Source organism: Myotis myotis, unplaced genomic scaffold, assembly GCF_014108235.1.
Source record: "Myotis myotis isolate mMyoMyo1 unplaced genomic scaffold, mMyoMyo1.p scaffold_m19_p_18, whole genome shotgun sequence".
Classification (NCBI taxonomy): domain Eukaryota; kingdom Metazoa; phylum Chordata; class Mammalia; order Chiroptera; family Vespertilionidae; genus Myotis; species Myotis myotis.
This window is the reverse complement of record NW_023416322.1, coordinates 160,878-280,528: the sequence shown is the minus strand read 5'-3', so window position 1 is coordinate 280,528 and position 119,651 is coordinate 160,878. Positions and strand designations below refer to the sequence as shown.

General features: G+C 56.0%; 11 protein-coding genes across 52 annotated transcripts; 6 read left to right on the top strand and 5 right to left on the bottom strand.

Moving 5' to 3' along the window:
- Positions 1–270: 270 nt before the first annotated feature.
- B4GALT3 (beta-1,4-galactosyltransferase 3) lies at positions 271–5,808 on the top strand. 6 transcript variants are annotated; one of them, XM_036344008.1, is made up of 8 exons: positions 271–382; positions 1,110–1,228; positions 1,544–1,821; positions 2,317–2,552; positions 3,342–3,532; positions 3,637–3,759; positions 4,826–4,930; positions 5,054–5,808. In XM_036344008.1, the coding sequence occupies exons 3-8, from the start codon at positions 1,557–1,559 to the stop codon at positions 5,325–5,327; spliced, it is 1,194 nt and encodes a 397-aa protein (XP_036199901.1). In that variant the 5' UTR covers positions 271–382; positions 1,110–1,228; positions 1,544–1,556; the 3' UTR covers positions 5,328–5,808. The 6 variants fall into 6 exon arrangements, with proteins under 6 accessions (XP_036199901.1, XP_036199902.1, XP_036199898.1 ...); XM_036344009.1 differs by having other exon boundaries at positions 1,523–1,821; XM_036344010.1 differs by lacking the exon at positions 271–382 and adding an exon at positions 389–531.
- A 92-nt stretch (positions 5,809–5,900) lies between these two features.
- PPOX (protoporphyrinogen oxidase) lies at positions 5,901–9,493 on the bottom strand. 2 transcript variants are annotated; one of them, XM_036344003.1, is made up of 13 exons: positions 9,287–9,423; positions 9,036–9,129; positions 8,771–8,905; positions 8,547–8,662; positions 8,334–8,466; positions 7,960–8,104; positions 7,679–7,866; positions 7,051–7,111; positions 6,763–6,881; positions 6,586–6,696; positions 6,353–6,502; positions 6,186–6,228; positions 5,901–6,114 (listed from the first exon to the last, which is right to left on the bottom strand). In XM_036344003.1, exons 2-13 carry the CDS (start codon positions 9,120–9,122, stop codon positions 5,972–5,974), a joined length of 1,431 nt encoding a protein of 476 aa, XP_036199896.1. In that variant the 5' UTR covers positions 9,123–9,129; positions 9,287–9,423; the 3' UTR covers positions 5,901–5,971. The 2 variants fall into 2 exon arrangements, with proteins under 2 accessions (XP_036199896.1, XP_036199897.1); XM_036344004.1 differs by lacking the exons at positions 7,960–8,104; positions 8,334–8,466; positions 8,547–8,662 and having other exon boundaries at positions 9,287–9,493.
- Positions 9,494–9,819: 326 nt separating this feature from the next.
- On the bottom strand, positions 9,820–16,666 carry USP21 (ubiquitin specific peptidase 21). 5 transcript variants are annotated; one of them, XM_036343988.1, is made up of 13 exons: positions 16,460–16,666; positions 14,530–15,150; positions 13,474–13,533; positions 13,199–13,319; positions 12,873–12,984; positions 12,537–12,692; positions 11,830–11,897; positions 11,459–11,562; positions 11,180–11,284; positions 10,852–10,930; positions 10,518–10,625; positions 10,311–10,425; positions 9,820–10,146 (listed from the first exon to the last, which is right to left on the bottom strand). In XM_036343988.1, exons 2-13 carry the CDS (start codon positions 15,127–15,129, stop codon positions 10,056–10,058), a joined length of 1,719 nt encoding a protein of 572 aa, XP_036199881.1. In that variant the 5' UTR covers positions 15,130–15,150; positions 16,460–16,666; the 3' UTR covers positions 9,820–10,055. The 5 variants fall into 5 exon arrangements, with proteins under 5 accessions (XP_036199881.1, XP_036199883.1, XP_036199884.1 ...); XM_036343990.1 differs by having other exon boundaries at positions 11,830–11,894; positions 16,460–16,664; XM_036343991.1 differs by having other exon boundaries at positions 11,198–11,284; positions 16,460–16,663.
- Positions 16,667–16,995: 329 nt separating this feature from the next.
- On the bottom strand, positions 16,996–44,123 carry UFC1 (ubiquitin-fold modifier conjugating enzyme 1). The gene is made up of 7 exons (XM_036344036.1): positions 44,040–44,123; positions 20,773–21,042; positions 18,845–18,912; positions 18,307–18,370; positions 17,967–18,043; positions 17,629–17,719; positions 16,996–17,423 (listed from the first exon to the last, which is right to left on the bottom strand). The coding sequence occupies exons 2-7, from the start codon at positions 20,893–20,895 to the stop codon at positions 17,331–17,333; spliced, it is 516 nt and encodes a 171-aa protein (XP_036199929.1). The 5' UTR covers positions 20,896–21,042; positions 44,040–44,123; the 3' UTR covers positions 16,996–17,330.
- Positions 44,124–44,152: 29 nt separating this feature from the next.
- On the top strand, positions 44,153–58,722 carry DEDD (death effector domain containing). Of its 2 annotated transcripts, none has more exons than XM_036344034.1 (5): positions 44,153–44,288; positions 56,069–56,457; positions 56,619–56,726; positions 57,224–57,370; positions 57,844–58,722. In XM_036344034.1, exons 2-5 carry the CDS (start codon positions 56,133–56,135, stop codon positions 58,218–58,220), a joined length of 957 nt encoding a protein of 318 aa, XP_036199927.1. In that variant the 5' UTR covers positions 44,153–44,288; positions 56,069–56,132; the 3' UTR covers positions 58,221–58,722. The 2 variants fall into 2 exon arrangements, with proteins under 2 accessions (XP_036199927.1, XP_036199928.1); XM_036344035.1 differs by having other exon boundaries at positions 44,154–44,288; positions 56,074–56,457.
- Positions 58,723–59,262: 540 nt separating this feature from the next.
- Positions 59,263–61,891, bottom strand: NIT1 (nitrilase 1). Of its 5 annotated transcripts, none has more exons than XM_036344028.1 (7): positions 61,772–61,891; positions 61,252–61,344; positions 60,794–61,048; positions 60,571–60,674; positions 60,277–60,410; positions 60,013–60,138; positions 59,263–59,783 (listed from the first exon to the last, which is right to left on the bottom strand). In XM_036344028.1, coding segments are annotated over exons 1-7 (981 nt in total). In that variant the 5' UTR covers positions 61,774–61,891; the 3' UTR covers positions 59,263–59,516. The 5 variants fall into 5 exon arrangements, with proteins under 5 accessions (XP_036199921.1, XP_036199922.1, XP_036199923.1 ...); XM_036344029.1 differs by having other exon boundaries at positions 61,741–61,851; XM_036344030.1 differs by having other exon boundaries at positions 61,693–61,818.
- On the top strand, positions 61,856–67,635 carry PFDN2 (prefoldin subunit 2). Its single transcript, XM_036344037.1, has 4 exons — positions 61,856–61,990; positions 66,294–66,382; positions 66,477–66,600; positions 67,347–67,635. The coding sequence occupies exons 1-4, from the start codon at positions 61,916–61,918 to the stop codon at positions 67,518–67,520; spliced, it is 462 nt and encodes a 153-aa protein (XP_036199930.1). The 5' UTR covers positions 61,856–61,915; the 3' UTR covers positions 67,521–67,635.
- A 437-nt stretch (positions 67,636–68,072) lies between these two features.
- KLHDC9 (kelch domain containing 9) lies at positions 68,073–70,063 on the bottom strand. 4 transcript variants are annotated; one of them, XM_036344011.1, is made up of 4 exons: positions 69,294–70,061; positions 68,883–69,141; positions 68,595–68,793; positions 68,073–68,353 (listed from the first exon to the last, which is right to left on the bottom strand). In XM_036344011.1, the coding sequence occupies exons 1-4, from the start codon at positions 69,815–69,817 to the stop codon at positions 68,187–68,189; spliced, it is 1,149 nt and encodes a 382-aa protein (XP_036199904.1). In that variant the 5' UTR covers positions 69,818–70,061; the 3' UTR covers positions 68,073–68,186. The 4 variants fall into 4 exon arrangements, with proteins under 4 accessions (XP_036199904.1, XP_036199906.1, XP_036199907.1 ...); XM_036344013.1 differs by having other exon boundaries at positions 68,595–68,790; XM_036344014.1 differs by having other exon boundaries at positions 68,883–69,042; positions 69,294–70,060.
- A 4,510-nt stretch (positions 70,064–74,573) lies between these two features.
- NECTIN4 (nectin cell adhesion molecule 4) lies at positions 74,574–91,101 on the top strand. 9 transcript variants are annotated; one of them, XM_036343993.1, is made up of 10 exons: positions 77,420–77,814; positions 83,164–83,307; positions 84,643–84,999; positions 86,041–86,331; positions 87,187–87,307; positions 88,159–88,307; positions 88,420–88,579; positions 88,897–88,972; positions 89,217–89,291; positions 89,640–91,101. In XM_036343993.1, the coding sequence occupies exons 1-10, from the start codon at positions 77,736–77,738 to the stop codon at positions 89,868–89,870; spliced, it is 1,683 nt and encodes a 560-aa protein (XP_036199886.1). In that variant the 5' UTR covers positions 77,420–77,735; the 3' UTR covers positions 89,871–91,101. The 9 variants fall into 9 exon arrangements, with proteins under 9 accessions (XP_036199893.1, XP_036199889.1, XP_036199886.1 ...); XM_036343994.1 differs by having other exon boundaries at positions 77,426–77,814; positions 88,423–88,579; XM_036343995.1 differs by lacking the exon at positions 77,420–77,814 and adding an exon at positions 81,878–81,899.
- On the top strand, positions 89,885–105,544 carry ARHGAP30 (Rho GTPase activating protein 30). 6 transcript variants are annotated; one of them, XM_036343983.1, is made up of 12 exons: positions 89,885–90,024; positions 95,852–95,954; positions 98,745–98,885; positions 99,349–99,431; positions 99,576–99,683; positions 100,196–100,323; positions 100,757–100,928; positions 101,001–101,104; positions 101,181–101,258; positions 101,696–102,085; positions 102,948–103,228; positions 103,314–105,544. In XM_036343983.1, the coding sequence occupies exons 5-12, from the start codon at positions 99,592–99,594 to the stop codon at positions 104,904–104,906; spliced, it is 2,838 nt and encodes a 945-aa protein (XP_036199876.1). In that variant the 5' UTR covers positions 89,885–90,024; positions 95,852–95,954; positions 98,745–98,885; positions 99,349–99,431; positions 99,576–99,591; the 3' UTR covers positions 104,907–105,544. The 6 variants fall into 6 exon arrangements, with proteins under 6 accessions (XP_036199876.1, XP_036199875.1, XP_036199878.1 ...); XM_036343981.1 differs by lacking the exon at positions 89,885–90,024 and adding an exon at positions 91,266–91,996 and having other exon boundaries at positions 98,741–98,885; XM_036343984.1 differs by lacking the exon at positions 89,885–90,024 and adding an exon at positions 91,980–91,996.
- Positions 105,545–105,720: 176 nt separating this feature from the next.
- On the top strand, positions 105,721–111,773 carry USF1 (upstream transcription factor 1). Of its 11 annotated transcripts, XM_036344025.1 has the most exons (10): positions 107,463–108,239; positions 108,592–108,641; positions 108,793–108,908; positions 109,229–109,330; positions 109,540–109,735; positions 110,240–110,327; positions 110,447–110,505; positions 110,644–110,738; positions 110,903–111,031; positions 111,200–111,438. In XM_036344025.1, the coding sequence occupies exons 1-10, from the start codon at positions 108,232–108,234 to the stop codon at positions 111,287–111,289; spliced, it is 933 nt and encodes a 310-aa protein (XP_036199918.1). In that variant the 5' UTR covers positions 107,463–108,231; the 3' UTR covers positions 111,290–111,438. The 11 variants fall into 11 exon arrangements, with proteins under 11 accessions (XP_036199913.1, XP_036199914.1, XP_036199915.1 ...); XM_036344020.1 differs by lacking the exons at positions 110,447–110,505; positions 110,644–110,738 and adding an exon at positions 105,721–106,429 and having other exon boundaries at positions 108,147–108,239; positions 111,200–111,773; XM_036344021.1 differs by lacking the exons at positions 110,447–110,505; positions 110,644–110,738 and adding an exon at positions 105,721–106,433 and having other exon boundaries at positions 108,147–108,239; positions 111,200–111,773.
- Positions 111,774–119,651: the final 7,878 nt, after the last annotated feature.

The window sequence follows — 119,651 nt, the reverse complement described above, 5'->3', positions numbered from 1 at the left end:
CCCCTGAGCGCCGCCCAGCCTCCTGAGCACCGCCCCCACCCCGAGCACCGCCCCGCCCCCTGAGCGCCGCCCAGCCTCCTGAGCGCCGCCCCACCCCGAGCACCGCCCAGCCTCCTGAGCGCCGCCCAGCCTCCGAGCACCGCCCCGCCCCCTGAGCACCGCCCAGCCTCCTGAGCACCGCCCCGCCCCCAGAGCGCCGCCCAGCCTCCTGAGCGCCGCCCCGCCTCCTGAGCGCCGCCCCGCCCCTGAGCGCCGCCCCGCCCCCTGAGCGCCGCCCAGCCTCCTGAGCGCCGCGCCGCCCCGCCCGCCAGCATCCAAGATGGCGGCAGAGGCGCCTGCCCGGCTGTCAGGCCGGCGGTGACCACGGGAAGCCGCAGAGCAGGTACGGGCCCCGGATGGAGGGATGAGAGGCCCGCACAAACGTGAGGGCGATCGGGAGGATGAGAAGTTTGGAGCAAAGGCTGCAGACAAACTCGAGTGGAGCGGGTCCCGGGCGGAGTGTGGACCGGGCCGGGTGGGCGCCCCAGGAAGGTAGGGCGCCTGCAGGAGTTCGGGGTGGGAGGGTGCCCCAAAGGCGCTGGGCTGTAACGCGCTGGAAAGCACAGGCGGCAACCACCCCCTCCAGGGAAGCCAGTCCCAGTGCCCCCGGCGCTGCCCTGCGCTTCCCCTCCCGCCCGCCCGCCGGAGCCGGAGCCGGAGCCGGGAAAGGCGACAGGGACGCCTCTCCCCTCTCCCCGCGCCTGGGGCGTGTGCTTGCCGCTCCCAGGTGGTCACGCTCCCTGCACCTGCGGACCTAGTTCCCAGGCCCGTGAAGAGTGGAAAGTAGCCCATTTTCTGCTCCGCCCTGTTCTCCTGAGACCACTGCACAGTCCAGTCCTGTCCTGGCTGCTTCACCCCCTGGGGACACAGTCTCCAGTAGCGGCCCTGTCCCCACTCCCCGAACAGGTTGGTCCTGTTGGGGTGGGGATGGGCGAGGATGGAGTTGACACTCCGGGGTCGCCAGTGGGAGAAGCCAGCATCTTCCCTCACTTCCCCTGCTGGAAGCCCGCTTCCGGCCCTTGCGCGCCTCTCCGTGGGCGATCGGCTCACCCTTGCCCACTGTGTTCCAGCTGGTCCCAGGAGCTCCGTTGGCCTGCTGTCCTCGGCGACATTTCCAGTTTTAGATAATGCATCACATCTCTGCGCCCCCGGGGCCCCCATGATCTGGAAGCAGACAGCTTGAACCTAGGTGAGTCTCTTCCTCTAAACTGGAAGGGAGTTCTCCAGGGACTCCTCTGAAATGGACCTGAGGGTGAGGACTGAGAGGACGTGCAGGAGTGGGTTGGGGAGGGTGGAGGAGAGCGCCACCCGGGCTGGGAAAGGTGGTGGGGCTGCTGGTGGCCACAGCCTGTCTCTTCCCCTCGATGACTGCACACCTGTGTGTTCCCTTCGGTGACCGGCTCCTCTGCCTGTTTCTCCTCTTCACCCCACCGCCATCCCTACCCCATGCTCTCTGCTGGCTGTGCTCCCCCTGCCTGCCCAGAGCTCTCCTCTCTCCTCCCAGACCTCAGCCCAGGATGTTGCGGCGGCTGCTGGAGCGGCCCTGCACGCTGGCCCTGCTCGTGGGCTCCCAGCTGGCCGTCATGATGTACCTGTCACTGGGGGGCTTCCGGAGCCTCAGCGCCCTATTTGGCCGAGAGCAGGGGCCCACATTTGACTATGCTCATCCCCACGATGTCTACAGTAACCTCAGCCACCTGTCAGGGGCCCCTGCTGTTGCCCCGGGCGGCCCTCTGGCTCCTCAAGGTCTGCCGTACTGTCCAGAACGGTCTCCTTTCTTAGGTGAGTGCAGAAGGAAGGGGAAGGGGAAGGAAGGGAAGGGAAGGGGGGTCAGAGTGGGACTTAGAATAGGAGGCTGATGTAATTGGAAAGTGTGCTGAGGTTGAGATGGAGTGGACTTGAATTTGGAGTTTGGATTGGGCCCTGGGGTTGAGTCAAAGCTTTCTATTGCCTGCCCGTTCACAGGCTTCTTCCTGCCTCAGGTTAAATTGCTTCCTTTGTGGATGAGTCCTGATTTAGGTCATGAGTTGGAAGTCCATCTGTTCCCTCCATCCCCTAACTGTAGCTTCCAACCCTATCAAGGAGTTATGAAACCTACAATAAGGTAGGCTAGGGAAGGAGCCTGCCCCTTCCAGTCTTTGCGAAGCTGTCCCAGTGATGGGAGCTCAAGGCTGGTGAGATTTGTGAGTGAGTCCTTGGGGGTTGCTGAGCCACAGACCAGGAGGGCCAGGGTCAGAGGTGCTCCTCTGACCCGTGACTTGTCATTTCCTCCAACAGTGGGTCCTGTGTCCGTGTCCTTTAGCCCAGTGCCATCGCTGGCAGAGATTGTGGAGAGGAACCCCCGGGTGGAAGCGGGGGGCCGGTACCGTCCTGCAGGGTGTGAGCCCCGCTCCCGGACAGCTGTCATCGTGCCACACCGGGGCCGGGAGCACCACCTGCGCCTGCTGCTCTACCACCTGCACCCCTTCCTGCAGCGCCAGCAGCTTGCTTACGGCATCTACGTCATCCACCAGGTACACTCCCACTCAGACCTTTCTGTAGGAAGCCTCACGCCAGTGCCACTCCACTCTCCTGTGTGGTCCCTGGAATAACCAAGAGGGTTTGGCTGCTGAAGGTGGGGAAATCCTGGCTCTGCTGTGCCTGTGGTCAGTCCCATACTTCTTGTTCGATGCAGGGTATTCCTGGTCCTACACATTTCCAGGACTTTTCCTTTGTTCAATTTGGAATTGTGCCCATTTGGAATTGGACAACTTTGGGCTAAAATTGTAGTTGTGCCATCTGTTCCATATGTGACCGTAAGCAAGTACTTAATCTCCTACAATGAGGCAACGAGGGGTGACTGATAGACACCTATTCACATGGTTGCTAGTTGTCAGGATTTAATGCTAAACAGCAGCATGTAAGTATCAGGCACACACTGTTGCTCAAAATATTTTTTGAGTGAAACTTTTAGATCGTCTCTCTCTTCATTCTCTTTGCCCCCATCCCACTTTGATTTCCCTCTTTTTACTTTTTTTAAAAAGTATATTTTTATTGATTTCAGAGAGGAAGGGAGAGGGAAAGAGAAACATCAGTGATGAGAGAGAATCATGGATCAGCTGCCTCCTGCACACCCCCCTACTGGGGATTGAGCCCACAACCCAGGCATGTGCCCTTGACTGGAATAAAACCTGGGACCCTTCAGTCTGCAGGCTGACGCTCTATCCACTGAGCCAAACCAGCCAGGGCCCTCTTTTTACTTTTATGTTTCAGCCCCTCTCTCCATGCCACCAATAGTCTGGGCTTCCTCCACTCTCTTTCAGGCTGGAAATGGAACTTTTAACAGAGCAAAGCTGCTGAATGTGGGGGTCCGGGAGGCCCTGCGTGATGAAGAGTGGGACTGCCTGTTCTTGCACGACGTGGACCTCCTGCCAGAGAATGACCACAACCTGTATGTGTGCGACCCCCGGGGGCCCCGGCATGTGGCTGTCGCCATGAACAAGTTTGGATACAGGTAGAAGGCATTAGAAGATGCTGGGAAGCAGGCGAGCTGAGGGGATTGTGGGTAGGGATGCATACCATAAGACTTGTGGAACCCAAGGATCTTTCTCTCTCCAGCCTCCCGTACCCCCAATACTTTGGAGGGGTCTCAGCGCTCACTCCTGACCAGTACCTGAAGATGAACGGCTTCCCCAATGAATACTGGGGCTGGGGTGGTGAGGATGATGACATTGCTACCAGGTCAGACATCCTGATCCACCTCCCTCCCTTTCCCCGGCCTGAATCCCCATCCTGAGGCCACTCCTGGCCATAGCCCTTTAGTACTAACCTTCGCATGCAGGGCCTGCACTGTGCCATGCCTCTCCTGTCTGCCCTCCCTTACCCCACCATTACCCTCAGTCTCCTAGATCTGTAGGCTACAGTATCCTGGGACCCCAGAGCAGAAAGGGGCCTACAGCCAGCTCGGTACTCCTGCCAGCGTTGCATCCAGACCACTTCCTATGTGGCCAGGGAGGAGGCACTCATAGGACCATGAATCACTTTTTTTTCAAAGCCTCTGCCATTGGCATGAGGCCAACTCATGTTTCATATGTGGAACATTTGACCCTCAGGCTCAGCTGACCCAATTTCCTATCTGTGGTTTGAATATTTGGGCTTGATATACTGGATCCACTGCCTCCTCTCCCTTGAGTCCTGAGTGGCATCTCTGAATTCTTTTCAAGTGTAAAGCACCCAGCAGTTTCTCAGTGTGCTCTTCCCAGGCCACCTTCACTTCTTGCTTCTGTATGTCAGAGCTGGGGCTGGTTTCTGTTCAGGTCCTGGTTCCACCCTGCACTTTGGAGTGGGAGGGTGCGGGGCAAAGGAGGTGGAGCAGCTCAGCCCGTCTTCTAAGTAAGAACTGCTGAGCTTGATCTGCAACTCTGACTTGTCCTGCACTTTAGGCATAAGGGCTCCTCAATGTGTCCTTCCGAGAGGGCGAGAGCAGCTCCTGGGACCATTTAGGAAATAAGGTGGGAGGTGCAAACCTACCCGGCCAATTGCTGCAAGGCCCCAGGGTACCTGGTGCAAGGCCCTCAGGGTTTGGGACCTCAGCTTCTATGTTCTCTTCAGCCATTTCCTTCTTTGCATTTGACCCTCTCCCTGCCAGTACTTGGCACTAACTGAAACAGTGAACTCCTCTGCCTGACTGCAGTAGTGGCTCTCGGTAGGGAACCAGCAGTCCCTTCCTGGCTGGCCTCAGCTCTCCTTGTGCCCCCAGCCATTTTCCTCCAATCGGATCTGCCAAAATCCCTCACTTTTCCCACAGGGTGCGGCTGGCCGGTATGAAGATCTCTCGCCCCCCCACATCTGTGGGGCACTACAAGATGGTGAAGCACCGAGGAGACAAGGGCAACGAGGAAAACCCGCACAGGTAGGCAGGGAGGGCTGCTGGGCGGTGGGGCTGGACCCTCCAGTTCTGTTCCATCAGAAACCCCTGCAGGCCCCTGATTCCTGGCTGTTCCTTCCTCATCTTAGTCTATCCTCTAATCCTCAGATTTGACCTCCTGATCCGCACTCAGAATTCCTGGACACAAGATGGGATGAACTCACTGACGTACCGACTGCTGGCTCGAGAGTTGGGCCCTCTCTATACCAATGTCACAGCAGACATTGGAACTGACCCCCGGGGTCCCCGGATTCCCTCTGGCCCCCGTTACCCACCTGGCTCCTCCCAGGCATTCCGCCAAGAGATGCTGCAGCGCAGGCCGCCAGCCAGGCTGGGCCCTCTGCCTACTGCCAACCACACAGCCCCCCATGGCCCACACTGACCCTCCTTCCTGCCTACCTTCAGTCATGAAACTGAACCAGAGGGTTCTGTTCTCCCTCCCTCAGCTACCACTGCTCTTAGAGGGACTGGGGGCCACTTACGCTGTGCTGGGGCCGGGGCCTCTTATTGCTGGACTGGAGTTGGGCTCCTCTAGACCTGAGGGCCCCTTTCTAGGGGCACCTGCCAGGATTATGACTGTGAATCCCTGATGTCATGATTGTATGTGGTGACTCCTGGGAGTGCTGCCCCTGCAGTGGGAGCAGGGCTGGACCCCAAGTCCCTTCCTCTTCCATGGAGAGAAGAGTGACCTAGCTTCTCCTGGGACCTCTGTGAATATTTATTCTATTTATGGTCCCCAGGATGTGTTAGGTGAAGTGAGCCCCTCCCTGGGCACTTTCTGCCAGGGCTAGAGCAGCCCCCTCTTCTGGCTCTGGCTCAGGCGGCTGGATTTTGATATATTTTCTAATAAAGGACTCAGTCTCGCCTTTGCTCCTGCTTTCTGCACCTCAGGCACCCTTTGCCTGTCTCTGCATCTCCTTCCTCCCCTTGCCCATGACAAGACAGACAGACCGAGCCAATCTCCCACAACTTTTATTTTCATGGTGAGAGTCCCAGCCAGCAGGGGCAGCAAGATAGGGTGTGGGATCATCTGTCAAGTTCTAAGCCCAGGGCCCGGGCTGCTGCCTGGCGCCCACTCTCTATACAGTCATTGACAGCAACTCCCTCATAGGAGGCTCCAGCCAGGGTCAGGGGCAGCCTGCGAGCAGCCAGGAAGTGGGCAGCTGACTCTGCAGGGGACAAGGAGCGTCAGCGGGCCGGAGTTCCTGGCTCTCCTCAGCCCAGCTGTTTCCCAACTTACCCAGTTTTCTCCAGTGGCCTAGTGTGTACTGGGGGATGCAGTGCTGGGGAGAGGAGGAGATAAAATAAGTTTACGACTGATGTCACAAGCCTTGGTGGACACTGACAAAAACGCCAGGTCCTGCCTTTGATGCCTGTAGGGGAGCTGAGGGCATCTGTCCAGCTCACCTTGTGCAGGTGGACCAAGCAGTGACTCGGAGGCTCCTTCAGTCCTAACTGCGTGGCAGCTGCTTCCTGTGCCTGCCGCTGGAGCAGCTCCCGAGAGGAGGCCCAGCCCCTGGCTTCCAGCCCCTGTACCCAGGAACCTCCGAGCATCACCTAGGGAGAGACGACGGCCCTGACCTACGCTGGGCACATGGGAGCCCCTCGGAAACCCCAGCTAAGCAAAGCTGCCTCCTCACAGTCACTCTGAGGCCAGGGGGGCTCCCATCCTGCTCGGGAAAAGCAACTGAGTCGTACACGATTCCCAGGACGCCTGGGTCTTCTGAGGATGGCACCAGATGTCCAAATCCCTGAGGGAAGGAGATGGTCAGGGGAAGGACTCCATGGGGCCCTTGCCTCCCCTTCCTGTGTCACACCTGGACCGGCAGCTGGGCTCCTCGGTACTGCAGGTTCACCACGGCCACAGACACAGCACGGATGGTGCCCAGGACGCGTGCCAGAGGTGCAGCCTCGGCGGGGAGCAGCTTGCTGAGCACTGGGGGAGCCGGCAGAGGCTGCTCAGGAGGCCTTCCCCCCACAATTCCATCCACCCTTCTTGGGATTAGCCTTCCACGATGGCAATTCAGCGCATGGCATGGTCCTACTGGCCCAGAAACCACAGCTTGCCTCACCCTGGGTGGGGAAGGGAGGTGGCTACCCATTACCTGAAGCTGGAAGAGCACTAATCACATGGTCGGCCTCCAGGCAGCTGCCCCCCAGAGACACCTGAGTAGGAGCACATTTGAAACACAGAGGTCATGGGAATTTTGCCTTAGCTTCCCGGGCACACACGTGGCAGGAGAGCCGGGTAGTTAGCAAAGAAATCACCCCCTTACTCCAGGAAGTGGGCCAGACAGCCAGTGTCCACTCTGAGCTGTTCAGTGGAGCTGGGCTCTCAGCCACTGATAGCACTGTTTCTACCCACAGACTTGGGTCAAAGGGTCTTGGAGGAAGGTCCATAAATGAGGCCCATATTTAAACAGCTTCTAGGGCAGGAAACGAGCAACTCCAGCCGGCCAGGCCTGGCCTGGTGCAAATATGTGGGCAAGCCCTGGCCAGGTAGCTCTTCTAGAGCATCACCCCCATATGTCAGGTTGTGGGCTCCATCCTGGGCCACAGCACACACAAGAACCACCCAATGAATGCATAAATAAGGGGGCAACTAATCGATGTCTCTCTCTCCCCCTCCTCTAAAATCAATAAATGAAAGTAAATTTAAAAAACACAACAGAACATTTAGGCAAAGATGGAAACTAAGAGACAGGTTCATTACACTCCACGGGCCTCTCCTACCTTCCAGCGTCCTGCGTGGAGGCTGAGCCCACAGACCGGGTGGCCCCTGAGCACGGTGACCCCGCTCCTGGTCAGGTGGGCGTTAAGTGCCTGGGGCAGCATCTCCAGCCCTCCCCGGAGCGACCACTGACTCCAGCGTTCAGCCCGGGCCTGGCGGATGAGGGCCGAGTCTGGCTGTGCGCTCTGCCCTGCCGAGGGGAGGAGATAGGGCAGCAGCAGGTTAGCCTCCTGGCCTCCAGCCGCCCAGCCCGCCATGTGCCCGCCCGCGGGCGCGCCCTCACCGGCCCCCCGCAGCAGCCCCAGTAACACGGAGCCATGGGCTTGCTCAGCTTGAAAGAGGCTGGGGAAGCAGGACCGCACGCTGAGCTCCCGGCTGCTGCCTGCGAACACTCCGCGGCAGAGGCTGTCCGCGGCCAGAGCCGCCACCTGAGGGCGAGAAGGACGGGTTGTCACCATCCTGCCCGTCGGGAAGGTGAGGGGACAGCTGGGCTTGGGCTCCGAAGCAGCCCACCCCTCGAAGGGGGAGAGGGTCGTGGAGGCACCCGCCCTCCAAAGCTGAGTTTTGGAAACTTCTGAGTATGAAAAGACAGACATCCCGGGACACAGAGGAGCCCCGGGGGGGGGGGGGGCCCTCCAGGCCTCTGGGCAGGGTCACCTCGGGTCCCAGGCGGCGCTCGGCAAAGCTGTGCACAGTCTCGTCAGGGTCTCTGCCCGGGGGGGCGGTCAGGTCCCGCAGCCCGGCCCAGAGCAGAGGCTTGGAGAAGGGGGGCGACGGGCGGAGCAGCGCCCTGCGGGAGAAGCGCAGTGAGGGGCGCTCGGGGCCTCCCGGCTCCGGGCTCCCTTCCACCCGCGGGGCGCCGGGAGTCACCTGAGGCCGGCGGGCAGCGCGTGCAGGGCGCCGCCCACGTACAGGAACCGGTTGCGGGCAGCCGGGTGGTCTCCTCGGACCGGCAACACTTCGGAGTCCAAGCCCAGCTCAGACACCTGCTCCCCGCGCCCCCGGGAGGAGGAACGAAGAGCTGACCACCACCTACGCACCCTCCCCCGCTACCCTCTCGAGGAACCCCCTCTCCGGGCACCCCACAGCCTCACCAGGAGCAGAGTCCGCGCTCCCCGCGCCCCCGCGGGCCGAATTCCTCGGGGCCCGAGTTCGAAGACAGCGCCGCCGGGCCCTCGCACGGAGCGGATCCAGCCTCCCAGGCGCTCGCCACCCTCCACCAGCACCACCTGGAGCGGGGGCGGGACTGTGGCCCGGGGTCTCCGACGCCGGGGAAGGGGCTCGAGGGGCGGGAGGCGCGCACCCCGGGCTGCCCACGGGGCCAGGGATCGGGAGGCTCCCTCCGCGCGGGGCGCTCACCTTGGGGGCCCTGGGGACCCGGCTCAGGTGGTAACTGGCAGCCAAGCCGCTGATGCCTCCGCCCAGCACGACCACGGTCCGGGCCATCGGGAGCCTGGGGAGAAGGGCGGCACGGAGCGCTGACCGACTCCCTCTCGGCAGCGCCGGACCCGCGCTCCTCCGCCCCGGCCACTGCTTTGCGGGAAACTGAGGCAGAGCCCGCGGACGCGGTGGTGCGAGCGCGAGGCGCCCGTTTGGGGCACAGGACTCACCCCCGGGACGGACGAGAGAAAGTGCGGGAGGAGCCGGTGCAGGTCCGCAGGCTTCCCGCCCGCGCTCCGCGGGGCGATACGGGCCGCACCCACGCTATCGGCGCGCGCGGCGCGGGTCGCCCCGGCGCGGCCCCCCAGCGCCCCCGCCCCCACGGCCTGGAGGTCGCGCCTGCGCAGCAGCCCGCTTCCCATTGGTGGCCCCGAAGGCCGGTGACGCTCGCCAATGAGAACCCCGGACGGCAGCGCCGGCGGAGGGAGCGCCGGGTCCGGCCCTGAGCCCCGGGCAGTGGCTGGCGCGCGGGGCCGGCCCGGTAAACAGCTCCTGACGGTGGCAGCGGCCGGGCCTGCGGGAGCGAGGGCCCCGGGCCACGCACCCAGCGTTTCCACCCCGGGTCCGGGGCGCTGGCGCCTCGAGGGGCCGCCCCTTCGCCGGCACCAGTCTCAGCTTTGCCTTCCCTCCTTCCGCCCTACGCGCCCGGGAAGATTCAACTCGGCCTCCCCCCGCCCCGCACAAGTACAAACGAGGACATCCGTTTTTCTTAATAAATTTATTCACAAAAAGTGAGATTGAAGTCCGGGGCCGTACACGGGCGGGGCCTGGGGAGCTCTGTACATGGGGCTGGGGCACAGGGGGACCTCCAGGTGGAAGGGTACTTTTTAATTTAAAAAATGGGTGCTACAATCACCCTCCGCCTCCCCAATGAAAAAGACACAAAAATAGACGTCTCTGAGGTAAACGGGGAGCCCGGGCTTGGGGGGGGGCAGGGTTTCACAGGCAGCGGGGCGGCTCCTGCGTCAGCTGGTAGAAGAGCACGTAGCCCTCGCTGGACGCCACCTGGTTCTCACTGACCGGGGAGACCCTGGGCGGAGGGGAGGCGGGAGAGCGCGCTCATTCCCGCCCATCCTTCCGGCCACAGGGTCAGCCTCAGCCTCGCGAGGGCAGGGAGGGAGACCCCGCCCCCTCCCCTCCCCCCCTCCCCCTCCTCCCACCCGGGCCAGGAGGCGAGCAGGAGACTGTTCTCACCGAGAGTCATTGTAGACGTGCCAGCCGGTCTGGCAGCGGCACAGGGCGGTGTAGTGGCCATAGTGGACGCTGCCCGAGTGGTTGCAGAGGGCGTACAGCTGGTAGACGGGGCTTCCTGCGGAGGCAGAGGCCGTGGGAACCAGTTGCGGCTGGGCCCCCCGCTCGCCTCCCCTTCTGGCGCTCCCCGGGCCTTCCCACCAGACTCACCGGCTTTGTCGCTGGCAAAGTCCCCCAGGCTCAGGCGCTGCAGCGGGAAGTCCACACCTACGGAGCTTTTCTTGATGGAGCCTCGGGAGGCGGAAAACCGATTCAGATCTAAGCCCTGGTTAAGGAGCAGTTAGAGGGGGCGGGGGCGAGAGGGGCCTCCGAGGGGACTGAGATCTTGAATGCTGTCCACTCCCCTCCCCCAAGGAACCCCGGGAGCATGGCAGGGCAAGGCGGTTTCCTAAGGAAAATTCCGTTGCCAGTTATCCAGCCTCTGCAAACACGGGGAATGAGAAAGAGAACGGACGGAAGAAATAGAATCTGGAGATGAGGATACGGAGTACGAGGATCCGGGGGAATCTTTGTACTGTCAGCTTTTTGGTACTTCGTGTTCTCTGCTGACATCGGTCACACACCTGAATATCAAATAATGTTAGATTACTGTGCTCCTCACCTCGAATGGCTTTTCCGACACCCTGGCCACATACAATTTACTACTCCCCATGAATTCTGTACGCTCTGGGCCTCCTTTGCCCCCAGAGTACTAGGACTTACCTGAGACCAACAGAAACCCAGACATACAAATGTTATTCCCCTTAGTAAGGCATCATGCAACCCCTTTAACCCATACGGAGCCCCCCCGAGTCCCCAGTGTTACTACATCCCGTTTGAACCCCACATACTGGGGCGTTTTCCGACTCTAGCTCTTCTTCCTTGGTGAAAAGGCTGAAGCAGTCCCGCAGAGACACTTTGCCCCCAGCAAATCCTTTCTGGAGGGAAAGGGGAACGAAGGGTCAGCATTTCCGTTCCCGACTCTTCTTCCTCAACCCAGGCTTCATGTCTCCTCCAGAGACCCAAAGGGTTCCTTCCCACGCTCTGGGGGCAGCGAGGTTGGGTCACCAAACCCATGTCCCATCCACCCTTGGAATCCTCTGGAATCCCACCTTAGGGATGGGCAGGGACAGGTCACAAAAAACCTCGAAGGTCGTGGAGCGATACCCACAGGCCTGGCACTTGAGACAACTTTTCAACTGGCCCACAAACAGGTCTAGACAGAAGTAGAGGGCAGGAGAGTCACTGTGAGAGGCCGAGACGCCTGCTAGGATTTCTCTTCCCACCCCTTTGCCTGACCTTGATTCCCCACCACCAACATTCCTAGAAGCCCCGCACCCCTTTTCCACATTTTTATCACCCAGCTGTTCCCACATCCCTTGACAGCATCATCTTCTTTCTCCCCAGCCTGCACTCCCACTCCAGGTCACCCCCCCTACCCCTCCCCGCTCATTTATTTCCCTGTTGCTGTGCCGTTCCATACCCACAATCTTGCTGTCCTCTCGCTCCAGGTAACGCTTCCACATTAGGTTGGCCCGGTCATTGTCACTACCACAGAAGGGAAATGGAAGCACCCCTGAGACAGCAGGAAAAGTGGGCACCCAGACACCACTGAAATGACCCAGAGCCCTGTACCCCACCCATACCTCAGCTCCTCCTCTAAATTTTTTTAAATATTGTTTTTATTGTTTAAAGTATTACACATAGTAGTATGTCTCCTTTTTTCCCCCCATTGACCTTCCCCCAGCCTCCCCTACCCCCGTCACATGCCCTCATCCCCCCCCCCCCCCCCCCCCCCCGTGTCTTGTGTCCATTGGTTGTGCTTATATGCATGCATATAAGTCCTTCGGTTGATCCCTTCTCTAAATTTCAAGGAAGAGGAGTAAGGCTTCAGAGGACTTTCTGGGGAAAGTAAAGGGAATAGACAAGGAAGAACATGTCGTCTTCCTCCACCGGCTTCAGGCCCTTTATGTGCCTTGTTGTCAATGAACTCTCCCTCCTCCTTCAACATGGGGACTTCCCAGCACTGCCTCTGCCTCCATCTGCTCCAGCCTCCCGCTCTGCACTGCTTCTCAACCCATTTCTAAGCCATGCATTTTCCTGGACCTACTCCTGTCCTGACTAGCTGTTCTGTAAAGGAAGATGCTATTGGTAAACTACTGTGGAGAAAAGGGCGTGGGAGAACCTTACCTTAAGTCCGGCTCTTCCAGCAGAGCCCCTCCACGGTGGGGTGGAGAGGGAGCTGGGCTACTGGCCAGGATTGGGGGAGCCCGGCGGCCTCGTCGGTTGATTTCAAGGTGTAGCCGCTCCATGAGGAGCTTCAGGAACTCCTGGGCATCCTGCTGGCTACAGCCAAAGAGAATGGGCAACTGATCCCCTAGTCCAGACACCATCCCCTGCCAGACACTGGTCCCCACCTCCTGGATTAAGAACATCTCAAGGCTCAGAATATTGCTGCTGGGACCCCTCTTGGTCCTATCCCCAGACATGGCCAGAGGGAAATCCCATGCCCTCCAGCTCTCCCACCTGTATCCAGAGAAGGAGGGAACGTATTTCTGGAAGACAGCTCGGAACCGAGTAGGATTTACAGCTTCATAAGAGTCAGGGTGCCACAGGGCACCAATCACATCTGCAAAGGCTATTGGGGTAGGAGGGGGGAAGGGAAACACAGGTTAGTCCTGGAAGAGGCAAGAGGCGGCTCGGAAGCGGAAACAGACTTTACACAGTGGCACCAGGAAAAAGGTACAACTGCCAGACAGGAGGCTGGGGCTGCCGGCATTGGCAGGTGGACCTGCAAGGGATTGGGGAGAAGAGGATTTGAAAGGCAGGGGGGACAGGAGTTGTTGCCCCACCTTCAGTGAGCTCTTGGGCTCGGCCCCCTCCAGGCACCTCTTGCCGGAAGTCCCTTCGCAGGCAGAAGTCCCGGAGAGGCCGAGTGCTGCTCAAACACTGCAGCACAGCATTCAGGAAGCACTAGGGAGCAGCAGAGACACTGCCGTTACCTCTCCAGAAGGGGCCCAGGGAGACTTAGAGGAGTGGCAGTGCCCCCTCCCCAAGCCAGCCAAGTTCCCGCCCAGCACCGCTCCCCATTCCTGTTAGAAAGGAAGGACAGGAGAATGGCTCTCACCGTGTTCCCCAGATTTCGGAGGCCAACATGACCAGAGCCCAGAAGCAGTGTGTGATGAGCCTGGAAGGTCAGAGTGCCGTCAGCAGGTTCCCATACAGCCTGTGTGACCCTTTAACCTTTCAACAGCATGCTGCCCACTGCTTTGCCGCCCCCCCAATACTTCACCCCAAACTCTACCCTCTTTCCCTCACTGGGTATTGGGGTCTCCCTACCTCACTGGACATGAGCAGTAAGCCCATCACAGTTGAGTGCACCACAGACTCAGCCATGCCAGTCCCACCTGTTCTCCACTTGTTCCTCTGCCCAGCTGGCCGGCAAAACAGCTCCCAGGGCAACTGACCAAGCACTGGCATGGTTGCCCAGCTGCTCCCCACCCCCACCTTGTTGTGTCCGAGGCCCCCTCCTGCCCCCGTGGCCCTTTCTGGCTCCCTCTCCTGATGCTCCAAATGCAATCAGCCTCGCTCACTTGCTCAAGAAATGGGCGACCACACTAGCTCAGATTTCCTGAACCTGCCCTCCTCAGCTCCAGAGGTTAATTAGGCCGAGGCCAGGGATGGCGAACCTATGACACGCGAACTCATTTTTTTGGTTGATTTTTCTTTGTTAAATGGCATTTAAATATATAAAATAAATATCAAAAATATAAGTCTTTGTTTTACTATGGTTGCAAATATCAAAAAATTTCTATATGTGACATGGCACCAGAGTTAAGTTAGGGTTTTTCAAAATGCTGACATGCCGAGCTCAAAAGGTTCGCCATCACTGGCCTAGGCAGTGTCCTAGGAGAGAAGACAAGGGAGAGAAGGGCCTGGGGGACCCAAAGGAGAATTCCAAATGGCTGGGTTAAATCCCTGGGGACTGAAGTGGTGCACCATGCGGGGGAGTGACAGACAACCCTGAAAGGATAAGGAAGGGAGATTAGAGTCCAAATGCTGCAATGAGGGGCTGAGAAAGGAACTTGGGATGGGGGTGGGGTGGGGGCAGGAAAGCCATATGACGGCAAGAAAGCTGGAGGAATATGGGAATGGAAGGTCACATGTGCTGACAAGTCCTCACCATCTTGTCATCGAAGTAGAAAGGCTTGGAGGGCCGGGCGGATATCACGCGGAAAGTGCCATGGGAAGTAGGGGGCTCTGTCCGTATACTGAGCAAGGTGGGGGGCCCAGGAAAGCCCCCTAGGCGGCGGAGAGAGGTGCTACGTCTCAAAGTGGGTGGCTCAGGCCGGAGCGCCAAGCGGCTCAGTGCAGCCCCTAGCTCTCCAGCACCTCGATGCCCTCCCAAGGCAATCCCTGTTGGACGCAAGTCCCCACTGCTCACAGACTTGGACCTGGCTAAGTTGGTCCTGGTTGGGAGAGGCAGAGCCACAGCTGGGGGTGGTGAGCCAGGCAGGGGAACTCCATGATCTGCCCGAAGGGGGCCTCTGGGACGAGAGCCTGAGGTCCGTGTTTGTCCCAGCTCCAGTTTCTTGAGCCGTTCCTCAGGTGGACCTGGCCGGGGAGGCAGAGGCCGTAACATGGGGTTTGGCCCAGGGGCTGGGTTTCGACGCTCCTTACTGCGAGCCCGGGGGGCAAATGGTAGTTTGGATCCCACTCGGGGCTGGACATTGACAGGTGGCTCTCGGGTCCGGCCCAGGCGGTGCTCAGAGGCCTGGGGCATTGTGGTCACCACAGGCAAGACCTGGGAGAAGAGAGGGTCAGCATATGAATATGGACAGAGGGGGAAGCTAAGCTACCATACTAGCTTCTATGTGTACTGTGGGCAGGAACCGAGTTGTCATATCAGACGTTGTATCCCAGTACCTAGCTCAATGTTTGACACAAAGTAAATACTTAGCACACTGAACCTCAGTTCTTGAACTTAATTCGTTCTGGAAAGCTGTTGGAGAAGCGATTTGTTAGAAAACTGAATCATTTGTTCCCATCAGAAAGAATGTAAATTGAATTAATCCGTTCCAAAACTCCAAATGATTCCATTTTAACCTTTCTTACTAGTATATACAGTACATGTCTAATCTATAAATAAGCACTTCTTTTCTTAAATTTATTGAAACACCCTCTATTAGCCTTAAACTGATTTTCCATGTATCACTGCCTCTAAAGTGCTACCACTGGCTCACTGCTTTTCCTTTATACAAACAAATTTTTCTACCTATTCAACTGTCTGTGCTTGTTAGCTTATGAGCGCGTTCACACCCTTAGCAACATTAGCACTCTTTCTGTTTGAAAAATGTGCTAATCACAAAAGCATTCTTTCCTTTGTTGCCAGAGAGATGCTTTTTGTCAGGTAGAGGTCTCAGCATGAAAGGTTGTCAGGTCCAAAACTGAAGTTTTGGTCGACAACCGAGACTTTTTTTCTGTGAACAACTTGGTTGAGAATCGAACTGCTGGAGAAGTGCGGTGTGACTGTATCATTGAGGATCAATGAATGGGTGATGACAGCCCAGGCCTGACTCCTGCCTCGGCACCTTCCTGCGGAAACAGCGGTGCTGGGAGGCCTAGGACAGTCGCGGTCTGGATCATCGGGTGGCGACAGCCTCGCACCGGGACGTCAAGCGGGCGCTACCTGAGCCCCTCGGGCGCCCTGGTCACTGCGGGCGGGTGCCAGGACAACAGCCCAGGAGACAGCACCCCATCCGCACTCCCGTGCACCTCTCAGGAAATGGGTGGCTTGCGACTCCCTCCCTCCCGCACCCTCGAGCTCCTACGCGGTGTGGGGCTCAGGGGCCCTGCGGAAGGCGGGCGGGCGGGCCTCCCTGACCCCGGGTCGCCCGGCGGCAGGGCTTCTCGGGCCCGCCCCCCTTGAGGGGAGACAGGCCAAGGCCCCGGTTGGCTCCGGAGCCCGGCGCTGTGTGCCCCACGGTCCCCGGGCGCGCCCCGGCAGCCCCGTTCCCCCAGGCCCGCCGTCCCCTGCGCCTCCGCCTGGGTGGAGGGCGTCCTCCCAGGTCCAGGGCGTCCCCCCACACCGGCCGTCACGCCGCGGCCCGTACCTGTGCCCCGGGGTGCGGCGGGGGAGCCCAGCCGGGGCCAGGCCCCAGCTCAGGGCTGCCCCCCCCGACCCCTGTGCAGCACCCCCGCGGGCCCGGCTGCAACTTCAGGCGCAGCTGCCGCCCAGGTCGCTCCCGCCGCCGGGGCCGCCGCCATATTTGTTGGTCCCGCCGCCACCGGCTTCAGCGTCGCTCACGGCGCCTGCGCAGCCGCACTCCGACCCAGAGCCTGCGTCCTCAGCGCCTGCGCGACCCCGCCCCCGACACCATGGCAACGCAGCCAACGTTAGGACCCACAGTTCCCAGCCTTGCCCAGCCTCGTCTTTACACCGTTACCGCGAACCATGTCCCTGAAGTGTAGGTCCCGTCACCTCATTCTGTGGCCCACAGGGTGTGGGTCTGACAGCCGGAGCCTGGCCCCCAGGTTTGCAGCACAGATGCTTCCCAGAGAGCTGCAGGGGGGCTCAGTAGGGAGGGGCCTCCCCGCAGGGCGGGGCAGGCTGGCCTGCTGTTAGCAGCCACCAATGAGGACCACAGGCCACCAGAGGAAGCAGCTTTTATTGATGAGTTATCTCCAGAAACCAAAGGTCCACGGACCCACTTTCCGCCACCCGCTGTCCCTCCAGGACCTCACATCGCCCCACCTGGGGAGGGGATATAAGTGACCTTTGGGTTTTCAAAGCCCCAGGCTTTCCCCTCCCTGCGTAGCCTTACACATTCGTAGCAATACTGTTTGTTGGGTTTTTTTTTCCAGCAATGCCTGCTGCAGCTACTTGATAACAGTTGTGGGTGAAAGAGTGTGAGGGAAGCATTAGATGAGTAAGGGACACACAGGAAAAAGGAACGTAGCCTCTCAAAGGTCCCCTGTCCAGCCTCAGTGGCTTGATCCTTCAGATGATTTCTCTTTATGCTGAATAACGCCTTTCTGAATCAGATCGGGGATTTCCACTGCCAGCCATGGACCCAGCTGTAATACAAGGGAGACCTGTAAGGTTACTACCATCAAGGCAATGCATCTTGTTCTATCAGAAGCTCCTTCCTAGAGAGATACTAGGGGAGCACACCCAAGGGAAAACACTGTTATTCCTTGTTTATTCTCAGTTCTCTTTTTTATATTGATTTTTGAGAGGGGGGGGGGACGGGAGAGGGAGAAGCAAATAACCCAAACTTACCCCCAAAGCCATAAGATGAGCTAGTCCAAACTTGGGCACGTTCCTGGCCCACAAAGGCTTAAAGTGATCAGTCAGACATATTTTGCCACCCCTATGAGAGGGATAAGCGGGAAGAAGGTGTTGACATGCAAGGTTACCATGAAACATAGCAGCCTCTTGGAAGCACAAGGCTATTAGTGATCCAAATTGAGAACAAGGTCAGCTAAGTGCAGTGCCCAGGCTTGGTAGAGGGAGGCCTAGAGCCCCTCTAGGCCAGCAGGCCTCTGGGAAAATTCCTGCCTCCCCAAGTTCTTCCCTAAGCCCGTTTTGACCCTTTCCCATCTCCTATTCAGTCCTACCTGTACATCTTGGCTGTTTTTCCATCCAGCTCAGGGACTGCAATTTCTGGAGCAGTAGTAGGATATGTGATAGGAATCTGGAGGAATTATAAAACCTTAATAAAAGAGAATCAGGATATAAAGGAACTAATGTATCCTGACATACATTTCTCAGTTGAACTGAAATGTTTGGCAAACTCCCCAAGCAGCATGTGCAAACCAGAATTCTGGACTTAGAGATTAGTAACTAATCTACACTTGCTTCAAATCTCAGTTTTTGCCTCCCATTGGAAAATTTCTTTGGTCTTTTCAAAAATTGTTAGCTTGTTAACCTCCATATTTCCCACACCATCATACTCACGTCAAACTCGATGTCAAACTCATATTTGAGGAGATCATGGATGTACCAGCATTTTCCAAACCACCTATAACGAAGACCAAGCCTCAGTCTAATTTGACCATTCTTCTCATACTCAAGTGACATCTTTTTTTAAAAAAATATATTTTATTGATTTTTTACAGAGAGGAAGGGAGAGGGATAGAGAGTTAGAAACATTTATGAGAGAGAAACATCATCAGCTGCCTCCTGCACACCCCCTACTGGGGATGTGCCTGCAACCCAGGTACATGCCCTTGACTGGAATTGAACCTGGGACCCTTCAGTCCGCAGGCCGACACTCTGTCCACTGAGCCAAACTGGTTAGGGCTCAAGTGACATCTTCTTGGCTTAGGTGACTGGCCTGGGAGACTCATGGGATAGGAACTGGGAAACTCTGGAGCTGTGGGAGTGGACACAGCCAATACGGAGCAGGGATGGCCTGGCAGTGAGCTTTGAGATAGGATAATGCTAAAACCACGTACGATTCCCACCCCGATACCCCCCAGGAGGGTCTGCCTACCGAGTCCCTTCCTTGTTGGACTCCAGTCGGAACCAATCAGTGTCCGCATTCTTGTTGTTCTCCACATACTAAAAGCAAAGAATTAGGTCTTTGAGGGGGAAGTTGAGGCCAAGGGCAGTCCCCCTTCCCTCAAAAGAAAATTATGTGACTACTTTCTTTTTTAGTACATTTGCCCAATTTTCCTGACATAAGCAAAGATAAAGACAAAGTCACACTGGTAAGCAGGGACTAGCAATTGCCCAGAGCAGAGAATGCTTGGGCTCCACTCACTTTAGCACTAAAGATTTGATGACACCAGCTGAGTTCTCTTTTCACTTCTGACACTTTCTGACCTCAGCTCACAACTCGTTTAATGGGTGCTCCCTCCCTAGGGGACATGACATGGTCCTGGTTTTGATCAGCTCCCACATGCTGATGGACTTCCAAATCTTTATCTTTAATCCAGATGTTTTCTCCAGCTTCAGACTCCAGTATCCAACTATATATTTCTACCTTTGTTTCACAGGTACCTCAAGCTCAGCTTTTGCTTTTGTTCCTTCTGCCCTGTCCCCCACTGCATCAATCTCAGGGAGTAGCATCAGCATTCACTGTCATTTAGGCTAGAAACCTGGAATTGTCCTTTAAAAATTTTTTTTAAAATTGATTTCAGAGAGGAAGGGAGAAGGAGATAGAAACATCAATGATGAAAAAGAATCATCAATAGGCTGCCTCCTGCATGCCCCCACTGGGGATCAAGCCTGAAACCTGGGCCTGTGCCTGACCAGGAATGGAACCATGACCTCCTGGTTCAAAGGTCCATGCTCAACCACTGAGCTGCTCCGGCCGAGCTGGAATAATTCTTGATTCTCCCTCTCCTTTAGCCCAGCAACAATGTCCTGCTGATTTTACCTTCTGAATAGTCTTCAAATCTACCTCTCCTCTCTATTCTCACTATAACTAACTGTAGAGTTTAGACTTTAGAGCATCAACTTTCTTTTGCCTGGATTAATCACAGACTCCTAACTTGTCTCCTACCTTCAATCTTATCCCTGTCAATTCCATTTTCCTCTCTATTGGCACGGTGATTGATCTAAGCTCAAATCTGACCAGAATATTCCTTGGTGAAAATCCTTTAAAGGAATCCCAACGCCTCCAAGATAAAATTCGAGTGCTCAGACCTCTCCCTCGAGTCTTGCCCACCACTCCGTGCTACGCATTTGGTGCTGCAGCAACTCTGAACTAGGTGTCTCTTCATACACATCACGGCGTTTCTAGCGTCCATGCCTTTCCCCAAGAACGTCCTCCTCCCACCTCAAGCACCGCCTCCTCCAGGGAGCCCGCCCTGACCAGCCCCACCCGGATTAGCTACCTCGCCGGCTTCAGCACATTCTAGCAGTTCCTCAGCCTCCCTCTCCCTTTCCCTACTTAACGAGTCTTAGTAGCCCGGCCCGCCGCCTCCGGCCTCGGAGCCCCTTCCTGGGTGCGGGGTGCACAACAGGTTTGCGGTGAAGAGAGGCACGCGGCAGGACAGACCCCGGCCGCCCCAGCTCTCCTCTTAGAGAAGAGGGGGAGCCGCACAGGGTCCCGCCATCCTGCCACTGCCCCCTCTTTGACTTTTCGGCCCGAACGTGCGCGCCTCCTCCCGAAGTGAAGAGGGGTCGAGGGGTCGGCGGGGACAGCCCGCTCCTCGCCCCCAGGAGGGCAAGCCCGGAGCCCGAGCGACACGTCACCTTCCGAGGCGCACCCCGCAGGAAGTCGGCCCGACCCTGGCTCGCGGCGCGGCTCCCCTGCCGGCGCCCCCGCCCCCGCCTAGGCCCCACACCCCGCACTTGTCGTGTCTATGAATTTGGGGGTTCGCCTTTAAGACCGGAAATGGCTTCCGCACGGAGCCTATTCCTGAGCACACAGGATGACCCACAGCGCTCTGCGCCCGCAGCAGCACAACCCACCCGGATAAGAGACTGATACTCCTCCTTGAGGCGCTGCACCCACAGCTCCCGATCGCGAGGTCCGGCGTTAGTCTTCAGCACTGGGATCTCAGACACGACACGCCGGGTGGCCTCGTCCGCCATCTTGAACGAGGGCACAAGAGAAACGCGGAAGTGGTTTGACGTGTCGTTTACTGTCAGGGCGTCGCCATCTTTACTACGGGAAGATGGGCAGTCGGGCGGCCTCAACGCTTCCTGGAATGCGATCTTGTTTCTAGCAGCTGGAGGGTGCTAAGGGAAGAACAGATGCAAACCGATTGTTCTGCACTGAATATGGAGCCAATCAGTTAACACACACACCCACCGACCCAGCAGACTGCGCAAAGCCTGACTTCCGCTCATGCGCAGAGCAGTAACCGCAGGAACTCCGGCGCCTCCCGAGCCTGGAGCGCGGCGGGAAGTCAGGCCGCTCCGGGCTGTTCCGGGCGCTTTCTCCCCGACATTCCCGCGGCGCGCGTTTTCGCTTCCTTAGCTTCCGAGTAATCGGCCTCAGGCCTGCGCAGGGCCAAAGCGGTCATCCAAGAGGAGGGTACTGGACTCCGGTCATCATTGCAAACCTGAGACTCAAAGCGTGGTGTGTGGTCTCTGCCCGAAGAATTAACACAGCGGGGCTAGGGAATTATTAGTAAGTGCTGAGGAGTTGAGAGTTCACAGGAAGATGTGTTCAGTCTAGCATAGACATTTTTCTTTGCGGGGGGGGGGAGGTCTGGAATTGTCCCATCTAGGAAAGAATCATGTCTCTATCTCCAGTGTGTGGCACACAGTAGGTACCTAGTTATCCTTTTGCAGAATTTTGAATCTTCCAGTTGGTTTTTAAACCTAAACTCTTAATTTTGGCTTTAATTTACTGTTTACTCCGTTAATTGTTCCAGCTTGTAGCAATAATTTGGGATCAGATTATTACTTTTTTTTTTTTTTAATATTTTATTGATTTTTCACAGAGAGGAAGGGAGAGAGATAGAGAGCTAGAAACATCAATTAGAGAGAAACATCGATCAGCTGCCTCCCGCACACCCCCTACTGGGGATGTGCCTGCAACCCAGGTACATGCCCTTGACCGGAATAGAACCTGGGACCTTTCAGTCCGCAGGCCGACGCTCTATCCACTGAGCCAAACCGGTTTCGGCAGATTATTACTTTTTTAAAATATATTTTATTGATTTTTTACAGAGAGGAAGGGAGAGAGATAGAGAGTCAGAAACATCGATGAGAGAGAAACATCGATCAGCTGCCTTCTGCACATCTCCCACTGGGGATGTGCCTGCAACCCAGGTACATGCCCTTGACCGGAATAGAACCTGGGACCTTTCAGTCCGCAGGCCGACGCTCTATTCACTGAGCCAAACCGGTTTCGGCAGATTATTTTTTAAGATATATTTTTATTGGTTTCAGAGAGAGGAAGGGAGAGGGGGAGAAACATAAATGATGAGAATCATTGATCAGCTGCCTCCTGTACGTGCCCTAATGGGGATCTGTGACCTTCTGGTTCATAGGTCCGAGCTCAACCACTGAGCCACACCCGCAGGGCTGGGATCAGATTCTATTAATCATCAAATTCTATAGTCAGTCGACAAATATGATAAGCATACTATATGATAATTTTAAAAAATATATATTTTTATTGATTTCAGGGAGGAAGGGAGAGGGAAGAAACATCAATGATGAGAGAGGATCTTTGAATGGCTGCCTCCTGCACGCTCCCTACTGGGGACTGTGCCCACAACTGGGCATGTGCCCTTGGCTGTAATAGAACCCGGGACCCTTCAAGTCCACAGGCTGACTACTCTATCCACTGAGCCAAACCAGCTAGGGCTATAAATTTCTTTTGAAGATATATATTTTATATTGTTGACAGTATTACAGATGTGTCCGATGCCTTTCCCCCCCCCTCCACTCAGCCCCAATCGCCCCCCCCACCCCAGATTTACACTACGCATATTGCCCCTGTCCATGGGCTATGCATATAAGTCTGTAAGTTCTTTGGTTTATCTCTCCTCATCCTTCCACCCCCACATCAAAGTATTTCAATCTGTCCCATGCCTCCATACTTTAGGTTACATATTAATTTCTAATGGCTGAAAACTCCAGTACAATGTTGAATAAAGACTGAGAACAGACATCCTTGTCTTGTTCTCATTTTAGGGGGAAAACATTGTCTTTCTTCATTATGTATAAGTTCCTAAGTTCCAAGGGCTCTTCCTCTGTTTCTGTAACTTGTTTCCTGAGCCAGAGTCACTTCTTCCACCTCTGTAACTTTCTAAATAAACTCTCTCCTTTATAAAAAGGTGTGTGTGTGTGTGTGTGTGTGTGTGTGTGTGTGTGTGTGTGTATTGATTTCAGAGAGGAAAGGAGAGGGAGAAAAGAGAAACATCAGTTATGAGAATCATTGATCAGCTGCCTCCTGCACGCCTATACTGGGATTCAAGCCTGCAGACAACCTGGGCATGTGCCCTGACTGGGAATCAAACCATGATCTCCTGGTCATAGGTCAACACTCAACCACTGGGCCATGCATGTTGGGCTAAACTTTCCTTATAATTTTTTATTTTTAAAATATATATATATTTTTTTCTTTATTTGATTTTTTAAAAATAGGAAATAAAACAATTACCAGATTGTAGATACAGAATAATTAGTCATTTACATGCAATAAACATTAATATTTCAAGAAAAATGATTTTAAGTATAATAATGTTACATGCAATAAACATTAATATTTCAAGAAAATGCCGAAACCAGTTTGGCTCAGTGGATAGAGCGTTGGCCTGCGGACTGAAAGGTCCCAGGTTCTATTCCGGTCAAGGGCATGTACCTGGGTTGTGGGAACATCCCCAGTAGATGTGCAGGAGGCAGCTGATCGATGTTTCTCTCTCATTGATGTTTCTAACTCTCTATCCCTCTCCCTTCCTCTCTGTAAAAAATCAATAAAATATATTTAAAAAAAATATTTAAAGAAAAAAAGATTTTTAATATTACCAAAACTGTACCAACATAGTATAATATCACAAAAGTTGTAGGAAATATTAAAAATCTGCGAATAACAGGATTACTTCAATTATATTCTAACATTTTTTTCCTCTGGCTTTGTTTTTATATTGAGTTTATGTTAGGTATTCATTATATTCCACAAATGAGTGAGATCAAGTGATATTTATCTTTCTCCAGCTGGCTTATTTCACTTAGCATAATGCTCTCCAGATCCATCCATGCTGTTGCAAATGGTAAAAGTTCCTTCTTTTTTACAGCAAAATAGTATTCCACTGTGTAGATGTATCACAGTTTTTTAATCCATTCATCTGCTGATGAACACTTAGGCTATTTCCAAATCTTAGCTATTGTACATTGTGCTGCTATGAACATAGGGATGCATATATACTTTCTGATTGGTGTTTCTGATTTCTTTATATATTCCTAGAAGTGGGGTTACTGGGTTAAATAGGAGTTCCATTTTTAATTTTTTTGGAAAACGCCATACTGTTTTCCAGAGTGGTTGCACCAGTCTGCATTCCTACCAGCAGTGCAAGGGAGTTCCTTTTTCTCCACATCCTCGCCAGCACTTGTTGATTTGTTGATGTTAGTCATTCTGACAGGTGTGAGATGGTACCTCATAGTCATTCTGATTTGTATCTCTCAGATGATTAGTGACTTTGAGCATGTTTTCATGTGTCTCTCAGCCTTCTGTATCTCCTCTTTTGAAAAGTGTCTATTTAGGGCCTTTGCCCATTTTTTGATTGGATTGTTTATCTTCCTTTTGTTAAGTTATATAAGTTCCCTGTAAAGTTTGGAAATTAAACCCTTATCGGAGATAACATTGGCAAATATGTTCTCCCATGCAGTGGGCTTTCTTATTGTTTTGTTGATGGTTTCTTTTGCTGTGCAGAAGCTTTTTATTTTGATGTAGTCCCATGTGTTTGTTTTCTCCTTAGGAGCTGTACCAGTGGAAATATTTCTATGACATATGTCTGATATTTTGCTGCCTATGGATTTTTCTAAGATTTTTATGGTTTCCAATCTTATGTTTAAGTCCTTTATCCATTTTGAGTTTATTTTTGTGTATGGGGTAAGTTGGTGGTCTAGTTTCATTTTTTTCAATTTTCCCAACACTATTGAAAAGACTATCTTGATTCCATTGTATGCTCTTGCCTCCTTTGTCAAATATTAATTGAGCATAATGGCTTGGGTCAATTTCTGGGTTCTCTGTTCTGTTCCATTGATCTATATATCTGTTCTTGTGCCAGTACCAGGCAGTTTTGAAAACAGTGGCTTTGTAATATAGCTTGATATCTGGTATTGTGATCCCTCCAACATTGTCCTTCTTTCTCAGGATTGCTGCAGCTATTCAGGGTTGCTTTTTTTTTATTGCAGATGAATTTTTGGAGTTTGTTCTAGATAGGTGAAATATTCCATTGGTATCTTAATGGGGATTACATTGAATCTATAGATTGCTTAGTGAAGTATAGACATTTTAATGATGTTGATTCTACCAATCCATGACCACGGTATATTCTTCCATTTGTTTATGTCTTCTCTATCTCAGAGGTTCTCAACCTTCTGGCCCTTTAAATACAGTTCCTCATGTTGTGACCCAACCATAAAATTATTTTCTTTCTTTTTTTTTTATCTTTATTGTTCAGATTATTACATTTGTTCCTCTTTTTCCCCCCCATAACTCCCCTCCTCCCAGTTCCCACCCCACCCTCCGCCCTCACTCCCCACCCACTGTCCTCATCCATAGGTGCACGATTTTTGTCCAGTCTCTTCCCGCATCTCCCACACCCCTTTCCCCCCCAAGAATAGTCAGCCCATTCCCTTTCTATGTCCCTGATTCTATTATATTCACCAGTTCATTCTGTACATCAGATTATTTATTCACTTGATTCTTAGATTCACTTGTTGATAGATGCATATTTGTTGTTCATAATTTGTATCTTTACCTTTTTCTTCTTCTTCCTCTTCTTAAAGGATACCTTTCAGCATTTCATATAAAACTGGTTTGGTGGTGATGAGCTCCTTTAGCTTTTCCTTATCTGTGAAGCTCTTTATCCGACCTTCAATTCTGAATGACAGCTTTGCTGGATAAAGTAATATTGGTTGTAGGTTCTTGGTATTCATCACTTTGAATATTTCTTGCCACTCCCTTCTGGCCTGCAAAGTTTCTGTTGAGAAATCCGCTGACAGTCGTATGGGTACTCCCTTGTAGGTAACTGAGTTTCTTTCTCTTGCTGCTTTTAAGATTCTCTCTTTGTCTTTTGCTCTTGGCATTTTAATGATGATGTGTCTTGGTGTGGTCCTCTTTGGATTCCTTTTGTTTGGGGTTCTCTGCGCTTCCTGGACCCGTAAGTCTATTTCTTTCACCAGGTAGGGGAAGTTTTCTGTCATTATTTCTTCAAATAGGTTTTCAATATCTTGCTCTCTCTCATCTTCTGGCACCCCTATAATTCTGATGTTGGTACACTTGAAGCTGTCCCAGAGGCTCCTTACACTATCTTCGTATTTTTGGATTCTTTTTTCATTTTGCTTTTCCGGTTGGGTGTTTTTTGCTTCTTCACTTTTCAAATCTTTGACTTGATTCTTGCGCTCCTCTGGTCTTTGTTGGGTGTCTGTATAATATTCTTTATTTCAGTCAGTGTATGCTTAATTTCTAGTTGGTTCTTTATCACAACATCGAGGGTCTCATTAAATTTCTTGTAGATCTCATTAAGTTTATCGGCAGTTTCTAGAAAATTATTGAAAGACCTTAAAAGTGCGGTTTTGAGCTCTATAGCCTCCATTTCTGTCATGGTCCTTTGTCTCTGCATTTTTTATGCTTTCTTGGTGCACCCCCTTGTGGTCTTTGTGCACAGTCTTGTTGTAGTTAAACCTTGATTGTTGTCGGTAATACTGGGGGTGATTTGACCTCCAGGCCAACTGGCTGTGAGAATCAGCTGTGTCTGCAGTGGGAGAACTTCTGTGCTGGATCTCTAGGGCGGTGCTAATCTAGCCTTTGCCTAAGGCTATCCCGCAAATGCCTCTGTGCAGGGCTTGGGCGGGGCAGGTCCTGGGGGATCTACATGGCGGGGGGAGTGAGCAGTTATGGCTGCTCTCAGTCCCATCCCCAGGGGCTCTGCCTCTCTGAGTCCCAGCAACCGCTGCAAACCTCGGAGAGAAAGCTGCCTTCGAGTTCCGACCGAAGCCAGACAGTCCCGTTTGAGTCTGGGTCCCTGGAGACTCGCCCGGATCTGGAGCTCAGAGTTTGAGACTCCCTCCTGATTGAAACAGACAACCGTGCCCTCCGCCGCCAGCCCGCTCCGCATGCACCTCCGCACCTTAGTATTTCACTTCAGCACTGCGCCTCCTCTGAGTCTCGGTATGCTATTCTCTTTCCTCCTAGTTGTAGAACTTCCACTCAGCCAGCCTTCCTGTGGTTCTGGATGATGTCCGTTCCATCTTTTAGTTGTATTTTTGAAGTGGTTGTTTGAGGCAGCAAACTCTGGCATTAACCTATGCCACCATCTTGGTTTCTCCTCCCATAAAATTATTTTCGTTGCTACTTCATAACTGTAATGTTGCTACTGTTATGAATCATAATATAAATATCTGATATGCAGGATGGTCTTAGACGACCCCTGTGAAAGGGTCGTTCGACTGCCAAAGGGGTTGTGACCCACAGGTTGAGAACCACTGCTCTATCTCTTTTTTCAATGTCCTATAGTTTTCCAAATACAAGTATTTTACCTCCTAAATTTATTTCTAGGTATCTTAATTTTTTTGTTGCAATGGTAAATGGGATTTTTTTTTTTTTAGTTTCTCTTTCTGTAAGTTCATTATTGGTGTATAAAAGAACCATAGATTTCTGAGTGTTAACTTTGTATCTTGCTACATTGCCAAATTCATTTATTAAGTCTAGTAATTTTCTGATGGAGTCTTTGGTGGTGTTTTTTATGTACAATATCATGTCATCTGCGGATACTGACAGTTTTACTTCTTCTTTTCCAATTTGGATGTCTTTTATTTCTTCTTTTTGTCTGATCTCTATGGCTAGCCTCACAGTACTATGTCAAACAGAAGTGGTGAAAGTGGGCATCCCTGTCTTGTTCCTGTTCTTAGGGGAAATGGTTTTATTTTTTGCCCATTGAGTATGATGTTGGCTGGAGGTTGGCCATATATGGCCTTTATCATGTTGAGATATGCCCCCTCTATTCTCACTTTGCTGAGTTTTTGTGTGTGATTTTTTTAATCAAAAATGGGTGTTGGATTTTGTTGAATGCTTTTTCTGCATCTATTGATATGACCATGTGATTTTTGTTTTTCAGTTTGTTTATGTGATATATCATGGTTATTGATTTGCAAATATTGTACCAGACTTGCATCCCTGGAATAAATCGCACTTGATCATGGTGTATGATCTTTTTAATATATTACTGGATGCAATTTGCTAATATTTTGTTGAGGATATTAGCATCTAGGTATTTTCATCAGGGATAGGGGCCTGTCTTTTTTTATTTTTGGTAGTATCTTTATCTGGTTTTGGAATAAGGATAATGCTGGCCTCATAAAAAGAGTTTGGAAGTGTTCCTTCTTCTTGGATTTTCTGAAATAGTTTGAGGAATGTAGGTGTTAGTTCTTCCTTAAGTGTTTGGTAAAACTCCCCTGTGAAGCCGTCCGGACCTGGGTTTTTGTTTGTTGAGTTTTTTGATTTCTGCTTCTGTTTTCACCAGTTGTTATTGGCCAGTTCAGGTTTTCTGATTCTTCCTAATTCAGTTTTGGGAGATTGTATTTTTCTAGGAATTTGTCTATTTCAACCACATTGTCCAGCTTGTTGGCATATAGTTGTTCATGGTGTTTTCTTACAATCCTTTGTATTTCTGTGGTGTCAGTGGTTACTCTTCCACTTTCATTTCTGATTTTATTTATTTGGGCCCGCTCTCTTTGTTTCTTGATGAGTCTGGCTAATGGTTTATCAATTTTGTTTATCCTTTCAAAGAACCTGCTCTTGGTTTCATTGATTTTTTTTTGTATTATTATTTTTTTTTTTAGTCTATGTTATTTATTTCTGCTCCAATCTTTATTTCCTTCCTTCTACTTACTCTGGGCTTTTCTTGTTCTCTCTCTAGTTCTTTAAGTTGTAGGGTTAAATAATTTATTGCTGGTTTTTCTTGTTTTTTTGAGGTATGTCTGTAGTGCTATGAACTTCCCTCTGAGGACTGCTTTTGCTGTGTCCCAAAGATTTGGGTTGTTGTGTGTTCATTTTCATTTGTTTCTAGGAAGTTTTTGATTTCTTTCTTGATCTCAGTGGTAACCCATTCACTGTTTAATAACATGCTATTTAGCCTCCATGTGTTTGAATGTTTTGGGGTGTTTTTACTGTAGTTGATTTCTAATTCATTCCACCTTATCTGAGGAGATGCTTGATATGATTTCAATCTTCTGGAACTTATAGAGACTTGTTTTGTGTCCTAACATGTGGTCTATCTTTGTGAATGGTTCAGGTGCACCTGAGAAGAATGTATATTCTGCAGCTTTGGGGTGAAATGTTCTATAAATGTCAATTAAATCCATCGGATCCAGTGTGTCCTTTAGAGTATCTGTTTCCTTGTTAAGTTTTTGTCTGGAAGATCCATCCAGTGAAGTCAGCGGGGTGTTAAAGTCCCCTTCCATGATTGTATTGTTGTTGATCTCTCCCTTAAAGTCCTCTAGAAGTTTTTGTATACATTTAGGTGCTCCCATATTGGGTGTGTATATGTTTGCCTTTGGTATTATATAGTGACCTTTGTTGTCCTTGTGATGGCCTTCATTTTAAAGTCTATGTTGTCAGATATGAATATTGCTACTCCAGTTTTTTTTCTTTTCCATTTGCATGGAAAGATTTTTTCCACCCCTTCACTCTCATCCAGTGTGTGTCTTTTGTTTTGAGGTAGATCACTTGTAGACAGCATATAGTTGGGTCATGTTTTTGTATCCATTCAGCTACCCTACACCTCTTGATTGGAGCATTTAGTCCATTTACATTTAGGGTTGTTATTGATTGGTAGTTACTTATTGCCATTTTAATTCCGTATGCCTATTTTTCTCTATTTCTTCTTCTCATTATAGGAATCCCTTTAGCATTTCTTGCAATGCTGGCTTGGTGGTGATGTACTCCTTTGGCCTTTTTTTGTCCAGGAAGCTCTTTATTTCAACATCTATTTTGAATGACAGCCTTGCTGGATATAGTAATCTTGGTCTCAGATCCTTGCTTTCCAGTACCTTGAGTACTTCATGCCATTCCCTTCTGGCCTGTAGAGTTTCTGATAAGAAGTCAGGTGTCAGCCTTATGGAAATTCCTTTGTTGGTAACTGTGGGAAGCACAGGACTTGCTTGGAAAGTCTGTAAGGAGGAATCTCCAAAAGGTCAGAGGCCTCCAGGGGACCTTGCTAAAGGTTTTTGCAAACAAGTCTGAGCCCCCGGGTGTTTTACTGGAATCTTGTTTAGACTTTAGATTACCTTGCTTAAAGGACACTACAGATGCATATGTTTTCTCAAGGATACTTACCCTGCTGATAGTATCTAATAGTTAATTTTAGTTCCAGCTGTTGCTACAATAAAAGCCGAAGGAGGCAGGCGAACAGGGCTGTCTGGTTCCTTTATCCATGCAGTCCCTTAACCCAGTGGTTCTCAACCTTGGCTGCACATTAGAATCACCTGGGAATCTTTTTATTTATTTATTTATTTATTTATTTATTTATTTATTTTTTACAGAGAGGAAGGGAGAGGGATAGAGTGTTAGAAACATCGATGGGAGAGAAACATCGATCAGCTGCCTCCTGCATACCTCCCACTGGGGATGTGCCCACAACCAAGGTACATGCCCTTGACCGGAATTGAACCTGGAACCTTTCAGTCCCCAGGCCGACGCTCTATCCACTGAGCCAAACCGGTTAGGGTGGGAATCTTTTTAAAATCCTGATTTCTGGGCCTCATACTCCGAGGATGTTTCTTTGTTACTAATGTTGTGCCCCCACTCCATAACAAAGAAACAGAATTTCCAGAGGATGAGGCCCAGAAATCAGGATTTTAAAAAAAGATTCCTAGGTGATTCTAACGTGCAGCCAAGGTTTAGAACCACTGCCTTAACCCATGCTTTCACAGAAATGTTTGTCAGAGTAATCATTTATCCATCACTCAGGGTCTGCTGGTCAGCCTTGACAGGTAACAGTTTTTTTTCTCTTTCTGCCTTTAAGATTCTCTGTCTTTAATTTTTGGCCTTTTAATTATGATGTGTCTGGGCGTGGGCTTATTTGGGTTCCTCTTGCCTCTTGAACTTGTGTGACTTTTTTCTTTACCAGATTATGGAAGTTCTCTGCCATTATTTCTTCAAATACTTTCTCTATGCCTGTCTCCCTTTCTGCCTCTTCTGTCACACCTGCTATTCTAACATTGTTACGTTTCAAGTTGTCCCACAGCTCCCTTAAGCTGTCCTCCTGTTTTTTAATTGGTTTTCTGATTGATGTTTTCAACTCTGTTTTCTAATTCACTGATTCAATCCTCAGCTTCCCCTAATCTGCTGTGTATTCTTTCCAATGTGTTATTTGTGTTATGTCATTCTTTATCTCAGACTGTTCTTTTCCATAGTTTCTACTAGAGGCTTGGTGCATGAAATTCGTGCACTTGGGGAGGAGGGGTCCCTCAGCCTGGCCTCTCACAGTCCGGGAGCCATCAGGGGACATCCGTAGTGCTGCAGTGGAGGTGGGATAGGTTCCCGCCACCACTGCGCACTTGCCAGATGTGAGTCCCGCTTCTGCCTGAGTGGTGCTCCCCCTGTGGCAGCGCACTGACCACCAGGGGGCAGCTCCTGCATTAAGTGTCTCCCCCCTGGTGGTGAGTGAGTGTCACAGCAACCAGTCATTCTGCCATTTGGTCGATTTGCATATTAGCTATTTATTATATAGAATACTAGAGGCCCGGTGCACAAAAAATTGTGCACTCAGGGAGAAGGGGGGGGTCCCTCAGCCTGGCCTGTGCCCTCTCGCAGTCTCGGACCCCTCGGGAGATAACGACCTGCTGGCTTAGGCCTGCTCCCGGGTGACAGAGGGCAGGCCCAATCCCTAGGTGCAGCCCCTGGTCGGGCTCAGAGCAGGGCCAATTGGGGAGTTGGGGCACCGCCGCTGTCATGCACAGAGCAGGGCGGGTTGGGAGGTTGCAATGCCACCCTCAGTCACGCTCAGGGTAGGGCTAATTGGGGGGTTGGGGCACTGCCCCGTCACACTCAAGGCAGGGTCAATGGGGAGTTTGCAGTGCCACCCCCTGTCACGCACATGGCAGGGCCAATCAGGGGGTTGGGGTGCTGCCCCCTGTCACTCACAGAGCAGGGCCCATCAGGGGGGTTGGGGCTCTGTACCCTGTCACGCACACAGCAAGGTTGATCAGGGGGTTGGGGAGCTCCCCCTGTCATGCACAGAGCAGGGCCGATCAGGGGGTTGGGGAGCTCCCCCCTGTCACTCACAGAGTAGGGCTGATAGGGGAGTTGGGGCACTGCCCCCTGTCACACACAGAGCAGGGCGGATCAGGGGGTTGGGGTGCCACACCCTGTCACACTCAGGGCAGGGCCGATGGGGAGGTTATGGCTCTACCCCATCACACACAGAGCAGGGCCCGTGGGGGGCGGTTGGGGTGTTGCCCTCTATCACCCACAGAGCAGGGCCGATCAGGGGGTTGGGGCGCCGCCACTGTCACACTCAGGGCAGGGCCAATGGGGAGGTTATGGCTCTACCCTGTCACACACAGAGCAGGGCCCGTGGGGGGGGGGGGGGGTTTGGGGCACCGCACCGTCACACACAGAGCAGGGCCGATCAGGGTGTTGGGGCGCTGCCGGAAGCCGGTCCATCCTTGCTGCTTGACACAGTCGCTGCAGGAAAGAAACATCTGCACAGCATATGTTTCAAGGGACCTGGCGTATATAGCATACTGTTCTTAATATGTTTGCTCCCCTTAGTGCTGTGTGTTTTAACCAAGGTCACCTCTCCAAGAAAGGTTGTTTCCCCAGGTAGGAATTTTTCCCTGAAGTCAGGGAGGGGATGCCTCTCCTAGAAAGGTTGTTTCCCCAGGTAGGAATTTTCCCCTGAAGTCAGGGAGGGGATGAAACTCCTTAACTAAGTGCCAGGCGGGTAGTTAATCACTACAAACAATCATGCTTAAGCTACATAATCTTTACTCCCTGGAATGGAGATAAGAAACGCCCTAACCTTTGTAATAGAAATTGACAGGATTAAAATCAACTGGGATAAATACGGATGTAACAAGACAATAAACAGCAGAACTTCGCTGGAGATCCAGACCAGAACTTGGCTGGAGATCCTGGCTGGAGATCCTGGCTAGGCTGCTGATCAACTGAACACTGTCTCCGTGTCCTTCCTTCTTCGCCGACTCCGTCTACACCTTTGGGGACCCCTGGACCCGCTGGGGTTGGACCCCGGCAGGGCGCCGCACCCTGTCACACACAGAGCAGGGCCGATCACGGGGTTGGGGCACCGCAGCCTGTCACACACAGAGCCGCAGGGCAATCAGGGGGTTGGGGCGCTGCCCCGTCTTGCTGATCCCGGTGCCGGGAGGCCTTGCAGCTCCGCTGATCCCGGTGCTGGGAGGCATATTACCCTTTAATATATAGGATTGAGGCCTGGTGCACAGGTCGAGGCCAGCTGGTTTGCCCTGAAGGGTGTCCTGGATCAGGGTGGGGGTCCCCACTGGGGTGCCTGGCCAGCCTGGATGAGGTGATGATGGCTGTTTGCAGCTGGTCACACACCCTTCAGGGTGGGGGTCCCCACTGGGGTACCTGGCAAGTCTGGGTGAGGGGCTGAGGGCTGTTTTCAGGCTGGCGGGTGACTGAAGCTCCCAACTGCTCCTTTTTTTCTTTTTTTTTTTTTTATTCTGGGCCACCTTTAGCTCTGAGGCTTGGCTCCAGTTCTTAGGCCTCTGCTGCTGAAAGCAGGTTTCTGGCCTTTGTTTACCTTCTGTATTTGAAACAATGTTGCGATCCTGCTGACTGAAGCCCCGCAACTAAAGCAGGTTTCTGGGATTTTGTTTAGCTTCTATATTTGTAACATAGTTGCTTAGAGTTGTAGCTCAGAGGCCGGCAGCGGCAGCGGCAGGCGGGGAACGTTGGAGTCCTCTGTCACTGAAGCAAGCAAGCCTCATGTTAGTTTCAAGCTGCCTGGCTGCCGGCCGCCATCTTGGCTGGCAGTTAATTTGTATATCTCCCTGATTAGCCAATGGGAAGGGTAGTGGTCGTACGCTAATTACCATGTTTCTCTTTTATTAGATAGGATCTTTTTTCATGCTGTTGAGCATCTTTACCATCATTACTCTGAACTTTGTTTCAGATAAATTTCTAATCCCTGCTTCATTCTTTTCTTCTGGAGAATTCTCTAGTTCTTTCATTTGGCGGTTCTTTGTCTCCTAATTTGGGCTTTCTGTTTGGGTTTGTGACTATGTATTAGGTAGATCCTCTACACCTCTCAGTTTCTAGTGCAGGACAGTGTCAAAGGCTGTTTCTAACTAAATAGATCAGGCATACTCAAAGCCTGCAGAGACTGCCTCTGCCTACAGACTGATAAAATTCCGACTTGACTTGCCCCCAGGCAGTTGTCCTCAGGTGTGGAGAGTCTTCACAGGGTGGGCAGTTGCTTCTGTCTGGAGGCTAATTGCTATTTTTAATCTCTTAAGTGTCCTCAGGGCAAGGTGTTCTCCAATAGGGTGTGTGAACTGTCCTCCTCCCAGGCAAGGCAGATGGGAAGATGTCCGTGCGCTGTATGAGGGAATGATTCTGCCCAGGAAAGTTGGGGTGTCTGCCTTCTGAGCTCTATCCCTTGAATCCCCAGTACTGGCTACTGCTCTCATAGCTCCAGTCCACTTCACCCTCCCTCTGCCAGAGCACAAGGTGGGTAGCTCCACAGGGAATTTTGTGCATTGGCCTTTTAAGAGAGTGCCTGAATTTTCAGCTGCTACTCTCTGGCAGACAGCACCCTGCTGGTTTTCATAGCCAGATGTTATGTTACCCTCTTGTTTTTGGTGCTCTCTGCTGGGGGGCCCAGGTTGGGGATTAGATCCCGGAGTTCTCAGTGGCAACCCCCTTAGCTGAGGTATCTCTCCGGGACTTTAGATTCTGTCTGTTGGAGCCCGGCCAGCCTTTTGTGCCTCTGCCCCTTCTACCAGTCTCTATGAGGTCTCCACTATCGGTCCTTGGGTGTCAGGGTTCTCTCCTGTGAGTTTTCCATTGATTATTCAGGACGTTTTTTCTGTATTTCGGTTGTAATACCAGTTTGTTCCTGGGAGCATGTCTGTGCAGCATCCACTTACTCTGTCACCATTTTTATTTTTTTTAAAATATATTTTATTGATTTTTTTACAGAGAGGAAGGTAGAGAGATAGAGAATTAGAAACATCGATGAGAGAGAATCATCGATCAGCTGCCTCCCGCACATCTCCCACTGGGGATATGCCCGCAACCCAGGTACATGCCCTTGACCAGAATCGAACCTGGGATCTCTCAGTCCGCAGGCCGACGCTCTATCCACTGAGCCAAACCGGTTTCGGCTGTCACCATTTTTAGTAACTTTCCTTATAATTTGAAAAAAGAAAGTGACTATATATGTTCCCATATGTTTCAGTACATAGTTTTAATATCATTCAGTTCTAATTATTTTTTAAATCCATTGTGATTTCTTTGAAAGAGGGTCACTTAGAAATGTATTTCATAAATTCTAAATATAAAGACTTTTGAGTTACCTTTTCTTACTGATTTCTAGATTAACTGCAATGAGGGCAAGAAACACACTCTGTAATTTCAGTCTTCTGAAATTTGTTGAAACTTGCTTTATAGTTCAATATGGCCAATTTAAAAAATGTTCCAAGTGTGCTGGAAAATAATTTCTAGTTCACAGTAGTTGAATATAGTGGAGTGTATATGCTTGCTGAATCTAATTTGCTGCTCATGTTACTTAATTTTTTTATAACCTTACTGATTTTTTGGGAGGGGCGATCTATTGGTTGCGAGAGACGTATGCTCTGTCACAAAATAAATGTGTTAAACCTCCTGTTAAAATTATGAATTTGTCTATTTTTTCTTGTACTTCTGTTCTATGTAATTTGAGGTTATTACTAGTAGCCCATCGTGCGATATCGTGTGCAGCAGGACCCCCGCTGCTTCCGCGGGAGCCAGGCGGAACCTCAGTGCACCTCCAGGAGCTGTGCTGCTTCCATGGGAGCCGTGAGGCTTCTGCAGGAGGCGGAAGCCGCCCTCGCCCACAGGAGCTGGGAGGGAATCAAGCCACTTCCCCGGGAGGGAGCTGCACTGCTACCACAGGAGGCAGGCCCACTGTCTCCCCTCCAGGCCTGCATCAGCCGCATGCCAGCCCTCCTGTCTCTGTCCATGTCTGCTCCGGCTCTGGGGGCCTGCCTGAGCCAGAGCATGGCAGCTCACCGGCCCTGTCTCTGTCTCTGTTCCGGGGCCTCACCTGCATGCCCAACCTCTTCCTGTCTGGTCATGACCCGTTATGGCGTCCCATCCTAACTTGCATTATACACATACACACACACACACACACACACACACACACACACACACACACACACTAGTGGGGCCTGGTGCACGAAATTTGTGCATATGAAAAGGGAATTAGAAGAACGTAATTTGGACTCACTATCTAATATCAATACTACTAGAGGCCCAGTGCACAAAAATTTGTGCACTCGGGGGGGAGGGTCCCTCAGCCTGGCCTGTGCCCTCTCGCAGTCTGGGACCCCTCGGGAGATAACAACCTGCTGGCTTAGGCCTGCTCCCAGGTGGCAGAGAGCAGGCCCAATCCCTAGGTGCAGCCCCTGGTCGGGCTCAGAGCAGGGCCGATTGGGGAGTTGGGGCGCCTTCCCCTGTCATGCACAGAGCAGGGAGATTGAGAGGTTGCGATGCCACCCTCAGTCACGATCAGGGTAGGGCTGATTGGGGGGTTGGCGCACCGCCCCGTCACACTCAAGGCAGGGTCGATGGGGAGGTTGCGGCGCCACCCCGTCATGCACAGAGCAGGGCCAATCAGGGGTTTGGGGCACTGCCCCCTGTCACTCACAGAGCAGGGCCCATCAGGGGGGTTGGGGCTCTGTACCCTGTCACGCACAGAGCAGGGCCAATCAGGGGGTTGGGGCGCTGCACCCTGTCATGCACAGAGTAGGGGCGATAGGGGAGTTGGGGCACCGCCCCGTCACACACAGAGCAGGGCCCATCAGGGGGTTGGGGCACCGCCCTCTATCACCCACAGAGCAGGGCCGATCAGGGGGTTGGGGCGCCGCAACTCTCACACTCAGGGCAGGGCCGATGGGGAGGTTATGGCTCTACCCGTCACACACAGAGCAGGGCCCGTGGGGGAGGGTTTGGGGGATCTCCCCCCTATCAGGCACATAGCAGGGCTGCTCAGGGGGTTGGGGCGCCTTCCCGTCATGAACAGAGCAGGATGGATAGGGAGGTTGTGGCCCCGCCCCGTCACACACAGAGCCGAGGGCGATCAGGGGGTTTGGGCGCTGCCCCCTGTCACGCTGATCCCAGTGCTGGGAGGCATATTACCCTTTTACTATATAGGGTAGAGGCCTGGTGCATGGGTGGGGTCGGCTGGTTTGCCCTGAAGTATACAATGTTGCCTTTGTATACAATGTTGCGAATCTGCTGGCTGAAGTCCTGCGGTATCTGTTACAATGTTTGAAACTGCAGGCTCAGAGGCCTGCAGCTGCAGGCGGGGAACGCTGGTTTCCTCCGTCACTGAAGCAAGCAAGCCTCATGTTAGTTTTAAGCTGCCTGGCTGCCGGCCGCCATCTTGGCTGACAGTTAATTTGCATATCTCGCTGATTAGCCAATGAAAAGGGTAGCGGTCGTACGCCAATTACTATGTTTCTCTTTTATTAGTGTAGATGTGAGCATGCGGCAGTCCGTGTTTCTGAAATTAAATGACATGAATTTTAGTTATTACTTTGCCAAATAAATGGATTTCACAGATATCATTTAAAAGAGCATTCAGCTTAATATAAAAAACTCTGGCTACCAAGTCAGGTCTGTTTTCACCTATTTTGCCAGCGTTGTAAATTGTTTCCAATATCTGCCCATTTTGGGGTTGCATGTCATGGTTATGAATAAATCAGGCTTGCCATACTTCGTTACAATTGCCATAGCATCCTGATATCGCTGCTGCATATTTCTGGGACTACCCTCAAAAGACGACGGAAGTAGTATCATTTTACCAATCGGCACACTGTCATTTTCAGATCTACATTTGAGATAATCCAACAAACGACTGTATTTTTCAACTCACAACTCAGATTGGTTTGCTTTGATGAAATTTATCAGATTTGCCTCCATTTTTTAATATTAATCCACGATAAACTGTTATTTTTCCTGCATTTAAAATAGGATTGAATGTGTCCTGCACAGAGAGATGAAATTCATAATATTGCATTTGTGTGACTCGTGTCCTTACATTTTGTCTAGTATTATTGTCGATTACATTGTTGTCTCTGAGTCTCAATGCAATATCTGTTCCCCAGCCTTTTTCACCATGTGGAAAAAGATTAGGATATGTCATTGCATCTAATGTAGGAAACAGGATACTGATTTGTTTCATTTTAGTGGCATTTGGATTATTGGGATCTGGTTTACAATGAATGAGCAAATCCCTTTCAAAAGGAGGTTCTCCATTTTTGTTTCTGAATATGACAGCAACCTCGGTTACATGGGGAGAATTATATCTACCTGGGTCACTGTTGCGATCGTATTTAATCGTCATTGTTACCTCTGTGGGAGCAATACCTTTTGCTGCTGTTTCAGATTGGGCTTCCTTTTCTACCTCATGTAGCATCTTGTATGATTTTGTTAATTCACTTATTTCATGCATGAGGTTGTTGATGTTGATCATGAGTCTTTCTGAGCAGCCCTGGTTTTCTGGCATTGCTAATCTTTTATTTGTCGCTTCGGCTGTATCCAAAATATAGAGTTGAGCAAAATTTCGAGAAACACCATCCGAAGAATGTAAAGTTCCAGTTCGGTGATAAACTTGTCCATGTATTCTAAAACAGTATGGTCCATATCCTGATGGCGATGCAATATTTGCACCCATGGAAGCAAAAGCAAAATAACTATTTATGGAATGAATATTTTCCATGAATTTTTTACTGTCAGAATCTTCGTTTGTCATTAACCTTTTTAAATACATTAATCTTTTAAAATATGTCGGGTAACCTGGAAAATGTATATCATTTGGACAGACTTTCCCTTTGCTACAACACCGAGTAAATTTCCCATTGGATGGTTTTTCATCAGAGAAATTTAGTGATAGGCAAAATTCATACCTAAGTCATTCCACAACTATGTTAGAGAATTGCATCCTCGTGTACTCCATTTTCGCTGAGAAGGCAGTTCCTACTAGTATTGGTAGTACTTGTTAATGACTGTTCTCTAGACATATTCTGTCGTCGCCACTGCTTTCTTTCAACTTCAAAGGCACGACTTTGGTCTTTAGACATTTTGTGTCAATGATGCCAGTGTTTTTTGGCACCAGGGTGACGTTTTTCCAGTAGCTGGTCTTCAGATACATTCTATCACAGGCGCCGCCTTCTTTCAAGATCAGACACACGTTGCTCTTCAGACACTTTCTGTTGATAACACCGGCATCTTTTGGCTGCAGAGCTACGTTGTATCAACAGTTGTTCTTTAGACATAGTCCCACCTCTCTACTCTCACGGTCTGAGATGCAGGTGAACGAAAGTCCTGGCTGTCAGGCCGCTGAGAGCTGTCTGGCCAAAGGCTGATTCTGGCTCATCCTGTGGGGGGTGGGACTTCCTCCTCCCTGCTGTCAGTTTCCACAGCTGTGATGAGGAAGCTGGGGTGACAGAGGGAGCCATGCCCTCCAAGCCGCCCTCTCTCTTGCTCTGCTCTATGTCCAGCAGCCTCCTACTCTTCCAAGTCCTCCAAACTTCCTGCTCTCTGCCTGCTCTCCTGCTCTGCTCTCTGCCAGCGAAGGTCCCAGTAGCCTGTGGCTGCTGTCGCCTCCTCGGATGCTTGACACCTGCATATGCAAATTAACCTGCCATCATTGTCAGGTTTATTTGCATACTCACTCCTGATTGGCTGGTGAGCATAGTGGAGGAATGGTCAATTTACATGTTTCTCTTTTATTATATAGGATATGTAGATATGCATACAAATTTAACTCCATGGCAAATTGAACTTTTTAAAAATATATATATTTTATTGATTTTTTACAGAGAGGTAGAGAGAGGGATAGTTAGAAACATCAATGAGAAACATCGATCAGCTGCCTCCTGCACACACACCCCCCCTCCACTGGGGATGTGCCCGAAATCAAGGCACATGCCCTTGACTGGAATCAAACCTGGGACCCTTGAGTCCGCAGGCTGATGCTGTATCCACTGAGCGAAACCGGTTAGGGCAAATTGAACTTTTTGATATAAAATGCTCTTTATTTCTAGTAATGCTTTTCACCTTGGCGATATAATTTTCATTTGGCTTATGTTTGCATAATATATCTTTTTCCATTCTTTCACTTTCAATCTCTTTGTACCCTTATGTTTTAGGTAACTCCCAGTTTCTTTACTTAGCTTTCACTGGTTATTAAAATTCTTAAGATTTTAACCCTTTGCGGTCCAATTTTATTTCTGGAATTCAGTCTGGCCCAAATTAATTGACGGGATTGAATGTTGAAGTTATCTGTCTCACTAGACCTCAGCTCGACGTTGGACCGGCTCCTAGCGCCTGGTCTGTTGAGTCAGCCTTCACGTTGGACCAAAAGGGTTAAAAATATATTCATTTACTGTGCTAGCCAGTTTGGTTCAATGGATAGTGTTGGCCTGCGGACTGAAGGGTCCCAGCTTAAATTCTGATCAAGGGCACATCCCCAGGTTGATGGCCTGGGCCTCCCTCTGCAGGGCGATCATGTGATTGATTGTGCCCCACAGAGGGAGGTCCCGCCCACCTGCAGCAGCCTGCTTGTTGGTGACCTTGGGCCTCCCTCTGTACGGCGATCACGGGGTGATGGCCAGGCCCCCTACCAATCGCATCACACCTGCCTTTGCTGGCCTGGCGCCAGTGGGTGTCACAGTGTGGTCGTCTGGAAGGTGGTTCTGCTGTTCGGCCATTCGGTCGACTTATATAGTACGCTTTTATTACAATAGGTCCTTGGGTTATGTCAGAGATCCGTTCCTACCGTGCGACATAACGCAATTTTCGCCGTAAGTCAGAACCCACCTACATAAACACCTATGTCACTCACATGGAGCACATACACAGCAGTAATGAAGTGAAACAGTCAAAAAATTTGAAAGAAAGATAACAATTCCTGACCTTTACTTGTAGTAAATAATAAAAAACAATGCACATATGCACATACGTTGAAATGATTGAACTTTACTTTTTTTTTTAAATAAATAAATGGGAGATGGCGACGTAACCACGAAATGATGTATGAGTCCAAGGGAACCCAAGGACTACCTGTTATAGATATAAAAGCTCAGCGACTGTTATGGCGAAACAGCTGGAATCACCCGTCGCTATGACGCGCACTGACCACCAGGGGGCAGATGCTCAATGCAGGAGCTGCCTCCTGCTGGTCATTGTGCTCCCATAGAGGGAACGCCACTCAGCTAGAAGCTGGGCTCACGGCTGGGGAGCGCACTTACAGTGCACAAGCCTCTCCCACCTCCCGCAGGCGCAATCTGCAGCAAACAGACTGCAGTCCCTACACCGGGGTGGTGGGGGTGTAGCCGCAATGACCACAGATCAGCCGCTTCCGGCCTGTGGAACTCTCCCTTTGGATCCTGTGGCTACTCCGCACCCCTTACCTATTGCACTCTGAGTCTCTGGATGTGGGCTCCAGAAAAACCCAGAGGCACTTCACGCACATACTGCCTGGGCTGGCCTCCATCTCGAGAGTGAGCGCTGATGAAGGCCAGCCCAATGACTGACACCCACACATGTCCCTGGTTGAGCCCTTCCCAACCTCCACCTATCACCCGTCCCCGGCTCCATCTCCTGGAAAGTCGGCATCCTGGCACTGAATACCTGTTCCTGGGTCCCTGCAGAGCACTGGTCAGCTCCAGTGGGTAGAGGGGCAACCAGCAGGTGCTGGCCTGACCTGTTTGGTTCAGGCAGCCTCACACTTGGGACAGGAGTTGCGTGGAAAAATCACCCCCTGTACTCTACAGGTACAATCTACTGTGAACAAATGCAGCGTGGAAGGTTCACGTGTGACCGGGACAACCTTGATACCAACGCCAGTCCCCTGGAACTCTCCCTTGGGCATCAGTGCCATGTTCCTTTGGATGCAGAACTGAAATACTAAGAACGCGCCTTACGCGGGACTGTGATCAGCTTCTCCCTTCTTCCTTCCTACCACCCCCAGCTGCCACTTCCAAGCTGGACAGGTCCCCACCTCCGGAGAGAGTCCCGGGAACAGAGAACATCCCAATCCTACGAGCAGGTCTTCCACGTGCGTCTGCAGCTGAGCCCACCGCACCGTTCCTGGGCCCAGTCAGCATCCAGGCTCCCACTTCCCTGCGGATCCCCGGCGGCTCCCGTGGGCAGGCAGGCAGGTCCACCACCCCCCCGCGGTGCTGGTCCCCATCACCGAGGATGCCCACGGCTGAGCCAGAACTTGCCGAGAGGCACATCCCCATAAGCCTACAGGTACAATCTCCGGGGGTGGAGGCAGCGAACACTCGGAGTAACCGGGATGAGCCTGATATTGCCGCTGGGCTCCTGGAACTCTGCCTCAGGCATCGAGCTCAAATCTCATCCCTTACCGACTGCCCTGGAGCTACAGAGGAAGGCAGCAATATAAAAGTGGCCACAAGGTGGCGACTGACCTTTGGGGTAAAAGTCAGATGGGTCTGAGGAATGGCGGCGTGGGCGAGAGAGCACCCCCACCCCCCAAGATCCCCAACTTTGTACTGTTTACCTCAGAGCGTCTCTTATCCGCCGCCCAGCACAGCCCAAGGCGTCTACTGGGACCTCCCGGCCAGCAAGGCACGACCCTGGCCGCAGAAGGGCATTTGGAAATATTTTTTCGGGAAGCTGCGGGGCGGAGGACAGGCTCCCCACACGACTTCCTGGGGCTCACGGGACGGGAAGCTCCCAGGAGCGGATCCGTGCACCGGCCACTAGTCTATAATAGATTTTTCTAGATCCACTGTAAACCTACTTTTGCCCCACCCTGTGCCTTCCCAATCACTCAATTCACTTCAATCTGGTTTCTAACCCACCATGTCTCCGAACCAGATTTCTCCAAAATTACTAAATGACTTCCTTGTTGCAAAATCTGGTGACGTATTTAGTGGTATCTTACCTGATGCTACGTTTGACCCTGTGACCAGCGTCCCTGCCCCTTCCCTCCCGGCCTGTCCTGGCCCGTTCGCTGGCGGGCAGGTCTCCTCGCTCAGCCTCTCCTTCGCCTCCATGGCGCCAGCACCACCTTCAGTCACGCACCCACCCACCTTCCCGCTGGGCCCCCGGCCCACATCGCCTGCCCAGTGTCCACCGGGAGCCCGCCGGCACCGAACACCCATTCTCTCCCCAGGCAGCGGCACATCACCCCCGACGCCCGAGTGGAACCGGGGCGTGCCTCGCCGCCTCCCTCTGCCGGGGCCATTCCCATCTCCTCCCCTAGCTCTCCTTTCTCCGGGACGGACAGCGGCCCCGGGCCCCGCGCTCGTATCTAAAGGGCGGACGTCGCCGTCGGCGCCTCCGCTCGCCTCCTCACAGCCTCTCCGGTGTCCGAGGGTAAAACCCACTTTCCAGGCCTTTGCGGTCGGGCCCCCGGGCCGCCCCCTTCCCAACGCGCCAAGCTCCGCGCGGGCGCCGGTCCTCGGGGGCAGGTGCTCAGGCGAGACCCGCTCCGACCACACCCGCCCGCGCCGGGAGCCGCCGGGGCAGCGTCCCAGGCCCCCACGTCCGGGTCAACCGGAAGCTCAGGGCAAAGGTCAACCCAGGTCGCGACCCTCCCCGCTCTCGACCAGCGCCCTCCGGTCCGCCCTTCCGCGTCCGGGCCGCCGGCCGGTCCTCAGCGGGTCTCTGAGCCGCTCCCCCGCGCCCCCGCCGGCGCGCCCTCCTCCCCGCGCCGCCCCGAGGCCCCGCGCAGGCCCCGCTGCCCCGCAGCAAGATGGCCGCCCGCCCGCGCCCCGCGCCGTGAAGCCGCGCCGCCCGCGGAGGCCGCGCCGGCTGTCCTCACCTGGCATGGCCACTCCGCGCGCGCCCAGCCGCGGGCCTGACGCCGCCGCCAGCCGGCCCGCCGCCGGCCAGGTTCCCGAGGCGCCGCTCGGGACGCAGCCTCTCCCCGGCCCCGCCCGCCCGGCCCCTCCGCTCCCCTCCCCCGGTCCCACGCCCGCGGCGGCGGCAGGAGCCCGGATGCGGCGCCGGGAGACGGCGGGGGGAGCGGCGCGGATGGATCCAACATGGCGGCGCCGAGCCTGAGTCCGGGGTGAGGCGGCGGGGCGGCCGGGGCGGGGAGGGGGTCGAGCGGGCCGGCGGGCGGGCGGGCGGGGCCGCGAAGGGCCGGGGAAGGAAAGCGAGGGAGGCGGTGGCGACGCCCGGCCGGGCCGGGAGGGAGGGGGCGCCGCGGCCAGGTGGGGGAGGGGCGCGGCCGCGGGGCGCGGGGCGGGGGTCGGCAGGAGGGCGGGATTCCGGTGCGGGGCGCGGGGCCCGAGCCGTGAGGCGGGGAAGCGAGGCTGGGGCTCGGGGCGGTCGGGGAGGGTGCGAGTGGCACCTGGAGGGGGCTCGGGCCGGATCTGGGTGACCAGGGAGCATGGAGGGTTGGGGCGTGGGTGGCCTGTCGGGGCGCCGAGGTCATGGAGAAAGTTTGGGAGGGAGCGGCGCGGGCTGGAGGCGGGGGCTGGGGCTCCCGCGCGGGGCGGCGGCGGAGCGGGGCAGCGCCAGTTGCGGGCAGTTGTGGGGGCCGGGCTCGAGCTCGGGCGGCGGGAGCCTGCAGGGCGCTCAGGTGGCTGCCCTGGAGTTGGCGGAGGTTCGGCCGGGCTCTGAGCTCCCCGGCTTCGCTCTGCTTCCCGGTTCTGACCGGAAGGCAGCGGGGCCCGGGGGCCCGGGAGCGGAGGTGGGGGCGGGGCGGCCGGTGCGCGGAGGGAAGCCGGCTCTGGGCGCCTGAGAACGGGAGCAGGACCCGGGATGCCGTCTGGAAACCAGGCTCTTCAGGGACCGCCCTGGCTTCCAGACCTTCCTTTGCTGTTTGGGTGCGAGGAGGGAGGGTCCGTGTTCCGGAGAGAGAATGCCCCTGGCGCGGGGCTGCGCGGGAGCGGGAGGCCTGGTCTGTGAGTGAAGCTTGATGCCAGCGCCTTCTTTGCGGTAGCACTTGCCCCAGTTCTCTCTAAAGATGTGAGCTAATGTTAATATTGTACCAAAATTAGGTGGGCCTCATGGAATTTGGGGATTCAGGTGAGAATGTGTCAAAGGATAATTGGTTTTCCTACAAGTTGTTGAATTTGGGACCTTTCTTGCCATGAGCCATTGAGGCTGGAAGTGTTTGGAGTTGTTTTTGTCTGTGAATGGGCTGGTGGAGAGTTAGTGAAGCTGGTGACTTTGTTGGGTGAGTTTTCTTGCGTAGCCTGGAGGGGGTCGTTTCCACCGAAGTGGCTGTCGGCTTGTCTGTATTTCTATAACTAACACCTTGCGTCTTTGAGGTTCCAAAACAAAGCTTGACAGTGGACTCTTTCCTCCACGTTTGTTTTTCTGGCCTTGACCTTCTGCTAGGGAGACCCCCGGAAACGAAGTCTGCGCAGAGGTAAGCCTGGGCTCTTGTGTTGTGTGCAGACGATGGAAGGGAATGGAGATGCAGGAAAAACTATCGGCTTGAGCTCGGTGGTGGGCAGAGGGCAGGTAAAATGAGTTCTCACCTACCGCTGAGTGCGTATGGTCTGTTTCGGTAACGATATAAATAGGAGGGAAAGGAGGAATTAGGTGTGTTGGGCCAGTCCCCAGCTTTGTTTTGTTTTGACCTGGTCTTCTGGTAGCGCTGAGAGACGCTTTTTTAATCGCGTGGAACATTGCACTTAGGAGCCTGTCTACCAAAGGGTGCCCCTCCGAAGGTTGTTGCTTACTCTTTCTTCTATTTGTTCAGGACCTCACTTTTTAGTTCTTCCACATAACGTTGCTTCGTAAGGGCTCTGAGAGAGTCACATACCTTCAGTTGTGTGGAAATACAGTTATCATCCTTTGTTGGGATGAGGCTTGACTTTGCTTGGCAGTAGAAACCTCATAGAGAACGACCAATCAAGAGGAAGGCCAGTGGATGCACATAGTCTGTCCCTTCCCTTGGTCCTTGGCTGGCTTGGCCCCTCCTCAAGAGAAGAAATGACAACTCTAAGAAATTCAGCAATTCCTAAGAACAAAGGAGCACTTTGGGAAAACTGTAGGGGGGACTCAATGTTAGGGTCTCAAATGTGGTGTCTAGCGTTATTTCAGACACCAGGTCCCAGGAGTTCTTGTCACCTTGTGGTCAGAAGGGGTACGTTCTCCTCACTACCCTGGTACCTTCGTCGAGGTTCTCTGTAACTTAAGTTGACTTCCCTTGCTTCATTGCCACAGAAGGCTGAGTGTTTTGGATTAAGAGGAAGTTGGCCATGATCTTTTAATGCTGAAGTTAGATAGATTCTTGGAACTCCTGTTGGATTGCTGAGTGAGTGAACACGCCATCCTATATGATGATTAAGTGGGGAGAGCTGCCTGTTACCAGCCTCCTGACATTTCTCCCAAGGACATGGCCTTGGGAGACTTAGGCCTCTTCTCCATTTGGCTTCATTAAATGAGTCTGATCAGCAGCCTTTCAGGACTTTAAGGATGGCTATGGGGTTAAGTGTGGGACCCTTTGTGTCTGTCTTGCACAGGATGGAATTTCTCTTATCTTCACAGAAGTCTGGATTGTACTAGGTCAGTGGTCGGCAAACCGAGGCTCTTGAGCCACATGCGGCTCTTTGGCCCTTGGAGTGTGGCTCTTCCACAAAATACCACGTGCAGGCGCGCAGGTACAGTGCAATGGAAACTTCGTGGCCCATGCGCAGAAGTCGGTTTTCGGCTGGGCGAGTCTATTTTGAAGAAGTGGTGTTAGAAGAAGTGGGGGTACGTTCGCTGAGGTCGACCCCTCAGATTGAGGACGTTTTTAGCAAAGGCCAGCTTAGGAGTACCCTAATTAAGTTAATAACAATGTACCTACCTATATAGTTTAAGTTTAAAAAATTTGGCTCTCAAAAGAAATTTCAGTCGTTGTACTGTTGATATTTGGCTCTGTTGACTAATGAGTTTGCCGACCACTGGACTAGGTCAAATTAGACCTCTCGGATGGGGCAGAGGGAGTATAGCCCTCCCACCTGCTGTTCACCTGAATGGCAACAGCAGGTGGTAGAGACCGAGGTTGGAGTGAGATAGAACTCTTGAGTGCCAGTTGGACTTAGGAATTAAATGAGTCTGCCCGCCTGGCTTTTCTTTCCTTCTGGCATACTGTTGAATGGGTTTGGGTCAGAGGGACCGTGGCTTTCTTCTCCAGATCTAGGGTGGAAAGTGACCTGCTGTCCCTATTCTTTCAGACCCGTTACCACCTCCATATGGAGTAGGGTCTCATTCTCAGCAATGTTGACACTTTGGGCCAGATAATTCTTTGTCATGGGTACTCTCCTGTGCATTGTAGTTGCTTAACAGCATCCATGACCTCTATTCACTGCTTGCCAGTAACACCCACCCTTAGTCCACCATATGACAATCTAAAATGTCTCCATACATTTCTGAATGTTCCCACGGGGGCAAAATCATCCCTGATTTAGAACCACTGACCTTGAAACTCTGATAATTTTAGGGACCTTAAATGATCTTGGAATCTAGAACTGAAAAGTGGCTGTTTTTCCCCCTCAAATGGAAGGAGTTAATCCTCAGATAATTGAGGCCTATTATAGAATTACTAGAGGCCCAGTGCACGACATTCATGCACTGGGGGATGTGGGGGGTCCCTCAGCCCGACCTGCACCCTCTCCAATCGGGGAGCCCTCTCCAATCCGGGAGTTTCTGTCTTTGCAATCATATGAGCGAATTGTCTGAGACCCCCAACTCAGTTTGGTTTGTTGCGCACAGAATAACAGAGGCAATTTTTTTTTCCTTGCTTCATTGGTGGCGATTTCCTGGAAGTTTTAGGAAATCTTCCCTTTAGTTTTTCCTAGACACTCTGATTTTACTCATGTCTTCACCTTTGCTTTCCCTCCATCCCCCACCGCAACAGTAACTTGCTCCAGGCTCACTTTGCTCTAGTGTCTAGGACAGCGGTTCTCAGCCTGTGGGTCGAGACCCCTTTGGGGGTTGAATGACCCTTTCACAGGGGTCGCCTAAGACCATCGGAAAACACATATATAATTACATATTGTTTTTGTGATTAATCACTATGCTTTAATTATGTTCAATTTGTAACAATGAAAATACATCCTGCATATCAGACAGGTATTTACATTACGATTCATAACAGTAGCAAAATTACAGTTATGAAGTAGCAACGAAAATAATTTTATGGCTGCAGGTCACCCACAACATGAACTGTATTAAAGGGTCGCGGCATTAGGAAGGTTGAGAACCACTGGTCTAGGACAGTGGTTGGCAAAATGCGGCTTGCGAGCTACATGTGGCTCTTTGGCCCCTTGAGTGAGGCTCTTCCACAAAATACTGACTTATGCGCATGGGCCACAAAGTTTCAATCGCACTGTACATGCGCGCCTGCACGTGGTATTTTGTGAAAGAGCCACATTCAAGGGGCAAAAGAACTGCATGTGATTTGCGAGCCACAGTTTGCTGACCACTGCTCTAGGACAGTGGTCGGCAAACTCATTAGTCAACAGAGCCAAATATCAACAGTACAATGATTGAAATTTCTTTTGAGAGCCAAATTTTTAAAACTTAAACTATATAGGTAGGTACATTGTAATTAACTTAATTAGGGTACTCCTAAACTGGCCTTTGCTAAAAACGTCCTCAATCTGATTGAGGTATGTTCGCTGAGGTCGATCCCTTCCAACTCTCCCATCCACACTTTTATACTTGTTTCAGATAGACAAGTGTGGATGGGAGAGTTGGAAGGGGTCGACCTCAGCGAACATACCTCAAAACAATGTATCTCCCTGCGCTGCGAATCCCGCAGCCCGCCTGCGCCGCATCTCCTGTCACCCGACCGACCAGCATCCCCCACTTCTTCTAACGCCACTTCTTCAAAATAGACTCGCCCAGGCCGAAAACCGACTTCTGTGCATGGGCCACGAAGTTTCAATCACAGTGTACGTGCGCGCCCACACGTGGTATTTTGTGGAAGAGCCCACTTGGGGCCAAAGAGCCGCACGTGGCTCGCGAGCCGCAGTTTGCCGACCACTAGTCTAGGAGATCCGTCTGCCACCAGAACTACGATTCCCAGAATTCCTGGTGCTCCCCACGCTCTTGGTTTTCCCTTCCTGCTCTGTCTCCGTCCCATGGCCTCCCACTCTGCCAAGTCCTCCCAGCCATCAGCTCTCTGGCTCTGCTCTCCACCCGGCACCTATGTATGAAAATTAACCTGCCATCTTTGGTTAATTTGCATATGCCTGATTGGCTGGTGAACATAGCGGTGGGACGGTCAATTTACATGTTTCTCTTTTATTATATAGGATAGGATATCCATTGGTGAATAATTAGGACCACAGTGCTTTCCTATATTCTGCCTAATTTTCCAGTAGCCTGTTTTGTGAAACAATATTTCTTCATTTCCTAAGGTTTAAGTCATGACACTTTGAGTTAGGGAGCTCTGGAGCAACCTGGCCTTCTGATTGGTTGAATGTGAAACCTGTCCATCTGCTTTTCTGGGATCATCATAATCAGCAGGTGGCCAAAGGGACCAGGTGGGATAGGGAACAAGAAGTTGTAGGGGCTTTGAGGAGGCTTGGTTTTTCCATGTTGCCTGGTATAAGCAAGAAGTTATTTTCATTCTGTCTCCTCCTGTACCTAGAGACTACATCAGGTAAAACGAGAGGAAGAGGCACTGAAATTTAGTCTGTAGTTGAATAGCTATTCTCCCATGCTTCAGGTGGGGTATCTCCTAAGTAGATATGGGCTATATTTCCTGTCCACATATCAGAACCCATGGTTTGAGGCTAAGTGATTTCAGTGTGGACTTCCCTTTTCTTAAGTGGGTGAGTCTCTGTGCTTCTAGTTTAGGATGACTGAGGTAGAGAGGACCAGGTTCTACTTGCTCTTTAGTTTTCTGAGATCCCATCAGCTTGGCTGTTCTGAAGTAGTTTATTTTATTCTCTTTTTTTTTTTTTTTAATATATTTTATCGGTTTTTTACAGAGAGAAGGGAGAGAGACAGAGAGCCAGAAACATCGATGAGAGAGAAACATCGATCAGCTGCCTCCTGCACATCCCCCACTGGGGAAGTGCCCGCAACCCAGGTACATGCCCTTGACCGGAATCGAACCTGGGACCCTTCAGTCCACAGGCCGACGCTCTATCCACTGAGCCAAACCGGTTTTGGCTATTTTATTCTCTTTTTAATACTAGAGGACTGATGCACAAAATTCGTGCAAAAATAGGCCTTCCTTCCCCCAGCTGCTGGCACCAGCTTCCCTCTGGCACCTGGGACCCGGGCTTCCCTCACAGTCCTAGCTTTATCCAGAAGGTCTTCTGGAAGGATGTCCGGTCTAATTAGCATATTATGTTTTATTATTATACTAGAGGCCCGGTGCACAAAAATTTGTGCATTCGGGGTGCAGAGGGGGTCCCTCAGCCCGGCCTGTGCCCTCTTGCAGTCTGGGACCCCTTGGGAGATAACAACCTGCTGGCTTAGGCCTGCTCCTGGGTGGCAGAGGGCAGGCCCAATCCCTAGGTGCAGCCCCTGGTCGGGCTCAGAGCAGGGCCGAGTGGGGGAGTTGGGGCACCGCCCCCTGTCATGCACAGAGCAGGGCGGATCTGGAGGTTGCGATGCCACCCCTAGTCACGCTCAGGGTATGGCCGATTGGGGGGTTGGGGCACCGCCCCCTGTCACACTCAAGGCAGGGTTGATAGGGAAGTTGCGGTGCCACCCCCTGTCACGCACAGAGCAGGGCGGATCAGGGGGTTGGGGTGCTGCCCCCTGTCATGCACAGAGCAGGGCCCATCAGGGGGGTTGGGGCTCCATATCCTGCCACACACAGAGCAGGGTTGATCAGGGGGTTGGGGAACTCCCCCTGTCACGCACAGAGTAGGGCCAATAGGGGAGTTGGGGCACCGCCCCCTGTCACACACAGAGCAGGGTGGATCAGGGGGTTGGGGCGCTGCCCCCTGTCATGCACAGAGCAGGGCCCATCAGGGGGGTTGGGGCTCCGTACCCTGTTACACACAGAGCAGGGCTGATCAGGGGGTTGAGGAGCTCCCCACTGTCACTCACAGAGCAGGGCCCATCGGGGGGTTGGGGCACCGCCCCCCATCACACACAGAGCAGGGCGGATCAGGGGGTTGGGGCGCCCCCCTCTATCACCCACAGAGCAGGGCCGATCAGGGGGTTGGGGCGCCACCACTGTCACACTCGGGGCAGGGCCGATGGGGAGGTTATGGCTCTACCCCATCACACACAGAGCAGGGCCCGTGGGGGGCGGGGGGGTTGGGGCGCCACCCTCTATCACCCACAGAGCAGGGCCGATCAGGGGGTTAGGGTACTGCACCCTGTCACGCTGATCCCGGTGCCGGGAGGCATATTACCCTTTTACTATATAGAATAGAGGCCTGGTGCACGGTGGGGGCTGGCTGGTTTCCCCTGAAGGGTGTTCTGGATCAGGGTGGGAGTCCCCACTGGGGTACCTGGCCAGTCTGGCTGAGGGGCTGAGGGCCGTTTTCAGGCTGACGGGTGACTGAAACTCCCAACTGCTCCTTTTTTTCTTTTTTCTTATTCTGGGCCAGCTTTAGCTCTGAGGCCTGGGCTGCTGAAAACAGGTTTCTGGCCTTTGTTTACCGTCTGTATTTGATACAATGTTGCAGTCCGGCTGGCTGAAGCCCGGCTGAGTAAAGCAGGTTTCTGGGTTTTTTTTAGCTTCTATATTTGCAACATGGTTGCTTAGAGTTGCAGCTGAGAGGCCGGCAAGTCAGGCGGGGGAATGTTGGAGTCCTCTGTCACTGAAGCAAGCAAGCCTCCCTATTCGCATCAGCTGCATGGCTGCTGGCCGCCATCTTGGCTGACAGTTAATTTGCATATTTCCCTGATTAGCCAATGGGAAGGGTAGCGGTCGTACACCAATTACCCTCTTTCTCTTTTATTAGATAGGATGTGTATATATATATATATATATATATATATATATATATATATATTTTTTTTTTTTTTTTTTTTTTAATATTTTATTGATTTTTTACAGAGAGGAAGGGAGAGAGATAGAGAGTTAGAAACATCGATGGGAGAGAAACATCGATCAGCTGCTTCCTGCACATCTCCTACTGGGGATATGCCCGCAACCAAGGTATATGCCCTTGACCGGAATCGAACCTGGGACCTTTCAGTCCGCAGGCCGACGCTCTATCCACTGAGCCAAACCGGTTTCGGCGGATGTATATATTTTTAAAAAAATATATTTTATTGATTTTTTTACAGAGATGAAGGGAGAGGGATAGAGAGTTAGAAACATCGATTCAGCTGCCTCCTGCACACTCCCTACTGGGGATGTGCCTGCATCCAAGGTACATGCCCTTGACTGGAATCAAACCTGGGACCCTTCAGTCCACAGGCTGATGCTCTATCCACTGAGCCAAACTGATTAGGACTATAGATATGTTTATTTCAGAGGAGAAGATAGAAACATCAATGACAGAAAATAATCACTGATCGTCTGCCTCCTGCATGCCCCCTACTGGGGATCGAGTCCACAACCTGGGCATGTGTCCTTGACTGGAATCAAACCTAGGACCCTTCAGTCTGCAGGCCAACGCTTTATCCACTGAGCCAAACCAGCAAGGACTTAGTCTGTTTTTTAACACGTTAAGTGCCCAGCCTGTTTTGTCTTCCAAACAGAAAATACAGTGTCAGTTACCGGTGACTGAGAGAGCGTTTAAGGTGTTAACTTAGACTCAGTTTGTTGGTATATAGAATGGACAGACCCACCTATATCACTGGCGAGCAGGGTACTGTGGATTGGGTAGTTCTGCAGTGTAGGGAGGCTATAGCTAGCTAGAGTATGTGAATGGTAACTGAGTTGTGTGTATCTATTTTTAATGAGGTCCTCTCACTCTTGGACTTGAGTTTGTTTCTTAACACGTTAAGTGCCCAGCCTGTTTTGTCTTCCAGGTGGAAAGTATAGTGTCAGTCACTGGTGACTGACAGGGCGCTTAATGTGTTAATGGGTATTGCTTTTGATGATCTCTTGGAGATTAAGTTCAGTTTATGTGCTACGCTTTATCCATTGCTAGGCATTAGGGATATAAAGATGAATATAACTTAGTCCCTCTACATGAGTCGCTGAAGATCTAAGCCTATATAATAAAAACCTAATATGCAAATTGACTGAATGGAGGAATGACCAGTCACTATGATGTGCACTGACCACCGGGGGGCAGATGCTCAATGCAGGTGCTGCTCCCAACCCACAGGCCCCAGGCCAGCCAAGGCGGGTACCAGCGCCCTCCCCCCGTCCTTCTCCGCCCTGATCGCCCTGCCGGTTGGCCCTGATAGCTGTCCAGGCCTAGGGACCCTACCCATGCACGAATTTTGTGTACCAGGCCTCTAGTGGGATAATAAGTGCACAAATAATCGTAGTACACTTTGATAAATGGCTACAGGAATATGCAGTGTTCCAGGAAGCACAGAAGAGGACTACATACCCCAGCATGAGGTGTAGGGACTAAATTTAAAGATGGCATCTGAGCTGACCTTTTTTTTTCTTTTTTCTTTTTTTCCCTTTTCTTTTGAGTTCACTCTTAAAGAGTAGGAGTTAGCCATCTGAGAAAGGTCGGTGACGGGGGTGTGGAATAGGAAGGCAGGTACAGAGAAGTGAAGTATATTATTGTATGTAAACTATAAACAAACTGATATTGTTAGAGAATGAAAAGTGGATTCTGAGACCTGGTCATCGTGGCTCAGTGGTTGAGCTTCTACGGCACATGCCTGGGTTGTGGGCTGGATTTCCAGTAAGGGGTGTGCAGGAGGCAGCCAATCAATGATTTTCTCTCATCATTGATGTTTCTGTCTCTCTCTCCCTCTCCATTCCTCTCTGAAATCAATAAAAATATATTTAAAATAAAAGAGGCTGTTGCAGAAGTCCAGGTGAGAGGTTATTGGGGCCTGAACTAGGGCAGTGGAAGTGGAAAGGTGAGGCAGATTTTTTTTTTTTCCAAATATATTTTATTGATTTTTTACAGAGAGGAAGGGAGAGATAGAGAGCCAGAAACATCGATGAGAGAGAAACATCGATCAGCTGCCTCCTGCACATGTCCTACTGGGGATGTGCCCGCAACCCAGGTACATGCCCTTGACCGGAATCAAACCCGGGACCCTTGAGTCCGCAGGCCGACGCTCCATCCACTGAGCCAAACCGGTTTCGGCAGGTGAGGCAGATTTAAGACATACTTAGAAGTAGCATCAACAGGAGTGTATAATGATTGGGTGGTTAGAGGTTTTGGTCAGAAGGGGGCAGTAAGTATGAGCAACTACAGTGGAATTGAATGTTGTTTGACCTGAAGACTGGCTATTGGCTGAGTCCTTGACATTACCCAGGATGATGGAGGAACTTTCTGAGTCAAATGCCAAATTATAGAAAGAATCTAGGGCTGTCATTGGTCATTCACAGGGGATTGGTAAATGACTGCCAGGTTGGAAGACAATATATCCAAATGGCATCTGAACATCAAGGGGGTACAGGTAGAATGGGGGAATTACAAGAGTGCTCAACGTAGGAGCTTGGTCATATTTCTGGATTTAAAGCCATGAATTTTGGTGAATATTACTCATTAACCTTTAGAGCAGTTATGCTTCTGGACTTGGTTGGATTATAGGAAACCTATAGATACATTTATGGAAGGATGAGTCTGGGCTAGGATGCTTATTTCTTTTTTTTTTTTTTTTTTTAATGTATTTTTTATTTCAGAGAGGGAGAGGGAGAGCAAGATAGAAACATCAATGATGAGAGAGAATCATTGATTGGCTGCCTCCTGTATGCCCCACATGAGGGATTGAGCCTGCAACCCCGGCATATGCCCTGACCGGGAATTGAACTGTGATCTCCTAGTTCATAGGTCTATGTTCAAGCACTTGAGCTAATGCTGGAGGGGCAAGGATGCTTCTTTGAATCTCTTTCACAATGATTTGCATTAGATTTACAAAGTGACTTCAGTTGTATTATCTCATTGGATTCTTAACAAGTCTGAGTAGTCGTTTCTTTCATGCCTGTTTTGTAGACAGGGGCAGTGAAACTTTGAAGTTAAGTGACTTGCTTAAGGTCACACAGCTACATGGCTTGTTAATGATACAGGCAGAATTGAAACTAGTTCTCACCCTAAAGATTTTCAGTTTCCTACTGTCCTTAAGTTCATCTGCTACAGTTTACTTATTAAAGAGTGAATTCTCTACTTCTGCCCAATTTTGCCTACATTTAAGAGATGAACTGATTAGGGGGGAGCACAAAGAACCAAGAGCAGTGTTTTGGAGGCGGGGGGAATTAGGGGGGGCCACAATTAGGGTAATAGCTAATAGCAACTCCTGTTGTGTAGCACCAAGATGGCGCATAACATTCTCACCTAGAAGTGACTCTAGTTCTCCGATAGAATCTTGAACTTAGGGCACCATCTGTTTTATGTGGAGAACTCTAGGCTTTATAATAGTAAAAGCATAATATGCTAATTAGACAGGAGAGCCGAATATCCTTCCTGACAAAGCCGCCACAGCTGCGAGGGCTGAGGGTAGGCAGCCACAGTGGCCAGCAGTGGCAGCAGTGGTTGGGTGATGGGGGCAGTGCTTTCCTTTGATTGGCCCAGTTGCCTCCCGCAGAGGCTGGCCAGACTGCAGCTTAGGCCCGCTGCCCACAGGGAGGGGAGCGGGCCTAAGCAGTCAGAATGGCATCCCTTGAGGGCTCCCCGACTGTGAGAGGGGCAGGCCGGGCTGAGGGCAGTGCTCAAATTTTTGTGCACCGGGCATCTAGTTTTGAATAAAGACTTACTAAGTACTACACTGTGCCAGGCATTGTGTTAGCACTGGGAATGCAGGAATGAATAACTCACAGGTTCTTTCGGCTCCTTACAGTGTAGTGGGGATTACAGCTGCCAAGCAGGGATTCGGGGAAGCACTGCGCACCTGAGCCCCCAGCATGGCGGGCCTGAAGCGACGAGCGAGCCAGGTGTGGCCAGAAGAGCGTGGTGAGCAGGAGCACGGGCTGTACAGCCTGCACCGCATGTTTGACATCGTGGGCACCCACCTGACACACAGAGATGTGCGCGTTCTTTCTTTCCTCTTTGTTGATGTCATTGATGACCATGAACGTGGCCTCATCCGAAATGGACGTGACTTCTTATTGGCGCTTGAGCGCCAGGGCCGTTGTGATGAGACTAACTTCCGCCAAGTGCTGCAGCTGTTGCGCATCATTACTCGCCATGACCTCCTGCCCTACGTCACCCTCAAGAGGAGGCGGGCTGGTGAGGGGCACAGGGCTGGGGACTTGGGTATTGGGCTGGAGTCCCAGCGGGAGGCGGCACTGGCTCTGGGGGTACCCAGGACTGTTAAGAGGCCTGTTGGAGGGTTGGACCAGGAGAAGGGAGGGGTACATCTTCCCGAATGACTCCCTCTCCCTCTACAGTGTGCCCTGACCTTGTAGACAAGTATCTGGAGGAGACATCAATTCGCTATGTGACCCCCAGAGCCCTCAGTGATCCAGAACCAAGGCCTCCCCAATCCCCTAAAACAGGTGAGTGCGTATTAAATTCCCCTAATTTCCATCATCAAGAAAGAGGACATGGAACCACTCTTAGTCACACCTTAAATGAAAGGACCCTGCCTCCCTCCATGACCCCATAAAAATGAGGTGAGGCAGCCCTGGCTGGTTTGGCTCAGTGGATAAAACATCGGCCTGTGGACTGAAGGGTCCTGGGTTCGATTCTGACCAAGGGCACATGCCCAGGTTGCCGGCGCAATCCCCCCCCCCCAGTGGGGGGCATGCAGGAGGTAGCCAATCAATGATTCTCATTGATGTTTCTATCTATCCCTCTCCCTCTTTGAAATCAATAAAAATATATTAAAAAAAAATGAGGTGAGGCATTGTGTTCCCTGGGTCCTGTGACTGTTGCCACATTGTGTCCTAGGTCATATTGTGGATACTGCGTTTCCTGCTAAGTCTAAATGATTCTTTCCAAGAGAAGTGTCTGAGCATTTACCCTACTGTCTCCTCCCCTTCCTCCCCGTCAGTGCCTCCTCACTATCCTGTGGTGTGCTGCCCCACTTCAGGCCCTCAGATGTGTAGCAAGAGGCCAGCTCGAGGGAGAGCCACACTTGGGAGCCAGCGAAAACGCCGAAAGTCAGCAACACCGGATCCTAAGGAAAAGCAGACATGTGGTGAGCTCAGGGGTCCCAGAGGAACACTCGGCAGTGCCAGGCTCGCGTTGGTGCTGCTGCAGAGGGAGGTTGAGTGGTGGCCCTGGGGGAGAGTTCTGTCTTTGTGGCAGAGCGCTTGTCAACTCTCTGTAGTTAACACCAGAACAGAGAGAGGGTCCCTACTGTAGCTGTAGGAGGAACCACGTCATGGTATCAGAGTGGCGTGTGAAAATGACTGCCTGTTAACCAGGAAAATACCTCCCAGAAACAAGGTGCTACTTGAGTGGTGGGATAATGTGACCTGGGCATGGCCTATTTAAGGGAACCTCCTGCATTCAGGGAGGGTCAGAGGTACCTAGAAAAGTAGTCCTGGACAAGAGCAGGGGAAGCTGTCAGGTGATGTTCCCACTTTGCTACTCTACTGCTCTTTTCATCTTTCTCGTAAACTCATCCTCTCATGGCAACCTCTTCTGCGTCTCTTCTCTTTTCTACAGACATCAGACTGCGGGTTCGGGCTGAATACTGCCAGCATGAGACTGCTCTGCAGGGCAACGTTTTCTCCAACAAGCAGGACCCACTTGAGCGCCAGTTTGAGCGCTTTAACCAGGCCAACACCATCCTCAAGTCCCGGGACCTGGGCTCCATCATCTGTGACATCAAGTTCTCTGAGCTCACCTACCTCGACGCATTCTGGCGCGACTACATCAATGGCTCGCTCCTAGAGGCACTGAAAGGCGTCTTCATCACAGACTCCCTCAAGCAGGCTGTGGGCCACGAAGCCATCAAGCTGCTGGTGAACGTGGATGAGGAGGACTACGAGCTGGGCCGGCAGAAACTCCTGAGGAACTTGATGCTGCAGGCCTTGCCCTGACCTTCCCTCCTGGGACTGGTCCCATCACTCACCTCTGGAGCGTACATACTGTTCTGGGGTTTTTTCTCTCCCCTTCCAACCAATCACACCCCTGCCTTTTTTTTTTTTTTTTCTTAAGGAAAAGACAAAGGAAAATGGAAGTGGTGTTTCCCACCCCTCCCTACACCCATGTGCCTGGGCTTCCCTGTTTCCCTCTCCACTCACCCCGTGTGTCTGCAGCTGCCTTTACTACTGAGCCGCGAGGCAGAGGTGTAGGGAGAAGCGAAGTCTGTGGGACAGTCTGTAAGGGACGTCAGTGAACGCTGCGTGTGGGTGCGTTGAGGGCTGTCAGTGCTTCTGGCTTTATGAGGCTCTTACATTTTGTCTGAAAACCAAAGGGCTGTGAGTAAGGGAGCTGTGTTGTGTGGAAGGTGAGACTCTGAAGTGTATTTTGGAAATTAATCACCACCCTCTCCCAAATTATAGACTTTTTAAAAAAGAAACTGTGGCCCTTTCAACTCTCTCCTGGCCTCTGGTGCTGCTCCTCTCTGCCTCGTTTCTTCCATTTCATTGCTGAAACCTCTGCGTGGTATCCCCCCACCCCAAATCTGTCCCTCTTCAAGGGAAAATAGGAGAGGACTTAGGTCAGCCCCACCAGCTGTGGTGTGTGCACATGCACAGGGGGAGTGCCGAGGTTCAAACCCCCCCCCCTGGAAAGGGGAGGGGAGTGTGACACTCCCTTCCAAGTTGTTCTGGTGACTGAAAATAAGATGCCCCGCAGCCCTTCCCCTTTGCTTGCTTCTGGCTTGGGCATCACAGGTCCTTCCCCATCCTACACCCCCCGCAGGAGCATGGGGCTGGGACATGCCCTGAGGGTTGCACTTTTATGTGGGTAGGAGGCTTGTTGAATGAGCCAAGGAGGCTTAGAACCGGAGCCAAGTCCAGCTGGACCAGGAAAAGGGAGGGGTACATCTGCGGAGGGAAGCACCGCAGGTGGAATTCACTGCAGCCGGCCACCACCTCCCCTTTCAGCTCCCAAAGGAGATGTCCAGACACTTTATGATTCTATTTCTTTCAATGCCAGTGTTGCTCAGCCCTCGGCGTTTTTAGTTTTCATGAAATAAACAGTATATGAAATTCCACAATTTTGAAACTGAAATCTGAGCTCAGGTGAGTTTCTTCTTTCCCAAGAAGCTAAGCACACATTCCTTCAAGAGTCAAGGTTCCCCAAGTGAGGGGGAGGTGCACCTGGGTCCTGCCTCAAAGTAACAGCAACACCAGCTCACAGAGGGTCTCAACTCACAGAAGTCCAAAGTCCTAAGACAGTGGGTGACCCAGATTGCCATAGAGATCAGGCCTGCGGTGCTGGAACACGGGCAGATGTTGGCGCAGCTGGTGCAGGTAACTGAGGTCAATCCGGGCAAGGCAGAGGCCTGGTCCCTCAGAGCAGCGGGCCACCACTGTTCCCCAGGGATCCACCACCATGCTGTGGCCATAACTCGCTCTCTTCTCGTGGTGGCATCCACACTGTGCTGCAGCTACGACATAGCACTGGGTCTCAATGGCGCGGGCCCGCAGCAACACCTGGGGAGGAGAAGCGTGGCGGCTGGGGGGAAGCAGCAGGCCAACTGACCCATTGTGACCATTCTGTAATTGGCTAGAAATGTTAACTATTCCTTAACATATGAGAGGCAGTAATTTGGGGAATGAATTTTCCCACTAGGTGGGAAGGGGGAGAAAATCTAACTGGCAGGGCCGAGGGAAGAGAATGAAGTGAAAGGAAAGCCCGCATGTTCTGAAGAGGTCCTCTTACCTCCCAGTGGGCTGGGCCTGTTACAGTTCCAAAAGCCGAAGGGTACGTAAGTATTTCCGCTCCAGCCTGAGCCAGTGCCAGAGAGAGTTCAGGGAACCGCATGTCATAGCAGATAGCCAGACCAACCTGGGATAAAATGAGTGTCCTGTGTGTCAGGTCATCTAGTCACCCCTACCCTACTCCTTAGGCTCTCTATCTCCTACTGTGCTCACTATTCCTGTCCCCTCCCTCTTGTCCCTCTCCCTCCCCCTTCACAGCTCCCACCTTGCCTGCTGGTGTGCTGACAGGTGTAGTGAGGCTGGGCCCCGGCATGGTGGAGTTGCTTTCATGCATAGGCCCCTGCCCTGGGACCTGTACGTCACACAGATGTGTCTTCCTGTAGGTGGTCACTACCGACCCTAGGATAAGAGGGAGAAGGAAGAGGGGGTGCTGGTGCTCCAGAAGCCTCCTTCGGAGGAGGAGCCCTTGGCCGAGGAAACAGAAGACACGATTCTGGAGAATCCTGGTTTAGGGAGAAGAGCCTGGGAGGGGGCAAGCTAGAGAGCTGTGAAGTCTCACCCTCGCTGTTGAGAAGCACATGACAATTGTAGATTTTCTGAGTCTGCTCCCAGTCTTGGCCGCGTTCGTGGAAACCACCCAAGGACAGCCAGAGTCCACATTCCCTGGGGGAGTGGACACTGCGCTCTTTCCAAGGCTCCACCCTCACATCTGGCAATCCAGAGACAATGCCCAGCAAAGCAATGACCTCTCCCTGTCTCCCTCCATCCCCCCTTTCTGATACCTGGCAAGCTGGGCATATTCTCCCAAAAGGTTCCCGCCCAGTGGCTCAGACAGACGCAGAGTCTCTGCAGGGTCCCGGGCAATGAAGTCAAAAGCCTCAGGCAGGAAAGCCAGGCAAGCACCCAGTCTGGCAGCCTCTCGAACCAGCTCAGCACAAGCTTTAAAGTTCTGCTGCTTGTCTGGCGTCGATGTTACCTGGCACACAGCCACCAGGGGCAGTTCCCAGGAGGAAGAGGAGACAGCCATGGCTCTGGGCCTGTGAATGGTGCAGGCAGAACTCAGTCCCCAGCATGGGGACACGCAAGTTCAATGCTACGGGGTTCCAATGGGGAGGCAGGAAGGCTGGGCTTCCCTCCGCTTCTGCTCCCACAGGCACCCCACTGTCCCACCACCATTCATTTCACAAACATTGATGGAGCATCGACTAGTGTCAGGCACTGAGGATACCAAACACGTTACCTGGGCTGAGCACAAAGCGCTGGGAGTCGAGGTATTCGCGGTCCAGGGAGCAGCAGGGACAGGAGGTGGTGAGGCCTGACCACGGCGCCGAGCCTGAGGAAGATGAGACACGCACCAGCCCTTCCCTAAGGCAGCCTCACACTGAGGCTCGGTGAGGGCCCGGCCGGCGAAACCCGTCTCCGAAACTCTAATATGGGCGACAGGGAGCGATCCTGCGGGGAGACACGGAGGAGACCTCCACGGTCCGCAGCCTCGCGTTACCTGCGGCCCTGTCCTCCGCCAGCGCCTCCGCAGCTCAAGTCACCTCCCCGCTTCTCGACTGCACCCGCACAGCTCGATCCGCACCCGGAACCCCGGAGGCGGGAACCCCCGAGGCGGCCGCCCGTCCGCTCCCACCCCGACCGCGCCCGCGCCCTCCACTCGGCCGTCCGCCCCCCCCACCCCGGCGGTGGCTCTGGTGCCCGCGGAAGCGCCGCCGGTGGGATTCACCGCGGCCGGCGGCACAGGGAGCGGGTCCTACATGGAGGCTTCGCCAGGATCACTCGCGGGATCCACGCTGGAGAGCCGCCTGGAGGCGGAGGCGCCAAGGCGAGGGGGCGGGACCCGAGGCCGGAAGTGACGCACGGGGCTGCACTGCGCGCCGGAAGCCCCGCAGGCGGCGAAGATGGCGGAGGGCAGCGGTCGCCTCGGCAAAGGCAGCGGGAGCGGCACGGGGAAGGGGGCAGTGTCGGCCGATCAGGTGAGGAGCGCCGAGGGCGCCGGAGGCCCGCGGGCCCAGAGAAGGCGCGAGCAGGGCCCGCATCGCGGCCCGGGCAGGGAGGGCCCCGGAGCCGCCGCGGAGCCCGCGGGCCGAGTGGGCGGCGGGGCGGGGAGAGCCACGCCCCTGGGAGCTCCGAGCCGGCCCGAGTCCGACGGGGACGGGGCTCACTCCCCCGCTTCCCCGCACCCCGACAGGCGTGGCCGGGCCCGAGCTCGCGGCGCCGGGCGGCGGGCGGGCTGCTGCCCAGGAGCTAAGTGGACAAGGGCAGGCGCTGCAGAGCCACGGGACGCACACACTTGCTCACGCGCGTGTTTCCTGGTGTTTTGATTCGGGGGCCACTATTGGGCCGAACTGCTTTAGAGACCAGAATCCCTCTGCTACCCGACTTGGCATTTCCCCCAGTGCCTGGCGTGGGGAGACATGTTGTCAGTGAATCAGAAGGCCCTGCGGCTGGGCACACGGTTTGCTAGCCATGCTGGTGTGTAACCGATGGGAAGAAACCTACGCAAGAGGAAGGAGAACGTAGTTACACAGCAGCGCTTTTCATTTCAGATTCCTTTACCGGCTAGAGGTGGACAGTCACTCCGGCAAAGGAATCGGCATGAGGGCTCCCTAAATGTCCCCGGCATCAGAGTGCCCGTCCGCGGGAGGCAGAGGGGCTGGCAGTGCTGTAGGTTTGAGGAGGGAGGGAGTTTCAGACGTGGGGGGAAATGGAAGAGAGGGTCCTAATACTTTTTGAGGGTCTACCATGTGCCAGACACTCTGCTGGGTGGCAGGAAACATCAATAAAACAGACCTTGTCAAGTTCGCTCACAGACTCATTTGAGAAAAGACAAACCAAGCCATAAGATTTACAGTGGCCCTGACTGGTTTGGCTCAGTGGATAGAGCGTCGGCCTGTGGACTCAAGGGTCCCAGGTTCGATTCCGGTCAAGGGCATGTACCTGGGTTGCGGGCACATCCCCAGTAGGAGATGTGCAGGAGGCAGCTGGTCGATGTTTCTCTCTCATCGATGTTTCTAACTCTCTATCCCTCTCCCTTCCTCTCTGCAAAAAATCAATAAAATATATTTAAAAAAAAAAAAGATTTACAGTGGACGGGGTGGGGGTGGGGGCAAGAGCGGGGTAAGGACACATGTGTAATACCTTAATCAATAAAGAAAATAGAAAACTTACACAGCTCTTCTTCTGGCAGGTAGAGAAGCATGAGGTTATGGGATTGGGGCAGGAGCAGGTGGGAAGGGGACGCTGTGGTATCATAGGTGGCCAAGGACACAGGAAGTGCACTGGAGTCGGGCATGCTCGTGCTTGAATGGTGTTCATACTGTTCACTATCTGTGACTGCCCTCGGCCTTTCCCTCCGGTAAAACCTAATGGCACCTACCTCATCACTGTATTTTGATGAGGCGAGACCGGAATATAGCATGTGCTTAATAAATGCTAGTTATTTTGTGTTCTAGAAGAGATAATCCTTCAGCTCAATTCTAAAAGATGAGAAAGTTAGTCAAGCAAAGAAGGAAGTGGAGGGTTTTCTAGGTAGAGTGAGCAGTGTATTTAAAAGTACGAAGACGTGGCCATGAGAAGGCGGAAACGGCGCACTCACAGCGGCACGGCGGGCCTTGCGAGCATCGTGCGCAGTGAAAGGAGGCAGAGGAAGTGAGGACCGTGCGGTGTCACTCCGATGCGGGACACACCGTGAAACAAACTCGTGAACGCCACAGCGTGAGGCGGCTGCCAGAGGCGGGGGTGGGGGCAGAAGGGGCCTGATATGAGGTGGCAGGAGAACATGTGACTTCGGGTGGTGGGCACAAGGTCCTATAAACAGTAATCCACACATGAAACCTATATGTTCATGTAGACTAGTGTCACCCCAATAAATTTTTTTTAAAAAAGTACAAAGGCATGAGACTGCCTGACATGCTTGGGATGCAGATAGACTTAAATTTTGGACTGGATTACAAGACTCGGATGTGGAGAAAAAGGGATAAAAGTAATCTAGGATGTTCTCAGGTTTCTGTCTTTGATGGATGCTGGTGCCATTGGGACAATAGGAAGATGGACAAGTTAATGGGAGAAAATAAGTTTATTTTAGATTTATAAATCTTGAGTTACAGAAAGAAATCTGAGTTGGAGCTATAGGTTAGAGAATTAAGAGCTCATGGCTGGCAGACAAAGCCATAAAGTCATCTAAGGTTTGCACAGAAAGTGAAAAAAGAAGCAAACAGTGGTGGAGAAAAAGAATCCCATGAAAGACACTGAGGGGTTGTGATAATTGAATTTTAGACTGTTCTTGCTTAGCACTCTCTGGCCTTCGCGTTCCAGAGAGAACACTGGATGAAAAACAGAAGATCTGTCGTTGCTGCAACTTTGAGCCACATATGTCCCTTACAAACAAGATGGAAGCAGTCGCACACTGTGCTGGCACTGCACTTCCTTCTGTTACTCACTGCCATTTGCAGTGAGCTGTATTGTTCTTTTACGGGTAAGGACAGTCGAGTTTGAGAAGCTTTAGTTAACTTACCAAAGTCAGTGGCTTGAAGAGCAGGGCTTTTAGTTGAGGGACTTTAGAGTCAGACTTTCTTTCTTCACTTACACCGTGATCACACCAGATACTTGAGCTGACCCTGAGGACTGGATAGACTTGAAGGGGGCAATGGAAATAGGGTAGGAAAAGGAGAGAGAGGGAAAGCATAGATCTTCCGGAAATGCGCTGGCTGTTAGTTTAATTAAATCATCAAGTATAATTTAGGAGATATCCTGAAAGTAAGTTGAAGCTCTTCATGGCAAATTATTTGGGACTTTAAAAATGTATATATACATTTTATTACTTTTAGAGACAGGAAGAGAGAGGGAGTGAGAGAGTGAAACACCGATGAGAGAGCAACATTGATCAGCTGCCCCCTGCACATCTGATACTGGGGGTCAAGACCACAACCCGGGCCTGTGCCCTGGCCAGGAACTGAACTGTGACCTCTTGGTCCATGGGTCGATGCTCAACCACTGAGCCACACTGAGCAGGGCAATTTGGGACTTTTTAATATAAATAGTAAGGGAATCACAGGATATATTATTCTATTGAAAATGTAGAAAACACAGAAAAAAGTACAAAATAATAAATTACCCATGATCTTGCTATCAAGAGATAACTATTCTTTTTTATATATATATATTTCTTTATTGATTTCAGAGAGGAAGGAAGAGGGAGAGAGAGACAGAAACATCAATGATAAGAGAGAATCATTGATTGGCTGCCTCCCTCATGTCCCTACTGGGGATTGAGCTCGAAACCCCGGCATGTGCCCTTGGCCGGAATCAAACCTGGGACCCTTCAGTCCACAGGCCAACACTCTATCCACTGAGCTTAACCGGCCAGGGCAAGAGATAATTATTCTTAATCTTTTGGAGTATATTCTTTGAGAGGTCTTTCCCCTCCTTAATGGTTTTGTGTGTGTAGACGGAAAGGGAAGAAATGTGTATTTCACATATTTATCCTCACCCAAGGATATATTTTTATTGATTTGGGGGAGGGGTGGGGAGAAACATCCATTGGTTGCCTCCCGTACTTGCCCCCACTGGGGATCAAACCCACAACCATGGCACATCAGGATGACACTCGAACCAACTAAGCCCAGGGGCCAGGCTTTTTTGTTTGTTTGTTTTAAGGATTATTTTAGAAGAACGGTGGGGTAGTTCACAAAATTGAACACCAAAAAGAAAGGTCAGATAACTAGTTCACACAAAGGACAACAAGGTGTCTTAGCTCTAACTTCTGTACCTGTTCATCTCTACCCAGAATCTAATTCTGTGAAGAAACTAGCACAGAACAGGTCACTGCCCTGTGGTCAGGGAGCAAGACCCTGTGATTAGTGCTCTCCCCTCCCCGCAAGAACCCACTGTGTTAAGGAGAGGCGGTTCCCCAATGGGAGGGGTGCTGGGCAGACCCAGGCAGGACCTAGTCATTACAATGCCTTTCCTGACTCCCCTTTACCTGCAAGTCTACACTCCTCTGTAGGTGATCCAGTAGCTTTGCACCCCACCCTATATTAGTTGCAACTCCTCACCAGCTGTTACTGCAAGGTGGGCCAGCAGGTGCCACACGGAGGCACCAGTAAGTGTTGGGTGGATGGAATTCTAGGCAGACCTCAGAAATTGCAAACATGTGTCTTCTCCCTTTCCGAGGTAGGTGTCCCCCACTGCATCTTGTAAAGCCTGTGATGATCTATTGTGTCTTGACTCTGCCATTTTCACTGCCTCCTCTCTCACTTCCTATGTCTCTCACCTCAGGTGATTGCTGGCTTCAACCGCCTTCGGCAGGAACAGCGGGGCCTAGCATCCAAGGCAGCCGAGCTGGAAATGGAGTTGAATGAGCACAGGTGAGGCAGCTGGGGAGTTGGGTGCACGTTTCTGTAGGGAGGGCTGCAGTAGCAGGGCCTGCATTCTGAGACCCTGTCTGTTGTCCTGCCCCAGCCTAGTGATTGATACACTGAAGGAGGTAGATGAGACCCGCAAGTGCTTCCGCATGGTCGGCGGGGTGCTGGTGGAGCGCACTGTCAAAGAGGTGCTGCCTGCCTTGGAGAACAACAAGGAGCAGGTGAGCTAGAGGCTCTGAGGAGAGCTCTGGGCAACCGAGGGATAGGGAAGAGGAGGGGGCAGGGATCAGGGGAGAGATGGCAGGAAGTCTGAGTAGCCTCTTAGCCTCTGCTCTTTACGTTGCACTAGGTTCAACTCCTAGACAAGAGGCTGTATGCCTCTATCCCTGGGCTCTGTGACCTGGCTGATTTGGGGAAAAGAGGTGGTGACAGCAGTGTTTCCATGGATACCTGCGTCCAAATCACCTGGAGGACTAATTTGAAATGCAGCTTCCTAGACCCTGTCCTGGTTCAGAGCCTTTGGAGCTGGGGCCCATGAAGTGGCATTTTAAAAATAAGCAGTCGTCCTAGCCGGTTTTGCTCAGTGGATAGAGCGTCGGCCTGCGGACTGAAGGGTCCTGGGTTCAATTCCGGTCAAGGGCACATGCCTGGGTTTCGGGCTCGGTCCCCATTGGGGGGCGTGCAAGAGGCAGCCAATCAATGATTCCCTCTCATCATTGATGTTTCTATGTCTCTTCCTCTCTGAAATCAATAGTAATATATTAGGGGGGAAAAAGCAGTCCATGGGATCCTTGTGTACACTAGGTTTATGAAACCTCGTGTTTGAGAAGGAGTAATTTTAGTGTCTGACTCTACTTTCCTACCTGGTTAAAGGCGAGGTTGGAGGTGTCGTGTCTTCTTCACTTCCCTACCCCACACCAGGGTGGGGATGGCAGTCCTTATGTAACGTCTGTCCCTTGCTTTCTAGATTCAGAAGATCATTGAGACACTGACACAGCAGCTTCAGGCAAAGGGAAAAGAACTAAATGAATTCCGGGAAAAGCACAATATTCGGCTCATGGGCGAGGACGAGAAGCCAGCCAAGGAAAACTCAGAAGGAGCTGGGGCTAAGGCCAGCTCAGCCGGAGTGTTGGTCTCCTAGGGACCAAGGCTTCTGCATTTTTTCCTACCTGACTCCCACTCTAATTTCTCGTTATTGTTGTTACTTTCTCTGCTATTATAATATTTTTTGTTAATTAAATGTTTTAGTCAGAATGCTTCTCTCTAGCCTGAAGCTTTCTTCCCAGTGAGGGATGGTTTGCATGGGGCGGGAAGAGCATGTTGTGGTGGCCTTGGTTCCATCAGGCGAATGGCCCACAGTATCGGGAGGGCCCATGCTTTATCCTTTGCCTTGCATACAAAGATGTCTCTACTTCTTTTATTTTTTGTTAATTCTCACCTAAGGGTATTTTTTTCCCATTGGTTTTCTTAGTGAAAGGAAAAGGGGGGCGGGGGAGAAGGAGAGACAGACGTGGATTGGTTGCCTCCCTAACTTGACCCAACTGGGGCGGGGACGGAAACTGCAACCCAAGTATGTGTCCCAGATCGGGAATCGACCCTTGTGTGCTGGGCCAACACTCTAACCATTGAGCACACTGACCAGGGCAGATGTGTCTCCTTACTGCCCTCACCCCAAAAGATTCAGAGACAAACATTGACTGTTAGATGGAAATTTAATAAGCATTTGACGTGAGGCAGGTAGCTCTGGTGATAATGCTTTGAGTTTACAATAAAACAGCGGCATGGCAGTGTGTCTTGGCACCGTTCTTTAGAGAAAGAGGTCCAGGGTGCACACTTGTGGACTGGCCGTCCTGCCGTCCTCCCCAAAACCCCCAACCAGGTACAGCTGGTCATTGCAAAGGCAGGTCCGATGGCCCACGCGTTTCAGCGCTCGGTCTGCACAGGGGAAGTGGAACCACAGGGAAGGAGCCCTGCCTGTGGGGGGAGGCGAGGAAGCGGTTATTGGGGTGGTCGCACTTGGTCACCCAGGGGCTAAGGCTCCTTTTTTCCTCCTCACTTGATTATTGGGCCTCTTCAAAATTTAATATTCTGTGTGTTCCTTGAAGTTGTCAACTCATTCTTCCTTCTCCCTCCTCCATCACTCTACCCCATTCTATGCTCTTCAGGTTCTCCTGTCTTCCCACCTTCCCCCTCACCCGTCCTTAAATGCTCTCACGGGTATCGTAGACGTAGAGGTCATTGCAGATGGTGTCTCTAGCTCTGGTCAGAGTTTCTCCACCGAACAGCACAGCAAAGGGCCCAACCACCGAGCATGAATGGTGCCGGAGGCCCCGAGGCCCCTGCCGGGACCCTTGCCCACTGCTCACGAGCTTTGCTAGCTGCTCCGTCAAACGGGGGGCGGCAGGCGCTTCCTCCTCGGGGAGAAAGAAGGGCTGTCTGTCTGGAGGGGTGTGAGCGCCGCAGTGCTCACTGCCTTCCGCCCGAAGGAGGGTGTGCGCCATACCTGAATCTTCCCATGACCCCAGTGCCCGGCCACTTCCGGCTCAGCCGAGTCGCAGCCTCCAAAGAGCAGCAGCTGGTGGCCGGGGCGGGGCCCAGGGGTCGGGAGCAGGGCGGCGCAGTGCCCCGAGCGGGAGGCCGAGCGGCAGCTTTCTTCCCTGTAGCTGAGGATGTGCACCAGGTGGGCCAGCGAGTCGGGGTTTCCGGAAACTAAGAGCTGTCCTGCCTTCTCCCCACCCCCTTTGCCAAAGGTCGGAGGGGGCCTGGGGCAGATGAGGGGGAGGGTCATGTCGGCAGAGCTCGGTCCTCCTAGCGGCCTGGGGAGGAGGCTGCCAGGGGAGGGTGTGGATGGACGGCTGGCGACACCGGCCGAGCGGGACGAAGGGGGGGTCAGGACTTGGGCCTGGGGCCATACCAATAGGTGCGGGCGCTGGGGTCCAGCCGCAACGTGTAGATGCTTCCATAGCGACGCTGAGTGCGCGTCCCCCCCTCCCGGCCTGCCACCCGCAGCTCTCGGTCCGAGAGGCGCGTGCAGGTGTGGCTGCTGAGGCCGGCAGGGGGGCAGCTGCCGGGGGCCGCCGTCCACGCCTCCCACTCTCCGCGCTCCGCATCCAGGGCGGCCACTGCGGCCAGGCGGCGCGCCCCGTCCCAGCCGCCCACGGCGCAGAGCCAGCGCCCGCCCAGCGCCGCCGCATCGTGGTGGCTGCGCCTCGGGCCGCCCCGCGCCCCCACCCGCACGGCCGGGGCCCCCGCCGGGTCCAGGACCACCGTGTCGGCGCTCGGCTCGGCCGCGCCCCCAGCCAGCAGGCCCCCCACCAGGTAGAGCCGGCCCCGCAGTTCGGTGCACGAATGGAAGGCCCGGGCCAGGAGCGCGTCCCGGGCCACCGGCCGCCAGGTCCAGCGCGAGCCCCCCGCCCCGCCCGGAGGCGCCACCGCCATGGCCAGCGAGAGGGGCGGCCGGCCACGGGGTCCCCGGGGTCCCGAGCCTCCCGCGGGCGCCTCTCCCTCCGCGTCGCCCAGCAACCGCCGCCGCGCGACCCGCCGCAAAGGGAAGGCCGCAGGGCGCGGAGCGCCGCCCGCGTCGTCACCGGGGCGCCGGTGCTGTGCGCTGGGACTCGAGATCCAGGGAGGTGGCTACCCCTCCGCGGCCCGGCGCTGGCCTCGCCCGGAAGCGGGGCACCTGTGTCTCTGCGGCGCCTCCTGGCGGCCCGGCGGGGCGGGGCGGGGCGGGGCTCGCGGCCGCTGGGGGCAGCAGACCCGGTCTGAGGACTGCGGTCCCGCGGGCTTGGAGACCAGGTCACTGGCACGCAGGGACGCGGGGGCGGACATCGGCCTGGGTAAGGGCAGGGGCTCCTCCTGATGCGATCCAGGCAGAGCTGCCCGGACTTGGGAGCCGGTTGGGGGCGAAGTGGGGCGGTTCGAGGGAACTCTCCTGCCCTCCGTGGTGTCTCCTTTTTATTCAGGCAGATCCCCAGCGGCTTCTCACCCGCCCCCCAGGACCCAGGGGAGAGCTGACAGATCCAGGTCCAAGCGACTAGTTTCAGCCACAGCAGGAAATGCAGGCAGATTTGTACTCGGACACAGCTGGGTGGGAGCAGCAGGCCGTGCCCGGGTTCTGCACGGCAGCGGGACTTCCATCCATAGGCCATGGCCAGGGCTGCCCTGGGGTCTGGCAGCACCGCAGGGCTTTGCCCCTCCTGCTCTCCATCGGGGCAGTGGGGGGGCAGGTATGGTCAGGAAGGCGCAGCTGGAGAGCCTGAGGGTTCCAGGGACCCCTTCCCCACGCATACCTTAAAGCTGAGGCGCAATGAGAGCTTTGAGAGTCTCTGCCCACCCAACTATTGCTTTCCCTGATTCTGACACGGAGGGTCCTGTTTTCCCAGTTTATGTTAAAGCCCCTAATAAATCCCTAACTTCTAATGTCCTGGCTAAAGTCTGAAAGCCAGTCTTTCCCTAAGGTTTGTGATTGGGTGAGCTCCCAACAGCTGGCTTCAGCTCTGTCCCAGTCCTAGGATTTAGGGGAGGAGCTGCTTGGAGGAGGGGTCATTTTGCTTAAATTTTATGGGCTTATAATGCCCATTTGGGGCTCTTGCTTTGGCTTAAATCTTTGGCTGTTCTTTCTGCCAGACTCACTTCCTGCCTCTCCTGGACAGAACAGGGACTCCCCCACCCAAGGGGTCTTGCACTCCTCTCCCAGGTCCCTCTGACTCTGAGTCTGCACAGCTGGCCTCTCACGTGGACCAGGAGCCCAAACCTCACTCACTCCTGGGTTTTGCACCTCCTTTGAGGTGTCATCCAGCCATTGCAGCTGCTTCCCTGGTTAGTCTGAAACCGAGCTCATATTTTACTAGTAGAGGAGGCAGGGGAAAAATCCAGGAAAAAAAAAGAAGACCAAGAAAAAAGAGAGAAGGGAAACAAGCCAATCTGGCCCAGCCTGCATGGCTCAGTGGTTGAGCATCGACCTATGAACCAGGAGGTCATGGTTGGATTCCTGGTCAGGGCACATGCCCGGATTGCAGGCTCGATTCCCATTGGGGGGTGTGCAGGAGGCAGCCGATCAATGATTCTCATCATTGATGTTTCTATCTCTCCCTTCCTGTCTGAAAAAAAAGAAAAAAAGAAAAAGAAAAGAAACAGGCCAGCCTGGACGTGTGTGTCACGTCCTTTGCGCCCCAGGGCAGCTTCTCTAAGGTCCTGCCAGTGAGACAAACCGAAGAGCACTGAGAAAGGCTGTGGGACTGGGAGAGGGGCAGCGAGGCTCCTCCCGCTCTGGTCCTGCTTTCCCTGCTAATGACACCCAGGCGTGGGGGTGGGCAGGTCACCCTAAAAATCTAACCCCAGCGCAACCCTATAAACTGACCTTTTTTGGCAGCAAGGCTCCCTGCAGCCCAGCTTCTCAGACGTAGTCTGGGTCTCTCCACGCCCAAATCTATGCCTCCTGGTCTCAAACCTTCACAAAACGCTGAGTCTGGCTTCTTCTTGCCTTAACCCCATTTTGTGACGGACCCATCCCTGGTTCTCAGCACCGTTCAGTTCACACAGCCGACAATGGGGCCCGCGGGTCTCAGTCACACTCTGGAGATTCCAAAATCCTTTCTGCCTTTGTCTCCCAGGCTCCCCCACCTCTCCTGCCCTTTCTGTGGGTCTTCCTCTGTTGTTCTGGACCCTTCTATGTCCCCCCCACAACTCATTCTGGCCAGCCGACACCTGGCCCCACGCCTTCAGCCTCCACTCTCAGCTCAGCCAGAATAAGGACGTGGACAAACAGGACAGAGAAATGACAGCAAGGGCCAGATGTTGAACACTCCTCTGAGAGGTGCTGGAAGGAGCGGACTTGCGGGAGAGGAATCAGGTGCATTAGAAAATGGTGGTGAGATGGGATGAGGGTGGGAGAGAACTTGAATTTTTGAGGGACTTGGTGATCTTGAGTAAGAAAGTATCATTGGGTCACTGCTGAGTGGTCAAAATTGAGGGCAGAACCTGACTGGCGTGGCTCAGTGGTTGAGCATTGACCCATGAACCAGCAGGTCAAGGTGCAATTCCTGGTCAGAGCACATGCCTGAGTTGTAGGCTCCATCCCCAGAGTGGGGCGTGCAGGAGGCAGCGGATCAATGATTATCTCATCATTGACTTTTCTAACTTTCTCTTCTTCTCTGAAATCAATTTAAAAATGTATTTTTAAAAACATAAAAACTTGAGGGCAGAAGAGGGAAGTACCTGAGTGACCCCAGAGGGGGCAGGTAGACACCCGGAAATCCCCCTGACGTCTTTCTGTCTTGGTTTTTATCTTGTCCTGGCTGCTGTGTCTCTTTGAACGACGGCGTTCGGATGTTGCTGGTGTGCGCATCTCTCTGAGTCGCTCTGTCTCTAGGCTCCCCCTGCCTCACTGTGCCTGAGATCTGTCTTTTCCCATTTCCACCTCCGTGTTTCTCTCTCTGGGTCTGCCCTGTTCTCTCTCTGTGATGCTAAACAGAACCAACCCTCCGACTTCCCTGCCAAGAGCTTTGGAACTTCCCAGGAGCGGTCGCACTTCTTCCCTTGGCTGCGCTCTGAACTGGACCAGTGTGTGGCCCTGAGTACAGGCATGCGGAGGGAGAGAAAGACAGAAACGTCAATGATGAGAGAGAATCATGGATCAGCTGCCTCCTGCAGGTCCTTCCCCGCCCCCCCCCCCCCCCCCCCCCCGCCCACACACGCCCAGGATCAAGCCTACAACCTGGGTATGTGCCCTGATTGGGAATCTAACCGTGACCTCCTGGTTCATAGGTCGACATTCAACCACTGAGCCCGGCCGGCCTGGCGAGTGTAGGGCATTGATTACTGATGAAAACCTGAGCTCCCATGTTTGGGGCCTTTTCAGGGAGTGGGATTCCCCCACAGAAGAGAGTGTGGAGGCCTGGGCCTAGGAGGGAGCAGCTGGCAAGGGGAGAGGGCCGCCCCTTTGTCCCTCTGCCCTTTCCTTAGCCTCCGGCCAGTCTCTCTGGCCATGCTGATTGCCACGTGGAAATCTCTTGATCTCAGACCTTCTGCTCCTCTAGATTGCGGAGGAGCCGGAGGGCCCAGCAGTCTTGAGGGCGAGCCTGGAGGGAGGTCCCCAGGGACTCCCGTGAGAAGGCGGGATGCACATCTGGGAGGGGTCTTCTGGTTCCTCCCCTGCTGCTCCCACAGGCCCAACACGCAGCTGCCCCACAGCTCAAAGGCTCCCAGCCTCGCCTCTGGGACTGAAAGCCGGTGCAGGTCAGGGTCCAAGTCTCCGAGGCCGAGAGCCAGTCCTGCTGCCGCGGAGCCTTGGGGTGTCCAGGAACCAGAAGACCTGACCCCAGCTTTCCAGGGCTGCCAGGGAGCGGGCCTCTGGCCAGGCCACGGCCTTGCCTGCTGAGCTTGAGGGGGAGCTCAGGGCTGGGACTGTGGGTGCTGGTGGGGAGAGAGAAGGAATTGGGGTTCACAAAGATGAGGGGAGGCTGACAGTAAATTCAAAAGAAAATCTGCCCTCAAATGACAGGAACCCTCAGTTCCTCCAAAAGCCACCTCCCCTGTGTCCTCTGTGGTCCGGTCTCCCGGTCTCCCCGCTTGCCCTGGCTCCCGCCCGCCAGGCTCTCACAGCCCTGGTCCTGGCTCTTTCTTGCTCAGGGTCTCATTTGCTGCCGGCAGCTGCGCTGGGGCTGGGGTGACGCTTCATCGTGGGAGGCCAGGCGGGTGGTGGCCAGAGCGAGCCTGACGGCCAGGAAGGAGCCGTCCCGCAGCTCCCAGCCCAGAAGCTAGAGGCCTGTTGCTGCCTAGAGATGGCCCCGGGGTGGCAGGCTGCGCCCATACGCCCAGCAGATGGCTTCCCTGGGAGGAGCCTGGCAGATGTGTGGCTGGATGGAGACGGGGCGCAGGGGGGCACAGCTTGGGGCCACTCAGAATCCACTGTCAGCAGATTCACAGAACCCGACCCCCCTTTGCTCTTACCTTCTCCTCACGGGGGGTGGGGGGGCTGTTGCTGTCACCATGTGGAAGACTCGGTTCCACGCGGCTCCTCCTCTTGTCCAGGACCTGTTTCTCCTATTTCCAGAACCTTCTAAAAGTGCCAGCTCACCCAGAGGCACAGGACAAAGACTCTCGGCATCTGTCTTAGCCTCGGCCCTGCTTCCCGACAGGTGGGGGTGCACGGCTGCGAGTGACATGGGGGCTCCGCCTACAGCAACCCACCGAGAAGCAGGACCCAAACATGCATGGTGCTCAGCCACCTCCTACCCCCGTGGCTCTCCCGCTTCAGGGTAGGACCCCCCCCCCCCCCCCCCCCCCCGCCGAGCTCTGAGGGATGCCTTGGGCGACCAGGAGGTGTGGTTGTCATGAAGGGATAGGCCATGGGCCTGTGGGACAGGCTGGCGGAGCAGCACAGCACGTGGCCACGGGAGACGGAATCCGTGGAAAACAGGACGATCCTAACCCGGGCAGCGACGCTGCGGCGAAGGGGAGCGGTGTTTCTGGGTGGAGATGGGGCTGGAGACCCTGTGTTCTGTGTGGGGTCTCCCCTCACCCTCCACGGGCGAGGAGCGTCCTAGGGAGGGGCGAGAGGGGTGGCCTGGGGGATGGAAGCCAGTCCTACATCCCTGATCTCCCACCACAGTAGCAGCACCCCAACACCTTTCTGCACAAAGTGCAGAGACCAAGGCAATGAGCCGACGGGAAAGGGAAACAGCGGAGAAGCAGAGGACAGAACGGGCGGGCGGCGCAGACCCAGCCCACACCTCGAAGCTGGCTCCCCTCGGGCGTCTTACCCCCCCCCCCCCCATCTCTCCCAGAGCCAGTGTCCTCCCGCCTCTGACGCCCTCTGACCTGGGATCTCACCACAGACAAACTCTCCTCTGCCCCCAACCCTCCTCCCAGCCCCTGGCGCCTGCCTCCCGCCGCCCACTCAGTCTGACCCTCACTCTCACTCTTCCGCTCTCCCCCCCCCCCCCGCCCCGCCCATCCCTGGCCCTGCCTGACTCACTTCCAAGTCCCATTGACACAAACAAAAATTTCAGCACAACCCACTCCAACCGGTTTGGCTCAGGCGTGAGCTGCCACAGGGACAGACGGGCTACGGGCGGGCGGTGCTGGGCCACCTGCAGGCAATGGGCACCGAGGATGGGGCAGCTCACAGGCATGAGGGGCCGGACATGGAGGCACAGAGCGCGCTCTGCTCGCTGTGTCTGTCTCTGCTGGTGGAGGGCTCCTGGGCTGGCACAGCGTGGTGCCCATGACCTGCCGGTGGAAGGGACTCTGGTGCCTGGCACCAGGCACGCATGTGGGGCACCGCTCAGATGTGCTCATGATGATGCCGCCGTGGCTTGAATTGCCCCCATTCTTAGGACCCAGAATGCGGTGGGGGAGGATAGGCAGTGAGGCATGAGGGGCGTGGGGTTCCGTGAGGAAGGGAGCGCACAGCCAGGAGGCCAGGCCCTGGTCTGGGGAATCCTCCCAGCCATCTCCTTGCAGCTCGTACCCTAGGACCTGCCTCTGTAGGCTTCGTCCCGGACAGGGGAGCAGGGGCCTGAAGGGGACACTGCATCCAGCATGGGTGGGGACACCCAGGACGGGCGAGGTGAAGGAGAGAGAGGCCCTCCCTAAGCTGGCACCTCAGCATCCAGCTGGCCTCCCAGCACCTGGAAGGCCTCCTCCGTCCATTGCTCCATACGGACCTGGGGGACTCTGACAGGCAGCACTGGGGGGCATATGGCGAACGCGGAAGCTGACAAGACACAGGCCTGGGTACGGCCTGTGAGCAGACTGCTTTCCCACCCAGGCCTCAGTTTCCCTGTGGCTCCCTGGTCCCAGAGGGTGAGTCCGTGGGAAGGAGAAGGCAGGCAGTGGGGCCCACGTGAGACAAGGACCATCACGACACCGGAGCCCTCCCTCCCCGCCCCCACCCTGCCCCGACCGCCTGCAGCGTCAGGGTGGGCTGCTCTTGGCCCTCACCCCACCTTGGCCTGAGCCCTGAGGCTGGAAGGGGCTCACCAGTGGCCGTGGGGAGAAACTGGGAGTTTGGGATCCAGCCTGGCCCCTGCTGCCCTTGAAGAAGAGGTCACAGCCGTGGTCGTTGCTGAGCGTGGGACCTAGAGCCAGGGTGGGCCACAGGCACCCCTTCACTCATGGCTTCATGCCACGAACAAACATGTACTCAGTCCCACTGCACAGGGGAGGCTGTCCCGCACGGACCGCAGACCAGGGTGTAACGCAGCCTGAATCCAAGGCGCTCACAGCCCAGCCCCACCCTGCCCCTCGCTGCACATTCGCTGACTCCGGGGCACACATCAGGCTTCAGTGCCACTTGACTTGAAGCTGACAATTTAGCCAGGAGGTGAGGTGCACAGACGACGAGTGAAGGGCCGGCCTCTCGAGCCAGAGCAGGAGGCAGCTCAGATCGAGATGGCTCTGACGGAGCCCAGACGCGGGTCTTGTCCAGTGTTATGAGGTAAGTGGGCAACATGACCCGGCGATGATGGGATGGGACGCGTGCACGCTGGGGATCCAGGCCGGTCCAGAAGGGGGGCGCGGAGAGGCCGGGGCGAGTCCTTGGTCACTCCCTCGGCATCTCCTACATGTGGGTGGGCCAGGCGGTCACTTTAGTTCCTTCTTCGGGTCTGAACGAGCTCCCTACCTCAGGGGGAAAGGTGTCAGCAAACCCAGAGAGGCGTCCCGCACCCTTTCCCCTCCTGGCTCCTCCTCGGAGGATGGGGGTGGGGTGGGCAGGCACTGTCCTTGGTTCTGCCTTCCCCCGACGGGGCTGAGCCCTCCAGGAGACGGGACCTGCCAGGGCCTGGGAGGCCGCCGGCTGGCAGGGTGTGGGATGCTCAGTCCCTTCCCACCCGCAGGGCCTTGCCCTGGTCCTCCGGCCGGTGCCTCTCTCCTTAGCCACCGGGGCCTCTGCTCGCCTCTCTCTTTACAGCCCCTTCCATGCTGCCAGGTGAAGCCTGGAGCTGAGGGTGGAATCCCACCCCCAGGTCCTCCCCTCCCTCCCCAGCGCCCATTAGTCCCGGCCAGGGGGCGCGGCTGCAAGCCTCTGTGCCAGGCCCGGCCCCCAGACGCACCTGTTCTGACCTGCTGAGCAGGTTCCCAGTTTCTGCCGTAGCTGTTGGCCACGGCGTGGGAAGCAGCTCTGGGGGAGCTCGGAGCTCCCATCACGGCTTCTGGGGGGGCAGCTGCCGCTGGGTGCAGAACGGGGCCAGGTCCCCTAGCGGGAGCCCCAAGGGGACGGGCAGGTGCGCCAGGGCCCAAGGACCTGTGACCCTCCTGCCTCCGGGGTCGGTGCCCTCTCCAGCCCTAGAGCTGGCGCCCAGGGAGAGCCCGGTGGCACTTCAGGAACGCGGGGCAGCTCTGCGTGGGACCAATGCCCCTGGTCCTGGGAGCCGACATGCAGGGGCCTGAGGCCTGGCTGCTGCTGCTGCTGCTCCTGGCGTCACTTGCAGGTAGGCCCCCTGGAGCCCACAGGACCCTCGCTTCTGAGCCACCAGTGCTCCCCCCCCCCCCCCCCCCCGCCATGAGGCTGGACTGAGGATCCAACCTCTCTCTCACCCAGCTGCTGGCCCTGCCCCCGGGGTGTCAGGTAGCTCTTCCCCTTGGTGTCCCCTCCTGCTGAGGCCCCTGGGAGGAGAGATGAGGTGACCGGCAGGGAGGAGGGTGGGTTGGAGGGGCCCTTCCACCAGGGTCCCCGGGAGGAGCCCTCACCTCCCTGCTGAGCCCGGAACTGCTGAGTGGCACTGAGGCTGACTCAGGGGTGAGCTGGTTCCAGTCATGGGGTGTGGGGAGCTGATGCCCAGAGAGGGACGGGGGTTTCTCTCCTTCTCTCTCCCCGAGTCCCAGGACCAGGTGCCTGGTGGGGGCTCTGGCCCCTCTCTTCCCCTGGACACACACTTAGATCCCAGGTGGTAATGAGGTGACTACTCTGATGGGTTGGGGTCTAGCTGCGTGTGGTTCCCTTTTGCTCATCCCTGTCCCCATTTCCTCACGTAGACGCCTTGTATTTCTGCCGTCTAATGTCTACGGAGCCGAGATAAATGACAGGAACTTCTAAGCTTCCGATGGGACAAGACCATAGTGGGCCATGCCCAGGGCCATGCTTAACTGAGACTCCTTTCCTTTGGGACACGGGGACCTGCCTACATAGGACTGTCTCTCCCCAGTCCCGGGAGCAGCCACAGAGCCTGGTCGTCCAGCAGGGCCCTTGCTTCCGTGCCCGACGGGCGATGGCCCTGCCTCACCCCAGCTGAGGCTGTCAGGGCAGCTAGCCTGGCTGTGTGGCCCAGCCTCCAATCACAGGGCACTGAGCTTCTACCCCCCACCCGCACCCCCCATCTTCATTCCCCTTCCCCACAGAGCCCTTCTCACTTGCTCAGGTTGCCGGGCCTGGCGGCTGGGCAGCCACTTGCCTGCAGGACCTACCCACACCTTGAGGATGGTGTGGCTGTGTCTCAGGGCGGGGCAGATCAGAGAGGTCGCAGCCCCAACTCCCTCACTGTACGGAGGGAAACTGAGGCAGAGAGGCCCTCAGGGTTAGAAGCAGGATGTCCTGAGCCAGACCCGGTCCCTGCACCCTTCCATGGCCCAGAGCTTCTTTCTAAGAGAAACCCAGGGAGGGCTTCCAGTTAGGGCGGCCTCGGCCTGGCCCAGGCCTGACAGACGGACAGGGGACGAGGCAATGGCATCGCTCAGGCCTCTGTTTCGGCTCCTCCGCAGCCGCTCCCGGAGACTGAAGGGTTTCTTGTCTCTGAAAAAACCTTGAGTTCTGGCTGTTTCTGCTCTTTATTTGTTAGGGGACCTTGGGCAACACAGAAACGAGTCTTAGACCCAGAGGCGGCGGTGCCTCCATGGCTCCAGCCCTGAGGTCCCGGAGTGAACGGTCAGGCCCCGCGGAGGGCGGTCTGGCTGCGGTGATAAGGGGGTCCTGGCTGCCTCTCTGGGTGGGACCCAGGCTGGCTTCACCCTGGACACTGTCCTGCCCCCCCCCCCCCCCCGCGGGCCCTGACAGAGCTGAGCCCCAGGGCCGTGCCCCACCCCTGACCGAGGAGGAGGCTGGGGAGGCGCCTGCACCAAGGCTCTTTGTTTCTCTTTAATGAGATGAGTTTCCGGGTGAGGTCCCCTCCCTTCTCCCTCCCCCACCTCCTGCCCTGGGCGTGAGGGACCCGTGTCTGCTGACACCCTCAGTAGCTCCTCTTCCCAGCCGGGTCTGGCCCCAGTGGGCCCGCAGGGCCAGGGGTGGGGGCTCGCCAGTCCCGCCCTCACCCTGAGGGGGACCAGCTTTTAGTCTGAGGCTGGTTTCCTAGAAAGGGAGGCACATCCCTGCTTTTCTACTCCTGGGGAATCTTCCCCACCCAAGGCCAGAAAAGGGGGCAGGGAGGACACCCCAGGACCTCAGTCCTACCCTGGTGCACAGAGATGGCGGCGACGGGCTCATCGCAGAGCTCACGGCCCCAGCCTCTAGTCTAGACTGCAGCCTTGGGGTCCTGGGGTCCCCAGCAAAGTGGATGGTTAAGCCTCGTGAGGGAGAATGCCTGGGCTTTCTGGCCTCTGAAACGTGCCCTTCTGAACCAGGTCTGGGGAGGAAGGTGGGGCGGGGTGGGCAGGAGCTGAGTCGGGAGGGAGCCCGTGGCTGGACCTGGGAGCGGAATAAAAATGGAAGGTGAGGCTGGGAACTGGGGCCACAGCCCGGGGAGGAGGGTGCAGGTGGGACCACGCCGCAGGCAGGAGCCGCTGGCCCTGGCCTTTCCCATCATTCTGTGCCCCTCCCCCCACTCACCTCAAATTGGTGTGTGCTGAGAGCTGAGCTGAGGCTGGGATTTGGGTGGGGCAGAGCTGGCCACACTTGGAGGGTGGCTGGCAGGATGGGGGGGGGGGGCGGGTGGTAGGATCTCAGGAGTTTGGGAGAAGCTGAATTCTGGGTCTCCCACCCACAGTGTGGCTGTTTGGTGACTCAGCCGGGCTCAGACTGGCTCCGGGGGGTTTAGAGGACTTATCTGAGCTGGAGCTGCCTGGGCCAGTGGGGCTGCCTCCAGGCCTGCCCTGCCCCATTGTTCTCATCCCCGCTCCTGCTGCGGCCCCCTCCCCAGACGCTCATCGGTGGGTGGGCGCTTTGCCCAGGTTGCTAAGCTGGGGGCTTAGGACCATGGGAGGTAAGGAGGGAGGTGGGTGAGCAGAGGGAGATTCTCCTGGTTTTACTCTGAGGCCAAGGTTGCCCAGGAGGGAGGAAACAGGGCTCCCCTTCCAGGTCCTTTCTCCCCCCCAATGTCACCTGTGTCTTCTACTCTCTCCCATGGAGGCTGCAGTGGTGGGGGGGGGGGGGCGGGGAGGACAGCGGTAATGCGGCTGAGACCCTGGATGACTTGGACCCTCCCTTAGCCCCAGGCAGCATCCTCCTCCCACCAACCCACACCAGACAACCCTCACCCAGCCCAGGGCCAAACAGGGTTGCTTTGGTGGTGGCAGCAGACATTCCCAGGGAGAGGCCTCCTCCGGCCACAGGTGCTGGGGGCCCTGGGGAGTGGCTGGGGGAGGAGGGGGAGTCCTGAGGACAAGGGTGAGAGAGCTCTTGTTCTGTGTTGGGGAGCCCGTGCTGGCAGCTGCCCAGGGCACCCCCGGAGAGACACGACTTCATCGCCGGGCCCTCCACCTGAGGTGACTCTGCCCTCAGTGAGGTGGGAGGGCACGTGAGGGCCAGTCCGGACGGACACAGCCACCCGCCACCCACCAGGCAGCCGGGACAGGAGGCATGCACACACCAGGGGACCCACGTCCAAATATTCGCCACCCGCACTGAGCCCGTGGGACAGGGGTATGTCACACACTCGTGTTCATGCCTTACCACAAGCACAGACATTCAAGAAGGTAAGGCATGAACACGAGTGTGTGACACCCCGTCGTGCAAGGAGGCAGCCTCACATGCACGTGAGCCACAACCAGAGCAACAGGCCCTCACCCAGAGCTGCACGTCCAGACCCACAGGCTCACACTCCCCTCCTGGTCCTCCCTGACCCGCCCTGCACCCCGGGAATGCTGGAGGGAGCGCCCCTCCCAGGAAGAGCCCCCCAACCCCAGAGACACTCCGTGGTGGCGGCCTCAGTCCCCTCCCGAGGTCACAGGCCAGGCCTCACACCCAGGAAAGTCGGGACAAAAGCTCAGGGTGGGAGCAGCCAGGACTGGAGGACCTGTCTGGGAGCTGGTGGCGTGGGGCCTGGCCGGGGTGGGGAGGCCGAGGGCAGGGATCCCGTTGGGCCAGTTGGGCCTGTTCTTCCCCTTGCGCAAGGTGGTGGCTGGTGGTGGCTGTGGCTCCACAGCACGTCTGAATCACCAAGGTTCCTGACCAGCGTCCTGGGCTCTGGGAGGAGGCAGGGAGGGTCAGAGGGAGGAGTGCGGCCAGCAGAGGCCACGGGCCTCAGCAGTGTGCAGCAGGAGGGTGGTGGGCCTGGCCTGGCACTGGGTGCTCACACAGTGACCTCACCTGGCAGGCGACTCTGGTGACATCATCCTTTGCTCTGGTGACATCATCATGCGATGCCAGGTAGGTGCTGGCTGGGAGAGAGAAGGTTGCTCTGCGCTGGCAGCTGAGCTCTGGATCCATTTGAGCCCAGCTCTCTCCCCTGAAGACGGCACTGAGGACAGTGGGGCTGTGGGAGCAGCCGAGGGCTTTCCTGCCTCACTGGGTCCTGTGCAGGCCTTGGGCTTGTCTCTGGGGAGTGTGGGTCTTGGGTCACAGTGGGGATGCAAGGATTGGACTCAGGCATGTGCTGGGCACTCGATGCCTGTTGTGCTCTATGAAGTCATTTTTTGGGGAAATGTGGGTGATTAGTGGGGAAGGGGTGGCAGATGGTTGGCAAGTCTCAGGAATGAGTGAAAAATAGGCCTCTGACATTGTCCCAGAAACAGTCTTTAGAAGGGCTCTGTGCCTGGCTGAAGCACTGGACCTCTGCGGCCTGCAAACAGCAGTGCTGGGCGCAGGGGACGTGCGGGAAGCCCACCTCAGGCCTGCCCTGGCAGCCTTGCCTTCCTGTGTCCAGAGGGTGTGCTGGGAGAGGCGCAGGCGGTTAGCTGGACTCCCAGGCTGGGCTGGGTGGGACCGACGTCAGCTCAGGGCCCTGGCATCCAGCCCTGCAGGTCTGTCCTGTCCCTTTCAGGCTCTCCCAGCTCCCAACAGCATCCTCCTCCCCCCTGCAAGCAGGGCTGCAGGCCCCTCCCTCTGCCCCTGCTGGGCTCTGCCTCCCGGACCCTCGGATCCCTGTAGTTGGGCTTCTCTGTATTACCCACCCCCATGCCCGTCCACCCCTTTCTTTTCTTTAAAAAAATATTTTTATTGATTTCAGAGAGGAAGGGAGAGGGAGAGAGAGAGAAACATCCATGATGAGAAAGGATCATGGATCGGCTGCCTCCTGCACGCCCCGCACTGGAAATCAAGCCCGCAGCCCGGGCCTGTGCCCTGACTGGGAATCTAACCGTGACCTCCTGGTTCACAGGTCGACGCTCAGCCCCTGGGCCGGCTGGCCTCCACCCCTTTCTTTTTTCCTTTGCACTGAACCCAGCTAACCAGTCTGTCCTGCCTGCACCCCAAGGTTGGCAAGGTTGCCATGCACACCCCTCCCTGCCTAGCCCAGCCAAAGACTGCTCCTTCCTCCTGGGCCCACCCTCTCCCCCTTCTGCCTGTCTCTCCTCCAGTCGCTCATTCACTCATCCAGTCATCAGTAAACAGGGATTGAGTATCAATTATGAGCCAGGAATGCAGACCACACGCTCCCATGGGAAGCACTGAGTCAGAATCCACGTTTCCACAGGTGATGTGAGGCCCAGCCTCTCCTCTGAGGAGCTCAGCCTGGTGGGAGGCAGCTGCAGCCCCGGGGTAAACGCTGAGCGGGTGAAAGCAGGCAGCGGGCAGGCGCCGGCACACAGGAAGGAGGGCATCCGGGCGCCGGGAGCAGGTGTGGGCAGCGGCCTTGAGGGTCTGCGTCTTCCCCTCTCCCCCTGTGCGGGGACCAAATCCTGCCCTTTCCCAGGAACGGCGCCTCCTCTCCCTCCTAGTTCAGGTTCTCGCTTTCCCGCCGGAGGCACAGCACCCCTGCCTCCCGGATTCGTGACTCGCGTTTCCTCTTGACCAAATCGGAACCCCTCTGCCTGGTGCGGAAGGTCCCGGGCGGCTGGGCTCCAACCAGGGACTCCGGACCTACCTGCCTCGCTCGCCCTCCTCTCCGCCTCCCAAACCCGGTCCTCTCCGCCCACCTGGTCGCCCACAGCCCGGCCGAGTCAGAACCCACCCCAGGGCTGTCTGCCCCACGAGCTGTGAGGCCTGGACAGGGCCTGCTCTGCAGATGAGGCTCTGGGGCAGATGAGGCTCCCTGGGCAGATAAAGGTCCCGGGGCAGATGAGGCTCCGGGGCAGATGAAGGTCCGGGCAGATGAGGCTCCCTGGGCAGATGAAGGTCCCGGGGCAGATGAGGCTCCCTGGGCAAATGAAGGTCCCGGGGCAGATGAGGCTCCCTGGGCAGATGAAGGTCCCGGGGCAGATGAGGCTCCCTGGGCAGATGAAGGTCCCGGGGCAGATGAGGCTCCCTGGGCAGATGAAGGTCCCGGGGCAGATGAGGTCCGGGGCAGATGAAGGTCCGGGCAGATGAGGCTCCCTGGGCAGATGAAGGTCCGGGCAGATGAGGCTCCGGGGCAGATGAAGGTCCGGGCAGATGAGGCTCCGGGGCAGATGCCCCTGCCACTCGCCCTTCCACCTGGCCCGCGTCCTGGTCCCGAGACGACCAACCGACCGACCTCCTCTCTGAGCCCCGGCCTCGGCCTTCCGGTCTCAGGGACTGGCTGGGGCAGGCGGGGAGCCCCCACACACACCCACACCCACACCTTCCTCCCAGGAACCCGGTCTCTCCCCTCCAAGCAGGAAAACCACGCTCTAAGAGCCTCCCGGAGGGACCTCCCACACGCGGCTCTCACCCGCCTGGGCCCCTGAGAGCCATCTTTCCGGGACGGGGCGCAGGCCTGCCCTGGGCCCCCGTTTTGCGCACTTCAGAACCGCGCGCCCCCGCGGGCAGAGCCTGGGTCCCTCCCGCCCCCGCCCCCATCCCCGTCCCCCGCCCCCAGCGGTCGCGGCCGGGAGGGGGTGGCTGCCGCGCCTTCGTCGCGGGCGTCGTGTCCCCACCGGGTGAGCAGGGACGCGCCGCCCACTCTCTGGTCTGTGGGCGTCCGGGGAGCGGCCGTCGCCCCGGTCGCTGTGAGTCCCGCCCCGCAGCCCCTAACCCGCTGCCTCTTTGCCCGCAGGCCGCTGCCCGGCGGGCGAGCTGGAGACCCCGGAGCTGGTGACGGTGGTGCTGGGCCAGGACGCCCGGCTGCCCTGCCTCTACCGCGGGGGCCCCGACGAGCAGGTGGCGCAGGTGGCCTGGGCGCGCGCCGACGCGGCCGAGGGCGCCCGGGAGCTGGCGCTGCTGCACGCGCAGTACGGGCTGCACGTGGGCCCCGCCTACGAGGGGCGCGTGGAGCGGCCGCCCCCACGAGGCCCCCTGGACGGCGCGGTGCTGCTGCGCAACGCGGTGCAGGCGGACGAGGGCGAGTACGAGTGCCGCGTGAGCACCTTCCCCGCCGGCAGCTTCCAGGCGCGGCTGCGGCTCCGCGTGCTGGGTGAGCGCCCGCCCCGGCCGGAGGGGGCGGGGGCGGAGCGGGTCCTGCGGGGGCGGGGGGAGCGCGCGGCCTGCAGCCCACCCCCCTCACAACTCAGAGTGGCCCCCGCCTTGGTACCCCCGGCTCAGCCTTGGGAGGAGCCATTTAACGCAAGTTCTTCCTCCCAGTGACCTGACACCTCCCTCTCGGTTTCTTTCGGGCGACAGGGCCCAGCCAGTCCTCTCACCTGCACCCTCGGCTCTCAGCTCCCGGAGCCCCAGCCCTCCGGGTGGGCTCGGACCTGCCCCGCCCGCCCCGCCGCGCTCACTGGGTCTCACCCGCTTCCAGCAGACGCTGGTCAAAGCCCCTCAGCACCTGGGCTCCACGTGGGGCCTAGGAGTGGGCCGGCGGGCCCAGGGGTGGCAGGTGCCATGCAGGACCAGGGGCTAATGTCTCTCTTGGCCTGGACCTCAGTGAGTGTGGTCAGAGACCACAGTGACCCTTTAAGTCCCGGCTTTGCACGGTGGGCGCTTGTGGTCGGTGGAAGCCCCAAACCGAAGGCCAAGTGAAGTCTTTTCCATCCTGGGTTTAGGCTACGAATGTTATGAAGATAAAACAGGTCTGTCATCTCCCTAGTTGCCAGCCTTATAGGAAATAGGAGTGTGAACCCGGCTTGAGCAGCTAAGAGCCAGGCCTGGGGCAGCCTTTCCCTGCCTGAGGCTCTGGTCCTCCATGGGACAGGAGCAACCGTATCCGTGCACCTCAATGGCTCGTTGGCAGGACTGATGAGATGCTGTTTGTAAAGTGTTTAGCAAGTGCGTAATAAGTGGTGCCTATTACTGTTATGTACGTTATCTTTAATTCGTTCATTGTTTTCATTAAAAGTAACCCATGCTCGTTGTAAACAATACGAACAGTGGACAGGTATAAAGTCAGATGAGGTTCTGCCACTCACCTGGTATCTTTCCTGGTGAAATAAGAGGCAGCGGCCGGTGGGATGGACCTGGGATGGGGCAGGGCCTCCTGACGGTGCAGACCATGACCCCCTTCCCCCACCTGCAGTGCCTCCCCTGCCCTCACTGAATCCTGGTCCAGCGCTAGAAGAGGGCCAGGGCCTGACACTGGCCGCCTCCTGCACAGCTGAGGGCAGCCCGGCTCCCAACGTGACCTGGGACACAGAGGTCAAGGGCACGATGTCCAGCCGCACCTTCGAGCACTCCCGCTCGGCGGCTGTCACTTCAGAGTTCCGCCTGGTGCCCAGCCGCAGCATGAATGGGCGGCCCCTCACCTGCGTGGTCTCCCACCCGGGCCTGCTCCAGGACCAGAGGATCACCCACATCCTGCAGGTGGCCTGTGAGTACTGGGTCTTGGGTGGGGCCCCGTGGGCTTCAAGGGTGAGATCCTGAGAGCCTAGCCCCACTGTCAGGCCAGCCGGGTCCTGTGGCCACAACATGTGGCTGAGAGAGCACCAGTCTGAGAGGTGAGGCCTGGGGGGAGCCCACCCAGATGACCTTTGGCCTCTGACCTAAAAGGCTGGTTGGGAGAATCACACGTGAACTAGGAATTGAAAGCACTTGGTGGGGTGTCCAGGCGGGGATGGGAGCTGCTGCCAGCTGCCGCTCTCCCCTTCGGCTTCCGTTTCTTCCTCCGCAGAGGAGGGGAGTCAGACCCACGTCAGGGCTCCCGTGGGAACCAGGGCCCGGAGCGCAGAGCAGCGGGGGCTCAGTGCAGGGAGGTGCGCAGAGCAGCGGGGGCCTGGCAGGAGGTGTGGGGCCTCTGGGGGTGAGGACTGTTTCTGACTCAGACTAACCCAGCACGTGGCCCAGCGTGGGTCCACAGCAGATGTTTGTTAAGGAAATGAATGGAATAGTAGATGTTTAGCTTCCCAAGAATCAGGGAGCATGAACCAGTACAGCTCCGCGGGACCTCGGTGGGGAGGTCTCGGGACGAGTGACCGTGGCACGCAGGGGCTCCTTGCACCCGTACCCCAGGACCCTCAGCCCAGAGAGGAGAGGGCGCTGTGTGGCGAGGCACCACGGCCCGGGTGCAGGGGTGGGGGTGGGGGCTGGCTTGGCACCAGTGAGTGGGAAGGAGAAGGCAGGGGAGGCTCTTTCAGGACGGTGGAGCCTGGGGTGGGGGGGGCCCTTGAAGGAACAGCAAGATCAGAGTCACCATTCCCATCTTTTCTCCTCCCACCTTCCACCCCAGACCTTGCAGAGGCCTCTGTGCGGGGCCTGGAAGACCAAAAGCTGTGGCAGATCGGCAGAGAAGGCACCACACTCAAGTGCCTGAGTGAGGGGCAGCCCCCGCCCACCTACAACTGGACACGGTGAGGGCCTGGCCTGGGAGGGCCGCTCGGACCCAGACCCTCTCTCAGGCCAGCATGTGCTCAGGAGGGACTGGACGGATAGTTTGAGCCCCAGGTAAATTGGGGCACAGGCTCATCCAACGCAGGAGCAGCCGTGTTCACCGAGTGGCGTCGGCTTGCATGGGGAGTCTGGGTATGCGATCATTTCAGGGAACCAGCCAGTAATGACCTTGGCTTTTTTCCTAACTTTTACACAACGAAGTACTTCAGTGTTAACATTTCATACGTGCACATCAGTTCCTAAAGGGGGTGAGACCACAGGATGCAGCGATTGTAACTGCTGTCAAACCAACGCTCCTGTGACCCACGGTGGTGCCTGCCCTGGAAGCACCCCACTGCGCCGGTTCCCTCGGGAGCGCGTGGCTTTCTCCAGGGTCTGAGGCCCAGGGACTCAGGGAGGGTCAGGCGCACGTCTGTGGGTGCCTCGGCGCACGTGGCCTGTGCCTGAGGCCCTGCCCTGCCTGTGCACGTGCCGTGGGGGTGGGGTGCCAGCCACTTTTTCCAAGTACGTCTGAGCCCAGACAGGAATGAAGTGTCCCGTTGTGGACTGCATGCCAGAGGTGCCTGGTGCCCAGTCTGGGTGATGTGCTGCCGTGGGAGCGTGTGGGATGGCATGCGCGTGTGGAGGGCGCCCAGGTCAGGCTGAGCGGCAGGGCGGAGGGCCTCTGCCTGGACCTGCCTGGGTGGGAGGGGCACCGTGGGAACGGCCTGCGGCACCGGGTGACGACATGGGTGCGGGAAGGGGAGCAAGGCCTGGGCATGTCGGTGGTGCAGCCGCAGCCGGCAGCCCCCATCAGCTCCCTGTCCTCCAGGCTGGACGGACCTCTGCCGAGCGGGGTGCGCGTGGAAGGGGACACCCTGGGCTTCCCCCCGCTGACTGCTGAGCACAGTGGCGTCTACGTCTGCCACGTCAGCAATGACCTCTCCTGGCGGGAGGCCCAGGTCACTGTGGAGGTGCTCGGTAAGCTCGGGGGTCACGGCAGCGAGCAGAGGGCCGGGCTGCGGGGCGGGGTGAGGTTTGCTCCGTGTGGACGGCGCGGGAATGGGCTCCCACTCAGGCAGCCTGTCTCCAGCAGACCCGGCCGAAGCCACGGGGAAGCAGGTGGACCTGGTGTCGGCCTCCGTGGTGGTGGTGGGCGTGATCGCCGGGCTCCTGCTCTGCCTCCTGGTGGTGGTGGTGGTGCTGATGTCACGATACCATCGGCGCAAGGCCCGGCAGATGACCCAGAAGTAGTGAGTACTGGCCGCTCCTGGGGACGGAGGAGACAGGCGGTGGGGGGGCACTGAGGAGAGGAGAGGGGGCGGGCCTCTGGGGCTCGGGGTCTGGGCCACGGCTGGATGAGGAGGACCTCGCTGCCTGTGAGGGTCAGATCCACACACCCAGGCGTCACCGTGCACACACTTGCACGCGCACATGCTCCGCAGCCACGCTGCCGCCACAGCCGTCGAGCACACTTGCAGGGACAGCACATCACCCAGGGCCCGGTTTCCCAGAGGCCCTGTGGAGGGCCACCTCTGTCCCCCTCCTGACCAAGGGGTGTCTTTCCCAGTGAGGAGGAGCTGACCCTGACCAGGGAGAACTCCATCCGAAGGCTGCATTCCCACCACTCGGACCCCAGGAGCCAGGTGAGTGCCCCTCTGCCCAGGAGCATAGCCCTCTGCCGGTCTGGCCGCTGACTCACAACTGCTTCGGCTCCCTGGGTCCTCGGGCAGCCCCATCAGCACTGGTCCTGGGGGGTGGGGGCACGAGGAAGTTTGTGTCCAGGAGAGAATGGGCTGTGGGTTGGGGGAGTGGTGGTCAGGGAGGAGCTGGTGGAAGACAGAGGCGGGGCCGAGCCCTGTTCTGACTCCCCCGTGTCCGGCCCTGCAGCCGGAGGAGAGTGTAGGGCTGAGAGCCGAGGGCCACCCTGATAGTCTCAAGGACAACAGTAGCTGCTCTGTGATGGTGAGGCCCCGGCCCCACCGCGTCCCCACCACTCTCCTCAGTTCCTGTCCTGTTCCCAGTGGGGGCGGGGGGTCAGTGGCCCCTCCCTGTCCTTGTCCTGCCCCTCAGCCTGGCTCAGACGGCCCCACCCTGCCCTCCTGCTCCACCTTCATCTCCATTTCTGTACCCACACCCAGCACTTGCTCCCAGCTCCTCCTCTCATGCCCAGTGCCTCTGAGACAGCCATGACACCTGACCCCTGTTTATGCTTGACCTACGACCCCACCTTGCCCCTCCGCGCCCCCCCATCCCCCAGGGTATGGCTGCCCTGTCTTGGTTCCTGACATGTCCTCTGCCCTTGGCCTCCAGAGTGAAGAGCCGGAAGGTCGCAGCTACTCCACACTGACCACCGTGCGGGAGATCGAGACCCAGACAGAGCTGCTGGCGCCCAGTTCTGGCTGCGAGCGGGCAGAGGGGGAGGAGGACCGCGACGAGGGCATCAAGCAGGCCATGAGCCACTTCGTGCAGGAAAACGGGACGCTGCGGGCCAAGCCCACGGGCAACGGCATCTACATCAACGGGCGGGGGCACCTGGTGTGACCCAGGCCCATCTCCCAAAGCCCGGCTCCCTCTGCTGACGTGAGCATTTCAGCTCATCTCGCCCCCCACTCCCCGCTGACTGCGACCTTTTCCTCCAGCCCTTGTGTCTGATACCCAGATGGCTCCATTGGTTGAGTCCCTGCTGTGTGCGCAGGTCAGTGTGTGTGTGTGTGTGTGTGTGTGTGTGTGTGTGTGTGTGCGCCGACTGTGTGTGAGGAGGGCGCCTGTGCTGCGCGTCATGCCATCTGTCAGGGCCCAGTGCCCGGTACTGCTGTGCCCGGGCCCCGGGCAGCTGCGTGAGAGTTGTGTGGCTGCATGCCCTCCACCTGCAAACAGGTGTTTTCGTCAGACCCCAGAGCAGTATTATAATGATGCGGAGGCTGGAGGCCAGAGGTGGAGCTGCTGTGGGCACTTCCAGGTGTGCGGGCACAGCTGGAGCTGGGATCTGGCTCCTGGTGGGGAGCGGGGCTCCCAGCGCTGGAGCCCACGGGCGAGTGTGAAGCCAGCCTGGTCCCCAGAGGCTCCAGCTGCCACAGGAGAAGCCCTCTGCCCTCTAGTGGCTGGGCCTGCTGCCTGCACATCTGTAAGGACCGGTGCTGTGAGCCCTTTAGTAAGAGGAAAACTGTAAACAAGCTTTTCACTTACATGAAAGGGTCTCATTCCTTGAAGTGAGGCTGTCGGCACAGACCTGCCCAGGACACCCAGGTGGCCTCTGGGAGGGAGCCTGCAGCCAGGGGCCTGCGGGTGGGAGTGGCTGCGGCCCCGGAGGGCAGGGTCGGCCCCTGGCCCCGGAGCCCCTCTGCTTTCTTCGTCACGTTCACAGTGGCCTGTGGACCTGTGGGGGGTTGTTGGGACTTGGTGACAAGGGTTCCTGGTTCAGTTGTTGTTGGGGAGAGAGGGTGGGGGTTCAGGGGATACGAAGGGGCTGCTGGGGGCCAGACTGGCTCCTTCCTCTGGGGCCACCACCTCAGGGCGTTTCTGGCCGTTTCTGCAGTGTGACAAGGCCCCTTTCTGCCTGGTCCACTCAGACACATGCAGCCAGAGCCCCCAGCGGGGCGCCTGCAGGCCACCGCTCAGGCCTGCTATAGGCTTCCTGGTCCAGGAGAGACCCGCCCTGCTCCCCAGCCGGCCCAGGCTTTGGATCTGGGACCTAGTGTGTACATTCTATGTAAATATGTCCATATTTGTACATAAAATGATAGTCTGTTTTTAAATAAACAGATGATACCTGTTTGGCCTTGTTCCTGTCTTGCCCCCTGAGCTGTGTAAGCCTGGACCCCGCTGTCGGCCTCAGCGCTGTCCTGGGGTCCCGGGAGGACCTGTGAGACCCGGTGGGGCAGGCAGGGCTGTGGGCCCGTGGGCAGCACAGGCCGGGGAGGCAGGCAAAGAAGCCAAACCGCAGAGGAGTTCCCCGAAGGCTCGAGCGGGAAGGGTTTCCAGGTCCCTGTGTGAAGGGCCGTCGGCGGCCTGGCCCTCCCTCCTGTGTGTGTGGGCACAGCTCCGAGCTGCCTCGCTGGGGACCAGCTTAGGTCTCTACCTGGGACCCAGCATCCTTGGCTCTAAGTGCCCGTCACCTGCTCACACCCCAGCCGCTCACTCACCCCAGGACTCTGACATCACCGCCCCTCGACCAATGGGCAGAGCCCAGCAACGTGTGAGGATGTGAATGTCAGCTACCTCCCCCACCCCGCCCTGTGGTTGAAAGATGCTCTAACAGGAAGCGGGTTTGGGGCGCTGCGCTGCTTCCTGCCCTCCGGGCTGAGCAGGCTGAGGGGCAAGTGCCAGGTCGGCCACGAGACAGTTTTGTGCCGGGTCCTGGCAGCTTCCTCTTCCACCACCACTTCCCCGCGGCCGGAGCCCCAGAGGCAGGAGCTGCTGCCTATTGCCCAGGCCGCCTCCACCCCCAGTTCGGAGCCCTGCCCCCTGGGCTGGGCCAAGCCCGCAGGCTGGCTAGGACTTTCCTGGGGGACCCGTAGGCCAAAGGTTTTGGGGGACGGAGGTGGCTGGGCCAGAGGCCTGGGCTCCAACCATGAAGTCTCGGCAGAAAGGCAAGAAGAAGGGCAGCTCGAAGGAGCGGGTGTTCGGGTGCGACCTGCAGGACCACCTGCAGCACTCGGGCCAGGACGGTAGGCGCTTCAGGAGTGGAGGTGCTTGCAGGGAGGGAGAGGGGCTGGGTGCCACCCACCAGGCGATGGGCCGCGAGGCAGGAAGCTGCGTGAAGAAGGCAGGGCCCTCCGTGGGGCAATGGCGGGTCCTTGGGTCCGAATGGAGGGATGGACAAGGGCCTGGGAGAGTCCAAGGAGGCACTAGGGTGGGTCCTGGTGGGGAGAGTGCCCTTTGCAGCCTGGCTGGGCCACAGGTGAGGGTCCGGTGGGGACAGCCCCTCCTGTTCTCTGGGACCCTCCTGGTCCCTTTGTGCAAAGGGGAGGGCAGGGGAGGCTGTGGACCTGGGACCCAGAGAGCAAGGCAGCCTGAGGCCTGGTCTGAAGACGGGCGAAGGGCAGAGGAGGGGTGGGGACTGTCTCCCCGAGGAGCCCCGAGGGGCCTGGGCCCGCACTGGGGACCTGCCGCTCTGCTCACCCCTCTGCTCCCAGGAGCAGCGCATTTCTCAATTTGGTTGAAATTGAGCACAGGTGTCCTGGCGGCCCCGCCCGGCCTGTTTTGGCAGGTCCAGCTCCTCCCAGAGAAGGGGCCGGCTCCCCCCCTCCCCCCCAATCTGTCATTTCCTCTTTGTCCTTCTCTGCTCAGAGCTGTGGCCCCTGCAGTGCAGGGAGGGCCCCGGTTCCTGCTGGCTTCCTGCTCAGGGCCGCCCGCATCCCCAGACACCTTCTTCCCCTTTTCTCCCCAAGAGGCCTCATCCCCAGGGCTCGGCCAAGGGCACGCCTGGGACCCAAGGAAGAGTGGGGGCGGCGACGGCTCTCTGGGCCTTTCTCCTCACGATGGGCCAGAAGGGTTTGCCTGGAGAAGGAGGCACTGGGCCCAGGGCCCGCGATGGATGGGGCTGAGGTTCCTCCCCCAGTTCTCTGCGAACCCAGTGCCTCCTCCTCATCCTGGCGCTGTCCTTCCCCTGGGGCCTGCCGCCCCACGTTGAACACTGACCCGCCTCCAGCGTTTTCAGCGGGGGTGGGGGCACGTTCTCGGGATGACAGCGTCTGGGTGCTGGGTCGGATCTCTGCCTCCGGAGGGTGAGAGGAGCGCCCCGCCCCCCGCAGGACCCACCTGAGCCCTCGGGAGGCGAGATTCGGCACCAGAGTGGCAGTGAGGCCGGGCCCCCAGCCTGGGCAGATGGTGGGGTGAAGGGGAGACACACTGGTGGCGGCTTCTCCAGCCCAAGACCCCGCAGAAAGGAAGTCCCGCCGTGGGGCCAGCACGGCGAATTCCCCTGAGACATTCGTTCCCCCATCTGGCAGCTTCTCCCAGCTCTTCTCCCAGGGGGTCTCTTCCTCCCCCAAGCCCTCCACTCACCGAGTTCTTTCTTCTACATTTTCACTGATTTTAGAGAGAGAGGAAGGGAGAGGGATAGAGAGAGAAGCATAGGTCTGCTGCCTCCTGCATACCCCTGACGGGATCGGGGATCGAGCCTGCAGCCCGGGCATGTGCCCTGACTGGGAATCGAACTGTGACCTCCTGGTTCCTGGGTGGACAATCAACCACTGAGCCCCGCCGGCCAGGCCTGGTCGTCCTCTCTGACGCCTCCCTCGGGTTTCTGACGCTCCAGGGCCTCCTCCATGACCTGTCCTGCCCCTGGACTCTGCCGCCCTCCCTGCTCTGTGACTTGTGCCTCTGACCCCATCTCTTCGATCCCTGGCTCCTCAACCCTCCATCTCTCGGACCCTGTCCTCTCCTCCCTCACCTCCTCGACCCATTTCCTGGTGGCTCTGACTCCCTTGGCTCCCACATGCCTTCTTTAAGGGCCTGCTCTGGAGACTCACAATCAGCAGGGGGGGGGTGTCTGCTTGGCTGTAGTTCCTGTGACAAGGCCCTGGGGTGCGGGGCAGCAGGCTCCGTCTGAGCCGTGTGGCCGCCAACAATGCTGGTGCCGCATCAGGCCCCGAGAGCAGCAGGTCTGACACGGAGACCCCCATCACTCTGCATTCAGTGAGGCCGGCGTCGGCCCTGCCAGCGGGCACAGGAGCTGAGGGTGGTTGGGAGCTGGGCCAGGACGAAGTCCAGGGAAGGGCGGGGACTGAGTGAGGCATTTAAAGAAGCTCCGCTCCCAGGAGCTGACGGAGCTGATGCTGAGCCCTCCCGCGGGAGGACATCCCGTAAGGGTCGCACCTGTGCCCCCTGACCCTCCAGGCCGGGGTCTGAGGTGCAGGCGGCAGGGGTGTGGACGCAGGCGTGTCAGGAGGCTTTAGGATGGTGATGGGTGGATTCATGAGTCCCTTCATTCTGTGCTTCTGTCTTGCTGAATTCCACGAAGAACGGATTGGATGACTTCCAAAACACAAACCTTTAGAGAAAGAGTAGGTGACTGAAGGGAGTGTGTTGAAGGGACAAGAAGAGGAAAGGTAAGATAGGCCCAGACTACTTCTCAGCTCCTATGTGGCCCCTGGGTGGCCCTGCGCTTCCCGGGGTGAGCGTGGGGGACCCGTCAGGCCGTCTCCCACAGCCCAGAGAAGAGAGAAGCAGGCAAGCAGGCGTGTGGGAGAAGCGCAGAGCGCTGGGGGCCAGGTAGTAGGACTCAGTGTTGTATCTTTGGTCTCCAAGAGATGTCACTAATTCTCATAATTGGTAATTAATTGAGTCATCAATAAGCATTTACTGAACATATGCTATGTGTCAACACTGTGCTAGATGCTGGGGAGGATGTGACTACTTGTCCAAAGGTATAAATCCAAGAGAAAGTAACCATTACGAGGTGCAGTAAGTAGCATGCACAGGCAGCAGGGCTCGGGAGCGGGCACAGCCTGGCCGGCTCGCTTGGCGGCGGCGTGTGAGGTGTGTTTGAAGAGCGCGTAGGAGCTCACAGGCAGAGCCGGGGGAGGGCATTTCCGGGCGAGGGAGTGACATGGAATAACAAGGGAGGGCATGGTCCCGAGCCTCGTTCAGAGAGCAGCAAAGGGCCGACCCTGGGATCTGACGGGGAACTGGCTGGCGCTGAGGCGGAAATGGCAGCCTGGACTCGCGTTGTGAAGGGTCTTACCTCTCACGCTGAAGAGTTTGCATTTTATTCCGTGTCTGTAAGGTGGGCACTGACGACGGGTGCAGGAGGGTGTATATGTGACAGAGGGTTTGAAGCGGGATGCTGGGGCTTCGAGGGTTTCCCATGTAGGAGACACCAGATCACATAACATGGGGAACATCAAGGTGGGTCACATGAGCTCTTGTCCTGAAGAAGCTTACCGCCCAGTAACGGGAGGGAGGGCTTGGGAGACATGGCGTAGTCTTTGAGCTGATGGAACTCAATCCTGGCTCTAGCTGGGTGATCCTGGGCACTCGTTAGTCCTTTGAGCCTCAGTTTTCCTATCTGTTAAATGGGGACTAGCTCCACAGTGCGTGGCACAGAGGAGCTTCTCTCCTGAACTGACGTGTCTGAAGGCCTGTCACTGTTTGTGTACCTTCCTGCGACAGAGTGATATCCAAGGGAGTGGGTCGCAGCGGCCCCGTCAGCCCTGTCCCCATGTGGTTGGGACGCAGAGGAAAGACTGGCCTTGGGAGTGCATTTATGTAACACTTTCAAACAGATTGCTGGCCCTTTAAGAGTTCCAGAGTGGCCAGCAGTGAGTACAGAGCGAGAAACTGCAGTTCCATGCGGCCGAGCTTCCCAGGAGCGGCTCCCCACCTGGGCTCATGCCCAGGCTCTCGCCCCAGTGGGTAGGCAGGTGGTGGAGGGCTGGTAGGCTGGAGCTGATGTCCGTTGAGAATCTTTTTGACAAGTTTTATTCCATGGGCACTGCCCTCAGTCTCCCCAACCCCTCCCCGAGGCTTCCCTCTGTCCCTGCGACGGCCTGATCTCTGTGTCTGCCCTGCGCCCCCAGTGCCCCAGGTGCTGAGGAGCTGCGCGGAGTTCGTGGAGGAGTACGGAGTGGTGGACGGCATCTACCGCCTCTCAGGGGTCTCCTCCAACATCCAGAAGCTCCGGTGAGTCAGGCCGTGTGGGGAGGACACAGACGCCAGGCTCTGTGGAGGGAGGGGCTCCAGGCTAGCGTGCACACACTCACACACTCACACACTCACACTCACACACGCACACACACATGTGCATGCACACACGTGTGTGCACGCGCAGACATACGCACACGACACATACACGCACATGCACGAACACACTCACTTGTGCGCACTCGCACACGTGCATGCACAGACACACACATACCATGCACATGCATACACACATGCGCACACAGGACACACATGCACACACTCTCACACATACACACCGAGCTTTTTATTTTTTGAAATATATTTTTATTGATTTCAGAGAGGAAGGGAGAGGGAAAGAGAGAGAGAAACATCAATGAAGAGAGAATCATTGATCCGCTGCCTCCTGCATGCCCCGCACTGGGGATTGAGCTCACACCCTGGGCATGTGTCCTGACTGGGAATCGAACTGTGACTTCCTGGTTCATATGTTGGCTTGGCTATATCTACATTTTTTCAAAAAGATCAGTGTTGCCTGGCCGATGTGGCTCAGGGGTTGAGCGTCGACCTATGAAGCAGGAGGTCACGGTATGATTCCTGGTCAGGGCACATGCCTGGGTTGCAGGGTTGTGAGCTTGATTCCCAGTAGGGGTCGTGCAGGAGGCAGCCAATCAATGATTCTCTCTCATCATTGATGTTTCTCTCTCTCTCTCCCTTCCTCTCTGAAATCAATTTAAAAATATATTTTAAAACATAGGTATAATTCTCCTACCATAAAATTCACCACTTAAAGATGCACATTTCAGCCCTAGCCGGTTTGGCTCAGTGGATAGAGCATAGGCCTATGGACTGAAGGGTCCCGGGTTTGATTCTGGCCAAGAGCACATGCCTGGCTTTCGGGATCCATCCCCAGTGAAGGGTGTGAAGGAGGCAGCCAATCAATGATTCTCTCTCATCACTAATGTTTCTATCTCTCTCTGCCTCTCCCTTCCTCTTTGAAATCAATAAAAATACATATTTAAAAAAATAAAATAAGATGCACATTTCAGTGGTTGTTATATGTTCACAGGCTGTGCAGCTGTCACCACTCATTTCAGAGCATCTTCTCACTTCCAGCAGCCATGCCATAAGCATCACCCCACCTTCCCTCCCGGCCCCTGGCAGCCACTAGTCTACTTTGGTCTGAATGGATTTTCCTATTCAGCCCATTTCACATAAATGGATCATATGATTGTAAACGTTTGTGTGTGTGTTTTTTCACTTGGCCTGTTTTCAAAGTCCATTCGTGTTGTTGCATGTACTAGGACTGCATTCCTTTTTTATGGCTGAATGATATTCCGTGGTGTGACTTGACCACATTTGGTTTATTCACTCATCAGTTAATGGTTGTTTGGGTTGTTTCCACCTGCTGGCTGTTATGAATAACATGCATAAACATTCATGGACACGTGGACGTTGACATATGCTTGCAGTTCTCTAGAGTATGTACACAGGTGTGGGATTGCGGGTCATGTGGTAACTCTATGTTGAACTTTTAAAGGAGCCGCCAAACTGATCCACAGCAGTTGCATCATTTTACATTCCCAGGAGGGTCCCCATCACTCCCCCCGCTGCCGCCCGGCACCGTCCTCTGTCACAGCGTCCCAGCGGCTGTGAAGTGCGTTGCACCCGCACCTGCATCTCTGGCAGCTGGCGACCTTGCGCATTGGTGTGCTTATTGGCTGCTTGCGTATCTTCTCTGAGAAATGTCTATTCAAGTCTTTTGTTTGTGTCTTTTGAATCGTAAGAGTTCTTTATATTCTGGATGTTAGACACTCACTCAGTCTGACTTGCAAGCCCCATCCTGTGGGCCGCGTTTCCTTCTCAGCAGTGCCCTCTGCACACACTAGTTTGTGATCTTGTTTTTAATCCTCATCCAAGGAATGAGGATATTTTTCCCATTGATTTTTAGAGAGTGGGAGGGAGGGGATGGGGCAGAGGGGAGAGAGAAACATCAACGTGAGAGAGACGCGGATTGGTTGCCTCCCACACGCAGCCTGACAGGGGTGGGGGGTGCGGGGGGTGGGAGTGGTGGGGCAGGGATTGAACCTGCAACCCAGGTACATGCCCTTGACTGGGAATCAAACCTGTGACCCTTCAGCCCAGTCGTCATGGCTCAATGGTTGAGCGTTGAGCTATGAACCAGGAGGTCATGGTTTGATTCCCAGTGTGGGGTGTGCAGGAGGCAGCCAATCAATGACTCTCTTTCATTATTGATGTTTCTATCTCTCTTCTTCTCCCTTCCTCTTTGAAATCAATAAAAATACACTAAAACAACAACAACAACAACAAAACCTGTGACCATCTGGTGCCAGGCCTATTCTCTAACCACTGAGCCACACCAACCAGGGCTCAAAAGTTTGTAATTTTGATGTTCAATTTATTTTTTCTTGGGTTGCCTGTGCTTTCGGTGCCATATCCAAGATTATGAAGATGTGCACTTACCTTTTCATGTGAGGTTATACTCACCCATTTTCCACCTCTGTACCCAGATACGTCCAGGCCCGCCTCCCACTTCTATGGGCCCCGCCCCCCGCCCATTGCTACGCCTGCGGCCGCTTCCCCCGCTGTGGACCCTGTCCGCGCACTGAGCCACCTATTCTGCTCACATCTGCCCTGTGCGGCCACCTACACGCCCCAGGTCCTCCTTCCAAGTCCCACACACGTTGCCCCTCACCCCTGTCTGGAGCATCCCTGGAGCTCCCCCATTTCTCGGCCGCACCCCTGACCACTCTGCACCTCCCCAGGCAGGAGTTTGAGGTGGAGCGGAAGCCAGACCTGCGGCGAGATGTTTACCTCCAAGACATCCACTGCGTGTCCTCCCTGTGCAAGGCCTACTTCAGAGAGCTGCCCGACCCCCTCCTCACCTACCGCCTCTATGACAAGTTTGCTGTGAGTTAGAGGCTGGGGTGCCACAGAGGGCTGAGGGTGGCTGTCCTGGTTTTATTTATTGAGCAGCAGAACCTGGAGACCCTGAGCAGCAGAGGTGTGACTCCGCCCTCCCCCCCCCCCCCCCCCTGCAAACCGGGAGGAGAGGCTTCCCAGACACCTGGAACTGCTCCAGGCCCCGGGCACCCATGAGGGCCAGGGGGAGGAGGTCTTCCCGGACCAGGACCCATAGAGGATGCCAGGCAGATGGCAGTGGGCTGTTCAAGGTCACAGGCTATTGAGGGGCACAGCCAAGATTCCCTGCAGGTCTCTGGGTCCCCGACTCTGGGCTCTCCCTGCTGCCCTGTGCATCTGGGCCAGGGCCAGCGTGGGCAGCGCAGCTGTTGCTCAGTTTGCCTCGGAGCTCTGGGGAGGAAGCAGGGCAGGCTGGGCCACTGACCCGCTTCTGGAACCTTCCCCCAATCAGGAGGCTGTGGCGGTGCAGCTGGAACCTGAGCGCTTGGTCAAGATCCTAGAGGTGCTTCGAGAACTCCCTGCCCCAAACTACAGGTGCGTGGGCTCCTCCCCACGCCCAGCCCTGCTCCGGCACAGCCCAGTCCTTCCACGGGGCCTAGACCTGTCTCTCCCAGCTCCTGGGCCAGTCCTACGCCTGCCCCTGACCTCTAACCCCTGGCCCCCGGCCCCCCTCTGCAGGACCCTGGAGTTCCTCATGCGCCACTTGGTGCACATGGCCTCATTCAGTGCCCAGACCAACATGCACGCCCGCAACCTGGCCATCGTGTGGGCCCCCAACCTGCTGAGGTGCGTGCTCGTGTGATCAGTGCCAAGCCCTGCGGGCAGCACAGGCGGGGGCTGTGCGGGTGGCCGGAGAGGGGATGGGGGTCTCCCGAGACCATGAAGCACAGAAAGATTCAGCGTTGCACTGAGTGGGATGCGGCTCAGCCCTTGACGCCTCTCTGAGCTCACACTCAGGGCCTGGTCCAGTGGGTTTTGGGCCAATGTCTTGCGTCCCCTGGGCCTGGAGCACAGGCCTGGCAGCGCGCCTGCGGGGAGGAGGTCGCGCATCCTGGGGGCAAGTCTCGATAGAGCTTATAACAGATGGCACACAGGCCCCCGGTGGGCGCGGGAAGCAGGGATGCGCTCGGAGGGTGCCGCGGGCTTCCTGGAGGAAGTGGCTTTGAGCCTGGAGCCCTGTGTGGTGAGGAGGTGGAGAGGGGCTGAGGGCGCAGGGCACAGGTGTGAGGGACCTTCAGGGAGAATCCAGGGAAGGCATCCCCGCCCCATCGGGGTGAGAGTCACTCCCCTCCGCGCAGGTCCAAGGACATCGAGGCCTCGGGCTTCAATGGGACGGCAGCCTTCATGGAGGTGCGCGTGCAGTCCATCGTGGTGGAGTTCATCCTCACGCACGTGGACCGGCTCTTTGGGGGCGCTGCCCTCTCCGGTGAGTGTCTCCGGCCCAGCCTGTCACCACTGCCTGGGGAGTCCCGGCGGAGCTGCAGGGGCCTCGGAGGTCGTCCGGGCCAGTCTCCCATTTTGCAGATGAGAAAACTGAGTCTCAGGGAGATGGTGCTGACGGCCTCATGGCGAAGGCCGGGAGATGGCAGGCACAGCAGGGCGCGCGCAGGCCGCTCCTGCCCTCCATGCCACCACCTGGCTCTCAAGACTAATGGCTGCTCGTTGACCCCCCCCCCACACACACACACAGGCCAGTGTCCCGGGATCTCTGGCCCCTTTGTCCCTGGGACTCACCCCGCCGAGGAGCTAGACCAGGGGCCTCCAGGTCCACCCCTAGCTGGTGAGCGGGCAGATGTGATGGCCCTGGGTGCCCGGAGCCCTCACTTCTGTTCTTGGTGACGGCTCCCCTCCTTTCCCAGGTGGGGAGCTGGAGAGTGGATGGCGGTCCCTTCCAGGGCTCCGGGCATCGAGCAGCCCCGAGGACCTGATGCCCAGGTCGCTGCCCTACCACCTGCCTAGCGTCCTGCAGGCTGGCGACGGCCCCCCCCAGCTCCGGCCCTATCACACCATCATTGAGATCACAGAGCACAAGTAAGGCTCCCTCCCGCCCTCCTCCCGCGCTGACCCGCAGGCCCACCCCAGTGACCTCTCCGTTCCCTCCAGGAGGAAAGGGTCTTTGAAGGTCAGGAAGTGGAGATCTATCTTCAATCTGGGTCGCTCTGGCCATGAGACCAAGCGGAAATTCCCACGGGGGGCTGAGGACAGGGGTAAGTTTGGGGCGAGGTGGGGGGCGCTCTGGTGTGGGAGTGCCCGGCCCAGGCCTGACACCCCCCTGTCTTGCAGAGGACAAATCTGACAAGGGGACCCTGCGGCCAGCCAAGAGCATGGACTCCCTGAGCGCTGTGGCCGGGGCCAGTGACGGTGAGTGCCGTGGGCCCCGTGGGGGTGTGGGCTGAGCTGTTGCCATGGGCCTGTGAGGGTGTCTGCAAGGGAATAACAGTGTATGACTAAGACCACTGTGTGTGTGTGTGTGTGTGTGCTGCTCACTCATTTCAACAGGTACTATTTCTACATCACAAAAATGTGTAATATTGAATGCCAGCCACAATGCTGGCCGCCAGGTTTATAGGGGTTTGTCTTGTTCCATGGTGTGTTCACATGAGCACATGCAGACGCCGTGGCGTGTGGGGGTGACCTGTGACCTGCTGGCCGTGGGAGGTTGGTGGTCGTGGCCAGGGGATGGGGGCACGGTGCCTGCAGATGGTCCCCCGAGGCTCCAGGATGCAGGGAGGCGCTGTGCTGGGCTGGAGAGTCCTGGTGCCGTCCGGCCGCTGAGGCTGCTGCCCTCTCTCTTGTAGAGCCAGAGGCGCTCCTGCCGCCCAGCAGCCCCCGGCCAAGCCCCCTGGTGCCTGAGAGCTTGGAGGATGATTCTGCGGAGGCAGCAGAGGGTGAACCAGAGCCCGAGGCAGGGGCCCTGGGCAGCACCAACTCCGAGCCAGGAACGCCGCGCCCCGGGCGGTCAGCGGCCCGTGCTGGGGGCGGCAGCCGGGCTGAGCGCTGCGCCGGCGTCCACATCTCAGACCCGTACAACGTCAACCTCCCACTACACATCACCTCTATCCTCAACGTGCCTCCAAACATCATCTCTAACGTCTCCTTGGCCAGGCTCACCCGCGGCCTGGAGTGCCCTGCCCTACAGCCCCGGCCAAGTCCCGCCTCTGGCCCCTGCCCGGGCCCCGGCCCCCCAGGTGAGGACCTGGGACAGGGAGTGGGGACTAGACCCTCCAGCTGAAGCTCTGATGCTGGGGTGGGGGCGGGGGGCGGGAGGGGAGCGGGCAGAGGCCTCAGGCCTTGGGCTTCAGGTGGTCACCTTCTCTTGCCCCCGCTTCAAGGTGGGGGGAATCCAGTCATTCACTTGAAATCTCTGGTATGAGGACCCCTCCCACACCCGAGGGTGGGGCCTGGGTCAGACACAGGCGGGGCGAAGGACAGGTAGCACTGAGCCACTGCATCAGCACTGGCGGGCAGCTGACGCCTCCTGGGGGTCGCTGCGTGCCAAGGGCTGTGCGGAGGGCACCGTGGCGCCCGCGCGGTCCACCTCTCGCTTGCTGTGACCAGGCCTCGCTGGCCTCGCGGGCGCCATGGCGGCAGCTTAGCGGAGCCCGGCACTGCTTCAGGTCCGGCGGCAGAGCTGGTCTGAGCTCTGCTTGGAACTCGTTCCGCAGTGTCACCCACAAGAAGGGCGCAGCATCAGGCAGGGGCTCCGGCCATGGCTGTGGAGTCCGCGTGGGACCAAATGTGTCTGCCACCTGTGTGGCCTGGGCCACCTGTTCCTCCCCGAGTCTCCGGCTCCTCACGTGTAAAGGGCGACCAGGCCCTGCGATGAGGTGCCCTGTGGGGAAAGGTGAATCGCACGGTGCCGGGCACCTGGTAGGAGCTCAGCGCAGGCGGCTGTAAGCCAAGAGTTTGGAATATTGGTCTGAAAGGATAGCCACGTGGGGGTCTGGGCTGGGAGTGTGGGCCCCCGTAGCAAAGCTGGAAAGGCCGCCTTGGAGAGGGTCAGGGCTGGCCGTGACCTTTGTGTTCCTGGGGCTACCTCTCTTCTAACAGATGAGAAGTCCGAGGCAAGTCCAGCCCCAGGTCCCCTGGCTGACTCCAGCCCAGCAGCCTTGGCCCCTGCCCTGGAGGACTGCCTGTCCCAGGAGGTGCAAGACTCCTTCTCCTTCCTGGAGGACTCCAGCAGCTCAGAGCCTGAGTGGGTGGGGGCGGAGGAAGGGGAGGCGGCCAAGGCAGGAGCAGCAGGTGCAGCAGGAGCAGGAGCAGCCTTCTCCCCTGGGGAGGACGACCCTGGGATGGGCTACCTGGAGGAGCTGCTGAGAGCGGGGCCTCAGGTAAGGAGGAGCCTTCTGGGTTGGGGTCGGGAGGGGTCCAGACGGCAGGCAGGACCCCAGGCCCTGAGCCACTGCTGGCCCACAGGTGGAGGAGTTCTCCGTGGAGCCGCCCCTGGATGACCTGTCTCTGGATGAGGTGCAGTTTGTCCTGGCTCCCAGCTGCTGTTCCCCGGACTCCCCGGGGCCTGGGCCCGAGGCAGAGGAGGACCCCGGGGAGGAAGTCTTCCTGAGTGCCTATGATGAGCTCAGTCCTCTTCTGGGGCCCCAGCCCCCGGCCGGGGAGGGGCCGCGCAGCCTGGAGGCTCTGGGACAGGCTGAGCGGGTGCAGGCATGCTGGGAAGTTGAGGAGGACAAGGAGACGGAGCATGGCAGCAGAGGGCACATCAGAGAGGAGGCTGAGGGGAGCCCAGAGAACAAGGCGGAGGCTGGAGAGGCAGGAGAAGGCGGGGAGGCTGAGGGGGGCCCAGAGAGGGTGGTCAATTTGAGGGAAGAAAGTGGGGGGGAGACAGAGGCCAAGGAAGAGTCCGGAGGTTGGCAGGAGGGTGAGAGCATGGAGGCAGCGAAGGGTGTGGAGCGAACAGGAGAGCCAGGTAAAGACAAGAGAACAAAGACTGAAAGACAGGAAGAGGCTGAGGAAGGAGAGGAAGCTCAGGCGGAAGCTGGAAGGGACCTGGAGCAGGGGGCCCAGGAGGTGCCAGCTGCTGGGGAGAGCTGGGAAGCTGTCCACACACCAGTGGCCGAGGAAGGCAGAGAGAATGAGGGTAAAGTCAGAGGGCAGAGGGAGAACAGAGACCGAGAAGCCAGAGCAGACCAAGGAGATGGTGAAGACAGCGCAGAAGCAGCCGAAGGAGGAGCAGCGGAGGCCAGCAGGGAGCGGGAGAGCGGGGATGGAGAGGCGGAGGGAGAGCAGAGGGCTGGAGGAGGCCATCGAGAGGGGGGCTTCCTCCTCCCAGGGCTGCATGCAGTGTCCCTAGAGGTTGACAATGCCAAAGAGGGCAGTGCCCAGGCCTCTGAGACCCAACAGGCAGCCCCACAGCCACCCTGGCCAGAGGAGATGGAGCCTGAGGGGCAGCCCAGTCCAGAGGGCTGCCATCTGTGCCCCTGTCCCCTTAGCTCAGCTGGCAGCGTGGGCATGCGCCTGGCCTCCACCCTGGTTCAGGTCCAACAGGTCCGCTCTGTGCCGGTGGTGCCCCCTAAGCCACAGTTTGCCAAGATGCCCAGTGTAATGTGTAGCAAGATCCATGTGGCACCTGCAAACCCATGCCCAAGGCCTGGCCGGCTGGATGGGACTCCTGGGGAAAGGGCCCGGGGGTCCCGGGCCTCCCGCTCCTCTTGGAGGAACGGAGGCAGTCTTTCCTTTGATGCTGCCGTGGCCCTGGCCAGGGACCGCCAGAGAACCGAGGCGCTGGGGGTGTGGCGGACCCAGACCTGTCCCGGGAGCGAGGACTACAGCCTCATCCCCGGAACCTCTCCCTGTAGCATGATCCCTGCCCATTCCCCGCGGCCCCTCAGTTGCCTAGAGCTCCCACCCGAAGGCACAGGAGGGTCTGAACCCCGGAGTCGGTTTAGTCTGCCCCCCCGAGAGCCCCAGGCTCCTCAGCCTCTTTCGCCCCCACAGCGCCGATCCTATGCGTTTGAAACACAGGCTGACCCTGGACGAGTGAGGGACCATGATTAGCACCAGAGCACTGGGCGCAGGGGCCAGAAAGTTGTCTTCAGTCTCTGGGGACCTGACTAGCTGTCTCCCCAGCCTGAGCAGCGGTGGCCCCCACTCTTTAGGCTCTGGCCCCCCGACTCCTCTGGGACTGTGGGGGGCAGTCTGGTGGGTTTGCCTGCGCTTGTCTCCGACACCAAGCACCTCTCCCTTAGGAGCTTCCCAGGAAAGTCACCAAGAGCCTGTTCCTAGGGAGTGAGGCCATGGCCGGAGGGTGGGCAGGCACCCCAGCGGCTTCCCAAGGGCCGAGTGCAGGCGGGGAGGGCAGGCCGGGCGGCGCCTGGCGCGCACTCTGGGGCTGTCCGGTCCCGGGGCCGTTCTCCACCCGGTGGCCCGCCTGGCCCGCCGGCCCAGGTCAGAACCAGCCGGAAGCGCCTGGGACCTCAGTGTCGGTGGGCGGGTCCGGCTCCGGCTCCGCCAGCCCCTGCACCGCCGGCCTCCGCGCTGAAGGAAGAGCGGCCTCCTGCCGATCGCTGGGCCTTTTCCTTTGAAACAACTTCCTCCTCTTTCAGGGAAGGGAACGGCGTCACTCAGACCCTGGCCCGCGTCTCCATTCTCACAAGGGCCCGTGTTTTAGAATAAAAGCTGTGTTTTCACATGTGGAGTGTGCAGTTTCATGATTCTTACTCAAGTCTTGGGTGACAGGTCACATAATTTCATGTCGGGCCAATCCTTGCCTTTGGGCTGCTCGGGCTCGGTCGTTGCCATGGAGACCTGCGGCAGGAAACGAGCTGGGCTCGGGCGTCAGGAAAGGGGAAGAGAAACTGACATTGGCGTCACTGCCCGCAGGGGCGGGTGTCCTCCGTCCTTTATGCTGCTCCTTCCCCTGCCAGTTAGCTCTGTGCGGCTGGGCTCCGCATTCACAGCCGAGGAAACCAAGGCTAACGAGGCCCCCGACTGCCGGGGTCTCAGAGGCAGGTCTGCGACCCGAGTCTGGACTGCTCCCCTCGGCCCCACATCGCGCTCCCCGAGTTCACGCAGGCAGTGCTGACTGCCGAGGGGGGTCGGGGTCCCTCTCGTGGTGGAAGCCTCGGGTCCCGAGCGAGCGCCTGGGACGCTAATACAAAGGTGCGCAGCCGGCGGAAGTGCGCCCGAGGGAGGCGCCCCCCGGAAACGCTCCAGGGAGGGGTCCTGAAGCCCTTATCAAAGATGGCGCCGCCGATCGACGTTTCCCCCCCCCTTCCCTGGAACTAAATAGGAAGGCCCCATCCATCAGGAAGAGGCCGAACGAGTTAATCGTATTCCTCCCGTCCTGCTGAAGCGCCTAGGCTTTCAGCGTCGTGCTTCTGGGATCCCCGGGAGTCGCACCTTTCAACCCTCATCAAGGTGGAGCGAGCGGAAGTGAGACGCTTAGAGGCGGGGCGGACGGGGAGGGGCGAGGCCACTTCCGCCCCGCACCAGCATGGCTGCCGGCCGGGCGCGCATGCGCGGCTGTCCATGGAGCCCCCAAGACGGAGGATCCCTGTCCCGGAGAGTCGGCGGCTGAGGTGGGTGAGTGCCGGACGGGCCGGGGCCGGAGCCGGGCCGCGCCGGCAGGAAGGGCAGCCGAGACTGCTCATCTGTCGCTCGGGCCGGGGAAGTCCCGGGAGGAAGCCTTTGTTTGGGGCGGGGCCGCGCCTGGCTCTTTATCTCCGGCCCGCACGTCCCGCCTCCGCGCCGGGCCAAGCGCCGCGCCTGCGGTGCTTTGGGGGCTGCGGGCGGCGCCCCCCGGCGTGGCTGGGTGCCGGGGCCCCCAGCTCTGTCGTCGTCCCTTTGTACCCTCCGAGCACCGCCCTGCGGGCCTCCCCGCCGAGCGTGCGCGCCGCCGCCGGCCCGGTCCCCGCGTCGCGCCCTCCGCGCGCCCGGGAAATGCTTCCGGACGCCCGCTGAGCGCGGTGACCGCGGCGGGGCCTCCGACGCCGTCCTCGCTGCTGCCTCCACCACCTCGTCCCGCGCCCGCCTGGCGCCGGGGGCACTGGCCGCGCGGGCTCGGGGCGGGCAGGTGGGTGGTCCCGCCGCCGCGCGATTCCCCGAGGGGACCACGACCTTCGCGCAGCGCTGCTTCCCCCCCGACGGTTTCGCTTTCAGTTCCCGTTTTTTGAACACTTTCCTTGCATCCGGGCTTTCCAAGGCTCGTCGCTGAAGACTCTCCTTGGATGGGAAAGGTTTGGGGGACTATTGGGTAGAGAATTTACCAAAGTTTCCCCTTTCGCGCCGGGATGATTTCATTGCTCAGCGCGCGGTTTCCTGGCCCCCGGCTGCGTGTCTGGCCCGCGGCAGGCCCCTCGGGTGTCTCTTCCCTAAGATCCTGGCCTGGAGCTTTCTCCCTTCCTGCCCAGGCTCCTTGGATGTGGAGGTGTCGTGGCAACATTTTGGCAACTGTGTCGTTCTAGCTTCGTGAATGAGACACATGGGGTTGGAGAGGATACATCGGGGCTTTAAAGGGATGCACTTGTGCTTTTGGGTCTTCAACAAACAACACAAATCTGGACACCAAAACAAGGGCCTGTCAGCCTAACGGGTCTCAAAGGCCAGGTCTGGTATTTAGGGTTCGTTTGGAGCGTTCTCCCAGGGCAGTGGCTTCTGGTTCCCCTCCTGAATCTGAGAACAAAAAGTTGTTGGCACTCAGCTCGGTGGTGGCTGAGCAGCTGGAAGAGGCATCAGTGTCAGTGGTCCTGTGGTTTTGTTTGTGTCTTTTTAAAATATGTTTTTATTGATTTTTTTTAGAGAGAGAGGAATAGAGAAATAGAAACATCGATGAGAGGAACATCATCGATTGGCTGCCTCCTACACACCCCCACCTGGGGACCCAGCCTGCAACCTGGGCCTGTGCCCTGAACAGGAATGAACCCGGCGACCTTTTGGTTCCAGGGTCAGCCGTGGAGCGAGCCCCACAGGCAGGCAGCCCTGTGGGTGTGAAGATAGTGTTCTCTTGGCTCTTCCTGATCCCCAGGTCGTTGCAGATCACAGTGCTGTGATCCTCACCTGCCACGCTGCCTGTGATTGTTCCCGCCCCCAGGAGTGAAGTGCCGGGAGGCAGGGAGGCTGCTAGTGCAGCTGCTTTTTCAGTCACTTGCCGCCCATTCCTCAGCATCAGGATAGAGGAAGCCGACTGTCCCTGCAGAAATGGGGTTATGTTTCTGGCTGTGTCTTCATGGAGCCTAAGTTTTCATATGGGGGCTGTTCAGTTTCCTAGAGTCACTGCAAACTCCTGATTTCTGCCAGGACTTATCACTCAGGCCAGTGAGGCAGGAGATACGAAGACTTCCAAAGAAGGGCCCGTTCCTTGGATGTGCCGCCTCACAGAGAGATGAAGGGGTGAGTGAAGACGAGGTGGAGTGTGGGGTGGGAGATGGGAGGCCTGGGAGAAGGTGCTGCCTCTGGAGTCAGGCAGACCTCGATTCAGGTCCCAGCTCCTGAATCACTTGCTGGCTGTGTGTGATTTGGTTTCCTGTCTGTAAAACGCCAGCACTGCTGCCCGCCTCGTAGTGCTGTTCTTAGCATGAGATGGGTGCTGCCTGCTCAGTGTCTATACATAAGAAACAGCAAATTCCAACCTAGCCTAGTGTCCGTTGGGAATGCCAGTGAGTTTCGGCCCATGTGTTCCCGAGCCAGTGAGCTTTCCATGCTCTTCTTCCCTTATCCTAACCCTTTGTCCCTTCACAAACAGGCAGCAGAAAACAGCTGAGACGGAAGAGGGGACAGTGCAGATCCAGGAAGGTGAGTGGCAGAAAGAAGTGAGTGGGACCAAGAGCCCATCATGGCCTTTCCCTCCCCTGTGGCGCCTGTGCACCTTTTCCTCTGACGACAGGCAAGTGAAATGGGGAGGAAGGCAGCAGCACTTAGAGTCTTCCTTGCTCCTTGAACTCAGGTGCAGTGGCAACTGGGGAGGACCCAACCAGTGTGGCTATTGCCAGCATCCAGTCATCTGCCACCTTCCCTGACCCCAACGTCAAGTACGTCTTCCGAACTGAGAATGGGGGCCAGGTAAAGGAGGGGGCCAGGTGGCTGCAGGTGTTACCTGGGTTGGGATAGAGGGAGGTAACTGAGCCTGTCATGTGGAGACCTGGCTTGGAGGATGAGGTGAAGATGTGGACTGTTGGGGGGTTGGATTTGGAATAGAGGTAGGTATGGAGTAGGGCCATTTTGAAACCTCCATATGGGGATAGACAGGGGAGCGGCTGGGTTGCGGCTCTGAAGGACTCTTGGGGCCCTGTCTAGGAGAAACTTTGCGAGGGGCCCTGGAGCCCTAGCACTTATTCTCTTGTCCTCTCTTCTCCTCCTTCCCCTTTCCTCCCTGCTTCTAGGTGATGTACAGGGTGATCCAGGTGTCTGAAGGGCAGCTGGATGGCCAAACCGAGGGGACTGGTGCCATCAGTGGCTACCCTGCTACTCAGTCCATGACCCAGGTACGGGAGGGGAGGGGGGACTAGAACTCTGCAGAGGGAGGTGAGGCAGGGAAGGAGTGGGATGGGGAGGCCAGGGGTGGCGAAGCATCTTGCTCCCTGTCCCCAGACACTCTGGACCCTCCCCCCTTCCCTCAGGGTTAGCAGCAGCAGAGAGTTCCCTGGGGAGGATCTGATGGTCACTGGACTCTGTCCTCTTGGTGTCCTTCTAGGCGGTGATCCAGGGTGCGTTCACCAGTGACGATGCAGTTGACACAGAGGGGACGGCCGCTGAGACACACTACGCTTACTTCCCTGGCACTGCTGTGGGCGACGGGGCGGCAGGGACCACGGCAGGGAGTGCAGCCGCTGTTGTCACCACCCAGGGCTCGGAGGCACTGCTGGGACAGGCCACCCCTCCTGGCACCGGTGAGATGCTGTGTGAGGGGCTGGTTGCAGGGTAGGATGGGCGGTGGGACATGCTGGGCAGTGGTCCCTGAGGGCGAGGCAGGCAGGGAATGTGGGACCCTGCTCAGCAGGAGGAAGTTTGTCCCTTTTCATTATTTGTTTGTTTATTGTCTTTTTCTGCCCTTTTTATTTTTACTTACTATTTAAAAATATATTTTTATTGATTTCAGAGAGGAAGGGAGAGGGAGAGAGACAGAAGAGAGACATATCAATGATGAGAGAGAATCATTGACTGGCTGCCTCCTGCATACCCCCTCCTCCTGGGGATTAAACCCAAAACCCAGGCATGTGCCCTGACCTGGAATCAAACTGATCTCATGGTTTATAGATTAACACTCAACCACTGAGCCACACTGGCTGACAGAAATTTGCCGTTTTTAGAGGAGAGTCCCAGGGCCTTGGCCTCGGAGCTCGCTGAGGTTCCTAATCCCATGTGCTAACAACGACCTACGCGAACCCTCCCAGGTCAGTTCTTCGTGATGATGTCACCACAGGAAGTGCTGCCGGGAGGAAGCCAGCGCTCCATTGCCCCCAGGACCCACCCTTACTCCCCGTGAGTAACCCTGTTCCTTCTCAGTTACCACAAGTGCCAGATCTGGTGAGATTCCTACCCCAAGTGCCAATCTGACTTTTTGACCTTCATCACTTGGCTGCCCTCGGCTCCATGGTCAGGAAGTCAGAAGCTCCCCGGACGACGCGGGATGAAAAACGCAGGGCTCAGCATAATGAAGGTGGGTGCGCTTGGGGGCGACGCTAGGAGCTGTCTGGTGGGATTGCAGACAGCTGTGGTGTGTGAGGGGAAAGTCAGCTAACTTCCTGGGCCTGTGTCGAGCGCAGGCTGAGAGACCTTGTCCTCACTGTTCCCACAGTGGAGCGGCGCCGCCGGGACAAGATCAACAACTGGATCGTGCAGCTGTCCAAGATCATTCCAGACTGCTCCATGGAGAGCACGAAGTCAGGCCAGGTCAGGGGCCTGGGCGGCAGGCGCCTGTGTCCCGGGGCTGCACACAGCAGTCACCCTTTCTTCTGAGGGTTCTTGGGGGAAAGTAAGGCCGAGAGAGTGAACTGCTTTGGAAAGCAAGCGGGTATCGTGTAGTCCAGCCCTCGTTGTGTTGGTCTTTCCTGCAGAGTAAAGGGGGGATTCTCTCCAAAGCCTGCGATTACATCCAGGAGCTGCGGCAGAGCAATCACCGGTTGTCTGAGGAGCTGCAAGGGCTGGACCAGCTGCAGCTGGACAACGAAGTGCTTCGCCAGCAGGTCAGCTTCCTGTCCCAGTGAGCCCTCTCGGACCCCGAAGCCACTGAGCCCTGTTGGGACTCTACCCTTCATTTTCCATAGACAGGCTTCGTCTTTTCCCCTTCACCAACCGATGTCGGAATAAGTTCAGGGACTTCCTGTTCCCTTTATGCCTCCTTCTCCTGTCAGGTGGAAGACCTCAAGAACAAGAACCTGCTGCTCCGCGCCCAGCTGCGGCACCATGGGGTGGAGGTGGTCATCAAGAATGACAGCAGCTGACTTGGGTCCCTGTGCTGGAGCGGCAGGAAGCCTGGAGCAGCAGGGTCCCCGTGCCGTTCCTTCCCTGCCCGTTTCTGGCACGAGACTGGGAGGTTCAGAGGGTGTGTCGGGCAGCAGCCTGCAGGGTGTGAAACACGGACAAGCACTGGCTGACAGCCTGGTGCACACTCGGTGTCCGTGCAGATGCTGGACACACCCAGTGGGCGTGCCTGCCTGCTGCCTGCTGATGTGACGCCTGGCTGCCCGGGACCCGGGGCTTTCGGTGCCCCCTTCCCCGGAGCTCGGGGTGCACCAGAGGACGCCAGGGGACGGGCTTCAGCAAGACGCGGGGGAGGAGCAGTGGCCGCTGCCGAAGAAGGTTGGGCAGCAGCTGAGACTGACGCAGACGTCCGGGGGAGAACCATAGGCGGGGCCCTCGTGGGTCTTGCCCCTTGTGGGGACGGTTCCCCCCTTTTTTTCCAAACATAAAATGTTCAGAGCCGCAGTCGACTCCTGTTTGTCCTTTTGTGGGCCCCAGGGCGGAAGGGAGGGACACGCTGCGCCTTGACCAGTGAGGCCTGGGCGGGGACTGGGGTGGGTGCTGCGGCTGGCTTAGGAGTCCAGCTCAGACCTGGGCCAGACCCGCGGGTTTCTAGGGCAGGTGCCCGGGGGCGGGACGGGAGGCGGCGCCTCGCTTCCGGTTCCGGTCGGCTCCTGGAGAGCGGAAGGGGCGCTGCGGGCTGGCCAGGCGCGCGCCATGGCCGCAGGTATCGGGCGTCGGGGGGCCGCGTCGTGCCCTCCTGGCTCCTGGGGCGCTCGGGGCCCGGAGAGGCGTCTCGTGCGGGGAGGAGGAGAAGGGGGAGGGGCGCGCGGGGCCCGGCCCCCCCACCGCTGCGCCCACAGTCTCGCTCCCCGAGCCCCGCTCGCTCCTGGCCGAGGGCCGGGCCCGGCTTGTCGACGTGAGGTCTCGGGGGAGGCGGCCGCGGGAACCGTCCCCGGGGCGCTCCACACCCAGGTACGGGACTTGCAAGGGCGCCCGCGGGTTGTGGACCCAGGGGGTCTCGGCTAAGAGGCGCGGGAGGCCCAGTGCGGGGTCCTGAGTTCCCGCCCCCTCCGCCGGTGCTCACCCCGCCCCCTCCGCCGGTGCTCACCCCGCCCCCTCCGCCGGTGCTCACCCCGCCCCCTCCGCCGGGCTCACCCCGCCCCCTCCGCCGGTGCTCACCCCGCCCCCTCCGCCGGGCTCACCCCGCCCCCTCCGCCGGGCTCACCCCGCCCCCTCCGCCGGGCTCACCCCGCCCCCTCCGCCGGTGCTCACCCCGCCCCCTCCGCCGGGCTCGCCGCTCCGCCCGGCCTGCCGGGAGCGGCTCCAGACCCGGGGCGGGGCAGGTGGCGGTCCGCCCGAGCTCCTCTGGGAGGGCAGGGCCAGGCCTTGTAGTGCTGCGCGCGCGAAAGCACCAAATAAAGAGCATTTAATCTAAGCATCGGGCGCATTTACTTTTCAGTTCTATTGAAAACAGTTCTAATCTTTAGACCTCCGTTCAGCCCTGGGTCATCCTTCAGTGTTCGCCGCCTCTCCAAGCCCTCCACCCTCACCCCCACCCCCTCCACCCTTACCCCACCTCCAGCAATTTCCTAAGACTACAGTTTTCTTTCTAGAACACTTGTTTTCAGTCCAGAATGCACATCACAATCACCTAAGAGCTAGGGGGAGAAGCTTGGGCCCCAGTCCTAGATTTGGAATCTCGGAGGTGGGGCCTGCAGCCCCCAGGTGAGCCCCCCCAAGTGATTGCACTCTGCAGTCAGGAGAGAACTCAGCCCCACGGCCTCCCTGCCCTGGCCATTCACTCAGATATTGTCTGTGGCTGCTTTTGTACAAAAACAGCAGAATGGTTGTAACAAACAATGTGTCCTTCGAAACCTAAAATTTTTACTATCTAGTTCTTTCTAGGAAGTTTGCCTACCCTTGCTCTAGACCAGCTATTTTCAACCGGGTGCCGCGAGAATGTTAACACATGCAGTACCTGACTAGTTAGGGCACTGACCTCTTTTAGATGTCAAATAAAAAAATGACAACAGCCAACACAACAATAGCTGTCTGGTGTGAATGAATCAAAATTATACTTTTTTTATCAGATCGGCAAAAAGTAGGATATATTAGGTGTGCTGTAGGATCTCAATGGCTGATGTGTCCATCAGTTGAAAACCGCTGCTCTAGACCTTCAGGTCCCCGGTACCAGCAGCTGGGTGGAGGGAGGGATGCCATCCCACAGAAGTATCCAACACATACAGGTGCCACCAAAAACAGGTCCCAGGTGTTTTGTGTGTGTGTATGTGTGGTTTTTTTTAATCCTCACCAGTGGATATGTTTATTGATTTGAGAGAGAAAAAAACATCAATTGGTTGCCTTCCATATGTGCCCTGACCAGGGATCCAACCCACAACCCAGGTATGTGCCCTGACTGGGAATCGAACCCAAAACCTTTTTGGTATGTGGGACAACACTCCAACCAGTTGAGCCACCCAGCCAGGGTCAAGTCCCACTTTTTATCAACGCTGCTCTCCGATCCCACACTGGATTTAACAAAATATTAGTTGTTAAAACAATGAAAATGTTTACTGAAGCAAAATTCAACACTATAGAGCAGGTGTATAGCTTCCCTCTTGCATGGTGATCATCTGCTGTGTATCCTTTTAAATATATTAAGGGAAGAGTTTTGAATTCAGTTTGGAAGGTTTTTTTTTTTTAGAGAGAGAGGAAGAGGTAGAGAGAGAGAAACATCAATTGTGAGAGCCAGACATTGGATCAAGCCTACAACCTGGGCATGTGCCCTGACGGGGAATTGGAATGACACCAGCCACCTGAGCCACATCGGCCAAGGCCTACGCTTTGCTTTTTAAAGTGTTATTCCTTTATTTGTGGAAGAGAAAGCTGGGTGAGAGGTGGACCCGATTTTCTGATTTATCAAGTCTCTGGAGAAATTCTTGCAGATAGTTCCTGCATTCCTTTCTATCTTCTTCCTTCTGCCCTCCTCTCCTTTAACCTCACCACTTACACTGCACACACTGTAAAACCGCTGTTCATCCGAGCTCCCGCCGCCTCGGCCACAGAGCTGTCCCACTCTGGGTAATCAGCAAAGTACCCCTGAGCATAGTTGGACATGGTTAGGTCTGGAGACACAGTTGAAATAGGTGAAAGAGTCTAGCCCGGGTCTGGCAAATAGGTGTCTGTTTCTCTTTCCTCAAATACCCAAGTACTTTTGTTTTTCAGACTGGTTAGTGTCCTTGACCAGAATTGAACCCCGACCCCTCAGTCTGCAGGCCAGCACTCTAACCACTGAGCAACCGGCCAGGTCTTGGTTCATAATCTTGATAGGCTTTTCCAACCAATTACCTTACCTTTTGAAGTTCTCTCCCTCCCCCTGGAGCTGCCTCATCAGGTGAGTCTGCAGAGCCAGGCTGACTGGCTGTGTGTCCTCCCTTGACTTCTGTCTTCCTTTTCAAACCACGTTAGCCGCCTCCCTCCCAACAAACTTTACCCCAGGTGTGTTGACAGTATACCTGTGTCATCACAGCTACTCCCTTACATTTTTCTCTCTCCCAGTATGTTGTGAGCTCCTCAAAAGTGGGGACTGGTTTCGTCTCCTGACCTGTGGGGCCTCAAACACGAGTTCTCAATAAATAGCCTGCCGACTTTCAGAATCTCTCATTCGGCCTTTCTAAAACATCACTGCCTGAGCAATCTTATAATAACACTAGAGGCCTGGCCGTGCACCCATGGGGTGCCTCAGCCTGGTCTGCAGAGATTGGGCAAAACAGGCCTGGTGCATGGATTCACCCAGGCCGTGTCTGGCCCATCTCGCCTGTCCCCATCAGCCGGATCCCTGCAGCAACCTAACCTACTGGTTGGAGCGTCTGCCCCCTGGTGGTCAGTGCGTGTCATAGCGACTGGTCAAATGGTCAGATGGACAATTAGCACATTAGGCTTTTATATATAGACTAGAGGCTCGGTGCACAAAAATTTGTGCACTCGGGGGGGAGGGGGGTCCCTCAGTCCGGCCTGTGCCCTCTCGCAGTCTGGGACCCCTTGGGAGATAACGACCTGCTGGCTTAGGCCTGCTCCCGGGTGGCAGAGGGCAGGCCCAATCCCTAGGAGCAGCCCCTGGTTGGGCTCAGAGCAGGGCTGATTGGGGAGTTGGGGCGCCGCACAGAGCAGGGCAATTGGGAGGTTGTGATGCCACCCTCAGTCACGCTCAGGGTAGGGCCGATTGGGGGGTTGGGGCACCATCCCCTGTCACACTCAAGGCAGGGTCGATGGGGAGGTTGCGGCGCCACCCCCTGTCACGCACAGAGCAGGGCCAATCAGGGGTTTGGGGCACTGCCCCCTGTCACTCACAGAGCAGGGTCCATCAGGGGGGTTGGGGCTCTGTACCCTGTCACGCACAGAGCAGGGCCAATCGGGGTTGGGGCGCTGCCCCCTGTCATGCACAGAACAGGGCCCATCAGGGGGTTGGGGAGCTGCCCCCTGTCATGCACAGAGCAGGGGGTTGGGGCGCCGTCACTCTCACACTCAGGGCAGGGCCGATGGGGAGGTTATGGCTCTACCTTGTCACACACAGAGCAGGGCCCGTGGGGGTGGGGGTTTGGGGCGCTCCACCCTGTCACACACACAGCCGCAGGGCGATCAGGGGGTTGGGGAGCTCCCCCTTATCAGGCACAGAGCAGGGCTGATCAGGGGATTGGGGCGCCTTCCCCTGTCACTCACAGAGCAGGGTGGATAGGGAGGTTGTGGCCCTGCCCCCTGTCACACACAGAGCCGCAGGGCGATCAGGGGGTTTGGGCGCTGCCCCCTGTCATGCTGATCCCGGTGCTGGGAGGCCTCGCGGCTCCGCTGATCCTGGTGCTGGGAAGCATATTACCCTTTTACTATATAGGGTAGAGGCCTGGTGCACGGGTGGGTGCTGGCTGGTTTGCCCTGAAGGGTGTCCTGGATCAGGGTGGGGGTCCCCACTAGGGTGCCTGGCCAGCCTGGGTGAGGGGATGATGGCTGTTTGCAGCTGGTCACACACCCTTCAGGGTGGGGGTCCCCACTGGGGTGCCTGGCCAGTCTGGGTGAGGGGCTGAGGGCTGTTTTCAGGCTGGCGGTTGACTGAAGCTCCCAACTGCTCCTTTTTTTCTTTTTTTTTTTTTTTTTATTCTGGGCCAGCTTTAGCTCTGAGGCTTGGCGCCAGCCCTTAGGCCTCTGCTGCTGAAAGCAGGTATCTGGTTTGTTTGGGTTCTATAATCGGAACACTGTTTCAACTCCAGCTCTGAGATCCGCGCGGGCTGAAAGCAGGTTTCTGGGGTTTTGTTTAGCTTCTATATTTGTAACAATGTTTCAAACTGCAATCTCAGAGGCCGGCAGCGGCAGGCGGGGAACGATGGAGTCCTCCGTCACTGAAGCAAGCAAGCCTCATGTTCCCTTCAAGCTGCCTGGTTACCGGCCGCCATCTTGGCTGGCAGTTAATTTGCATATCGCCCTTATTAGCCACTGGGAAGGGTAGCGGATGTACGGCTAATTACCAGTTTCTCTTCTATTAGATAGGATTTTTATCTTATCAGGGTTAATAATTCACAATAGCTCTCTGTTGCCTAGTGACTCAGCACAGGGCTGAGCCTGGTCCATTGAGCAATCTGCAGTCTGGCTCTGGCACCACCTGCCTTTCCAAACTTACCTTTCAGTGCCTGCTCCGAGGCTGCTCCTGCAGTGACTGGAGTAGACCTCCCTCCTTCCTGATCCTGGCTTCACTCACCATTTCCCCTGTGGGGAAGCTTCCAGTCTCTTAGGGACCACTCTGATTGTCACAAGAATTAGAGGAATGTATTTGCTGCCCTCATCCAGAGGGCTTTTAAACTGAAGGAGGAGAAAAATAATCAAGACGCAAGAAACAAGAGAATGGTGGGTAAGGCACACCTTCCATGGCAGCACTTGGACTGGATTATAACTTACAAGGCTCTTGCCCTTCATTTTAATTTGACCAACGATTAAACCAGAACTTGATATATAGGAGGAACTCAATAAGTATTGAATTTGTATTGAGGTGTTTAGTAATTCCTGCGGGGGGGGGGGGGGGTTACAAAGGAAGAAATTGAGAGTACTACCCACAAATGGTAGCAAGTTATATAAACAGTGAAGGTTCTGAGTCAGAGTTCTGAGGTTGTTTCAACTTAGCACTGCTGAGTGGTCACTGCAAATTACTTAAAAAAACAACAACCGAGAGAAACCAAGATGGCAGCACAGGTAAACACCGGAGATTGCTGCCTCGCACAACCACTTCAAAAATACAACTAAAAGATGGAACGGACATCATCCAGAACCACAGGAAGGCTGGCTGAGTGGAAATTCTACAACTAGAAGAAAAGAGAAAAGCACACTGAGACTCAGAGGAGGCGCAGTGCGGAAGTAAAACACTAAGGTGCGGAGGTGCATGCGGAGAGGGCTGGCGGCTGAGGACACGGTTGTCTTTTTCAATCGGGAGGGAGTCTCAGGCTCTGAGCTCCAGTTCTGGGCTAGTCTCATATGGGAGAAACGGGACTGTCTGGCATTGGTCGGAACTCGAGGGCAGCTTTCTCTCAGAGGTGCTCGAAGCGATTGCCAGGACACTGAGAAGCAGGGCCTCTGAGGGCAGGACTGAGAGCAGCCATAATGCTTGCTCCGCCCTGTTGATCCCCTGGGACCCCGCCCTGCCCAAGCCGTGCATGGAGGCTTTTGCATATGAAAGGCCCGGCCCTTTGCAATCTGATAATTACCTAACAAACTGCAGCTGGCCCAAGGCCCCACAGTAAATTGCATTGCTTCACAGCTGGCTTCTGCTGGGTAGCCTCAGGAAGAGGCTAGATTAGCACCTCAGAGATCCAGGAGCCAGTGTGCCCAGTGGTCAGAGTGGGACCATCCAGATTGCAGCTCTTCGGATCCATAAAGGACACACTCAGGGGGAAGACTCAGTGACCACCAAAGCCCCACTGAAGCAAGTCTTGCCCCAGAAAGGTGCCTCTAGCACAGAAGTTCTCCCAATGCAGACACAGCTGATTCTCACAGCCAATTGGCCTGGAGGTCAATCCCTCCCAGTGATACCTACAACAATCAAGGCTTAACTACAAGAAGACTGTGCATATAGCCCACAAGGGGGTGCGCCAAGAGTGTCTACCTCAGGTAACTGGGGAGGCTGAGCCACTGGGCCCTATAGGACACTTAGCACAGAAAGCCACTCTATCGACACAGCGAAGCATAAAAAATGCCGAGACAAAGAAACAGGACACAAATGACAGAAATGGAGGAAAGCAAACTACTGGATATAGAGTTCAAAACCACACTTTAAGGTTTTTCAAGAATTTTCTAGAAAACACCAATAAAATTAATGAGACCCTCAAGAAATCTAGTGAGACCCTCGAGGTTGTGATAAAGGACCAACTAGAAATTAAGCATACACTGACTGAAATAAAGAATATTATACAGACTCCCAGCAGCAGACCAGAGAATTGCAAGAATCAAGTCAACGATTTGAAATACGAAGAAGCAAAAAACACCCAACCGGAAAAGCAAAATGAAAAAAGAATCCAAAAATATGAAGATAGTGTAAGGAGCCCCTGGGACAACTTCAAGCGCACCAACATCCGAATTATAGCGGTGCCAGAAGAAGAGAGAGAGCAAGATATTGAAAACCTATTTGAAGAAATAATGACAGAAAACTTCCCCTACCTGGTGAAAGAAATAGACTTACAAGTCCAGGAAGCGCAGAGAACCCCAAACAAAAGGAATCCAAAGAGGACCACACCAAGACACATCATCATTAAAATGCCAAGAGCAAAAGACAAAGAGAGAATCTTAAAAGCAGCAAGAGAAAGACAGTCAGTTACCTACAAGGGAGTACCCATACGACTGTCAGCTGATTTCTCAACAGAAACTTTGCAGGCCAGAAGGGAGTGGCAAGAAATATTCAAAGTGATGAATGCCAAGAACCTACAACCAAGATTACTTTACCCAGCAAAGCTATCATTCAGAATTGAAGGTCAGATAAAGAGCTTCACCGGTAAGGAAAAGCTAAAGGAGTTCATCACCACCAAACCAGTATTATATGAAATGCTGAAAGGTATCCTTTAAGAAGAGGAAGAAGAAGAAAAAGGTAAAGATACAAATTATGAACAACAAATATGCATCTATCAACAAGTGAATCTAAGAATCAAGTGAATAAATAATCTGATGAACAGAATAAACTGGTGAATATAATAGAATCAGGGGCATAGAAAGGGAGTGGACTGACTATTCTTGGGTGGGGAAGGGGTGTGGGGGTGCGGGAAGAGACTGGACAAAAATAGTGCACCTATGGATGGGGGGGGTAAGGGCAGA

Coding starts and splice junctions, on each gene's coding strand:
- B4GALT3 (XM_036344005.1), top strand. CDS start 1,404: ATGACTGCACACCTGTGTGTTCCCTTCGGTGACCGGCTCCTCTGCCTG. Junction 1,822..2,316: donor AGAACGGTCTCCTTTCTTAG/GTGAGTGCAGAA, acceptor TTCCTCCAACAG/TGGGTCCTGTGTCCGTGTCC. Junction 3,760..4,825: donor GATGATGACATTGCTACCAG/GTCAGACATCCT, acceptor CTTTTCCCACAG/GGTGCGGCTGGCCGGTATGA.
- ARHGAP30 (XM_036343981.1), top strand. CDS start 91,900: ATGAAGTCTCGGCAGAAAGGCAAGAAGAAGGGCAGCTCGAAGGAGCGG. Junction 99,684..100,195: donor TGGGCCCCCAACCTGCTGAG/GTGCGTGCTCGT, acceptor CCCTCCGCGCAG/GTCCAAGGACATCGAGGCCT. Junction 100,324..100,756: donor TGGGGGCGCTGCCCTCTCCG/GTGAGTGTCTCC, acceptor CTCCTTTCCCAG/GTGGGGAGCTGGAGAGTGGA.
- PPOX (XM_036344003.1), bottom strand. CDS start 9,122: ATGGCCCGGACCGTGGTCGTGCTGGGCGGAGGCATCAGCGGCTTGGCT. Junction 8,105..8,333: donor AGCGCCGCCTGGGACCCGAG/GTGACCCTGCCC, acceptor TCTCGCCCTCAG/GTGGCGGCTCTGGCCGCGGA. Junction 6,882..7,050: donor TAGTGCTCTTCCAGCTTCAG/GTAATGGGTAGC, acceptor CGGCTCCCCCAG/TGCTCAGCAAGCTGCTCCCC.
- PFDN2 (XM_036344037.1), top strand. CDS start 61,916: ATGGCGGAGGGCAGCGGTCGCCTCGGCAAAGGCAGCGGGAGCGGCACG. Junction 61,991..66,293: donor GGGCAGTGTCGGCCGATCAG/GTGAGGAGCGCC, acceptor CTCTCACCTCAG/GTGATTGCTGGCTTCAACCG. Junction 66,383..66,476: donor ATGGAGTTGAATGAGCACAG/GTGAGGCAGCTG, acceptor GTCCTGCCCCAG/CCTAGTGATTGATACACTGA.
- NIT1 (XM_036344028.1), bottom strand. Junction 60,411..60,570: donor TGTGCTTCTCAACAGCGAGG/GTGAGACTTCAC, acceptor CTCTTATCCTAG/GGTCGGTAGTGACCACCTAC. Junction 60,139..60,276: donor TCAGCACACCAGCAGGCAAG/GTGGGAGCTGTG, acceptor ATTTTATCCCAG/GTTGGTCTGGCTATCTGCTA.
- NECTIN4 (XM_036343993.1), top strand. CDS start 77,736: ATGCCCCTGGTCCTGGGAGCCGACATGCAGGGGCCTGAGGCCTGGCTG. Junction 77,815..83,163: donor GCTCCTGGCGTCACTTGCAG/GTAGGCCCCCTG, acceptor ACGTTTCCACAG/GTGATGTGAGGCCCAGCCTC. Junction 88,580..88,896: donor CGGCAGATGACCCAGAAGTA/GTGAGTACTGGC, acceptor TGTCTTTCCCAG/TGAGGAGGAGCTGACCCTGA.
- KLHDC9 (XM_036344011.1), bottom strand. CDS start 69,817: ATGGCGGTGGCGCCTCCGGGCGGGGCGGGGGGCTCGCGCTGGACCTGG. Junction 68,794..68,882: donor GGGGTCATGGGAAGATTCAG/GTATGGCGCACA, acceptor TTTCTCCCCGAG/GAGGAAGCGCCTGCCGCCCC. Junction 68,354..68,594: donor CCTCTACGTCTACGATACCC/GTGAGAGCATTT, acceptor CTCCCCCCACAG/GCAGGGCTCCTTCCCTGTGG.
- DEDD (XM_036344034.1), top strand. CDS start 56,133: ATGGCGGGCCTGAAGCGACGAGCGAGCCAGGTGTGGCCAGAAGAGCGT. Junction 56,727..57,223: donor TCCCCAATCCCCTAAAACAG/GTGAGTGCGTAT, acceptor CCTCCCCGTCAG/TGCCTCCTCACTATCCTGTG. Junction 57,371..57,843: donor TAAGGAAAAGCAGACATGTG/GTGAGCTCAGGG, acceptor TCTTTTCTACAG/ACATCAGACTGCGGGTTCGG.
- USP21 (XM_036343988.1), bottom strand. CDS start 15,129: ATGCCCCAGGCCTCTGAGCACCGCCTGGGCCGGACCCGAGAGCCACCT. Junction 13,534..14,529: donor TCTACTTCGATGACAAGATG/GTGAGGACTTGT, acceptor CTGACCTTCCAG/GCTCATCACACACTGCTTCT. Junction 13,320..13,473: donor TCCGAAATCTGGGGAACACG/GTGAGAGCCATT, acceptor GCTGCTCCCTAG/TGCTTCCTGAATGCTGTGCT.
- USF1 (XM_036344020.1), top strand. Junction 108,642..108,792: donor GACAGTGCAGATCCAGGAAG/GTGAGTGGCAGA, acceptor CCTTGAACTCAG/GTGCAGTGGCAACTGGGGAG. Junction 110,328..110,902: donor AGGACCCACCCTTACTCCCC/GTGAGTAACCCT, acceptor TCTTTCCTGCAG/AGTAAAGGGGGGATTCTCTC.
- UFC1 (XM_036344036.1), bottom strand. CDS start 20,895: ATGGCGGACGAGGCCACCCGGCGTGTCGTGTCTGAGATCCCAGTGCTG. Junction 18,044..18,306: donor AGTTTGACATCGAGTTTGAC/GTGAGTATGATG, acceptor TAATTCCTCCAG/ATTCCTATCACATATCCTAC. Junction 17,424..17,628: donor CTCATCTTATGGCTTTGGGG/GTAAGTTTGGGT, acceptor CTTGTATTACAG/CTGGGTCCATGGCTGGCAGT.